Below are 141,792 nucleotides of genomic sequence, written 5' to 3' on the forward strand. Positions count from 1 at the left end.
GTGGCTGAGTGATGAATTGTCTCCTCTCGTTTACTGAGCTTGGAGCAGGCTCGCCTGAGTGCTGTACCTGATGCCACACACGTGCTTAGCCGGGGACCATGGTGTCTGGCTGCACAGCACATGGCCACATGTAACACTCACTCCTGCCCCCCCCAAGAATCACTGTTGGACATCAAACCCTGGACCGTCAGCACTAAAAGCCTAGGTTGCTAGTATGTGAGTTAAAGGAGCAACTCCATCCATTAGTAGCAATAGTAAACTCTTATCCTCCTATGGGAGTAGCCAGTAGAAGGGGACTCATAACACAGTGTACCGGTTGGGTTACATGTGCACTGGCACAGCCGGACAGTGGGTTGCTCTGATCACTAGAGAAATCCCACTAGCTCAAGGCCCTTCTAGACAGAACAAGGCTGAGAGAAGGCCGAAGAAAGAGGCAGGGTCTCCATAAACAAAGCCAGTGTTTATTAGTTTGTTCCCAGCCACAGGAAGTTCACATTACAGGTGTGATGTGCCTTGGAGCTCAGCCTTGCTGCCTGCTCCGCTTCCATTATATTCGCCATTTACAACTATTTACACCAGAAAGCAGATGCACTTGGTCTGAACTAGCGCAGGCAGCTGTCCCATGGGGTGGGGGTTGGGGTGAGGGAAATGGATGGGCATGGCCCTGGTATGTACCTGTCAGTACACACCACATAAGCGTGGGCCACTCAATCACAGAAGCGGCCCGCTTCGAAGTGGTTAACACCAGGCATTAGGCGCACTGGGATGCAAAGGGCACAATTCCTTCCTTACTAGTCTGGCTTGGCAAGGGTGAGCTCTCCCTGCCTGTCCCTATGCCCCATGGTGTACCCTTTTGAGTTGCAACTAGCTGGGAGCAAAGGGGCAGGGCTCTCAGGGCCTGACTTCCTGCTTTGGAGTTTGCATAGCTGACCCCAGGATGCTTTGCTCCCTCATCCATCTGCTTGGGCAGAGTGGAGCCCTATCAGGGGGTGTGTGTGGGTAAGGAACTCGGCATTGTTATCTCAGAGGAAAACCAACGGATGACTCTCAGATGCCTGTCATGTGACTAGAGATGGGCACAGCCCCTGGGGTGCCGGGCACTCTGACTGTGGTGGAATTGCAGGATGAAGTGTGTCCCAGCGTGATGACCATCTCACGTTTTTCTCTCATCTGAAATTAGGGGTAGTTTTCCATTGGACTGTCTAGCTTTTACTGAAGATGCTTAAGGGGCCTGGCTTCTATCTGCCCCTGCCAGACACCTGGCCTTAACAGTGTGTAGTGCCAGGGCTGGATGTGGCTGTGCCCACGAATCATGGCTCGGGTGGGGCAGTGACCCTGGTGGCTAATGGTGCCTTCTCCCAAACTGACACCCAGTCCTCTTTGTGTCCCCAGCTCTTGGGCCAGCTTCCTTGTGCTGAGTCTGAGTAACCTCCCTGTGCGCTGTCTGGGGGGCAGTGCCTGCCCTGCTTGGCCTCGCTGCTCCGGCCTGCCTGGATTTCCTCAGCGGGCAGTGCTGCAGCTGCTAGCAGCCATGGAGTGCCTGTGTGTGCTGGGACCATGCCACACTAGTGGGTGGATGGGCACCTGACTCCGGAGGGGCCAAGGCTGGATCCTCAGCTGGTGGGAAGGGGGCGAAGCCCCACCAACACCCATGGCAGGCTGTGACGCCGCGCTGCTTTGCACCAGCCACGGACTTGGCCTGAACTATTGGGGTGGTGTGGACAACATGCCAGCGGCTCTGTGAGCCCATGAGCTGGGGCCCCCTGCTGAATCCAGGGCTGAGGTTGGCCTCTAGTGGTGAACCCAGGCAGCACAGGCTGGGAGCAGGGGAGCCAGGGTAAACCCCAGGCTCTGTCTCGCCCCACCAATTAATTTAGGCAGGTGCTTTGATCACAGGTCTTAAAACCCCTATGGTGGCAGCAGCAGCAGCAGCCAATGCCTGCCCCAAGCATCTGGAGGCCAATTTCCTCCCCTCCCCCCAGCTCCCAGGGCAATTTCGGAGTCTTGACTTAAGCTGTGGAGCAGAGGCACTATTGTAACACCGCCTCTCCCGCCCCCCCCAACATCCCTATAAGTGACTGAAGTGCCTGTTAGTCCAATTTGCAAGTACTCTGGGGTCTGCCACGGTGAGTGTGGCTGTGGCCACTAGGCCTAGGGATTGAATGCAGGCAGTGCTCTCAGCCAATCTGCCCCCCTCCCAATGACTCCTTTTTTTTTCACCCTCTCATCTCTCTGCCCCCCCCCCCCCCCGCATACACTCTTCACTAGCTCCCAGTCCCCATGACTGGGACAGTGTAGCTGCCAGGAAACCCACTACTCAGGTCCCACACATGGCCCAGGGCAGCGACTGTGTGTCCCAGGACTCCACTACCCACAATGCCTCACAACTCAATACTGACACTCCCCCGTCATGAAGTCACACAGCAGAGACATTGATGCGGCCAGGTCCACTGGCAGTGAGGCCATGGCTTAATAAATAATGAGAAGTAATCAGATGGGGAAACTGAGGCACAGAGAGGGGAGTGACTTGCCCAAGTTCACTCAGTAGGGGGGACCTGGCTGTCCAGGTACCCATTGTCTGCCTCTGCTCTCCCCGCCCCACCCCCCCGCACTTCATTCCCCTACTTGCTCTGTCCTTTCCTTGCTTCACCCCCACCTGCCAAAAAGAATTCTTCTCACCTCGGGGGTTGGAAAGGCAGGAGTGTCTGCCCCAGCCATTCCTGGCCCCTATACCCAGTCTCCCTAGTACCCTCCAAGGTGCCACCGCAGCAGAGCCCAGGAAGGGATATGCCTGCTGGGTGCAGTTGGCACCAGAGGAGCACGGCTGCAGCTGACATCCTCACCCCTCCTGCTTCCTGAATCCCTGACTTAATCCAGCCACTTAGCCAGTTTTTTAGACCACTGCAGCGCCACCCCCTGGAGGGCATCACATCAGCCACCAATCAGCCCAGGCTGAGCCTGTGATATCATTCCCAGACATACGCCTCGCAGGAGTGACGCGTGGCCAGCGGTGGGTGGAAGAGCCTGGCCTTGTGCCCTTGACCCCCACGGGGTTTAGCCCAGCGATGGTGCCTTCCTGGGCATTCGAGAGGCACCCAGCCTGGACAGTACCGCCAGGAATGATGGGCCATCAGGCGTGCATGCACAATGGGTGCCAGGTTCCTGGGGACCCTGTACCCTTGAGGGGACCACTTCTCTCTCTCCCTGCCCGTTCCCTCCTTGTCCAGTGCCAACAGGGGAAGGATATTGTCAGTGGCCAAGAAGTTCCACCTCCCCCACCCCCCGAGCATGGACTTCCCATCCCTTCCCGCTCAGGCCCAGCACACATGCCAAGGGCACTGGTGGGAAACAGACCAAACTCAGGCTCCCCCGCAGGGCCCATGCCAGGGGGAGAGGGAACATGGTAGCTCTGCCAATGGCACCTCAGCTCAGAGACACTCCCCCCAGCTAGAGACAGAAAACGGCCCCTCCAGGTGCCAGCACTCTGGCTTGGCATCCAGAGAGTGGGCAGAAGGTCCTGTGCTGGCCCATTTCTACATTAGCATCAAGAGCTTCTGGCTTGATGAGGGACTAGGGGAGGGGATCTTACCCTACCCCCACCCCTATGCTCAGTGCCTGCCTTTTATTTTACAGTACCATAGAAATTAGGAAGAGAAAAGGACAAGCTGCTGGCCAGGGTGCCTCTGGGAACCTGGCTATCTTACCCAGAGGGCCATGGGGCAATGGGGTGGGACCGCGTCTCCCATGGACTATGTACAACCTACAAATAAATACTGTCTTGAAAGGGAGGGGGGAGTGTGTGTGTATATATATATTTATATATATATTTATAGATATTTTTAATATTAAAAGGGGGGAAAAATATAGCACTGTTATTACAAAGTCCCTGGTGGCGGTTTCATGTGAGCTGGTCCATGTCTGGCTGGTGATTCCGGCGGTTTCGAGGCTTCTTCTCGTCCTGCAGCTCCTTGGCTTTGAGGCTGGCCAGCGCCTCCTTGTGGCCGGAGGCTGCATGCCGCCAGTAGCCTTGGCAGTACTGGTTGATGAGTCCCATTTCAGGCTGGGTGAGGAGCTGCACCAGGTCCTGGTAGTGGGGGCTGGGGACACCAGGGAGGCCAGCCCGCATGCCCAGCACGGAGGAGGAGACGTCGCCGTCAGCCTGCAGGGCGGGCGCCTCTGACTGGAAGAGCACGCTGTGCACGGTCTCGCTGCTCAGCACGTGCAGCTGCACCTTGGCCACTGTGTGCTTGAAGTTGTTCTCCGTGGCTGTGCAGGAGTAGAGACCGCTGTCTGAGAGCTGCAGGGAGCGCAGGAGCAGCCCCTGCTCTGTCTGCAGCACCCGGCCCTCCATGCGCAGCTGGATGGGAGAGAGGCCAAAGGCCAGAGTGTTAGAATGGGTGAGATGCAGTCAGGTATGGTGGGGGGTCATCAGAGGAGAGGAGGGGGAGACTAGAGACAGGCCCCATGCAAGCCTCCCCCACCGCCTCAGTCCCAACCAGCAGCACCTCATTATGCCAGCCTGGCCCCCTGCCCCAGACAGCAGGCAGTGGGCTGCAGGGTCTTTCCCTCCAAGCACCCTCTAGCTCTGTGCCCTCCTACCTCTTTCCGCCGGTCACTGTTGTCCTTCTGGAGCAGCCACTTGATGGTGGCCTGTGGGGAGCGGGGCTGGCACTCCAGGAAGGCCGTGCTGCCCTCCACCCCGTACTGGACGGCCTCCACCGTGTTCTTGTTGGCTGGAATGGGGAAGAGGAGATGGGAAGTTGGGCAATGGAATCAACACAACGCTGCGAACCTGACCCTACCCACAGAGTTGGGAGAGCCATTGCCCCCAGCTGCCTGCCCTCACTAAGGGGACTGCAGCATCCTCTGCACTCTATCTACCGCCAGCCGTCCAGTGTATGCATTCAGCCCTCACTCTACTCCATCCCTCTATTCACCCACCTAGCACATCCATCCCTCTAGCCACCCACCCAGCATATCCATCCATCCATCCATCCACCCACCCAGCATATCCATCCATCCCTCTATCCACCCAGCCAGCACATCCATCCATCCACCCACCCAGCACATCCATCCATCCCTCTATCCACCCACCCAGCACATCCATCCCTCTAGCCACCCACCCAGCATATCCATCCATCCCTCTATCCACCCACCTAGCACATCCATCCATCCATCCACCCAGCACATCCATCCCTCTATCCATCCACCTAGCACATCCATCCATCCATCCACCCAGCACATCCATCCCTTTATCCACCCACCTAGCACATCCATCCATCCACTCAGCCTATCCATCTGTCCATCCACCCACCCAGCACATCCATCCACTCACCCAGCACATCCATTCCTCTGTCCACCCACCCAGCTTATCCATCCACACACCCAGCACATCCATCCATCCCTCTGTCTATCCACCCAGCATATCCATCCATCCATCCATCCCTCCATCCACCCATCCAGCATATCCATCTATCCATTCCTCCATCCATCCACCCAGCATATTCACCAATCCATCCATCCCTGTACATACACATCCACCCATCCATCCATCCCTGTACATACACACCCATCCATCCCTGTACAAATACATCCATCCATCCATCCATCCAACCTTGCAACTCATTTATTGATCAGGACATCTAATCTACATATTTCACATCCCCACCCTGTTTTTCTCCATCCCCTGTGTCCCGGACGTACCCGCCATAGGTGGGATGAGGGGCAGAGTGGCCGGCTGGCCCTACTCACCGTTGGAGTTGTAGCCCCGGCACTGGCGGATGGGGTTACCATGCCGGACATCCTGGCGCCTGCTCCGCCTGTGGAAGGGGGAGAAGGCACAGATGGAAAGTTGCACACAGTCTCAGGGCACCACCAACTACCTGGGGTAGCCCTGTAGGTGGAGATTGGCTGCATCATGCGCGGCTTAGTCATCCCCCTCCAGGTACCATGGGGATTGGGGCGGAGCCCCAATTCTGCCTCTCATCAAAGATACGGGGTCCTCTGCCCCCACACGCTGCCTCCCAGCACCAAAGCCCTGTTGGCAAACCCAGCCAGTGAGTATGAGAACCCGTGCAGGGTGCAGGATCCCCCTATATAAAAGCCCCTCCCTCTAGCACTGCTTCGCCCTGTGCCGGGCCCCCAGTATAACTGCCCTCACAGCACAGCTGGGCCATACCTCTTGGAGGATGCTGAGTATCGGGAGCAGGCCTTGCCGTCCCAGGCACAGTAGGGGTCCCTGGCCAGGCAGCAGTCAGCACAGGCCTCCCCGTACACGTCGCAGCGGTGCAGGGCCAGGTGGGTCACTCCTGTGGCTGAGGCCACGTACAGTTGTTGCTGTGGGAGGCAAAGAGGACATGGTGAGATGCCCCCTTGCTGCAGACGCTGCACTGTCTCAGGTGCCAAACCCACTTGTCTTCCCTTGGCCTGGGCGCCCCTGGGATTCTGGGATCGAGGAGGAGCTGCTTCTCTGAGAGCGCAGCACTTGTCCGGAAATGGGCGGGAACTCCCCCTTCCCAGCAGATCCCCCCTCCCCGGGGCTGGTGGAGGCAGAGCAAGCGGGTTTCTGGGGTGCCCCGCACATTTCCCTCCAAGCTGGCCTCCCGATGCTCCTGCAAGCGGGGCTGGGAGCTCAGATCTGAGTGGCCCTTCCCCCGCCCACCCCTGCGAGTTAGCGACAGAGCCCATCTGAAGGTGGAAGCCCCTGGGACACTCGGAGAGTCCCTGTCTGACTAGGAACACATGAACTCTCCGTCCCTCCTCAGCAGGCGGGAGTGCCATGGCTGGGCTGGCGTCTGTGCCGGGTGGGCGACTCCCATGAGGACCCCACCTCAGCACACCACCAGCTTACCCTCTTGGAGGAGATGGTCATAGTCTTGATGGGGGCTGGAACCTGGAATGAGAGCATAGGAGCATGGTGTGACAAAGTGGGAATGTTCTTGATGGGTTATTTAAATGCTGAGGGGGGAGTATTAACCTGGGAAGGTTGCAGGGGAGTTGGGACTGCCTGCCTTGGGGAAGGGAGCATACCTGAGCATGTAACCTGAGAACCCAGGAGGGGGGTTGGAGGCCAGGTAACACCTCTGCCCGGGAAACAGAACAAAGAACACAAAGGCCGGGGGAAGAGCCAGGGGGAAGCTGAGTGAGAGGCTGAAGGAAGTTTTCAGGTTTGGGGCTGACTGAAAAATAACGAGGGGGGCCTTGACCAACAGGGCTGTGGCCTCCCTGCAGGCCCCAGATGGACCTAACTAAAGGGGGTTCTGTTGTCTGTACCGGCAAGACCTGTTTTGGACTGTGTTCCTGTCGTCTAAATAAACCTTCTGTTTTACTGGCTGGCTGAGAGTCATGGTGAATTTCAGGAAGCCGGAGGTGCAGTGCCCTGACTCCTCCACACTCCGTGACACACGGTGGTTAGACTGGGCCACTCAGCCCCTTTGGAGCTGCTCTCGATCACAGGGAGCAAAGGGCTGAGACAGTCAGAAACAAATCCATTGGAATCAAACCCCCTCCCTGGAGCATCCACACATGCCCCGGGGAGCCAGGGCTCCAACCCCGGCCCCTTAGCACTGGGAACAGGCTGCTGGCACATGATCTACTGGAGCACTCCCCCAGCAAGCTGCAGTAGCAGGGATCTTATCCTTCCTGTGGAGCCAGCCAAATGGTGCACTCACCCCCTGCCACTGACTATGCCGGAGGTCAGAAGCCGTGGGTCCCGTAATGCCCCCTACTGACACCAGCAAGTGCTGGAGCAGGGCCCAGGTGCCCGCTGGGAAGCCACAGATGAAGCTGCAGTGGCGGCCTGCAGCACATTGTCCCTGCAGCAGCAGGAGGAAGGGAGGTTCCTCCAGGCGGGGGGCAAAGGAGGGAAAACTGTCCCAGGCCATGGCGGGGGAGGGAGGGGGGCACAGCAAGGCCTGACAGCGCAGTGCGTGCAGGGCCCAGGAGTCGTTACCTTGAACACTTCCACCTCCTCCAGCATCAGCTCCTCTGTTTCCAGGTCGTCCTTGGGGAGGACGATCACCTTCTGGACTGTGCCGCGATCTGCAAGGCAAAGCTGGCACTCAGCACCACGCGGGATGGACCCTTCCCCACTGCCACACCCTGAGGTGTGGGGCCATGCTGATGGGGATGGCGTGGGAAGTGAGAGGCCAACCTGCCAACACGGCTTTATAAAAACGCTGAGGCTGGATCAGCACAAGGCTCTTAGCCAGCACAGGGCTCTGGGTCCTGGACTGAACCCCAGAGCCACAACTTCATCTTCCCTGGGGGGATCCACCAGCCCTGGAGCTGCCCAGTGCTGTCTCAGGGACACCGTCAGAACCGCGGTGCTTGGATCTCTCCAGCAGCCGCTGCGCCTGGCTGGGGATCTCTGAGGATTGCCAGGGGGAGGCGGGGTCCCTGCAGGCAGCACCCAGCAGGAGGAACTCAAAAAGCTGCCGGTGTCTGCTCTGACTTGGGTGTGAGACCCAGAGATGGGCCCCGCGCACAGATTGTGCTGCTCCAACTAACGTGTGCACATGGCACCGGTTGGCCTCTCACCCGTGGGTTGCCCAGTGCTTCAGAGCACATGCTGCTGACTGGGGGAGGGACAGCTCAGTTCCCTTCACGCAAACCAATTGCCTTTGTGGGCGAGTGCAGCAGCGGATGAACAGAACATAGCTGCGCAATGCAGAGTGAGGCTGGTCTGGAGAGAACTGGCAAGCAGGCAGGGCTGCCCAGGCAGCGAGGGGTCCCACGTCTTGCTGGGCATCCCACCCTCAGCAGTGTAGGGGCATAGGTGCGGGAGATCCTCACTACCACCAAGTGCTGCCAGCGCAGTCGTCTGCATCCATGCACTGGCCCGACCCGCCTCACCATCCCACAGGCCTGCTGCAGGTCCCGCTGGTGACCTCCCACACCCTTGGGGGAAGGAACAGCTGAGTTCTGGCGATTCGTTACACCGATGGTGGGGCAGGGAGGAAATTCCCTGGTGGACGGGACAGGTGGTGGGAGAATTTGGCCAGGCTTCCTTGTGCAGGGGCGACTGAGAGAACAGCTGGCCAGGAGACGGCACATCCATTAGCTAACGGGATCTTTCTGGGTCATTAGCGTTCCCTGCCACCTGCGTGGCGGCACTGGCTGGGCTCCCCAGGCTGGCTGGCAGCCAGGGGCTTGGCTCCCTGAGAGGGGCCGAGGCAGCATCAGCCACTCTGCCACAACAAACCCCCCAGTTAAACGAGCCCCCCAATTAAAGGAGCCCCTCTGCCCCCAGACTGGTTCCCGGGGGCCTGGCACAGACCCTGCCCCGGCAGCCCCAGATAGCTCAGGCCCCATGTGGCCCAGCAAGCGCCAGGCTGCCCAGCAGGGTTGGGCTGGGGTCTGCCCAGGGCATCATCCTGGCACAATCACTCCATGAGGGGTGGGGAACCGACAGCCAGAGCAGACCCTGCCACGCCTGCAGCCCCGCTTGGTGCGGCCCAGTTCTGGCGGCTGAGTCCCTGCTGAGGGCACCACGTTCTCTGGGGACTGATTCTGACCCCATGGCAGGAGCCTGGAGGGGCTGGTCACTCACCTCCAGATCCCCACACCCTCCCTGGCTCTGTGCCAGGCTGGCGTCACCACAGGGCACCTACTCCATTCATCCTGAATAGACAGCCTGGCCTCCATTGCTGCACCCCCGGAAGGGGCTATAGGGCAGCCACTGGGTGGGGGGGATTCCAGATGGAATTCTCTGCCAGGCTCCTCTGTCAACGAGCTGGTCGCCAGGCACGTTTGACGAGGAGAGCGGGGAGCGCAGCCCTGGCAACGCTGACCTGGCGAGCCGGCCCAGAGCGGGTTAAGCTCCCTGCTGTGCCCAGTGCCGGGCAGCATGCCCTCCCGCATGGCCCATGTGGGTCCATGTTGTGTGTTTCTCCAGCGCACGTCTGCGGGTACCTGTGCCCAGGAAAAGCACCTCATAGCGCCCGTCGGCTGCGTCCACCTGGTCCACGGCCACGGTGGTGAACTTGTAGTGCACGTTGCTGCGCACGACCAGTGGCTGGCGATGCACGGGGTACACAGCATGGTACATCAGCGGGTGCGAGCGCATGAAGTTGATCACCTCGTCTGGGTAATCCTTGGTCGACTTCATGGAGGGAGTGAAGGTGCCTCCGGGACACTGAAACACAGAGTGGGCAGGTAAGACACCAGCCCCACCCCATAGCCCAACCTCCCTTCTCCCAACCATGGCCTGGCCTCCCCGCACTTCTCACCCGTGGTCTGGCTTCCCCCCACCCCACCCCATGGCACAACCTCTGCCCTGTCCCCTGAGGCATGGTTCCTCCACCCAGGACCGGCGCTAGGGGTTTGAGCGCCCTAGGCGGACGGCAATTTTGGCGCCCTGCGCGCTGGTCCCGCAGCTCCGGTAGAGCTGCCGCAGTGGTGCCTGTGGAGGGTTCGGTGCTCCGCGACTCCGGTGGAGCTGCTGCAGTGGTGCCTGCGGGCGGTCCACCGGAGCCGCGCGAGCAGCCGACCATCCACAGGCACGACTGCGGCAGCTCCACAGGAGCCGCCTGCTGCCCCCTCCGGCAAAACAGCGCCCACCAATTATTCTGGCGCCCTAGGAAATGCCTAGGCTGCCTAAATCGTAGCGCCGGCCCTGCCTCCACGCCACAGCATGGCCCGCCTCCCGATGCACAGCCCCTACCCCACTGCATGGCATGGCCCCGCCATTCCCCCAGGGCATGGCCCCCACCCCACCCATTCTGCAGGACACCTCACCGCATGGCACGGCCCCCCCATATCCCCAGGGCATGGCCCCCACCCCACCCAACCTCCAGGACAGCTCATGCCCCTGGGCATTGTTCTTCCCACCTCTTCCTTCCTGAATGCATCGGCACACCCATCCTGCAGCCAGCATCTGGTGCCATGAGCCCCGACCCACGGCAATCATCTCACTTGTGCCCCATTCATGGGGAGCCTCTGATTCCTCCATTGCCCACCGCGCTGCCCCTGTGCACTGCCCCTGCCTCTGCCGAGGCCTGGGGTTGTGGTACAGGGGGACCCTCTCCCCTGGCAGATCAGGCTGGGTGCCCTTGGTGCAGGGGCTGGCAAAGCCCTGGCACGAGACCAGCATGGGGTGGTGCTGGGCTGAAAGCCCCACACACTGACGCCCTCTCTCCACACAGCAGGCGGCCAGGCAGCCACAGGGCCAAACTGGCCCTCACGCAGTTCCCATGGCCCCTCTCAGTCCCTGGCTTGGCGAGGGGGAATCGTTGTAAGCCCCACTGTGGGGCAGGTCCCAGGACTCCTGGGGGCAGCATCAGAGTCTCTGCACAGGGGAGGTCCCTGCCCAGACACACGCACTGGCGGGCACTCTGTGATTGTGCCCCCCGCCCCACACCTCCAGTGCCCATCATTGCAGCCATCCCCAGAAGACCCCCGCTCCCCTGCTGCTGGCCCTGCCGGGCGCTCTGGCAGGAGGCCCCAATCATACTTACAGTGCCTGGGCGTGGATAGGGCATTTTGCCTGTGTATGGCATCCACTGGTAGTTGGGTCCCTCCTTGTGGGCGAAGGGCCCATTGAAGACCATGCGGATGTCGGCCATGGAGTACACGCATACAGCGGAGCCTTTGAATACAGACCTGGGGATGGAGGGGGGAGCATCACGTTATTCCTAGGGGGCACCTCTGTCAGACCCACCCTGAACCCATTCCCTGCCCTGACCTGCCTGGCAGGGACCCACCCAGTCGGACTGGGACAGCACCTCGAGCTCTCTGCTCATGTGAGATCCAGAAACGCTCATCCCCAATGCGTGAGGGGCCTGTGGCCAGGGGGCCCCTGCATGTCGTCCCCAGGCCCTGCTACAGCGTCTCTCCCCTCCACTCCCAGGGAGATCCTCCCCAACCCCTCCTGGTGGGCTCACCCAGAGGCAGCGAACACAGCGTAGATGATGGGGTTCTTCACGTCCTGGGTCTGCTGGATGAACACATCCTCTGAGGGGAGAAGAGAAAGTATCAACAGCCAGAGAGATGCCCAGAGCTCTGCAGGGACCAGGGGACACAGGGCAGATGGAAAGAGAATAGGGGGCATTGTGGGGAGCGGGACGGGAGCACTGGCTGTGGGGGTCTCCCAGCTACTCCAGCCTCTCCCATCAAGGGGCGCTGTAGGGAGCAGGACAGGAGTGCTGGCTGTTGGGGGGCACACCGGGCTATGCCGGGGGCGCTGCTGCATGAGGGATGCTTCGGTTGCAGAGCGTGCAACAGTGGGGAAGATGCAGGCTGGGGAGAGAGGAACCAGGGGAGCCTCTGGGCACCATCTGGAATTGATCTAGGTTAGCAAAGTGCAGGGAAGCAGGTGGCGATGGGACGGCACGTCCTGCTCGCGGGTGCAGCCCATCCATCACATGCCATAGCAGGCGCTGACAAGCTGTCGGGCTGCACTGCCTCCCAGCCTCTGCCGAGAGTGACTTTGCTGGACAGCTCCAGGGAGGCTCCTGGCTGGACAGGAAGGCCCCTGTGAGCTTCCCAGAAGGTGCTGGGGACCCAGATGTGGTGCTGCCCTGATGTGAGCGGTGCCCTTGCTCAGAGACACTGCAGCCTGCAGTGACAGTTCGGGCAGCACAGAGGTTCTGCCTGCTACCACCTCTGGCATTCATAGTCAGCCGTTGTCCCTCCCAGATACCTCATTGCCCGGCGCGCCCCATGGCAGCGCCTTAGTACACCCTGCCCACTGGCCCTTACGGAGTTCATCGAAGTGCGTTTCGATCCCGTCAGGTCCTGGCACGGAACAGATGAGCCGGGCTTTCAGGAACGTGCTCCATTTATTGACAAGGCAGCAGTGACCTCCGTCGTCATTCTAAACCGGGGAGGAAATACCATTCTCAGGCACCCGGGCAACCAGAACTGAGCTAGGCTCGTCCTGCTAGCTTGGGCTTCCCAGCAGGGGGTGCTGAGGGGAGGGGCAGAGCGCTGGCTGTTGGGGGTTTCCAGCTACTCCAGCCCACCATCCCACAGCAGGGGGTGCTGTGGGGAGCGGGACAGGGGGTGTTGGCTGTGGGTTGCTTCCTGGTACTCCAGCCCAGCCTCCCCCAGCAGGGGGTGGTGTGGGGAGTGGGATAGCGGGTGCTGGCTGTGGTGGGCTTCCCAGTACTCCAGCCCCAGCCTCTCCCAGCAGGGGGCACTGTGGGGATGGGGCAGGAGCGCTGGCTGTGTGGGGAGCTCCCAGCTACTCCATTCAAATCCTAGCTTCTCCTTTCAGCAGCTCAGTCTGTAGGGGACACTGCTGGTATTCCAGTCCCAGCTGGGGGCACTGTAGAGAATGGAGCAGGAGCTCTGTCTGTGGGGAGAACTCCCAGCCACTCCCAACAGGGGGCGCCGTGGGGAGCCAGGTACATACCAAGCAGATGCGCCCGATGCGGGAGTAGACAGCAGGGCTCTGTGGGGCATCAGCTGATTTCTCCCGGAAGAAGAAGTAAAGCTTGTCGTCGTTCCTCTCGGCGCTGTCCGGGATGAGCTGGGCGTGAACAAATGCTGGGTCTGCAACCAGACATGCCAGCGCTGTGAGGCCAGTTGCATGCCCCAGTGCCAATGGGACAGGAGCCTCCCCTGGAATCTACTGAGAGGCTAGTATATGGCCCCGCTGCCACCCCCCCCCCCGGCTGGCAAAAGAACATTTGTAAAGAAACACCCTTTGGCAATATCCACACACAGGGCAGAGTTTAGGTTGTGTGACTTTGGAATGCTCAGCAAAAAACACCTTATGGCAGGGGTAGGCAACCTATGGCACGTGTGCCGAAGGCGGCACGCGAGATGATTTTCAGCGGCACTCACACTGCCTGGGTCCTGGCCACGGTCTGGGGGGCTCTGCATTTTAATTTAATTTTAAATGAAGCTTCTAAAACATTTTAAAAACCTTATTTACTTTACATAAAACAATAGTTTAGTTATATATTATAGACTTATAGAAAGAGACCTTCTAAAAATGTTAAAATGTATTACTGGCACGGGAAACCTTAAATTAGAGTGAATAAATGAAGACTTGGCACACCACTTCTGAAAGGCTGCTGACCCCTGCCCTATGGCAATACCCACACACAGGGCAGTTAAGGTTATGTGGCTCTGGAATGCTCAGTTAGGCAACCGTAGTTTTTTCTTAACAGTTTTTAATGCAATATCCTAAGTTTTTAGCTAGCAATAAAGCCCGTAAAGTGGAACTAGTTAGCTAGAGAGCTCCATGTCGTTGGGAGGAATGCACTCCCAGCACGAAGCCTCCAGGGCCTTCCCACAACTCCCCCCAAAGGACAGACAAGTTCTCTGCAAGTAACCACGAACGATTCCTCAGCACAAGGAACCATGGGATGTGCCGCAGGCACATGGGTGAGTGAAGACACAGTAGCACAGCTTGGGCCTTGCAGTGGGGACACTCGCACCCAGACGAGGCTAACCTGGCTGCTCAGACCTAGTTGCCAAGCCTCCAGGCTAACTGCAGCGACAATGTATCCTGTGACCAATCCCTTGGAAGCCAGGGAGACTTTTGCCACTGACTCTGACAGGAGCAGTGACTATGGTTAAGGCGACTGTGGTTAACTATCTGGCACATGTGTTTCACTAAGGCCATAACGCAGCCTGATGCCCATACATTCTCACTGACATGTCTCATACCATACATCAGTGGCCTATCCCCGCTTGTGTCAGTGCTCAAGGTGCTATACAAAAGTCCAATGATTTTTTTCTTAATAATGAGAAAAGCGTACTCCCCTTTGGCCCCCAGCTCTCCTTGAACTCCAAAATGGCTTGACAGTTTTTTGCTCAAACGTTTGGATATCAATTCACACGAAAGGAGCCCATGCCTGGGAAATTTCAGCCCCAAAGTTCCAGCAATTTTCGAGCAACTGGAAGCAGGAGGTTAGAATAGAAACTGTCTGGCAGCTGGCAGTGGTGACCAGTGCTGTTTCTGCTAGAATATCTGTCCATCATCAATCAATATGCCTCCAAGCCCACGGTGACAGCTCTGCCTTCTCAATTGCAGCTACTGTGCCCAGAGGTATAATATGATCGCTCCAACTTCAGTTTACTCAGCTGTCACTGCTGCTTTGCCACAGGTGCAGGTGCTACTGCGAGAAGGCCAGGCATACCTCCCACCAGGAACCTCCCTCTGGTGCAGTAGGGAAGGGAGGGAGAGCAGGAGAGAGATGTTCTGGATTGGTTATTGCAGATGATGGGGCTGACACCCCATTCCCATCCAGACCCATCTATCCTTCTATACAGACCCTTCCATAGACCCAGACCTATCTATCTATCTATCTATGAGTTTTATTTGCTCTCTGTCCTTTGCTGTTTCTAGTCCAGCACTTGGCTCTGCAATACTTGAGTTTGTGCAGGCACATCCCCCAGACACCACATGGGCCTTCAAGGGACTCCCTGTTCCTTTGGTAAGACCCTTTCGTTGAAGCTCACATGCTGGAAGGGAATTCTTGTCCTTGCCTGATGAAATGGCCACCACTTCTTCTGGGTTTTACCAGGTTTGAAGGTGGCTGAGTACATAGTGCTGCTCACTTGTTGCCTGCTTTCCAGGGAAGGAGCCATGAGCCATAGCTGCCAAGCTACTGGGTTAATGGCCTGAATTGTGGTGAGTCCGGGTGCACATCTGCAAGTGTCTTGGAACATGCACCTGAGGAAGGTCTCACCTTTTCAGATCACTGCATCAGGGAAGGGCTGTCCTGGCAAAACAGGTCAGAGTTCCTCCTCAGCTCCAGCACCAGCCTGGTCCTTCAGTAAGAACCCCCTTCAGTAGGGCACTTCTTTGTCAGGGATGAAACTGTGACACCTGACCTAGGCAATGACTGGTCTTAGACGGCCATGTACTGTCTGTAGCACTTCCCAGTGTGACATGTGTCCAGGTTCTCCTGCTCAATGAGGACAATGCCTTTGAGGGGAGAATGCAGCCAGATGCCAATTGCTTTGCTCTGGGTCCTGGGATGATATCAACCTTCCGATTTGTTTTCCTCCTCGGTTGCCGTAACCCCCTGGTCAGCCTGGGTCTCAGGCCCCTTTCTGTGCCCAGTCCACACAGGAGATGAGGCTCTCACAGCCCCAGCCTGGTGTCACGGAGTGTGGGGAGTCCAGTCCTGCACCCCTCTTCCTGGGACCCACAGTGACTCTCAGCCAGCCAGTAGAACAGAAGGTTTATTGGATAACAGGAACACAGGTTACAGCAGAGCTTGCAGGCACAGTCAGGACCCCTCCATCGAGTCCTTCTGGGCTTTCAGGGTGCTTGGATCCTAGCTAGGATACCCTGAATTCCGCCCACACAGCCCCAAGCCCAAACTCAAACTGCTTCCCTCCTGCCACCCCCTTCCTTTGTCCCTCTTCCCGGGCAAAGGTGTTGACCTTTCCCCTCCCTTACCTAGCTCAGGTTACAGGCTCCAGTATCGTCCATCCCCTAAAGTCCTCCCCTGCTCTCCCATTCCCCACACAGACAGCCCCTACTCCATCACACCTGGGCTCTAGCTCATGGTGTAGCAGCTCCTGGTTTGAGCTCTGGAGGTCCCTAGGCCAAGATGGTGGCTATCCAGTTCACTCCTCTGATATTTCCAGTGCTCACAAGCTTCTCGAGCAGGGCACCCAAGGACCTAGAGCCTGGTTCTGGCCAGCACAGAGGGGAGCAGCAGTGGAACCTCTCTCTGCTCCCAATTGACCAGAAGCTGCACTCAACCATATTCTGCAAAACTGCTGAGGGAAGCAGATGGGCCCAGCCTCAGAACTGCCCCCGGTGCCAGCATTGCTGCGGCTCCACAGCAGGTCTCTGCATGGGAGGCCCTCAGGATGTGTAGACCTGCTGTGACTGGGGCCAGGAGGCCTGGTATTCCTGCTGGGGCCCTGATAGCATTTTGCCACGGTGGGAGTGCCTGAGAAGCTGGCAAGGAGGCAGGCAGGCAGCGTCTCTGCAGTGCCCGCTGGAGATGGAATAGGCTGGGCATGCATTGATGGGTCTTTGCAGAAGACTGCTGGGAACACACCCAGAGCGGGGATTGCTGCCTATGAATGCCCCCAGCCGTGAGCGGGTTGGCGGCGGGAGCCCAGTGTCGCCGGCTCTACTGGCAGAGGCAGAACTGCTAACAGGAACCAGAAGAGGGCAGATGTGCAGGCCTCAGGCTCCAGGGGGCCCTGCAAGCAGCTTGCAGAGGTGGAAATGCCCTGGTGCCAGGCTCTGAAGGAAGAGAGTGGCAGCTTCCAGAACAGAGGTGGCGTGGAAGAAGGCACAAAGCTGAGGTGGTATGAAGGGAAGTCGGGGGCTTGGAGGGAAATCGAGGAAAGTTTGTCGTTCACATCGCCCGGGTTAAAACACACCTTACCCACTACTGCCCATAGCCCCTAGGGCTGTAACTTCACTAGCTCTACTTGGCGTACCACAGGCGAAGGGAAAACTGCCTCCCAGTCTGCCCCAATGTACCTGGCACAGCCTTGCCAAGCTGGCATGAGGCCGCGACTGCCTTCTACTGGGGCTAAGCCATGGAGATTCTCCCGAAACACTGCAGCCGTAGCCAGGGTGCACCACCAACTCCATGCCGGGGGTAGGGTCTCCTGGGTGCTTGTGGGGTGTGGGCCCACCCTGGATGCAGTGCTCATGCTACCTGAGTCCCAGAGAAGCTCCAGGAATGGCAGGCAAGAGGGCACCCAGCCACTGAGCTTTATACAGACTGCGAGGCCCTGGGCAGCATCCCACGTCCCAGAGATGCATGATGCCAGCCTGTCCCCACCAGAGGCTCCCTTGGACTAACCATTCAGCCAGCGGGAGTTGTACTGGTCAGTCCTCATGGCTGTCTGCTTGCCCATGGTGCGGAAGATGGCTGCATCTGTGCCCATGAAGTCAATGTAGACGCCAGCATAGAGCTCCTCATCTGCAGGTGGAAAGCAGAGGTCAGCAGGGACTGGGATGTATAGGGGAGCAATTCCTGAAGGGGGACTGTGGGGGGTCTGAGGACACCCTAGCCCCTCCTCATGCAGACCCTTTGTCCTGCCCCCAAGCCCTGCCCAAAGGGGGAAGCTCGGGGAGGGGCTGCTGATTGGCATTGGTGGGGGTGGCTGATGCTCTCTCCCTGACAGGACGTCCTGTGCTCCCTGGTGCAGCCTGGAGAGGAGTCCATCTCCCTTCTGGGGAGAGGGACTCCAGCTCCTTGTCAGCTCATAGATGTGGTACCCGGTAGGCATTGTGGTTGGGGCACTGTCCCAGGTCCGGTTGCCAGCCCCCTGCTTCGCAGCTGCTCCCCAGTGAATGAAGCAGTGCAGGGGCTGGTGCGTAAGGCAACACTCATGCCTGGAGAGGATCAGAGGCGGCCGAGGCCCCTCGAGGCCTGTGGGAGAGGATTAGCAGTAAGTGAGAGCTTTGGCCCATGCTCCTGAGGGAGCTCAGCACAGCTGCTGCCTATACAGGCCTGGGGATGGCAGAACATTGATACCATCCCGTGTTATTTCATTGCTCTGTCTCACTCTCCTGCCCTTTGCAACCCCATCCCAGCCAGCCCTGCCCCTCACCACCCCAGGGGCAAAGCATCATGGACACCAGGGCTGCCATGCTCTGCACCGTGGCCTTGCACCTTCCAGGAGGGTGCCAGCAGTGCCCGGGGCTGCGCTTGATCAGTTGGAGGGGGGCGGGGGAGGAACAGGAAATGGGAGGTGAATGGGGAGACAGAAATAGGACAGGAAGTTGGGGTGGAGATGCTCCTAGCACACAGGGCTGACTCACTGTGGCCATTCCTACCCCAGGGATGGATCTGACCTCTTTGAGGAAAGAGATGCCCTGGGGATTTTTCCATCATTTGTCAGTGGCTGTCGGAGTCTCTCCCACCCCATTTTCCACTCTGTTCTACCTAGGTTCGTCCCACACCCATCACCATGGCATCCGCATGCCTCTTGCCATGCCACAGCCCTCCAAGTCCTCACATCGGGTGAAAGTGCTCCTCTGCCTTCCCTCCCCCACACCAGGTCTGGGTTTGCAGGCCCCACAGCTGCTGGGTCCTGGACTCGGATCTCTGCCTGGCTTCCTTGGGGGCAGTCACCTTCAGTGGAACTGCAGAACACCGCCAGGCTAATGTCTCCAGGGTGGGGTGAGCAGACCCTCAGCAGCCACCTGCCCTGAAGTCCTAAACAGCTTCTCATCACCTCTCATTTTAACATTAGTCTCAAACCACCTAATATTTCCCTGGCATGGAGCCAGCCCTGGCACTCAACCCAGATTGGTGCAGGTCCCTCCCCAGGGGCCGGCCCACTGCTCCACTCTGATGTGTCTGGGTGGGAAAGCAGGGGTCTGTGGGCCACCCCCATGCAGTTGTGGTACTTGCTAGTTCAAGGGGGTGGGGAACAGCCTAGGGGAGGCACAAAATGGGAGCTCATGAGGAGACACTTCCCCAGCCTTGAGCAATGGAGCGTCATGGCGGAGCCTTGTGCCAGGCCAGCAGCATCTGTTTCAGGTGGGTGCCATTCCAGGTCCACACAAGGGGAACCATGTGTGCCAGGGCCTGGAAGAGAACAGCTGGCTCCCCAGGCCTCTGCTCCCTGGCTTGTCCCAGGCAAAGCCTGGACAGGAGTTCTGAAGCTCCATCCCCAACCTGCACTCCCTGGCTTCAGCTCCCCATAACCTGCCAGTGGCTGCTTCTCGCTGGAGTGGCAAGTCCGGTGAGATGCAGTGCAGCAGTGTCTGCACAAGGCATGGCTCGCCGGCAACTGAGAACAGGGCTGGTTCAGAGCAGGGGGCAGGCATTCTGTGGCTGTCGAGTTCTTCTGGGGGTTCCCTGGGCAGCGAGAGTGGTTGTATGGCACCAGTGGAGAGGGTGACCGAGGGTTCAATCGGTGGCGATGTGGAGCACAGAGCAGCCCAACAGGACTGACGTTATCTGCAGTGGCTGCATCCTCCGTGAGCCAACCAGCCAGGCCCCTCTGATGCCAGCCAGGCCGGAGCTGATGAATTAAAGGCCACAAATGGGCTCTGACATGCCTGGGCACCTTCCCAGTTGCCTGGTCCCTTGGTGGAGGGCTCAGGCACCTTCTTGCCCTGGCTGAGGTGGTTCTGGTGAGGATCTTTGGGCTCTGGTGCCCTCTGGGCCTTGGCTACTCCACCGTCATCCCTGCAGACATCTCCCGACTATGGAGACCAGGCAAAGCCCTGTCTGCATTTCCCCTTCACTGCTCTGGCCCTTTCCTGGCCTTGTGCCTTGGCAATGGCTGGCACCACCATACCCCCTTCGCCCCCTTGGTCTAGGTCCCACTATGACTCTGGAATCAGTGCCGAGAACAAGCTGGGTGTCCCCCTGGAGCACTGCAGGGCCCAGCCAGAGCAGCCCCCATCCCCTTGGCCACCTTGCACTGCTGCAGTTGCAATAGAGAAGGACTCACTTATCAAGGCTGAGACGCTGTCCACCTTGGGGTCATAGGAGCACTTCCCTTTCCCTGATTCCAGCTTCTCCGGCTCCAGGTAGAAGATATAATCCTGGAACAGAGAGAGAAGGGAGCCCATTACACCCACCCTTCTATTTCTGTAGGACAGAGGAGCCCAAAGCGCTTTCATAACTCCACAGCACTCACAAGCCTCATCTCACCCAGCAGTAAAATGCAGCTCCCTCTGGGGGAGGAGCACGGCAGCTATTTAGCAGCCCACAGTCATGCTGCATATACCAAATGGCAGGCAATGATGGAGAATGCTGGGTCCGTTGGAATTGCGGAGGCAAAGTTAGAGGCAGAATGGAATTACCCATTGAGGAGGAGGAATCTGAGCGGGACACGGGGGTTATTGCTTCTCCTCTGGGGAATTATGTCATGGGATGGTTATTGCTTCACAGCTCTGGCACTAAACTCCAGCTGGGGCGCATCCCAGAGGCAACCTGGAAGCACCAGCTGATGCAGAATGTGTTGGTACAGTGGAGCGATGTGGGGCTGTTACTCCAGTGCTGCTGTGAGTGCACAGTTCCCTTCCCAGGTGGGCCTAGACAAAGCCCCCTTGTACAAGCCCAAGGTTGCTCAGCGATCGCCCCATTACAGCACCTGTCCTTCTGTTGCTACCATTAATCTTGCTGGAGTCAGTGGCTGGGCATCTATGGTGGTGGGGCCCCCATCCTTTGTCTTGGCTTTCCATGCAGAGTAGCATTGCATGCAGGTTTATTACAGCAGTAGCAGCCACAAGCTGACAACTCTGCCATCTCCCCCCAGCAACGGCACCTCAGCCACGACGGAGGCGCTGACCCAAAGCTAAGGGCCTAATCATTCATTTTTAACAGGCAATTTCCCATCCAAATATCAACTAGGCCTGGCCCTGCTTAGTGTTTCAAAGGAAAGACAGTCAGTGCCTCTGTCATAAATTCATAGACTCTAGGACTGAAAGGGACCTCGAGAGGTCATCATGTTATTACAGCTACAGAATGACTGATTTGCAGGAATGCTGCTGGTTGTTAGCCACAAGCCTTTTGATGGCAGCCTGGGTTAGAACAAAAACAGAAGCAACCCCAGCTAGGGCCCCCCTGAGTGGCTGCTAAGGAAATGACTTTCCAGTGCAAGCAGCAATGAGTTAAAGCCTCCACAGTCCTTCATCCTTTGCATGTGACACCACAATTATTGTCTAGTAATTAAACTCCATTGAGTAGGAAGCTTAGGAAGTGGGGATGGCAAGTGTCTCTATGTAAATGGGTGTTGGAAGATCAAATGGTGAGACCAGGCTACATGTCCTACCCTCACACTACGCCATATCACCAGTACTGGGTGATTTCATTCTAGGAAGTTCCACCCACCAATAGAGCAATCCAGGAAGTACTCCCCCTTAGGATGGCATTCCAGGCAGTGTGGCAATTTATTTACTTTGTACATTTGACCTTACTTGGGAAATAGTCCCTGGTTTCCCAATAAAGCAGGTCCCAAGTCATCAAAGCATCTCTGTTCAGCAAGGCATTAAGCATGTGTTTAACTCAGGTGTTGCCAACTTTAAATGTTGAACAATCCTTAATCTGACCTGCCAAAATCATGAGATTGGCTTAAAAAAACCCTAATAATAATTGTGGGGTTGTTTTTCTTTGATTTCTAGTTTCCAAGCTTGTGGGGCACACACGTCATGTTTTCAAGCTTTCCTCTGCAACCAGAATGGCTAGAAACCGTCTTTGATTTTGAATGAAAGCCGAGACTCTCCTACAATCTCTTGACGCCACCAGACAAAGGTTTAAACAAATACTCCAGCAACTGCTGGACTCGCAATCAAACTGTGAGAGTTGGCTGCAGTATTAACCTTTAACCGTAAAGTTTAAGCATGTGCTTAAGTGCTTTGCTGAATGGGGCCAATATTTAATTAGGTCTGGTCTGTACTAGTGATTTCCCCCGAGTTCAGCCAGCCACCACTGTAGCTGCACCAGTGTACGCAGTGCTAAATAGCAATTTGCACCGACTGAGTCCAACCCTGCTTGCCACTTGGGTTGGCTGCTTCTGGGCCAGTTGTGGTTTCCCTTGTGTACAGCAGGGGTTGCTACACCAGGGTGATATCCTCCATGCAGCCCAGGCGTTCGCCAGCTTCTCCAGCCGTCCAAATGTCCCCCCACAGTGACGGCAGAGACAAGCATCACAAAGAGAGAAGGAAGTGTGAGTGTAATACCACAGAACTGGCAGGGGCGGGGCCGGGAGTGGCCTTGCACTCATGATTGAAATGGGCTAGATTTCAAATGGATGACGGCCCTTTGAACTCTCTCCAAGTTCCCAGGCCATCTCCATGGCAGCCAGCCCACCACCATGTGATTTGCTATTGCACCTCATATTAGTCCTACACCAGCAATGGGCTTGCCTTGTTTGTCTCACCCAGCATGCTATCACCACCTTATGCCCACAATAACTTTTGGCAGGGATATTCAATCTTGTACATAGGGCATGAGCCAATCGCTGGCTACTAGAGACCTACGTGAGGAGAAGATTACCCCACTGCAGGGCTTTTACACCTTCTCCTGGTGCCAGTGTCAGTCAGAGATGGGACACTGGGCTGAATGGACCTTGGTTCTGATTCTGCCTGGCAATGCCCATGTTCCCGTATATCTGGGCAGTCCAAGGTGTCTCATCCCTGGCTAGTGATATTTTGTATGGCAGCATGGTACAAACCATCCAAGAATGAAAAGTCATACCAGCCCAACTGCCCTACGCCAGCCTGCTTTCTTGCCACTCCTGCACTTATGAGTAGAGAGCCATGGGTACCAGTCTTGGTGTTTTGAGGAAAAGTCACGCACCCATTCCTATAACCTGACAAGGTGTCTTCTGCTTTTTTGTCTGAAATCCAAGAGCCGGTCCTGCTTAAAACTGGTTGAAAAACCAGTGGAATGAAAACCGCTGAAGTTGTTTTCATTCTGAATGGTTTGAAATTGATCCATTTTTTTCTTTCTTTGCAAATTGGATTTTTTTAAATTGAAACCCTTATCCAAGTGGTCACTGCAATTTTTCATTGCCTGAAAGTTGGGAAACAAAAATTGCGATCGACACTTTCATCACAAATAGGGCATGGTGGATATTTGTGTGTGATAAAAAAAAATATTTGCTGGAAACCAAAAATTATGCTGGTGGTGGTGTGTGACCAAAAAAAAAAGGGGCATTTATGAAAAAATGTTACTTTTCAATGGAAAAGCTTTCCATTGGAACATTTTAACCATATCTAGTCCAGACGTTCTGCTTGATCTAAGCTGTTGGTAACATAATTGCTGTTGACTGTTGGAATGTTCCGCGAATATTTCTCTAACAAGGGGATGAAAAGGAGGGTCGGTTATGGGCTTCAGAGCATGGTAACTGTTTTGGAAGTGGCGGATTTGAAGGTCTGGAAGTGAAAGACACAGGGTTCAAATAGCTAACTGCTGAGCTCATCTCCATCTCAGAAGTCACACAAACGAGCTGTGCTGAAGTTGTCTTAAAGATGGATTGGATCAGACAGAATTAATCTCCCTCCCTTGACCCCTCTTTTACCTGAGGACTTGCTCATGTCAGCTCCTTTCAGTGGAATGGGCTGAGTCAGGGCAGGAGGTGCTGTTATAACACAGAACCATACAGAGGCATTAAGGCTGGGATGAATGGATGGGATGAAAAAGAGCATTTAGCACGGTGACAATGGGTAACGCAAACAACTAGCTTCACTGGGAGTATGCACATCAGTGTGACTGAGGTAAAATTGAGTATTCTTTCCTGGGTGCTGGCTGATGAGTCTTGCCCACATGCTCAGGGTTTAATTGATCGCCATATTTGGGGTTGGGAAGAAATCTTCCTCCAGGGCAGATTGGCAGAGGCCCTGGAGGTTTTTCGCCTTCCTCTGCAGCATGGGGCACGGGTCACTTGCTGGAGGATTCTCTGCAGCTTGAGGTCTTCAAACTACAATTTGAGGATTTCAATAACTCAGACATAGGTTTTATAGAAGTGGATAGGTGAGATTGTGTGGCCTGCATTGTGCAGGAGGTCAGACTAGATGATCATAATGGTCCCTTCTGACCTTAAAGGCTATGAGTCTACGAGTCTATGAGTACGTACGACCTCCACCCTGGTGTATATCCAACCATCCCAATCCAACAGCTATTGCCACACCCGCACTGAGTACAAACACACAGCACCCCATCTACATATGCAGCACTATGGCGCATTCTCCTAGCATGAACGGCAGCTGCAATTCAATGATGCAGGTGAGCTGCACTAAGGGTTACTGGAAACTGACCCAGCGCTGGGCAACTCATTTATTATGGATAATTCATCCAGCAAATTTAACCCCGTTTTCCTTCTCACGCAGACTTTGATCTTCCCAATTGAGTTCCTATTTGCAATGGTGAGACCAATCGTTTGGGCCAGACACTTTCAGACAATGGCTTCAGGAAAACTTCGCTGCCACTGTTTCTCAAGTGTGTAATTGGTCCTCTAAGCCACATGGTATATTTTCTGCTCCCTGATTGGATGAGACAAACTTTTTAAGCAGGAGACCGCGTGATGAAGAGCATGATAAAGGGCACCATCCCCTGAACAGTCACACCAAGTAAAACCTACTCATGAATAACCAGCAGTTAAAAAAAACAAATATCCTGGCTTCAGACTCAGAGCTTTCTGGGCTTGGAGCCTTTGGCATCCATGCTTCCAAGCACATCAGCGAGGGCCAGAAAACCGCCAGAAGATGCAAGCTGAGTTCCTCCCATAAACATCTGACTCCAGGTACTGGCACTTTAAGAACACTCCCTTCCGAAATCTCACGAAAATTGAGCCATTTGGGAATCCCAAGGCCCATTGGCAAACGCTAGTTTGCGGGTTTGGCCTGGTGCTAGTGGGGGATGTGGTAACATGAGATATCCAGGGGCCGGCCCAACGATAGAGTGTTTCTGCTCATGGCCACTGGGGAGGGGTCTCCCAGCTAAGTTGTGGGCGTGCTAGGGCTGCTACAAACTGGCATAGATTAAACCTCCGTGCTACCCAAGAGCTTGTGGGCACAGATATGGCATCCAGTCAGCTCAATGGCCCCCTGCCCCAGTTCAGTGCTGAATGGAGCTTGACCAAAGGCTCCTGTCTCTTCCTCAGGACGTTGTCTCTCTGTCTCACAACTCCTCATCTTCTTGCTGGGGGGGTCCAGCCCAGGAGGGCCCACGAGACGTCCGCCTCTCTGTCCAGGGAAAGGGCACTGTGGCTTTTCCTCCATTCTCTGATGATGGGGACGCAGGCAGCAGTGAGCTGTGGCAAGTGTGGCAAGATGTCAAAGGGAGCTCTTCCTTTCTGTCCCAAGAGGGCTGGCGCAGAGGGGGCACCTCCTGGGAACTGTTGTCTGCCTGTCACGGGGGCTCCTGCCTCTAGCCCAGCCCAGGCTGCCCCTGGCCCAGTGGGGAGCATGCTGTTGTTCTGATGGGGATACACGACTCCTCTCTGGTGGAATGCAGCGATGCTGATGGGACTGGGGCTGCAGCAGGCAGGCGCCGGAGGAGAATCATGTGCCATGGGGGGCTTCACGCAGTCACACACCAGGCCCCGAATCTCAGCAGAGGAGCCAGCTCTCACATGGGAGCCAAGGAGGAGAGCTGAACTGCAGCTGGGCTGGGGGAGGAGATACGCATGGTGGGGGGAGAGTGGGGGGCTGAGAAGACCCAGGAATTGGGGAGCTCCCCCCCTCATCCTGCCCTGGGATAGCAGAGGGAGAGCAGGATACCAGGCTCCACCCCAGGAAGCAGCCGTGGGAGGCAGGTGCCCAGGTCTGTGTGCCCCGCCTCCTCCCATGGCTGCTTTAGGGAACTGTCCCCATGTCAGTGTCTTGGCCCCTTACTGGGTTGCAGAAGGTGCCTCCTGCCCCCTGCCAGGCAGCTGCTATGCTCCCCATGCTTTGGACCCCGCTGGAGGGTGGGGGAAGTGGCTGGTCTGAAACCTGCACAGGGACTGGCATCTACAACCGTTGGGGTTCAGTCCCAGCTGAGAGACGTTAGCCAAGCGTGGGCAGTTGGGGTGCTCTGGGCCCAGGAGGAGCATGTGTGCATGAGGGGCACTGCTGGATCTTGCTGGCCCCTGCCCATCAGTGCTGTGGTGGGCTTTGGTCTCTAGGCTCTCAGAGAATAACTTCCCTGATGCAAACTGCCCCATGGAGAAGGTTCTGGGGCATGAGATGCTCCCGTGGCCTGGCAGCGCCCCCTGTTGGCTGCTTCTGACTGGGACATAAGGACCAGACCTCGGTTCCTGAGCTCCTAAAATGCGCTCTGGGGGCAGCCCCTGGGAGGGACGGGGGAGAACTGGCCTGGATTCCTGAGCCCCTGGAATGTGCTCTGGGGGCAGCCTGGGGGGATGAGTGGGAAGGACAGGACCTGGATTCCTGAGCCCCTGGAATGGACTTTGGGGGCAGCCGGAGACAGGAGGGCAGAGCAGATACCCTCAAACAGAAGCCTTGAGGGTGGTGCTCATGGCACAGGAGGAGGATTGCTCAGGGAAAATCAAAGCTCGAAAGAAGCTGAACTTCCCCCTGGGACCATGAGCTCCTGATTCCTCCCAGCACCCCAAGCTGCTTATGGAGCCAGCGATGCGAACCCAGGCTAACCCTGCCTCGATGCAGTGAGCCAGCCTGGCTGCTAGCCCAGTGGGAAGATGATCTTGTCAAAGAGACACTGTCAGGAGCAGGGCCTCAGAGCTGTACATCCCATTCCCCCGCCCGATCTGGCCCATTCCCAATTAAACAACATAATCCATCTCCAGCTGGAGCGTTGTCAGCTTTCCTGCCTGGGTGATGGGCACTGCTGTGCTTAAAGAGCCAGGCTGGGGAGCGCCTGCATGTGTTTTGATAGGTCCTACCAACAATCAGGCCCAACATCCACTGTTCCCTCACCCCTGTGAATGGTCGGTGCTCTAAAGGGAATCTAGAGCCAGTGGCTCCATTCCCGGCATGGGGCCCCTGACAGTGTCCCTCCTCCCCACAGCGTCTGGAGCAAGGCCTAGGGGAGCAAGGTGTTAGTCTGAGAGGAGATGCGAGGACTGGCTGCTCTGTGCTGGGTGGTGGCACAGACAGCTCAGCCATTGCAAGGGGCATGCCCAGCTGGGGGTTAGCGGTTAGGTGCATGCCATGGGGGAGGAAGGTTAGGGAGCCCAGGAACGCCCTGGGAGGGGAGCCGGCTCCTGCCCTTGGGGGGGGTCTGAGCGCGAGTCCCACCTTGCGTTCTGTTGGTGTCAGGTTGTGGGAGGAGTCAGCGGCTCGGCTTCCCCGTCCTCCCGGCTGGACGCTTTGGGTCAGCGCAAAGGCCTGAGGAGAAGGAGCAGTGCAGAGAGTTAGAGCTGGGGGGGCCAGAGGCCACCCGGGGGATGGGTGGGGATGGGCACTAGGGCAGCGGGAGGGAGTTATGCCCACCTGGAAGGGCAAGAAACTCCCTCCGCCCCTAGACAGCATGCCTGCCCCAGCTCCTAGAGTGCCCCTGTGGGCAAAGCCAGCGCTCTTGAGCCCAGGGCATTGTGAGTATGCCCAGGCTATTGTGCGGGCCTCATGTGATTGTGCCCACCATGTGCTAGCATGATAGCATGCTTGTGATGGCATGTGCGGGCATGATGTGTGCCAGCATATGTGGCACGTGTGTGTGTATGGCACACACTGGATGGGCCTCCTGCTGCCCAGTACTGACACTGACAGCAGATGTGGACCTTTGTGACAACCCCCCTCTCCTCCCCGGGGACAGGGGGATGGACCAAGAACCTCAGTTAAACCTCAGGGAATCCTGGCTCCCTCAGAGCTGGGTCCTGCCCTGTCTCTGGGACTGCGTGTGACCAAATGCCACATGGCTGGCTCAGACCTGCCACACAGTATACATAACCGTGCCCTTTGCTCTGCCTGCTGCATCTTCGTGACACCCAGACTGAGAACCCCAGGCTGCCAAGAGGTCAGGACAGCCGCAAATTCCCTGATGTGGCCTGTGGTTCGAGGAGGGTCAGGGCTTCCCAGTCCTTATCCCACACTCATCCAGGCCTGCTCAGCGGTGCCCATGGGCGCTATACAGGAGGTGCCGCCCTGGCAAATCTGGCCTCTGAGACCACCTGTCTCAGCTGGGAATAGTATGGAGCCCACAGTTCTGTAGCATGGCTGGGAAATCCCTTCCTGACCCCAGCTCTTGCCCTGAAGCATGAGGATGATGAGGAAAGCCAGGATTATCCCAATCCCACAAAGCTGCTGCGTGGGGCCAGCTCCTTCTTCTCTAGTTACCTTATGCACAGCTTCACTGTCTGGATTCTCTCCAACGGACTGCAGTGCTGTGCTACTGGGAGGTACCAGCCCACCTGGCCCCCAGGATGAACAAGAGGGCCACACCCTGTCCAGCAACAGCCACAGCCTATTTGAAACCTGGGAGGTGGTGGGCGGAGCCTCTCAGAAAGAAAAGCCCACTCCCACAGCATGTGGGATTAGATTTCCCTCCACCCCCCAGGCTGGGGAGTGATCCCCTCCTTCCTTGGCCTCTTGGAGGAGACTGACAGCAAGGGCCCGAGGTCCATTAGGGCCCCTGATGCTCACGGCGATTAGGGGATGCAGCCCCAGGAGAAATGCACTGAGATCCACATGAGCCCCTAAACAGCCCTAAGGAGGGGACAGCACAGACTCTGCTCATCAGGGATCACAGCTGGATTGGAATGGATGATATGGATGTGGGGAAGCCCCTCTGTCCCAACCCCCATCCTCTGAGGCAGGCAGCCAAGAGAAACCCTCACATGACAGCCAATAGAAAGCCAGGAAGGGATGCATCCATTTATTGCCGAGTGTGCAAAAATGCATGACCGTTCAGCTGTGAGTGATGAACCCAAATCACACAGTCAGAACAAGGCAGGTGTTAGCCAGGCACAGTCCACGACACAGCTCGTGTCACCGTGTGACGCTGTTCCCCAGACTTACAAGTTGGCCAGCTGGATGAAATGCCGGGGTGGCTGGGTGCTGTGATGCACATTCTGTTGGGGGGAGCTGTGGCAAGAAGCAGGGCAGTTTGCTCGCCGCCCCATCCTCTCTAACTAGAGTCAAGTCCGGAGGGCGAATTGCTGCTGAAGAATCGAGTGCGTGGGCGAGATTCCTGGATGGTTTGGGCCCACCTCAGTTCCGGGCCCGGTGGATACACTACGAATCTCCCCACACTCGGTGTCGCTGCTTTCTCCTCCACTGGCAGGCTGGCCCGCAGGCCCCGAGCTCCGCTGCTGCTCGGCAGAGGGGCAGCAGTATTAATGAAGCCATTCGCAGACACAGGCGGGCTTAGTAATGGGACCGAGGCGCTGACCCGTGCATGGGATTAGCTCTCCAGTAACACAGGACTCGCTGCGACGCAAAAACTGAGATTCTCCATTCCACACCTCTCCGTACGCACATGATAGAATAACCTAGTGCTGAGCGCTACCAGAGCTCCGGTGGAGCCGAGCTGAGGAGCAGCACCCAATTACTTCATTTTTGACTGTTTAATATGTGTCCCTACCCTTGACTCTGGGGGCATGAGCCTGTCTTAGACACATACAAAGAATTCACTGGTGTAAACTAAAGTGAAATGTACCAAACCCTCTCTCTCATTTACCCCTCCCTCCCCATGGCTACCTGAGCATCTGCTATGCAAAAATTTCTGCATTCCCCATGTACCCCATGCCGTCAAAACTCATCAGTCTCCAAGGGGAGAGAGACATTCCAGCCCCTGGGTGGGACCACTCAGCTCCCCAAGCTAGGACACCGAGCAGCGCCAATGACTCTGCAGGCAGCCAGGCCCAAAACAGAGATTCTCTCACCTCAAAGCTCCCACCTGTGCAAAGCTCCCGGCAGATCTTCAGTGAGAGCCAGGGGCATGGCACATCTTAGCACAGTGCAGGGCCCCCCGGCTGCTTTCAGGATGGAGCCCTTCCCTGCCCAAGGATCCTGTCCAAAGGGGATCAGTTGCTGAAAACTCCCCCTGGCAAGGAAATCCATGTAAAGCGAACCCCACACACATAGTTCAGAGACACCGGGATGGCCAGATGGCTGCTATATTCCATGAGTGCCCTCTTTTGAGCTGGCTACAATGGCCCCAGGTTCCAGACTGCGAGGAGCAGCTGCCTGGCCTTGTGCCAGAGACCTTGGCCAGGCCTCTTATGGGCCTCTCGCAGGGTCCACTGGGCTGAGAGCGACTGCAAGACACAAGCTGAGCCAGGGTGACAGCCTCTTGGAGTAAATACTGCACCACCCAGGGTGCCTGCAGGACTTGTCATGCCTAGGCCAGCTCCCTGGGGCTAAGGAGATGCCACCCCTCTGGCTCGGCGTGCGTGGCTGAGCAGTGGTCCCCCCGGCGCCTCACCTGTGCTTTGCGCCCCCTGTTGACAAAGGTGCAGATGGGGTTGTAGGCGCCAGTGCCGCAGACGTACAGGTGGGTCCGGTTCCAGGGCTGGATCAGGCGGATGAAGTTGCCACATTCGCCCTGCGAAGCAGGAGAAGAATGAGAGGGGAGCATGCGCAGGATGCTCGGCACACCCATGCCCGCCCCAGTCCTGCTCACATGGTGCATGCTCAGGCCTCCGATGTCAGGGCTGCTGGGGACTGGCGTGTAGCCAGGAGGGTGTCCTGGTGCGAGAGGGGTGGCGTAGCCTGATGTCAAGCCTGGGGCTCCTCTGAGCAGAGGGATTCAAATAGCCCAGGGATGGTGGGGGTCAGTAGATACTGTCAGGACCAACACTGCTGCATGGCCTGGAGCTGATCCAACCCTAGGGACTCAGGGAAGGAACTTTCTCCCCACACTGAGTCCCACTGGGAGTGGCTAGGGCTGGTGTAGCCATAAGCAACCCCCCAAGCCAATGCTCCCTGCCCTGCTCCAGGGCGCAGGCAAGCGGGCACCCCACCCTCCCTGCTCTGGGGCACAGACCAGTGGGCGCACCACCCCTTTCTGCTCCAGGGCTGGTCTCACTGGGGCTACATTCTGGGGCCAGTCAGGCTGCGTTACGAATGGGTGAGATGCAGCAGTCCAGCAATTAGGGCTGGCTGTCCTGCTGGGCTCAGCTCCTTAGTTATCGACCCAGGGTCAGGGCCAGGCATCCTGTTCGCAGCTCCTGTTTCCTCCGTGTTGGGGGAGGGAAGCCTGGGAGTGCAGTGGGGGAAGCTGGGGAAGGAGTCGTTGGAAAGCTGGGAGGCCGAGTGGAGGCTCAGGCATGTTTGTTGTGGGGGGGTGGGGAGCCCTGCAGCAGGAGTGGCAGTAGCTGAGCGACCAGTGGAGGGAAGGACTCAGTATCAGGCGGCTGCCAGGCATGCAGGGCTTGGCTCCAGCGGAAGCAGCTCAGTGACCGCCAACCCCTCACTTTCCTGGAGCCATGCAGACTCGTTCGATGGCCTGACGGGAACCGCGGGGCGCGTGGGCTGAGGATTTCTGGTGGTGCCTGGCTGCTACCAGCAGGAGCCTGGCCTGAGCCTGGGTGTGCCCCAGGCAGCAGTGACCACACGGCATGTAGGATGCAGGGAGCAGCAGTGCTGGCTGCCCCGCTACCCCTCCTTACCCTGTGCTCTTGGCAGAGGGGCCACAGGGCCAAACCTGCATGGGCAGGGGCAGCCAGTGCTGCTCATCGCCGCTGCCATGGGGCTGGTTCCTGCACCAGGCCTTCCCCCCGAGCACTCCACTTCCACTCTCAGGGATGGGGACTGATGCTGTACCTGGGTGGGCCAGGCTGGCAGACTGGCGCTGAGCCTAGCATGGGCTCAGGGGGCAAGGTGCTGGGAGCAGCGGTGCAGGGGGAATGGCTCCACAGGTGCGTCCCATGGGCAAGATTTCTGGGGGGTGCCACTGCCCCCACACCCACATCCTCTCCAGCTTGGGCCCTGAGACATCCGTTGGAACGAGAGGACGTCCCCAGCTCTCAGCGCCCTGCCATGGCCACTGAGCCTCCCAACACAACAAGGACCGAACTCAGACCCTCCCGCAGGTTGAATGATGGAATGATCACCAGGCCCAGGCGACCTGGATCCTCTCCCCATAGTTGATTGGTTACCATAGCAACGTGCCAGGGAAAGGTCACACACACGTTCCCCTGGTGAGCCAACAGCCTCTTAAACCACGTGCCAGTATCACAACGCTGGGGTGCAGGGCACCCAGGTGGAGATTCTCTGTCACCATTACAGCCTGTAGTCCGTCAGCTGACTCGACGAGTGTGGATCTCAAAGAGCCAACCCTGAAGGAGTGCCCGGGCCGGTTCTCCATGCCCGCAGGTGTCTTTGCCTAGCCCCCGGCTGCGTGCCCCCAGAAGGACTCACGTTGTTGTTCTTCCCCGACAAGACGCACTCGTCGATCCGCTGCTGGGACGCAGGCCAGTGAATCTGACAAAACAACAGATGCCGAGTCATCACCTGGGGTGTTCCACTGGGTCTAAATTTAGATCTGGCTGAACCCACGCAGCCGAGTCCTGGGCCCCTCAGAGAGCTCCGTGCCAGGGTCTGCTACCAGCTTCCCAGCGGGAACAGCCAACAGCTCGGCCAGCACCGGGCTGCCCAGAGGATTCAGGGGGCCTGGGGCAAAGCGGGGGAGCTGCAGCGCTTGTACTCATCCAGCGGTGGTCTGGGTCTTCGGCGACATTTTGGCGGCAAGGGGCCTTCAGTTGCTCTGCGTCTTCGGCAGAACTGAAGGGCCCCCTGCCACTGAAGACTGGGACCGCCAATGGGCCAGACTCACGGGGCTCCTGAGGGGCCCGGGGCCTGCAGCAAATTGCCTCACTTGCCCCCTCCTCTGGGCGGCCCTGGGCCAGCACACGGGGACAAACCAGGACCCTGCATCTCACTGTGTTCCAGGGGCTGGCAGAAGCTGCCCTGGGCTGACAGACGGGGCGAGTGAATTCCCTTCTCCCCAGTGGTGGCTCCACTTCTGGCCCATGGAGAAGGCATCTCCTCCAGTGGCGGATTTAGAGTTAGTGGGGCCCTGTGTGCAGCTTCATTTTCAACACCCCCTTTGGGACCAAGCCAAGAAAAAAAACATTCTCTTTTATCTCCCTCCCTCGCGTTTTTCATCCATCCTTCTTCTATAAATAATAGGAAGTACATGAAAATAAAGTGAGGTGCCTTGATTGGGGCAGGGGGTTGGAGGCAGGAGGGAGTGCGGGCAGGAGGAAGTTTGGGTGCTGGGTGAGGGCTCTGGGCTGAGGCAGGAGATTGGGGTGTGGGAGGAGGGGTGAGGGGTGCAGGCTCTGGGAGGAAGTTTAGGTGCGGGGTGTGGGCTCTGGCCTGGGGCTGGGGGTTTGGGTGCAGGAGGGGGACGGAGGTGGGCGCATACCTTGGATGGCGTGGCTCCCAAAGTGATCAGCGCACACACCCCTCCAGCAGTGGCTCCTAGGTGGTGGAGGGCCAGGGAGTCTCCGGATGCTGCTGCCCGCAGGCACTGCCCCCACAGTTCCCATTGGCCGGGAACTGCGGCCAGTGGGAGCTGCGGAGTTGGTGCTCAGGGCGGCGGCAGCACGCAGAAACACCTCCTCCCCCAGGGACTGCAGGGACATGCCATCTGCTTCCGTGAGCAAAGCAGCATGGAGGCAGGGAGGCAGAGCGGGCAGGGAGCTGCTTTAGCTCTGCTGCGATGCTGCTGCTGGCATGTCTCTGCATGCCCCTTGTGGGGAGGGGAGCAGCGGGTCTCCATGTGCTGCCCGGGGTGGGGGCAGTGCACGGAGCTGTCTCCCCCCAGCCAGGGGCGTGCAGCAGCCGGCCGCTTCCGGGAGTGGTGTGGGGCCACCAGCCATGGCATGCAAGGCAGCCTGCCTGCCTGAGCCCTGCTGCGCCGCCGGCTGGGACTCAGGAGCAGGTTGTCAGATATTTGTCCTGCATTTTGGGGACCCCCCTGTTGTTGGTTTGTTTCATGGTAAATCTGCTCCTGGTCTCCTCCCCTGAAGCTCAGACACCAGATCGGGAAGGCGGCCCAGAGGTAGATAAAGGACCCAAGAGGGGCTGGCAGCCTTCCCGCTCAGCATATCCTGCCCCTTAGCCCCTCCCCAACCTCGGGCATGGACCTACAATCTGCTGCTGCTGCTCCATGCCTCCCTGTTGGCCAGGCCCCAGGAGCCACAGGCCGGGGAAAGCTCTCCAGAGACGGCCCAGCTGAGCCCAGTCTGATGGGCCAGCAGGGCACTTGTGAGGGACCTGGGAATGCTCTGGGGGTGGCTTTGCCACATGACATCCCACATGCAGTACTAAGAGCTGAGAAGAGAGGAGGCAGGGTCTAGGCAAGCTCATCCTCCCCTCCCCAACAGCTCCATCACCACACGGCCATTAGGATTACCAGGCAACCGGTTTTCGACTGAAACGCCCAGTCGAAAAGGGATCCGGGCAACTCCAGTCAGTGGTGCAGCAGGTCTACCCTGCCTACCCTGGCTCTGCGTGTCTCCCAGCAGCGGTTGGCATGTCCCTGTGGCCCCTAGGCACAGGAGCGATCAGGGAAACTCCACATTCTGCCCCTGCCCCAACCCCAGGTCTGCAGCTCCCATTGGCCTGGAACCGCAGCCAATGGAAGCTACAGGGGCGGTGCCTGCAGGCACGGGCAGCATGTACCACACAGAGCTGCCTGGCCATGCCTCCGCTAATGTCCAGACATACCGGCCAGTTCCAGGAGCCATACGCAACCAGGGCAGGCAGGCGGGCAGGCAGGGAGCTTTAGTCCTGCTGCGCCGCCAACTGGGAGCCACTTGAGGTAAGTGCTGCCTGGACGGAGCGATCCCCAACCTGCACCCCAACCACTGCACCTGGTCGGAACCCCTTCTCGCACCCAAACTCCCTCCCAGACCTCATACCTCCACCTGCACCCCAACCCCCTGCCCCAGTTGGAACCTCTTCCCACACCCAAACTCCCTCCCATAGCCTGCACCCCACACCTCCTCCTGCACCCCAACCCCCTACTCCAGCCCTAAGCCCCCTCTCGTACCCTGCCTCAGTCCACTGAAAGTGAGTGAGGGTGGGGGAGAGTGAGTGATGTGGGGGAGGAGAGGGCTGGAGTGAGTGGGGGCAGGACCTCAGAGAAGGGGTGGAGCAGGGGTGGGGCCTTGGGGAAGGGGAAGGGGCAGGGGCAAGGATGTTCTGTTGTGTGCAATTAGAAAGTTGGCAACCCTAATGGCCATGCGTGGGCGTGCTGGGGGTGACTCTGGTGCTGGTCAGTGGTGCCTGGCTGGCCGCTCAGTGAGAGCATCCCCCTGAGGGCCTCATCAGTTCAGAGGTTTTCCTGCCCATCTCCCACTGCTGACACCGTGCCACTGAAAGCAGCTGCACTGGAGTACTCAGGCTGCCTATGGAGGCTGGTGTTTTTACTGGGTGGCCCAGCTACACTCAGAGCAGGATTAGCCAGCGCAGGAGCACAGGCATCGGAGCCCCGTCTGCTCTAGTGCTTCCACTCTTGCTAGCGCCAATGGGGAATCTTCAGAGAGCTCCCTGCAGAGCCAGCCCACGGGGCAAGTCTCCACTTAATGCTCGGCCTCTCTGCTGAGACATCAGAAAAAGCACTGGGTCAGGGGCCTTTAGGGAGACCCTGACTGAGACAGGAGCCCATTTCTCTGTCCCCAAAGAGACGGGAAGGGCCGTAGGATTGAGACAGTCACCACTGGGATGGGCCAGCTTTGAACCCCAACCTAGAGAAATTTGTACCTTATTCCTAATATGTGTTTCTCTGGCTTCAGCTCCCAGCCATTGGGCAGGTTCTGCCTTTGTCCATTAGGTCCAAGACCATAGCTATTGGATCTGTCCTCCCTACACAGGCTCCCATCACTGAGGATCAACCTTCTCAGGGATCAATTTAATAGCTGGAGCTTCCTAAGTCAGTCAGCAAAAGGCCCCGACTGGCTCTCGGCTTCGCAGCCTGCCAAGGTCCTGGGGGAAGTGTACACTAGAACTAGGACAGTCCCCAGCAAAGGTCTCATGTCCCTGGGCCCTGGTCTCCCACTGGCAATGACTCAATATGAGGTGGAACCAGGCAAAGCCGGGGATGGATGGTGGCTATCAACTCCTTCACTCTACCCAGGGGCCTAGCATTCTTCCCCCTCCTGCCCCACTTCATCCCTTGCGGGCCCCCCAGGCGGGGGCAGGTTGGAAGGGCCCTTACAATGAGGGGTTCCCGGTTGATGTCGTGCAGGTCCAGCGAGAGGATGTAGTCCTTGCTGCCCACGTACATGCGGTCGTGGTCCTCGTCCTTCAGCAGGATGCGGTAGTCCGTGGAGTTGAGCAGGAAGTTGAAGAAGTGAGCGGTGCTGGTGGCCTTCAGCTCTGCAGGCAAACACAGTTGGTGGGGTCAGGGTCCTCCCGGCGGGACTCTGGGTGCAGCGGCATCCAAGAGAGCAATGACCCCTCGCCTCAGAATTAGTCAGCCCGCAAGACAGGGCTGTGACGCCCACCACAGCCTCAACAGCCACAAGGTTCAAACCCCCATAGCTTTGGGGTGCAATAGGACTACGTCACACATCCCAGGGTCTGCCCTGCCAGGCTCTGAGAGCCCGACCCACACGCCAGGGCCATCCCAGCCTCTATGCACCCAACCCACACACCAGGGGCCCCCAGGCTCTGAGTGCCCGAACCACAGGCCAGGACCCTCCAGCATTCCCTCCTCACTCCTGGACTGATCTTCCACCGATCAACCACGGGCATAAAGTAGCCCTTCTGCTCAGGCCCAGGCACCTTAGGCCAGGCAAGGAGAGGGCTGGCAGGGGGTTACAATGACCCAGGCCCGGGTATCATTGGGCTGGGCAGGGATGGGGATTACAATGATCCAGGCCTTGGCACCATGTGGCCTGTGTTTAACATGCTCCGCAGACTGACCATCCTTAAACCCCGCCGGCCACTGTCCTATAGGACAGATCTGAGCAGCGCCACCCCATCCCTGCCCCGTCTCTCTTTGCACTTCCACCCACCCTTCCCCCACCTCTGTTAGTTCTCCTAAAGGCTAACACTGGACACGCCGACGGCACCTTTCACATCAAGAAATCCCAGCCCACAACCCTTTCACTCATGCCTGTAGACACCCAGGTCGTGTCATCAAGCACTGAAAGGCAACCACATCTGGGGTGGGACGTGTCTACAAGCCCGCACAACACCGCCCAGGGAGCGGAGAACAATCCTGTATCCCAATGAAATTATACAGGAATTTCAGCCTCCCTGGAGCATTGGAGTCAGCACTAGTCAGAGGGGAGCACACACCCCCTCCCATTTCCCGCAGCACAGTGCCCATTAGCACCACACTGGGTTATTGGGGCCAGAATCGGCTCGGAGAGCACCCCCTACTGAGCCACCTGCCCCACTCCCTGTGGCACAGTGCCCCCTAGTGCTGCACTGGGGCACTGGGGCACACACTAGCTCACAGGGGAGAGTGCCCCCTACTGAGTCACCATCACCTTTTCCTTTAGCCCCTGAGGTTTCTGTGGAGACCACGGTGCCCTTCCAAACAAGCTCCCCTAAGGATGTCCGGATCACACAGGACCTGACAGATGGCCTGGCACAGTGGGACAACCTCTTCACATGCTGTCACGGCGTAGGGCACTGGGGAACCCCCACGGCACAGCCCCTGAGATAGCCAGGGCTTGTTCACTGCCCTGCAGCATCACTTAGTGCTGAGCACCTCAGGATGGGCAGAGCTGCTTGGGCTTGAGAGATTCATGGCTCAGCCAGTGGGCAGCTAAATGCCAGTGACCGGCCAACTTATCATTCCCCCATCCCCGCTGGCAGCCAGCCATTTCTGCAACCCACACCCAGGAAGGTCCCCTTGGCAGATGGGGCAGTGCTCTGCTCAGGCTGGGGCCCTGGAATCCAGAGGGCCCCGTCCTGCTCCATGGCATTGGATCCTGCAGACGTTGTGAGGGCAGCTCACACCCACTGATCCCAGAGCGGGCAGTGGCCTGCCCACTGACCAGCTAGGAATAGGGTCCAGTCAAGCTCCTGGCCCCTTAGAAGAGGGGCAGGCAGAGCCATGGCCCTAGGGGATGCAGAGGGCAATGTGGACTGCAGCGGTAGGATCTCCAGCAGGGCCCAACTGGGTGTCCTTTCCCTGGCAGTGACTGGCACCAGGCAGCAAAGCCAGGTTGTGCAGCGGGGGGTGGGCGGCTGAGGCCCTTGCACCCGGCCCTGAGGCATTTCCTGCAAATCCCTTTGGGAGTCCAGACATACTAGAGATCTCAGCATGACAGGCTGGCAGCAGCTGGGCATAGGGCCCAGCACAGGTGCCCGTTGAGCTGTGTCAGGAATCTGTGCCCACAGCTGCCAGTCAGTGAAGAAGGGCTGCAGAAAAAGGGGATTCTGTGCCTCCTGGGGAGCTGGGTCATAAGGCAGAGTGGACTGAGCATCAGGGTCTATGACCAGCTGTGCCAGGCACCATCAGCAATTGCCTTCCCCCTCTGTGCCGGCTCTCAGCCTGTGGGTATTTAAGACTGGCAGCCTGTGGGGGCAGGGACTCTCTCGCCAGGGATTCTCTCTCTTGTGTACGTGCAGTGCCTGGCACAATGAGGCCCTGAGGTCAGAATAAGGCTCTGGCCCCTCGCATCAGAAAGTCAAGCAGTCAAATACTTTGGCTGGCCCCATAGCAATGTAGAATATTATCATCCATCCACCTACCCCTGTATATACACACTCACCCATCCATCCCTGTACACATCCATCCATCCATCTATCCCTGCACATACACATTCATCCATCCATCCATCCGTCCCTCCCTGTACATACACACTCATCCATCCATCCCCGTACACATCCATCCATCCATCCACCCATCCCTGTACATACTCATCCATCCATCCCTGTACACATCCATCCAACCATCCATCCATCCATCCCTCCTTCCCTCCCTGTACATACCCACCCTCCCACCCATCCCTGTACACATCCATCCATCTATCCCTCCCTGTACATACACACCCATCCATCCATCCCTGTACATATCCATCCATCCATCCCTCCCTGTACATACCCACCCATCCATCCATCCCTGTACACATCCATCCATCCATCCATCCCTGCATATATGCACTCATCCATCCATCCCTGTACATATCCATCCATCCATCCCTGCACATACACACTCATCCATCCATCCCTGTACACATCCATCCATTTCTCCCTCCCTCCCTCCCTCCCTATACATACACACCCATCCATCCAGGAGGCAGGACTGGGTGGCACAGAGCTGGGTGGCACAGAGAGAACTCATTGAAAAACCCCAGCTCAGGACACTGTCTGCAGCAGGTGCCCCCGCACGGGGTACAGGAGTGGAGAGGGGGGAATATTGGGAGCCCCTGGTTTGCCTCTGAACAACCCCTCCCTCATGCCCCAGCACTGCCAAGGACACCGCTATTTTTGCCACGCTAATAGCCAAGCTGTTCGTACTTGGAGGTGTGTGTGTGTGTGGAGGGGGGTTGCCTAACACTGCCTTGCTGGATGCCAGGGGATCAGCTAGCTCCTGCCCAGGTTACTGGTGCAGGATTCCCCCAAAAGGCAGATCTGTGCCCACTTTCCAGGTCCAAGGCCCCCTCTGGCTGGGCTCCCATGCCAGGCAGGCCCAGACAGCCCCAGGTGTACCATCGGCCACAGCAGGACTCTGCTATCTGCTGGGAGCTGCCCCAATTACCCTGCAAGGGAAACAAGCCTCACTGCCTGGGCACCAGAGCCCCCACCTGCCTGCTACTTGTGGGCACTAGGGCTGCAAACCCTCATCCCACGCAGCCACCTCTGCTCACCCTGGATGAGCAGCACCGAGCCTCCCGCCCCCTCCCACGCCACAGAGGCATTAAACCCCCTATGGGGCGCAGTGTGATGGGATCCTTAACGACGCCTGAACTCTGGAGCCATGTGTCACCCCCAACCCTACTGGCACCAGCTCCCGCAGACACCATGACCACCATATGCTGCCCTGCCCCGGATGGAGCCAGCATAGATGTTAACAGGGGATTCACCCTCCCCTGCCTCCTGACTGTCACGGCACTCCTCAGAAAGCCCTGTTCACCAGCAATGCCAGCCACACAACGCTGAGTGGGCTGCACCCCATGAATCTTGCCAAGGCGTACTCATACATCAGCCAGAAGATCAACCCCCGGGCCTGCTGGGGCAGCAACCATGGCTCCGTGCCAATGGGCACTGGCCAGGACTGAGCCAGACTCCTAACTCCAGTAGAGTCCCACCCAGCTTGCTGCTGGGGATGAGTAATACTAAACACAGCAGTGATGCTACCGCTCCAGCTGATCGGCGCTTGGGAGACCCCCTCGCTGGGTGCTGACTGACTGTACTCAGAATGGGGGGTCTCTGGGAAGAGCCCCCCACAGCCATCCCACAAGCTGTGTGGCATGAATAGCTCCAGTGCCTGAGCTGGCAAAGCCATCCATCCTGCCATCCTCACTTCCTCACCATAGTTTAGAAGCTTCCCAGGTGCACACCTCTGTACTTTTCCCCATCTGAGTGGGGCCTTTTGGGACAAACGCCAGGAATGCAGTGGCCTGGAAGGACTGGGTCCAAACCACACCGAGGGACCAGATCTGACTGAGAGCTCAGCATGCTGAGTGAACCCTGAGAACCTGCCCTGAGGTGCCTTAGCAGGAGCTGTTGGGTGTGGAGTGTGTGGGGAAATCTGGTCCTTACTCAGGTGCCTCATAGGTGGAGAGCTCTTCCCAAAGCCAGGCCACACCTGAGATCTCCTGCCTTCAACAGTGACACCAGTGATGGTTCCAACCCTTGGCCATTTAGGCTGAATGCTGCTTGCTAGACTTTCTTTCTTTCTTTCCCTCCCTCGCTCTCTGGAGACGGATTCCCTTAAGGACTGCAGCAAAGACCCTCATGCCCTTTTATTTCTGATCAGCACCAGCACACTGAAATCATGGGCTCATGAGACTGAAGAACTCTCTTGAGCCACCTTGTGCTGAGCTGTGTGGAAGGACCTGGAACCAGTCCAGGGGAAGGAAAGCCCGAAAAGACAAGAGAGTGAGTGGTTGAAAGGACAAAGAGTCGACCTGGGTAGGTCTGTAATGTCCCCATGGGGTAGGTCTGTCTCTCATTGTGGGAGCTTCTCTTGGCATCTGATGGGCCCCGCATGCAATGTTGTGAGCCGGTGAACCAGAGGCACGGGAGCTTTATATTCTAGGAAGGAAATATTCCCCCTTGGGAAGTTATTTTTAGCCTGAGTGTGGGAGAAACGACTGAGAGTATAATGAGGGTCATGAATATTCACGTGCTAAATGAGGCAGACAGATGGAAGTCAGGAGTGCTACAGATGCTCTGGGCAAGAGCCAGGTTTTCATAAGCATACAGTGTCACTAGCACTATAGTGGGACTCAGTCTGATTACATTATCCATCCCTCTGTCCAAACCTCCCTCTGTCCATCTGTCCATCCATCCATCCATCCATCCATCCATTCGTCTCTCCCTCTCTCTGTCCATCCATCCCTCCCTTCCATCCATCTGTCCATCCACCCATTCCTCCCTCCCTCGCTCCCTGCATCCATCCAGTCAGCCAGCCAGCCAGCCACAGGTCCATATATACTCCCATCCATCCCTCAGACTTCCCTATCTTCTCTTCCTTCCAGCCAACCAGCCCACCCCTCCTGCCATGGCACACCCAGGAGGAAGTGGCAGGGAATAGCAGAGGCCCAGGCCAGATTACATCCATGGGCCAAAAGCAACATCAACGGGCTAGGAAAGGCCTGCATGCAGGGTGTGCTTAGAGGGGCACTGCAATGATGCCCCCTGGATCATTGGCCAGGGATGCGGAGTGATGCCACCTCTCAGGGCATGTCCCGGAATGCCTATCAGGAGACAGGCAGTGTGGGCAGCCTGCAGCTGGCTCATCAGTACAAGGCGTACACTTCCATTCACCAAGGGCACCCGATGCTCCACAGGAGATGAGGGATTCCTCCAAGCAGTGCGCCATCAGCACTAAACAGGACGCCAGTGGCGTGAGCTCCCTCTCTCAGCCCCAGCCTTGCCCAGCAGGGGGCGTTGTGGGGAGGGGGAAAGAACGCTGGCTGTGGGGGAGCTCCTGGCTACTCCAGCCCCAGCTTCTCCCAGCACAGGGTGCTGCAGGCAGGAGTGCTGGCTGTGGGGGAGCTCCCAGCTATGTCAGCCTCAGTCTCTACCAGCAGGGGGCGTTGTGGGTAGGGGGCAGGAGCTCTCAGCTACTCTAATTCTTTCTGGCAGTGCCCCTCCAGTGCCAGCCAGGATTCAGACATGCAAGGTCCCTCACAGCCATACCCTAGCAGTGCCCATAGCATGATGGGCAGAGTCAGTGTTGGACACCCAAACTGTGTCACAGGGACACTTGTGCTTCGTTCTGCTCCCCCACTGCTCGGTTCTACCACGTCCCAGCCCTGACTGCCCCCCACAAACCCAGCTCCGCCCACATCCCAAAATAGCATGGGGTCTGGACATCGGTTCCCTTTATGCACTGATCAGGGTGCATCTTCTGCAAGGTCTTAGTAACCCAGCTCCTGGGACTGTTCTGGGATGGCATACAGCACTGCCAGGCACCCGCTTGGCTCCCATCCTAGCCAGCTCTCTGCTTCGCTCACTGAAAACTGAAATCCCCCAGGTCCCCGCACTGGCCTCACACAAGTGGGGAGGGAGTCCCAAGAGTTTTTATTCGATCCCCTGCCTCCCAGCCAGGTCCCCTCTTCCCTGCAAACACTGAATCCAGCAGCACACTTGCAGGCCTGCGACCAGCAGTGCCCTTTGGATTTCTTCTTCGCATCACTGCAATCACAGCTCTGTCGGGTACGGCTGAAATAACAAGTCCTATCAAGGTCATCCAAGGATGTCCACGTGCAAGAGATGCCTCCAAAGTCTCTCCAGAAAGGGAAACTTTCTTTTGACAGACTTCTTCTCTACTCTAGTCCTAGCCTCTCCCAGCAGGGGGTGCTGTGGGGAGGGGGCAAGAGCACTGGCTGTGGGGGAGCTCCCATCTACTCCAGCCCCAGCCTGTTCCAGCAGGGGGCGCTGTGGGGAGCAGGGCAGGAGATCCTTTAAGTGGTTGATGAATGCACCAACTATACCTATATGGCTACACAGGCTGTGCTACGAAAGGGCACAAAGGGGACGTAGGACAATTTTCCAGGCCCCACTGGGCAAGGATCCAGCACACGTCCACAGCCTCTCCATCCTGGGTTATTATGATGGCAAAGCACTCAGCGATTTCAGCGACCCTCTGCCCCTCCGCTTCCAGGGCTTGTGAGAACCCACAGCGCCTAGGAGAGCCTGCAGGGGAAGCCAGGTGCTGATAACAAGCTACATTTCCCTCCCGTTCCCACAGCCAGACAACCCACACCGGGCAAAGGCTCCCCAGGAGAACCAGTCTCCAGTGCAGTCCCCTGGCTGAGTGAATGGAAGTGTGGTCTGTGGGCAGATGAGCTGGCACAGGCTACCCAGGCAGGGTGTCCACGGGCATCTCAACTACACTTCCACTGGGGGGAGCGTTAGACAACTCATCCATGCTCCCTCAAAGCCCCACCTTTCCTGGCACCCTGCCACCAAGGTTCGTCCACTTCAATCTCCTGCTGGGCGGCTTCCAAGTTGGACCCAAAGCCACTGGGGCCTTTCCACAGAGAGCAACGGGCTCCGGACCAGCCCTAAGGCCATTCACCCCAGCCCCATCGGGAAATCCAGGCCGGGCCTGGGGTGGCAGGGAGGTGGAGGGCAAAGGTCAGGGGGGGCTGGAGGGGCAGTCAGTGGGCATGAGTCCCTGGGGGTGGGAGGAATAAATTCCTGCCCTGTCTAATGTGGGGTGGGGCAAAGGGGGCAGGAGGAATTGGGAGGGGGTGGAGGAGTTGGGTGGGAGAATTGGGAAGCTGAAGTGAATAGGGAGGGGGCAGAGGGGAGTTGTGAAGGGGCAGGGGAGCTGGGGGAAGTTGGGAAGGGGAAGTGGGGAGTTGGGGGGGTAGGTGAGCTGGGGAGACTTGGGAGGAGTGGGGGGCAGGAAGGAGTTGGGAAGGGGAAGGGAGGACTAGGAGTAGGGACGGGGCAAGGGGCAGTTGGGAGAGAGCAGTGGGTCTGAGGGGAGTAGTGAGGGGGCAGAGGAAAGTTGGGAGGGGTAGGGGGCGGAGGGAGTTGGGGTGAGTAGCAGAAACTGAGAAGAGCGACAAATCTATATTGGGGGCTCTCCTCACCAGACCCCAGTCCATCTCCATTCCCGGCCCAGCTCCAGCCCCCAGGCCCAGCTGTGCCTTTGAGGCCCCATGCTATGACCGTAGCTCTCTGGAGGCGCCCCCCCCCCCACTCACCCTGGTGCCCTAGTGCACTACCTGGGAGCTGCCTGCCCGACTGCCACAGCAGGCAATGCCTGGGGGGAAGAGTGCGGGGGGGTGCTGTGAAAGGGGGCTGGCACCCTGCCCGCTGCAACATCCCAGTGTGTCCCTTGCTGGGAGCAGATGCCTTTGTCCTCACTCTTCCCAAACAAACATCTGGCATGGAAGCTGGTGGGTGGCTCCACATCTGGTTCCCAGCTGGGCTGAGCGATCGCCCAAGTAGGAGACGCAGGAAGGGGGGCCGGCAGCCTTGGCCAGCTCTGTTTATGTTGTGCGGCGCTTGCTGCTCCAGCATCCTCCCTAGCTGCTGCTACCCCACAAGCTAAGGGGGGCCCAGCTGCCCCTTGCACACTCCTGCCACGCCCCCGCTCCTGGCCCTGTCCACATTCGACATTGTCCTAGCTGTGCCCTCCGCCACAGCCCCAGGGCTCTCAGTTTCACGGTGTGCCTGGGATATCCAGAACCTGGCATGGCAGCACCAGACTGGGGCTCACTCAGGCTCTCAACTTCCCCGCGCCAACTCCATGTGGTGCCCAGCCCTGGATTCATACAGCACAGGCAGTGCCCGCTGGCAGAGCCGTTCCCCAGAATTTGGTGCAGATGAGGCTCATGGCACAGCCTTGGAAGGGGGCCCTGGGCAGCGACATTCCAGAGACCCCACTGGGGCCAGGCGGCAGGGCAGGGCAGAGCAGAGCCTGCAGCACAACTAACATCCCTTGGACCTGGAGACCAGGACAGGGGCCATTCTGCCCACACCCTATCTCCAGCCAGCCTCTCACCTGCCCAGCATGTGTGTGAGTGTGTGGGTGCATGTGTGTTCCCAGCCTCAGTGCACATGCGTGTGTGCATGTGTTCCCATCCTCTGCATGTGTGTGCATGTACATGTGCGTGTTCCCAGCCTCAGTGCTTGTCTGTGTGTGCGTTCCCACCCTGTGTGTGTGCGTGTTCCCAGCCTCAGTGTGGGTGTGCCTGTGTGTGCATTCCCACCTGGTGTGTGTGTACATGTTCCCAGTCTCAGTGTGGGTGCATGTGTGCGTGCGTTCCCACCCTGTGTGTGTGTGTGTTCCCAGCCTATGCGTGTGTGTCTGCATGCGTGTTCCCGGTGTGTGTGTGCATGCATGAACCACTACCACGTCTCTTAAAAGCACAGTGCACTAGTGACGTAGGAGTTGGAACATATTTTCTGGTACCATGCCTCCATCTCCCTCTCTCTGTCAGCCCCAGTACCCGGCACCCTTCCACAGCCCAGACAACACAGACTGTACAAGACTGTAGTAAGGTTGGCCTATGAAAGACACTCTCGGCTTAGCTGTCCCGAGACGGGGTGTGGGGCCTAGCTTCGTAGCTGGGCATAACAGACCAGACACCCTCTATTTCGAGATCTTCTGCCCTAGGGTGTATCTGAAACCTGCTCTTGTGATAGACTCGTAGACTCATAGACTTTAAGGTCAGACGGGACCATTATGATCATCTAGTCTGACCTCCTGCACAACGCAGGCCACACAATCTCACCCATCCACTTCTATAACAAACCCCTAACCTATGTCTGAGTTATTGAAGTCCTCAAATTGTGGTTTGAAGGCCTCAAGCTGCAGAGAATCTTCCAGCAAGTGACCCGTGCCCCATGCTGCAGAGGAAGGCGAAAAACCTCCAGGGCCTCTGCCAATCTGCCCTGGAGGAAAATTCCTTCCCAACCCCAAATATGGCGATCAGTTAAACCCTGAGCATGTGGGCAAGACTCACCAGCCAGCACCCAGGAAAGAATTCTCTATAGTAACTTAGATCCCAGCCCATCTAACATCCCATAGTGTTTGAGAGCAGGGTTAATGTGCCCCGGTTGTGTGTGTGTGCATGCACATACGTGAACACTCACACATGCAAATGCATGCACACACACATGCATAAGTGTGTGCGCACACACACACATGTGCATGCGTGCCCACACACACATGCATGTGGGAAGTCGAACCAGCCTAGGGACATGTCTATTTTGCTCTTCCTCCAGCCACAGGAAAGGAAGCAAAACAATTCTCTGGTGTGCTCCCAAATGACAGTGGTTAGGCGAAGTGAGTGACGCCTCAATCAGTCACTCACCGCCGTCCTTGGCTCCCAGCGGGCATGCCCTCTGCCCTGTCCTAGTGCACTGTCCCTTCTGTGACTGCCAAGTCCAGGCTATGCCATGGGAACCCTGGACCGCCAGTCTGAAAAGCCAGAGGGAACTACAGGGTCTGTCTGTGTCCCACAGCTGTGAAATGAATTCTGCTTTTCCCCTCTACAGCATGGCCCTGACCCCTCTGCCACATGGGATACAGCAGGACCTGACCAATGCTGCCACCCAGCTCCTGCTGGGACCACTGAACGTACTAAGGCCAGGTCCACAAAGGAGCTGATTCCTAGGGCAGCTAGGCACCAGAATATCTTTGAAGGTCTGACTGTGGGACTGGGTACTAATGTGAAGAATGAGCAGCTTTGCCGAGTCCAGCCTGTTGTGCTCTGTGCAGCCAGCTCTGCTCTCCCAGATACCACACCTCAGCGCTCCCCACCCCTCAACCAGGTTGGGAACTCCTCCCATGGCGTGTGGCAGGGCTGATCCTCAGGCAGTACAGGCAACAGGGCGCAGCTTACCAATTAACTCTTTCCACAGCATTTCTGGCATAGGGCAAAACCCCCACCGGGTCTGCAAAGGGCAGCCTGGGGAAGGGCTGAGGGGAAGCCACGTGCGTGTGTGTGTGTGTGTAGGAACAGTTTGTGTGTGTGCAGGAACAGTGTGTGTGTGTGTGTGTGTATGAACAGAGTGTGTGTGTGTAGGAAAAGTGTGTTTTTTTGTGTGCAGGAACAGAGAGTGTGTGTGTTTGTGTGTCAAACAGAAAAGGACCTTCCAAGAGGTGATTAACCCTGCCGCCCTAGGGCAGGGACTGCTCTGCTCTGTGTCTGTCCAGCACCAGGCACAGCAGGGTGCCAGACTGAGACCAGGCTGGTGTGACCAGCATGCACATAAACAATAATCGAAGCTACAAGGAAATACTCGAGTGTCCATTTGACTCCATGAGTGTCCATTTGACACCCTCCCTGGAACCACTCCTCAGCTCTAGATGAGAACCAATTAGAGTGAATTAGCCTGTTCCGCCTCACTGGGGTAGCCCTGGCAATATTCTCCCCACGCGCAGGGGCCTGATAGTTCAAATGAGGGGCACTGTCCCTTTAAATTAGCAAAGCCATCAGGAAAGTAACAGACAGGCGTGGGGGGCCACCCCTATTACTGTGCTAATGGCCTGGGCAAAGGCTGTGACAAGTTTTCATTAACTTGGGTGTTCCAGCTGGGTGATGCGTGTGAACAGGGCACAGGCAGACAGGATGGGCGTTGTGCTGGCAGATGAGAGGCACAGCTCATCCTAGGGAGAAGAGCACCTCTGGAGACCTGGGTGAGGAATGTGTGGAGATGTCCCACCTGCGATCACATCTGGGGTTAGCAGTGGGCAGAGACAGAAGCCGCACCAAGCCTTCCAGTGGGCTTGCAGACCCATGGCAGGCTCCTGGGGATAATCCATGTGTGGGTGGGCTGGGTCTGTGTGGGTTCATGGGGTGGGATCTGGGGCTCCTGACCGACGGGGGAGATGCACGAGTATTCGTGACCCTTTTTCCGTGAGCGCTCGCCCATGCAAATTTTCCCACACCAATGTCAGAGGGGTGCAGAATGCCCCTCGCCAGTGCAGTCTGTGAAGGCCTGTCCACAGCTCCAAGCTCCTGCTCTTCCTCTCTGCTTCCCTTTCCATGACCCTGATTAAAGATCTCCCCACACACCAGAGCTGGCTGCAATTATTTTGTTATCATGTTCGTTAGACAGACAGCAACTTTCTGAACTTTCGACAACAAAACCAAACAGGAATGGGACAAATTATGCTGTGTGTGTGTGTGTATGTATGTGTATCACTGCAAGGCATTCACGCAACCAGTGCGTCACTGCCAACGTGAGCCATGGGGCCTGTGAGCCTGACCCACTGCTTCTGCCAGTCCCTGGCCCACTCGGCCAAGCAGGATGGTCAGAGTCCTGCACACACCTAGGGAACCATCTGCCACCAGAGCTAGGCCCAGACCCCCTTGCTCCCTCCCTGCCCTGGGACAGGCGCTGACCTGCCAGTGATCCTCACTGCACCCAGGTTCCTTAGCCTCTCCCCTGTGGACCCGGCATCACTGGGCCCACGCCGCAGAGGGGTGCCAGGCTGGGGACTGAGCTCAGAGCTCACAGCATGCCTCGCTAACAGGCTTGTCTGACCAACGCGGGTGCCGGTGCTGTTCATGCCCACGCTGGAATCTGGTTTCCTGGGCTAGACTGCAATGCCATCTGCATTCACAGAGCCCCACATGCAGCCTGCGACCTTTCACTGGGGGCGCCTTCACCAGGAGCCTGGGGTTAGCACTGCCCCTCAACTGGCCACACGCTGCCCCACAGGGCCAGCCCAGGGCATGCTGCCCCCACCTGGGACTGGGATAGAAACCTGCTGCCTGTTGATCCCAAGGCAAGATTCTCAGAGCTAGCATGGGGACACAGCACCTGCTCCCTGGGCCGTTGGCCTGCGCAGCCCCCTCTCAGCTGCCCACGAGACTCGTGCCAACCATAGAGCCACAAAGGCTGTGCACCTTGAGGCACCTCTTCCCTCCAACTGGCCTGGGGAAGGGCTGCAGGGCTGCAACCCCTCCAGTGTCCTGTCAGGGGCCAACCACAGCTGGCTGGGGTTAGTGTAGGTTCAGCTGGTGGCATCCTGGCTGGAGCTGGCAGTTGGGGTGGGTGTGGAGCAGCTCAGGGATGTACCTGCTCGGCTGGTGCCAGCCTGAACCCCTTATCACCACTCATGGTGCTAATTCCCCACTGATGCTCCAGCTACTGCTGGCCTCTCCACCAATTCCCTGGAGAGCCCCTCACTGCCTTCTCAGGCCTGCTCCTGTTGCTCTTCCTGCTGCCAGGACGGGAAGAGGTTCTGAATCCAGAGACTCCCCCAGTTCCTCTGACCAGGCCCCCGTTGCAAGACAGGTGCAGGAGACGGGAAGGAGACACCTGGGGGAGCCGGCAGTGACAGCTCTACCTCTGCTCCCCCAGAAGCCCCGTCCATGCTCAAGTGCAAGGGTTCGAAATGGCTCCCCCCGAGGCCTCCAGACAGTGGTTCTTCAGGAGCCACACCGCTCAGAGGGGTAGAAGTCTCCCCATTATGCTCCTCCCAGTGCAGGAGGCTGAGGCAGCTCTCCTGCTCCTCCAACGGGCCTGCCCAGCTCTCCCTGGGGCCCAAATTCTACCCTCCTTGCTCTCTGGCTGTGCTGTGCGGGGGCAGCAACCTGTTCTGGGCGCTCCCTGCTGAGCTCAGCTTTTGTGGCGGCTGGGAAGGAAATCTCCAGCTCTCGTTCTCTAGTTCCTTGTCCTTAAAGCTAGGCCTGTGGGGCCGGAAGCTAACGCTGCCACAGGAGGGGCTTAAAGAGCCTCCACCTGGTGCTTCGGTGGACCGGACGCCCAGGGAGACGGGGGGAGGAGGGGTATACAGAGGGGGTGCCAAGCAGGTTCTGAGGGTGTGACTGCGCACAGTCCGGTCTGGTTTGGACCCAAAGGGGTACACATGTATCCCAGCAACCCGTTTTGGGACACAAAGGCAGGGAGAGGATCGAATACAGCTGCAACCATGGGGGGAATTTCGGGAGTCAGAGTGTGGTTACCAGGAAAGCCAGTGGCGCTAAAGTGCCAGGCGGTTTCTTGTGCCTATTCCCGGAGTCCCTAACAGACCAGGCACACCCCAGGAGGCTGGGGGCTACAAACACTCAGTCCCCTGCCCCAACTCAAACAGCTCATCTGTAAGATGCCACCAGCCCCGATGCCAGTGGGCGACAGGTGGCAACATCCCCTCTACTGAACTGCCAACGCCACTTCTTGCAGCCCCTGGGTTTCCTTGGGCAACTCCCAGCCCAGCCTGGACATTGCTCAGCATCTGAGTGCATCCCAGGGAGCCACAGCAGCTGGCAGCATGTCCATCATCTTCCCAATGACTCATCCCTTCTTCCTCCAGCAAAGGGCAGGCAGGATTGGGTGGGTGAGGTGATCCTCAGCGGTGCAGGGAGCCCAGGGAGCGTAGTCCGCCCAAAGCAGAGAATGGCAGATTTTTGCCTCCTTGGTTGACATGTGAGTCATTGGGAGCTGGAAAATGGGTAGGAAGAGTCAGGGGAGCAGTCGGCCACCTCCCTTTCTGATTCGGGCAAAGTCATTGGCAGTTTCCTTTCTGGGCTGTGCCATGGTCACCTCCGCTGCAGGAAACACAGGCACAGGATGTGAGCTCACCAGGCTCCTTTGGCCGTGACGGTTGGCTGCCTGTTTGCTTCCCCGAGGTCTCAGGCGGGCGAGCCCCTTTCCTGAACTCCGGCAGGCCGGCTGGTGAGGCTAGTGTGCTCCCCAGGGGACCCGTGGATGCGTATCTGGATAATTGATGAACTCAAGCTGGGTTTATTCAATACAGCTGGCCAAGGAAACCCAACCTGTGACAGCAAACAAAAGCACAGCAAAGACAGGGTTTGTTTATGGCCCTCGGATCTGTTTTCAATAAGCTACAGCCCTGGGGTGATGGATTGTTTGCGGGTGGCAGGTTTGTTGACATTGTTTTAGAGCTCATGGGATCCTTGCTGGGAGTGCAGGGAAATTCAGGGGGCCCAAGGCAGCTGCGCTTGGGCTCTGGAAGGTGCTGTTCCCCGCTGCCTGGAGAGGGGGATCCAGCAGGAGGGGGCCACCAGAGTACAGGGCCTCACTATCCCAAGGCCTGGAGTCTGGACTCCAACCAGAGGCGTTTTAATATCCTTGGCCTGGGCTTGGCTCCCTGGCACTTCGCCTTTGGGGGCAGAAGTGTGAGGAACACCAGGGTTTGCATCTGCCCCTCCTAACCCGCAGCACGGGTGATCCTCTCTATCCACAGCATGCCCTCTGTGTGTGGGGCCGGTGGAGCGGGGCCAGCTGTGTGAATGCCAGCCCTGCCTGTCAGGGATCTCTCAGCCCCGAGTGGTGCTCTGATCTGCTGCTCAGGTGGAGCCCTGCCAGAGAATGTTTCTCCTCTGTAGCCTTGCCTGTGCAGATGGGCATCCAGCAGCCCAATGAAGGTTGGGCTGTATCCCTCCAGCAGGGGTGCCCTGGGGCCGGTTTCAAGTGGGCACAGACACCACCTGTGGTCTGCCATGAGGCACCAGGGCTGTAAGAGTGGGGGCTCAGTCCTCCCCCTACAGACTCTGGCTCCCCCCCCAGTGCCAGGCTCCCTATCCCGACTAGGGGGGGCCCTGAATGGCCCCGGGACACAGACTCGCTCTGGATACCAAAGCAGCTGTGTGTGGAACGTCCCGCCCACTGTGCGCTACAGCACCCCAAATACACACTGGGCTGCTCTCTCCACTGGGAACTGAAATGCCCGTCTGTGTTCGGCCTGGCCCCGGGGTGGCCGCGGAGCCTTGTAATGGAGGAAATGCTGTAGGTCCGGCCGGGCCCATCACATCCCTGCAGAACACGATGGCAGCCAAGAGGCGTCCCCTGGCTTGGGCCAGCAGAGGTAGGGCTGCTCCGAGACGGATGAGGCCGAAATCCCCTCTTGTCCCAGACACGGCAGGAAAGGGAACCGGGGCCATCCTGCCCAAGGTCTCTCCTCAAGAGCTAAATTTAGCCTCCTGGCCCTGTGGTGAGCGAACACGGGGATGCTGCTGGCGGAGCGTTTCCTGCAGCCTTGGCCAGGAGAGCGGCCGGCGGGGCGGGGGACCTGGATGGACTCTGCCACAGCTTCTCATGCTGCTTTGCTTTTCAGAGAGAAGAGATGCTGGCCACTGGGTAAATTCCAGAGTGCTGAACCTGGCCCTGCAGACTTGCATCCACACCAGCCAGCAAACCCCAGTACTGGGGAAGTCCAGCCTGGGTCCCTAGCAGGGAGCTGCAGATGCCCTGGCGCTGCATCACAAGGCCATGCCGCTGCACAGCGCTATGGTGCAAATACCCTCCCCGCTTTCCATGGACCCACGGGCTCCTCTGCTTTCCTCCACCCACTGCTTGCTTGAAGGACGATGGGTGTCAGCAGCTCGGCTGCATCTGCTCTCTGTTCGTGGGTACCACGCTGCAGCATGGGGCAGATGCCTCCGACGCTTGGGAGAGGCTAGACAGCTAGTGGAGCCTCCATGCAGGCTGGGGGAGCTGCTTTCGATGCATGGCCTGTTCGTGTGACAGCTCCATCCCCGGCATCACAGTCTGCATTCTGAGCCAAGGGTCGAGAATCAACGAGGGGCAACTCAGCAACTCCTGGGGGGGAGGGGAACAGGGTGCAGTTACCCCCTGCGAGGAGGGAGAGGGCCAGGGAGGCTGGGATTTGAGAAAAGAACAAGTGGGCTAACGGCTGTGTGGGCAGGGACAGGTGGGGTGAGGATGGGAGGGGCCGTGGTGAGCGGATAGTGGGGTCTGAGGACAGGCAGGCTGAGGTAGATCGGGGGGAGGGGTGTACAGGGGTGTGCGAGGTCAGCCAGGCTGGGGTAGATAGGGGCGGGGCATACCCGGGGTCAGGCAGGCTGGGGTAGATTGGGGGAAGGGTATGTGACAGAGTAGGGAGTATTAACTTGGTAATGTTGCATGGGAGTTTTACTAGTTTACTGTCTTCTGCTAACACGGGGTGTGCCTCCGTTTCCCTGGGGTACTGTACCAATGGGGTACACCACCAATGTAGATGGTGATGGGCAATAAGGGGGTGACTTCACTGAGGGATGATACTTGATGGCCAGCACTTAAACCAGAGGTTTCAAACTCCCGGCCCATGGACCATCTGCGGCCTGAGAAACTCCTCACTCCGGCCCGCAGAGGAGAGACAGGAGGAGAGACACAGGCAGACGCTGCTGGCAATGTCTGCTGTAGGCTCTATCCCCCACAGCTCCCATTGACTGGGAGAGAGGGACAGAGATACCACCATTAGTTGCCGGGCAGAGTCAGCCATGGAGACAGTATTACTTTTTTCCACAATGAATACAAACAAGTCAAAATACTGAACACAACTATCGGATGCACACCTTGCTGCAATCCTGAAGGTTTCAACTGCTCAGTCACGGAGGCCAAACATCAACAAATTGACAGAACTGAAGTGTTGCCAGGTGTCTGGCAAACACCAAAAACTCTCTGGCAGGCGAAGAATTGTATAAAGTTGTATGACAGCTTTATTATTTCTAAGAAATTCAAAATAAAAAATACAATATAAATATTTTATTTTCTGAACACCATCTACAGTGACATTATTGGCCCCCAGGGAGGATTTGAGGACTGGCACTGGCCCTAAGGCAAACTGAGTTTGAGACCCTTGACTTAAACAATGGTGGCTGCCCTTCATAACCTGAGCCCAGGAAGGGGTTGGGGTCAGGTGACATCTTCTGCCTGGGAAACTAGACAAAGGCGAGAGAAGGGGTCAGGGGATGGCTGAGTGAGGCAGCAGAAAGGGGTTTTGGTTGGTTCAGCTGGCCGGGGAGACATACGTGAGTGTGCGTGTGTGCATGCGGAGGCCGAGAACCTGGATCTGGGCTTCCCATCCCCCCAAAGGGACTTGACCGAGGGGTTCTGTTTTCTGTACCTACGAGCTCTGCTTTAGACTGTGCTCCTGTTATCTAATAAACCTTCTGTTTTATTGGCTGGCTGAGAGTCACAGTGAATTGCAGGAAGTGGGGGGTGCAGGGCCCTGACTCCCCCACACTCCTTGACAACTGCTGGCAGCGGTGGGATGTACTGCACCCTGTGGACGGCACTTTCTGCAGTAAGTGACTCGGGAGCAGTAAAATGAAGGGGGATTAATAAGAACCAAGCGTGCTGAATGCTCAGAGAGGAGCAGTTTCAGGAGGCGGAGGAGCTACACTTAACTCCTGGGAGTGTGGGACCGGTGAGAAGGACTGTTGCAGTAACAGGGTCCCCCTGGGGACTGCTGCGAGCGATTTCAGGGGTGGAGGAACCTGCAGCTTGACCCTGGGAGAGAGGTGGTGACCTGGAGAAGGCCTGGCACAGTAGAGGTTCCTCCTGGAAACAGTGGGAAGCTGAGAGCACACAAGCCTGCAAGTCCACAATAACTTGGGAACAGCAGGGAGATGTATAACCATCTCCTTAAGAGGGACCTTGTAGAGCTGTGCAATGAGAGGGGGCTTCACAGAGGGAAGGCCACCAAAGCACAGGTGGTTGCCCAGCTGGAGGAGAAGGATTGCTTGGAGGAGCTGATCGCTGTTCCTGAGGGAAGCAGCCCGGCAGATGCAGCATGGGCACCAGTGTCTGTCCCGACTAGGTCTGCTGCCAAGGGCACTCCGAGGCCCCTCCTACCTATGGCTTGGGGAAGGGCTAGAAGCAGCCAGGTGAACCCCAGGGACACTGTGACTCCCGCAGCAAGCTCCCCACTGGAGCTGAGGTGGCTGGAATGGGAAAGAAGGAGCTGGAGGATAGGGAGAAACAGCGGCAGCATGAACTGGAGTTGGCAAAGTTTAAGAGCAGAGAGCCCCCTGCTGTGGTGAGTGAAGGGGGACCCAGGACTACATGGAACTTTGATAAGCGCATCCTGGCCCAGTTGAAGGAAGGGGAGGACATATATGAATTCCTGATGGCCTTTGAGAAGACCTGTGAGCTGCAGAGTTGACCCTGCAGATAGATTCTGGTTTCTCACCCCCTTATTGGACCCCAAAGCTGTAGGGAAGTACAGCCAAATGGAAGGGGTGGAGGCAGGGGACTATGAACTGTTCAAAAAGGCCCTCTTATGCGAGTTTGGGATGACTACCAAGGCGTACCGGAAAAAGTTCCGGAGTCAGCTTAAAACCCCTAAGGACACATATCTGGAACTGATCCTCCGAATGGAGGGATATGTCCACAAGTGGTCAGATGGGGTCCAGACTAAGGAGGACATGGCTAAACTGGTTGTACTGGAGCACCTGTATGAACATTGCCCATCTGACCTGAGGATATGCTTGGTGGACAAAAAGCCAGAGGACCTGCAGAGCACAGGGCAGCTGGCCAACGAGTTTGTGGACAGCCAGTCAGGTGGTGGAATGGAGGAGTCCCAAAAGAATAAGCCCACCACGGTGCAGAGAGAGGGTCAACCTGGGAACCCTCAAAGGGGGAATGTGGAGAACCCCCTCTCCAGGGGAACAACTGGCACCAGGACCAACCGACCAGCTCGAGGGGACCAAAGGAATGTCAATTGTTATTATTGTGGGCAGAGAGGCCACATATGGACCCAGTGCCCCAAGCTCAAGGACAGACTGAGGAAATTGAACCCTCACAAGGTTAACTCTGTAGGGACCCAGACAGAGGAGGGGCAGGCTTCCCAGGCTGGCAGCTTACCAACTGCACAGGAGGGAGGAGTCTCCCAGACCAGCTCCTATGGGGGACTTGATGGGCCGGACTCAAGGTTCTCCGTTTACAGGGTAGGCACAGGGCTGTCCCTGCAGAGTGAGAGCATTGTTCTCCTGGAGGTGGATGGGAGGAAGGTCAATGGATACTGGGACATGGGCGCTGAGGTGACGCTGGCCCTGCTTGAGGTGGTGGCTCCAGATTTGGTGGAGCCCAATACCTACCTGACCCTGACAGGCATGAGCAGGATCCCATTCAAGGTGCCCGTGGTGAGGGTACATCTGAAATGGGGGGCCAAGGAGGGCCCCAAGGATGTGGGGGTGCACCATCATTTGCCTGCTGAGGTGTTGAGGAGGGGATGACCTAGAGGATTGGCCAAGCAACCCCCATAATGCCCTAGTCATGACCCGTAGCCAGAGCCGGTGAGGGACACTACATCCTGACATCGGGGAGGATACCTCACCAGAGGTGTAGGATCCTACCCTGGTGGGGAGGGAGTGCCCAGGGACAAGGCTCAGAGGGGCTGTGGCTTCAGACTCAGCCGGCGAGACAGAGCAGGCCCCCATCCTTTCCCCAGCTGCTGAGTTCCAGGCCAAGTTGCAGAAAGATGCCTCCTTGCAGAAGCTAAGGGACTTGGCTAGCCTCAGTGCAGCACAGACCATGGGGAAAGGCTGCCAGGAGAGGTTCCTGTGGGAGAAGGGATTCCTGTATCAAGAATGGGCTCCCCCAGGGAAAGTGGAATCATGGGGGATCCGGAGACAGCTGGTGGCCCCCCAGAAGTATCACTGCAAGCTACTGTACCTGGCCCATGACATCCCTTTCTCAGGACACCAGAGAATCTGGTGTATCAGGCAGAACTTTTACTGGCCTGGAGTCTTTAATACTGTCCAACATTATAGCCGATCCTGTGACCCCCATCAGAGGATGAGAAAGGCCCAGGACAAAGGGAAAGCGGCTTTGAGACCTTTGCCCAGCACAGAGAAGCCTTTTCAGAAGGTGGCTGTGGACATAGTGGGGCCTGGTTGGGGAAGAAACACATTCTGGTGGCAGTAGATTTCACTACCCCTTACCCTGAGACAGTGGCCTTATCTTCTCTCGAAGCAGATACAGTGGCAGATGCGCTGCTGATCATTTTCTGCCAAGTGCAATTCCCCAAGGAAGTCTTGACAGACCAGGGATCCAACTTCATGTCAGCCCTGCTCCAGTGCTTGTGGGAGAAAAGTGGGGTCCAGCACATCTGGGCCTCAGCATATCACCCCTAGGCTGGTGGAGAGGTTCAATGGAACTCTAAAGATGATGCTGAAAACCTTTATGAACCAGCACCCACAGGATTGGGACAAGTATTTACCTCACCTGCTGTTCACGTACAGGGAAGTGCCCCAGGAATCTACCGGGTTTTCACCTTTTGAACTGCTATACAGAAGGAGGATAAGGAGGCCCCTGGACCTAATGAGAGACGAATGGGAGGGGAAGGATGCTCCCGATGGAGAATCAGTGGTGGAGTACGTCTTGACCTTCTGAGAAAGACTTACTGAGCTCCTGGGCTTGGCCAAGGAGAATCTGGTCAGAGCCCAGAGGAAGCAGAAGGTCTGGTATGTCTGCACAGCGTGGGCCCGGGCCTACACCACCGGGGACCAGGTGATGGTTCTCATCCAGGAGAGAAAAAACAAACTATAAGCCACCTGGGAAGGCCCTTTCAAGATTGTCAAGCAACTAAATGAGGTAAACTATGTGGTGGAACTTTCTAACCAGGCACACTGCCACCGGGTGTACCACGCTAATATGATGAAGCTATATTATGACAAGGGGAATGTGGTGCTGGCCACGTGTAGACACTGAGAGGAGCAGGGAGATGACCCTTTAGTAGATCTATTCTCTGAGACAGGAGCTGGCTCCTCCCTGAAAACAATTCCCCTCTCTGATCAGCTAACACCTGCCCAGCAAGCTGAGATCGGAGGGGTGCTGCATTTGTACCGACAGCTGTTTTCCAACCAGCCTGGACTCACTAATCTGACTGTCCACCAGGTGGAGACAGGATCTCATCCTCCTATAAGATGCTCCCCTTTCTGAGTCACAGGAAAAACTGCTCAGGACCTGGAAAGAGAAGTCAGTGACGTGCTGGCTTTGGGGGGTGATCCAGCCATCTTCCAGCCCTTGAGCCTTTCTTGTACTTTGGTTCGCAAAAAGGATGGGTTGATCTGGTTCTGTGTGGACTATCGAAAGCGTAATGCCATCACCATGTCTGATGCCTACCCCATGCCCAGGCCCGACAAGCTCCTAGACAAGCTGGGAGGAGCTTGCTATCTTTCTACCATGGATCTTACAAAGGACTACTGGCAAGGGCCGCTGGATGCAGATGCAAGGCTGAAATCTGTCTTTATCACCCCTCTGGGGCTTTATGAGTTCCTGGCCCTGCCTTTCAGCCTGAAGGGGTTCCTGCTACCTTCCAGCACCTGGTGGATCAGCTACTGAAGGGGGTGGAGAGTTTTGCCGTGGTGTACATTGATGACATTTGTATCTTTAGCCAGACCTGGGAGGACCATGTGTCCCAGGTTAAACAAGTGCTGGACCAACTCTTGGAGGCTGGGTTGATCATAAAAGCTGAAAAGTGCAAGATGGGGATGGCCCAAGTATCTTACCTCGGCCACCAGGTGGGGAGTGGCTGCCTAAAGCCAGAACCAGCCAAGGTGGAGACGATCAGACACTGGCCCACTCCCCAACCAAAAAGCAGGTCCAGACCTTTATTGGGATGGCGGAGTATTATCGAAGATTTGTGCCACACTTTAGCTCCATAGCTGCTCCTATCAATGAGGTATACAAGAAGGGAAAGCCAGACAAGGTGGTCTGGACTGAGCAGTGCCAGAGGGCTCTCTGTGCACTGAAGGAAACTCTGGTCAGTGGCCCAGTTCTGGTAAACCAAGACTTTGACAAGCCCTTTAAGGTGTTCACCGACACTTCAGACACAGGGCTGGATGTGGTGTTCATGCAGGTTGATGAAAAGGGGAAGAGACATCCATCATGTACTTGAGCAAGAAGTTGTTATCTCAGGAGTCAAACTACGCAGCCATAGAGAAGGAATGCCCGGCTAAGGTATGGGCCGTTAAGAAACTACAGCCATATCTATTTGGGCGACACTTCACTGTGTCTCCATTCTTCCGACCTGGCTACACCAGATGAAAGGAGCAATGTCAAGCTCCTGAGGTGGAGCCTGCTCCTCCAGGATTACGATATGGAGGTGGTCCATGGCAAGGGGAGAGCCAACGTGATAGCTGATGCATTGTCCCGGAGATGGGGGCCTGAACTTCCCCAGGTCACTGGTTAGACTGACTCCGTTCAGTTCACTCTCGAAGGGGGAAAAGATGTGATGGAGTAGGGAGTATTAACCTGGTAATGTTGCATGGGAGTTTTACTAGTTTACTGTCTTCTGCTAACATGGGGCATGCCTCCATTTCCCTGGAGCAGCTGGCTGAGCCAAAACGCTCACCCTGGAACCAGCATCTGTGGGGCTGGAACAGTGTCCTGCCAGGGGGATGGCAATGGAGCCAAGGGAGAGAGAGGTTGGAGGGGTGTGGGGCGCTGCACCCCCTTGGATAAATCAGTAAAAGCACTGGCCATGTATTCTGCATCTGATCGCATGCCCGGCCCCATAGTCTATATTTCCACTCTGATCCGAGCCACCTTGCGTCTGGCTTGCTGCCCCAAGGGGCTCACCCTGCACCAGCCTGTGCCAATGGAGCCAGCGCAGTCCCACCACGTAGGGCCAGGGCTCGACACATGAGCAGTGGAGCCCCTGCGGTAGGTATGTCAACACCCCTCACTCAGGGATCCCTTCCTCCAGCTCCTAACGGCAACTTGAGCTAGAACATGGTGTTTTAAAAGACCCCCAGGCTTGATTTAAAGACTCAGAGGGAGAACCCACCATGCCTCTGGCTTGGGCATTCCCAGGGATAATTGCCCTCACTGTTATAAATGGGTGCCTTGTTTCTAATCTGAAGTTGTCTAGCTTCAGCTGCCAGACGTTGGATCCTGTTAAGCCTTTGCCTACTAGATTACGGTGCCATCTAATATCATGTAGGTTTTTGTAGCCCAAGCTCAAGTCACCTATTGGATAAACTACCCAGCTTGAGCTCTTTAAGTGTCTCACTCATAGGCAGGTTTCCCAGCCCTCCAATCATTCTTGTGGCTCTTCTCTGACCCCTTCCCAATTCTTCAACGTCCTTTTTCAAGTGTGGGCCCGGACCTGAACACAGTACCAAGTACAGAGGTAACACCACCTCCCGACTTCTGCTTGATGTTCTGTGGCTTATACAGCCAAGGACTGTGCTTGCCTCTGAGCTACAGCATCCTGCTGGGAGCTCGTGTTCAATTGTTTCCTGAGCATGCCCTCTAAGTCCTTTGCAGTGTCACTGTGTTCCAGAGCACAGTCCCCCATCTTGTCAGTGCAACCTGCATTATTTGGTCCCAGATGCATGGGCTTGCATTTCACACACTCAAAACCCTGTTGTTCGACTGAGTCCACCTGACCAAGCGACTGGATTGCTCTGTCTAGTTGACCTGTCACCCCCGTCATTATTTACTGCTCCACAAATGTTTGATTCACCTGTGATGATTTTATATTGTCTTCTAGATCACTGATAAAAACATTCACTAGCCCAAGGCTGAGAATACAATGTTTGTGGGGAGCAACATGGAGAGAAGGAACGAGCAGCTGCTCCATGGATACCGGGTTCCTTCTCAGGTTGGATGGGCTGCAGCAGCTGCATGGAGCCCCAGGGCCAACCTGCTCACACTGCATCCAGCCCATCCTCCAATGAGCACCTCACTTTACATCTCCCTGGAAAAAATGTGCTGTGGAGCACCAAGCCCTACTGACAGTGAGACAGATGCCACTGGACACAACAGCCCATAACCACCCGTGTATGCCAGCGGCATCCCACAATGCACCGCCAGAAAAATCCCAGGAGACAGTAGACTGTTGCACCATGGGAAATCTGCCCAGAATGCCAGGGGCTTATTAGGAAAATGCGCACCCTGATGTGAAAGCAGTGCTTCAGAATGGAAGCAGCATAATAATACAGCATGCAGGCACCATTTCTGAACAGTTATAGCTAATTAATTCAAGTGGAAAAACATAGTCTGAAATAACTTTCAGGTGGGGAGCAGGCCCCACAAAACCTCTGTCCAAAGAACACGTCTGGGGTTGGGACTCCAAAGAAAATTACTGAGGTACTGTGAAAATGACTGTCATCAAAAGAGCAAATTGCTAGACTGCTGAATAAGCCGCAAGCTGGTTAGTGATACCAGCCTGGCCACTACATAAATAAATACATTTAGGTTCACTGACAGCAATTCCGGGCCCCAGGGCAGAACAGTCAATGGGTGGGTTGCTGGAGTGGGGAGCCACTGCCGCTGCACATCATGCAGGGCGGGCTGGAGCTGGGCCCCACGCTGCTGCTGGCCCGGCTTGGCATCGCCACATGGGTGTGGAGCTGGACCACGTGCGGCAGCTGGTGCACGCACGCACATGCTGTGCCCGCACTGATTCGGTCTGCCAGACATTTGGATGGTGCTGCTTCTGCGCTGGCTGGTGCCTAGAGAGCTGCTGACAGCTCTTCCAGGGCTTCCACGTGCCCGCCCGGGTGCCTTGGCCACCGCCGGTACCACCCTGTGCATGCCTAGGAGCCCTGCGGCCTGCCCAGGCAATTAAAAAAGGCCTGGGGCTCCTGACTACTGCTGCTGCTACCACGGCAGTGGTCCCTGGGCAATTGCTCCCTTTGCCCCCCACCCCTCTGCCCCCTGTCGGTGGGCCTGAGCTACACAGACACATGTAACAGAGCTCCCACCCCAATGAGTTTACAATCAAAATAAACAAATGCGGGGAGTGGAAATGGAGAGGTGAAAGGACTTTGTCAAGATCACAGAGGTATTGTGGATAGACCTGCACAGAGCAAAGCAGCCCCCAACCGCACAGCCAGAGAACAAGCCCTGTGACTGGCAAAGAAAGAAGGGAAATGGTGTATCCAGTAATTCTCAAACTTCTGTACTGGTGATCCCTTTCATATAGCAAACCTCTGAGTGCAACCCACCTTATAAATTAAAAACACTTTTTAATATATTTAACACAATTATAAATGCTGGATGCAAAGCAGGGTTTGGGGTTGAGGCTGACAGTTCACGACCCCTGCATGTAATAATCTTGCGACCCTCTGAGGGGTCCCGACCCCCAGTTTGAGAACCCCCTGGTTTATACAAACAGCCAAACAGCCAAAAATCATGGGGAAAAATGCAGGAGCTCTCCAGCTGAAATCTCTGAGAGTCACTTGAGGCTGACTTATCCTGTGCTCCCTGCGGTGCCCCAGATCATCAGGAATCAGATCAGAGCCTGGGAAGGGAAAGTTAGCACATACCAAAGGTGCAGCTTCTTTTGCCAGTCAAGCTGAGAAGAAGCTAAAACGAGAAAAAGGCATCTGATCCCAGACCGGTGAAACCTGGAGAGAACGGGTCCGTGATCTAGTCAATCCAACCCCAATGACGTACTAGAGAACAAAATGGCATCGTGGAAGAGCCGGTTACACCTGAAAATGCCAAAACTACCACCAGAAATCCTGCTCTGGGGAGTTTTATGGCTCAGACAATAGATCAAGTGAGGTGCTGAAACACAGCAAGAAGCCTTGTTATAGTTGTTTCACCAACTCATCAATTTTGAGACTTCCTAACGATGCTGCCAGGTGGCTGCATTACCCCCAATCCACCCAAACTGAGATGTTCTCACCCAAAACACCGGCAGAGGCATCTGTGTTAATGTCAGCAAACTGTTCTACAGCATCCTCATAAAAGACAAACATAATACCTGATAGGTAACACCATTATATGGGGAAGACAAATTGGATTCCAATAAGACAAGCAAACCACTACACACATCTCTGACCACACAGATGTTCATTAACAAACAAGAGACAAACAAACCAGGCAGTGGGAGATACTTGTCTGCTTTTATAGACTTTTAGAAGGCTCCTTAAATTGCTACAGAATGGGATGAATGGAAAAGCTAACGACATCATTAAAAACAATCAGTCCACCAACCATCAACCACAGGATAAAAAGAAACACTGAGCAAGCAGAGCCTTTCAAGCAAGGCAGGGGACTTAAACAGGGAAGGTAGCCACAGCTTGATGCTTTTCAAGGAGTCCATCAATCACCTACCATCTCCACTGGAGGTGTCCCCAAAGCCAGCTGCCTACTACAACTCACAGGTACAATGTCTACTGTAAATTGATGATCTGATCATACGAGTGTTGCCCCTTCTCCTGACACCAGCTGACATCCTGTTCTGTTGCCCCCCTGCTGAGCAGGGCCCTGCAGGTTGTCTTCCCAGTGGAAGTTAATGATTAGTCTGCATGAATACTAAATGTAAGAGGTTTTGTTTACACAGATACACCAGGTGTGGAACAGCAGTAGTTGAACAGCAGCCAGTGCAATGCTGTCTCAGGGATATCCACCCAACCCAAATTCCTGGCCTCAAGAATTGCCTATTCGGAGCAAACTCTTCTGCCAAAGATGCCTCTACACAAAACCTGGCATAATCCCAAACTAACCACACAGCAGAATGTCTTCCCAAGAGTTACAACTTGCTTGCACGCTAGGAGAAAGAACTGGAGGCTTCTGGCTGGTCGACACACTCTGACCGCTCAGCACGTTCCCACTGATCAGCGCTTCAGGATCAGTCAACCAGTGTTCTTTATCCATGAGAGCCCTGCAGCCAATCAGCATTGTCCAGCCATCAACACCTTCTAGCCAATCAGCATCTCCCAACCCCCTGTGCTGGCCCCAGTGCTGCAAGGGCCATGCCCCCAAGCATGGGGCACAGGCAGCAGTCTCTGCCTGTGAGGCAAGGGGTCACTGTTTTTGCCATGACCCATTTACTCTTTAGTGCCAGTGCTGAGGCGTCAGGGTTGAATGGGACTCCCCGGGAATGTGCCTCGGTGGGCATTACCTGCCTTGCATATGCCCAGTGCTGGTATCGTCCTGACACACACCCAGAGTCAGCTGATCACACGGGATCATAGAATCATAGAATATCAGGGTTGGAAGGGACCTCAGGAGGTCATCTAGTCCAACCTCCTGCTCAGAGCAGGACTAATCCCCAGACACATTTTTAGTCCAGTTCCCTAAATGGCCCCCTCATAACCTTGGGTTTAACCTGCTCAAACGACTGAGCTATCCCTCCCCCTGCCTAGGATCCCACTCCGGACACAACAACCACCCTGGGACCATGCTGCTGGTGTGTGACTAGCCGGATGGTGCCAGCTCTGCTCGTGGAAGGTCAGTGCCCACCTACCACAGCAACCCTTTCTCCTCCTCCTCCCTTGAGAACCCCAGATCTCACTTTTGCTCATAGGAGCCTGTGCGGCTTATCACTGGCAAGGATGGGACAGTCCTTTGCCCAAAGGTACCCAGCCTAGGTGTGCCACACTGGGCCGGCACAGGAGGGGTTAACTTCTGCTCACTACTGTAGCCACCATGTTGATTCACCTGGTCAACCAGAGGAGGTGCCAGCAAACCACCTTACTGCCCTCCTGTGCCCTTCTCCCTTGGGCTGGGATTGCAAATGGCTGGATGTGGGGGAGGAGGTTGCGGGGGGTGCTAGATGGGTGTGGAGGGCAGAGGGCACTAGATCTGTGGGGGGGGTTGATGGGTGTGTGTGGAGATAGATAGATAGATAGATAGATAGATAGATAGATAGATAGATAGGGTGTATGTGGATAGAGAGACAGACAGACAGACTACATCTCTCCACCCATCTCTCTAAGCTGTTCTATGAGGCTGGGCTCCCCCCTGGTCCCTACAACCAGCAAACTCTCCTGGTTTACTCTGCCCCAGAGGGGAAGCAGCCTCCCCTCTCCTATGGATCTCGAATGCACCCTAAGATTTGGTGCCACTACAGGATCGTGGTTGCAACCATGTTCTATATGGTCCCAGATTATATCAATAACGTCACATGGGCACACCATCCCTGTTGGGGTCTGTGCTGGACTCTCCCAGAGAAGGTCTGTGCTGGGAATCATCCGATCTAGCTGCCTGCTCTCCCTGGGCCCTGCTGTGAATCAGAGGTTTGTCTCTAAGGGCTTTCTTGGGCTCTGTTCAGTGTATCCCCATGTGACGTTATTGATATAATCTGGGACCATATAGAACATGGTTGCAACCACGATCCTGTAGTGGCACCAAATCTTATGTAAAGGGAGTCATATAAGGTGTCTAAGACCGGGTTATAGGTTACTGGTTATGATTATGCTGTCTGTATGCATGTCATTTTTTAGTTAAAGTTATGAATATTGGCTCTATACTGTCTATACTTCAGACTTATGCTATGCTTCTGGGAAACATCCCAGACAAGTTGGTGTTAGCTCTGCCTAGCTTCCTTGATGGCCCATTAAGGACCATCAGCTATAGATATGCCTTGTAACTCAGCAAAGGATGCAGGAACTTGCCCATGTGACTCCAGACTCCATTTTGCTGTAATTTTCCACAGTAAGGACAAAGAGGTTCTTACATCTGGAAAAAACTATAAAAGGCTGATGCCTCATCTACATCTGGTCTTCAATCCTGCTTCTTACCTCTGGAGGGACTTTGCTACAAACCGAAGCTCTGAACAAAGGACTGAATGACCCATCCCAGCGGGGGATGTACTCCAGAGACTTGATTTGAACCTGCAGTTATTCTATCACTGCTACAAGCCTGAAACAAGAACTTTGCCATTACTGTATGCAATTAATTCCATTTAACCAATTCTAGCTCTCATCTATATCTTTTTTCTTTTATGAATAAAGCTTTAGATTTTAGATTCTAAAGGATTGGCAACAGCATGATTTGTGGGTAAGATCTGATTTGCATATTGAGCTGGGTCTGGGGCTTGATTCTTTGGGATCGAGAGAACCTTTTTCTTTTATTGGGGTGTTGGTTTTCATAACCATTCATCCCCAGGATGAGTGGCACTGGTGGTAATACTGGGAAACTGGAGTGTCTAAGGGAATTGATTGTATGACTTGTGGTTAACCAGTGGGGTGAAACCAAAGTCCTCTTTGTCTGGCTGGTTTGGTTTGCCTTAGAGGTGGAAAAACCCCAGCGTTGGGCTGTAACTGCCCCGTTTTAAGCGATTTGTCATAAATTGGCACTCTCAGTTGGGTCCTGCCAGAACCGTATTGTCACACCCCACAGACAGAATGGGACAGGCTGGGTACAAAAGGCTCTGTAGGGCTCCAGCCCCCGCTGCTCAGCCCATTTAGAAGCTAAGCTTTCCATTCACCCTCCCGTCCCTCCAGTAAAACATCGGCTGCCGAGGCCCCACGGCTGAGTGCTCACCAGTGGGCGGACACACCCACTCAGTTAAGGCGCCCACAAAGGGGTCCATGGTCCTGATGCACACTCGTCACTCCCCTGTCTGCTTCCCTGACACCCGGTGACAGCTCAGCAATTGCTGATCTGAGCTCTGTAAAGGTGATGGACAGGCAGCTGCACCCACGCACTGACCTCTAACCCCCGCAACCCTAAATCCCCAGGAACTGCTGACAAGCGTAACTAAGGTGGGCAGGCCCCTTGCTGCTTAATCCCTGCCTTTCAGTTAGCCTTATGGGGAGGGGGGCTCAGGGTCTGGGTCACCCACAGCAGAGATCTCAATAGCTCGTCACAGATTTTAAATGTACTCAGGTCAAGCCATGCCTGGCTGGCTCCCACCAGGGGACAGACCAGATCCCCTCCTTCACAGAGCCTGAAAAAGATCTGGAGTGGGGTGGGGGGCTAATCGGCTAAACAGGAGGTTCCATTGCCATACTCAGATGCATAAACAGGGGACTCTCCAGTAGGAGCAGGGAGGTGGTTTTACTTCTATTTTCGCCCTGGTGTAACCGCTGCTGGAACCCTGGGTCCAGTTCTGGTGCTCCCAGTTCAAGAAGGATGGTGATGAATTGGAGAGGGTTCAGAGAAGAGCCACAATGATGATTAAAGGATTAGAAAACCTGCCTTATAGTGGTAGATTCAAGGACCTCGATCTATTTAGGTTAACAAAGAGAAGGTGTAGGGGGGACTTGAGCCTGGTTTAAAAGTCTACGTGGGGAACAGATATTTAATTGAGCGGAGGAAGGTCTAACATGATCCATGGCTGGAAGTTGAAGCTAGACACATTCATACTGGGAATGAGGTGTATATTTTTAGCAGGGAGGGTAACTAACCACTGGGACCATTTACCAAGGGGCAGGGTGGGTTCACCATCACTGGCAATGTTTAAATCCAGACTGGCTGGCTGGCTGGCTAATAGATCTGCTCCAGGAATGATTGTGGGAAAGTTCTCTGGCCTGGTGAGCCAGGTCGGGCTAGATGGTCACATCCTTCCAGCCGTGGACTCTGGGAATCTAATGGGCTCCTCGAGAGTGGGCTCACATCAGGGGCTGGGCCTCCTTCCAGCGTGCCCCCTACTCACAAGGCAGTGTTTTGCCAGGCACACCAGCCTGGGGCTCACTGGGAAGGTTGGAGGTTCAAGTCCCAGTCCAGGGCTGGGTTTGTGGCAAGGTGCTGAGAGCGCAGGGGGTGTGGCACTGGTGACCGGGCAGGGTGATTCTACTCTGCAGTCCCGGGGGCTGTTGTGGATCCCAAAAGCGTGGCCAGGCCTGGCTCAGAGCTCTGGTTGGAGTGCTGAGCCTGAGGGGAGCAGGCAAGAGATACCTCTCTGACGAGCTGCCCAGGCACTCAGCCCTGGAAGGCAGACTCAGCATGGGGTGGATAAGTGGGGAGTGAAGGGGGGGTGGGGGGTATAGTGGGCCCCTGAGGTGTGTCTGGGCTCAGGGGGAAGGCTGTGGGGGGTATAGTGGGCCACTGGGGTGTGTCTGGGCTCAGGGAGCAGGCTGTGGGGGGTATATTGGGCCCCTGAGGTGTGTCTGGGCTCAGGGGGAAGGCTGTGGGGGGTATATTGGGCCCCTGGGGTGTGTCTGGGCTCAGGGAGCAGGCTGTGGGGGGTATATTGGGCCCCTGGGGTGTGTCTGGGCTCAGGGAGCAGGCTGTGGGGGGTATATTGGGCCCCTGGGGTGTGTCTGGGCTCAGGGGGAAGGCTGTGGGGGGTATATTGGGCCCCTGGGGTGTGTCTGGGCTCAAGGAGCAGGCTGTGGGGGGTATATTGGGCCCCTGGGGTGTGTCTGGGCTCAGGGAGCAGGCTGTGGGGGGTATATTGGGCCCCTGAGGTGTGTCTGGGCTCAGGGGGAAGGCTGTGGGGGGTATATTGGGCCCCTGGGGTGTGTCTGGGCTCAGGGAGCAGGCTGTGGGGGGTATATTGGGCCCCTGGGGTGTGTCTGGGCTCAGGGAGCAGTCTGTGGGGGGTATATTGGGCCCCTGGGGTGTGTCTGGGCTCGGAGCAGGCTGTGGGGGGTATATTGGTCCCCTGGGGTGTGTCTGGGCTCGGAGCAGGCTGTGGGGGGTATAGCGGGCTCCTGGGGTGTGTCTGGGCTCAGGGAGCAGGCTGTGTGACTCCTGAGAGGACATGTGGGGCCCCATGTGTGTCTGAGCTTGGGGGACAGGCTGTGAGAGTCCCGAGGGGACATGTCCCCCCCAGCGTGTCTGGGCTCAGGGGGGCAGGCTGTAGGAAGTGGGGGGCCCCAGAGTCTGTCTGGTCTCAGGGGGGTAGGCTAGGGGGTATGGGAGGTCCTGGCGTGTCTGGACTCAAGGGGCAGGCTGTGGGGGGGTATATTGGGCCCCTGGGGTGTGTCTGGGCTCAGGGGGCAGGCTGTGGGGGGTATAGTGGGCCCCTGGGGTGTGTCTGGCTTCAGGGGGAAGGCTGTTCTGGCAGAGGAGACCTCTCTCACCCCCCTTGCTATGGAATGCCCCATGTTTAGTTTTCAGCACATGCCATTTCCCATATGCACAGTGGCCAGGCCCAGGCCCCCAGGGAGGCCCAGGCACTGAATGCCCAGCTGAGCACAGAGCAGCCCCCAGGCACTGAGTCTGTCAGCCCTTTGCCTGTGTCACAGAGCCAGACTCCTGCCATCCCATCTTAATCCTGCCCTTCTCCACCCCCGCAAAGCACCCACCCCCAGCTCCTCAACCCAACATCCCGTGGTAGGGCCAGCTCCCCCACTGGGGGCAATCACCAGCGCCCCATTGGAGTTAGGGCGACCAGATAGCAACTGTGAAAAATCGGGATGGGGGTGGGGGGTAATAGGAGCCTATATAAGAAAAAGACCCAAAAATTGGGACTGTCCCAATAAAATTGGGACATCTGGTCACCCTAAGTGGAGTCAGTGGGGCCACGCCCCCCACAAGGGTAAATCAGTGTCACCCTACTGTAGCCAATGGAGCCGTGCCAATTTACACCAGCTGAGGAGCTGGACCTTGGATTTTAAGATCATACAACGATTTTGAGACATTGTGGGCCAAATTCAATGGGGGTATAAATCCAGCGGGACTCCCTTGCCCCAGGGAATTGACAGGGCACGGCTGAGAGCAGAATTTGCTGAGCCATTGTCCTGTCCATCCGGACGTCCTCCCAGGCAAAGACAGCATTTTCTCAGCCTGGGAAAGTCGGTGTCCCTGGTGCGGTTCCGCTCCCGGAGCTTGGGAAATGCTGTGTCCCTGGCCACGGGACAGAGGCAGCGCTGCTGGGGTCTCCCCAGCACCCATGTAACCAAATGAAACGCAGGCGTGCCAAAGAAAACAGCTAATTAGTGGAGTCGCTTTCCTGACAACAGATCTTCTCTTGCATCCCAGAGCTCTGCCCTGCACCAAGGGAGACCAACAAAGCAGCCCATTTCCATGGCTGGCCAGCAGCCTAATCCCCTTTTAATTGGCTGCCACCAGAGGAAAATCCCGGAACTCCCAAACGTCTTCTGCCCGGCTAGCCAATTAGCCAACGGCACGGAGACCTGGGCCAGGCTCCTCGTGGACGGGAAGAGTGCATGGGGGACAATGCGTGCTGTTAGACTGCTGGGCACATGCCCTCCCTGAGTCCCTAGGATCAAGCAGCGAACGGTGTCACCCCAACTTGTGAGAGTGGCCTCTGATTTAGGGGGCCTCCGTGTTGGAGGCTTGCCATTAGAGACCCACTTCCCCCACTCAAACAACAGGACATCCCAAATGTCAAGCAGTGTTGGGATTTTCTTTCCCTTCTCGCAATATCTGGGGCTGAGAAGGCTCCAGCTCCTGGAGTCCCAACATTATGGGGGGAATTACCACTTTCAGGGGAAAAAAAACCCAGGAAGTTTCTAGCCCTTCTGATTGCAGCATGAAAACATGAGCCCCTAATTCTCAGAAACCAGCAAGAAACAAGAAGAACCCAAAACTTTTTTTTGTGGTTTTTTTTTTTTTTTTTTAAAATCTCATGATTTTAAAGCCAACTGAGGATTTTGGGGTGGGGGAGGGGGCTGGCTCAGGGGTTTTGAACTCTTGGGATTGGCCACACTGCTTTGCTTCTTTGGCTGCACTGTGAAGGGTATTCCAGACTGGCTTTGTTGTAGCCACAGATCATGCCCTTACAGCCTCATCAACTTCTTCCTCCTTGGGACAAGATCCATTCTCTCTCATCCCACCAAACTAACATCCTGTGGCATGTGGACACGGAAGTCCTCTGACTGGATCAGACCATTGGCCCATCTAATCCATGATCCAGCCTCCAGTTCCACCAGACAAGGCAGTGACCCATCCAAGCCTGTGTCCTTCCCCTGCAGCAGACCCTTTGTCCAGTATTCTGCCTCGTACACTAGATCAGACCCCTGGTCTAGCCAATCCAGAGCCTGGCAGGAGCCAATACCTGGTACCCACCTCACCCGGCCCAGGAGGCAGCTCGCCCCATGTGCCACACTAAACATGGACAGTGGGGGAATCCAGGAGACCATTTTCCTACCCACGGCATCATCTCTTGAACAGCTACAAATGACGCTAGTGATCATGAAATTGTCCAGACCTTTACAGAACCAATCTCCCAGCCCCCTGGACTCAATGTCCCCTCCTGGCAGTGAATTGTGCCGACTGATGAGATGCTCCATCAAGCAGAATTCCCCTGGACTTGTTCTACATTTCCAGCCTGGTCATTTCACCCACTGGGGGCAGCAAAGAAAGAATTTGCCAATCAGTTTTCACTCCGCCCTCAGTCCAGTCCTGTCTAAGCCTTCTCCTGGCTGGGCAAAGCAACCAAGTTCTTGCCAGTTTTTGGCAGACAGACACTTCCTCATACCCACAGCCATCTCCACTGTCGTTCTCTGGGGCATTCCAATCATGCCAGTTTCCTTCCTAAAGGCAGCTCACCCAGACTGGACCGCCCCTTCCCCCCGTTCCAGCCATGTTTGAGATGATGCCATGGTGGGTAGGATAGTCAGAAAGTGGATGCTTATGCGCAAATGGTCATTTTCCACCTGAAAACAGGCATTTCCTGGAGAGCCATTTGCATGGCCCTCTCACAACTGCTCCAAGTCCTCAATCTTCTGGCCCTATCAATAGCACGTTTTGTGTTATTTTCTATCCTTTTCTATCCTCTCTCCTTTTTAAAAAATACCTCCCAAGCATCTTACTCACACTGGAGGCCAGATCCACCGCTGGTGTAAAGCCACTGAGGTTCTGGCTCTCTAATTACATACAAAAGCCCCGTCCAGGTGGAGAGAAGAACCTGTCCCTGAGGCAGGCCAGATGTGCAAGAAAGCAACTGGCATGTGGTTTCGTGGATAGCCAAGGTGGCTTTGCTCCACCGTAAGCCATGGGCTGTTTGGTTCCTTGATCTTGCGTATTCCAGTGCTGGGTTAGCCACCAGCCTGCCTACTGACTCCGAAGGTTTTGTGAATGTGAGGAATCCCAGAAATTCACACTGGAAGTGCGCCACTGGATACTCTCCCGTTTTCAAACTTTCAAGCATCTAATCCAGGATCACTAAACAGGAAAAGAGAAGTTCCACTGACCCAGCAGGCAAACACTTCACAGGCTGGAATGTGTTTGCAAGGTCTGTTTGCAGATACAATGGCAGAGACCAGGATTGGTTTGGGGACAAAGAACCATGCACCCAGGGAACCCAGAATCACTGACTGCCCGGGGCAGTTCTACTGGCTCCTACTCCCCCATGAGGCTTTTCCGCTGGCTGCCCATCTCCCTTGGTGCCTACACAAGGCCCCTGCTGGGAGCTGGCACAATAGGCATCAAGGGTTAATTCCGGTTGGGGTGTGAGACGGCTTTTTCCCCAGGTGCGCCATTAACGCATCCACTGTGCCCGCAAAACCAATTACATGCGCTCTCACCCAATTAGTTTCTAATTACGGCCTTGTAGTGCATTCAACATAATTAACATGTAAATTACACGGCATGTTTATATTCAATAACCACTTCCCAGTGTTCCCGGCTGCAGGGACGGCACTGCCTTTCGGGAGGGGGCTTTGCTTTATTTTAATCTGGGTGATTGAATTTAATTTAAATGCCAACAGAGTAGCCAATACCGTATTTCCCTAGCTATAAGGCAAACATCATAATAACTGCTGGTACACAAGGATCATTCATACCCTGAATGCATCTCTCAGCAGGACTCACACACACACACGTACGCAGACACATGCATACGCGTGCACACACATTCACAGGCTCTGTGTGCACACGCACAAGGAAGGCAGAATGAGAAAGGGGAAGCCACAGCTGGAAAAGGCAGAGAGCAATCTGCTTCCAAGAGAAGGGAGCAGAGCAATGTGTGGAGGTGAGAGGAGACACAGGGTGGGGGAAAGAGACAAAGGAATGAAGAAGAGAGCTAGGAGGCAGGCAAGGAGCGAGGGATGGGAAAGGAGCCAGCCAGAGGGGAGGAGAGGAAAGAGAATGGGAAAGCAGGAACGAGCACAAGCCTGCACAGACAGAATGGGAAAGCGCTCACAGAAAGGGCTGATCCTGCCTCTGCAGAGGTTGATGGCAAAACATCCTGAGCAGGGTGGTGCAGAGTCTGTGCCAGGATGCTGTGTGAGCCTCAGTTACACCACTCAGGCAGTGTCATTTACATCGAGAGCGGTGTAGAGTGGTTGAGGTATAACTAAGAATCAGGCCTCAGGTCTGCATTGGGCCAGATTCCTAGAGTGCAGGGCATTCATTGGTAGTCATGTCCTTAGAGGGGAAGCCGTAGCCTGGGAAATCTTGGCTGCAGCTTGGCAGGGAGGTTATGTCCTCAGCAGGGAGGTCCTGGCCCCGGCGTTAGCACTAACCTAGGGCTGTCTTCTTCAGGTGAGCTCGTCTGCACCTGCACTGGGAATTGCACAGGTTCATTTCCTGCACGGCAGGTTTGACTCAGCTCCAGTTCGTAGCTGGAGGCAGAGCTTGGTGCTCTTAGTGGAAGCTAGGCGTGGGTGGAACTGGCCCAAGGGCAGGGAGCTCCATGTCTTAATCCTCCCCAGGCCCCCGGCTCTCACTCAGAGGTCGTGGACAGCTGGAGGCATGGCACATGGCTCCCACAGAAAACGCCCCTGGAGAAGAGAGGGCATGGGGGGCGGGCGGGCACCAGCAGAGAACACCCAGCACTTAGAAAGCACTGAAAGGGGGTTGAAATCCTGCTTGGAATGAGGGTCTCCCCCATGCCTGCCCAACCTCCTCCCATCAGAGACGGGATCTGCTCCCTAATCGCTCAGAGGCACAGTTTGGGAACTTGAACACAGGGACCAAGCTGAGATTTCAGCTGAGTGGGTGCTTTCTAATGAACCCGGCTGGCTCTCTGGCAGCCTGGGAGATGGGCGGGGAGGGTGCCCAGTTGAGCTGGGGAGGGTTTGAAAGCAGGAATGGGACAGCTGAAGCCCTGGGCTGCAAAGCCCAGTTCCTGCTGACAGTGTCAGCTCCCTGGTCCCATGCAGCCGTTCATTCCCCTGGCCCCAGCTGGCTTCTCAGAAGAGCCTCCGGCTCCCAGCCTGCGTGTGGACACACGGCGTGGGCTCCGATCTGTACCCAGCCGCACAATGGCAGGTGCGGAGCATGTGTATGCCCCACTGGCCCTGGTAGGATGGGCCCACTCGGAGCCTAAGCCACAGAGGTTAGGAGTGTTACAACCCTGGGCGATGGAGAGGAGCTGGCTCTGTAGATCAAATGGTAGCGGCTCAGGCTCTTAGCCCTGGGGGTCCCTGGTTCAATTCCTTAGAGCATCAGCCGAAATACAAGCTGTCACCCATGCCCCACTGAATAGCACCCCATGGGATGTGACACTGATACTGCAGCGCCCCTAAACATGAACTGCATCACATACTGTCCTGCCAGCTGCCCACAGACCCAGGGAGGGCCCGGGTATGTGGTAGAAGCTGTAGGCAGACACACGCTAACTCCCCCTCCATGCCCACACTCGGAGACAAGGCTCCTACGGTGGATTTTGAGGCCTGGTTCAAGCCCCCAGGGCTCCTTCACAGCCATGATACCCCCTCCAGCTGTGGAGCTCAGAGGGAAGGGGAGGGAGAAGTGCACTCTGAACCCACTGCCCCTTTGCACAGAGGGGAACAATGGCAAGAACCTGTGGTGAGCCCCTGAGAGAGGGAATGGCCTGCTCATCCCTAGAGGGCATCAGAGACACAGGGTCCCAGCTGCTGCAGGCATAGCACCACTGCTGGAACCAGGCTTGCCATCTGTGCCCAGCCACAGCCCCACTGCTCTCAGCACAGTGGGGGTCACACGCTCTCTGACCCATGATCCATAACACTGCAACACGGGCCCTGTGCTAACACCTCCTTGGTGCTGCAGGGAGAGCCATGTCCACAGCAGCCAGCTCTGGGAAGGGGACATGCAGCAACCTTCCCCTGCCCTGCTCCAGTCCAGCCTCCACAGCTGGGAAACACTGGGCTTAGCCATTAAATACATCCGGACACCAGACCCGTAACCTGGGGCTAACATGGCCGTGCAGCCATCCCTGGGCCTAGTTATTTACAGGCATCATCCCTCAGCCACCTGGAGCTTCATAGGATGCAGTCTCCCGGCTGTGCAGTCAGCATTCAACAGATGGGGAAACTGAGGCCCGGGTACATAACGGAGGCAGGGTAGCATCAGAACCCAGGCCTTGTGGCTTAGCCATGTGCCCATCCTGTCTCCCCTGGCTCTCACTGGACGGGGCCAGCAGATACAGGAAGGCCGATCCATGGGAGGCAGAGCCTTGCTGTGGTGATCAAAAGGCGGCCAGTGTGGGGTTCTCCTAGGATGTGCCAAACCAACCTGATCTCCTTCTTTGAGAAGGTGACAGATTATTTAGACAAAGGAAATGCAGTAGATCTAATTTACCTCGATTTCAGTAAGGCATTTGACACGGTTCCACATGGGGAATTATTAGTTAAATTGGAAAAGATGGGGATCAATATGAGAATTGAAAGGTGGATAAGGAACTAGTTAAAGGGGAGACTACAACAGGTCGTACTGAAGGGTGAACTGTCAGGCTGGAAGGAGGTTAGTAGTGGAGTTCCTCAGGGATCAGTTTTGGGACCAATCTTATTTAACCTTTTTATTACTGACCTTGGCACCAAAAGCGGGAATGTGCTAATAAAGTTTGCGGATGACACAAAGCTGGGAGGTATTGCTAACACAGAGAAGGACCGGGATATCATACAGGAAGATCTGGATGACCTTGTAAACTGAAGTAATAGTAATAGGATGAAATTTAATAGTGAAAAGTGCAAGGTCATGCATTTAGGGATTAATAACAAGAATTTTAGTTATAAATTGGGGACACATCAGTTGGAAGCAACAGAGGAGGAGAAGGACCTTGGAATATTGGTTGATCACAGGATGACTATGAGCCGTCAATGTGATATGGCCGTTAAAAAGCTAATGCAGTTTTAGGATGCATCAGGCGAGGTATTTCCACCAAAGATAAGGAGGTGTTAGTACCATTATATAAGGCACTGGTGAGACCTCATCTGGAATACTGTGTGCAGTTCTGGTCTCCCATGTTTAAGAAGGATGAATTCAAACTGGAACAGGTTCAGAGACGGGCTACTAGGATGATCCGAGGAATGGAAAACCTGTCTTATGAAAGGAGACTCAAAGAGCTTGGCTTGTTTAGCCTAATTAAAAGAAGCTTGAGGGTGGATATGCTTGCTCTTTATAAATATATCAGAGGGATTAATATTAGGGAGGGAGAGGAATTATTTAAGCTTAGTACCAATGTAGAGACAAGAACAAATGGGTATAAACTGGACACTAGGAAGTTTAGACTTGAAATTAGACCAAGTTTCTAACCATTAGAGGAGTGAAGTTCTGGAACTGGGGAAGTAGTGGGGGGCAAAAGACATATCTGGCTTTAAGACTAAGCTTGATAAGTTTATGGAAGGGATGGTATGATGGGATAGCTTAATTTTGGCAATTGATCTTTGATTATCAGCAGGTAAGTATGCCCAGTGGTCTGTGATGGGATGTTAGATGGGATGGGATCTGAGTTACTGCAGAGAATTCTTTTCTGAGTGCTGGCTGGTGAGTCTTGCCCACATGCTCAGGGTTTAGCTGATCGCCATATTTGGGGTCGGGAAGGAATTTTCTTCCAGGGCAGATTGGCAGAGGCCCTGGAGGTTTTTCACCTTCCTCTGCAGCGTGGGGCATGGATCACTTACTGGTGGATTCTCTGCAGCTTGAGGTCGTCAAACCACAATTTGAAGACTTCATTAATTCAGACATAGGTTAGCGGTTTGTTATAGAAGTGGATGGGTAGGATTCTGTGGCCTGCTTTGTGCAGGAGGTCAGACTAGATGATCATATTGGTCCCTTCTGACCCTAAAGTCTATGAGTCTATGACGTGGGGTTCAGGGCTCAGGGGGGCACAAACACAGGTGCAGAGGGAATTCACACATGGTTGAACATCCAACCCAACCCCTCTCAGCAAACACACCGCCCCCGGGGATAAAAGGTACATTCCCCTCAACCCCCTCCCTGTCACCAGAGGGCACGGGGCTTTCAGAGCTGACTGGGTAGCTGACAGCCAGTCTGCCCCATGCTGACTCTGTATTGCTGAACCAAGGCATCAAGGGGGAGGGGCAGGCCTGGAATGCGCCCAGCCATGGCCTTTCCAGGAACACCCCCCCTGCTCTGCTTCAGAGCCCCATCACCTTTTCCTGCTGACTCGATGCTTTGCCATGAGCCAGAGCATCAGATCAGCAGCAGGGCTACCTCGGCAATGGGCACACGGGGCTGTCACCAATTGCAACTGGACCCTGCACCTCGCTCTACTCAGGCCTCAGCTTCAGGAGACAGGTGATGACAAACCCGCAGCTTGCATTTAGCCACCAGCATGTCTAGCTCCTGGAGCTGCATTGCAAAGCTGGAAAGGTGCCAGCACCCCCAAGAGGAGAACAATCCCACCCATACTCCCTTTTACAGCGTGCCAGGTCGGGGGGCCCGGCCCTGGAGCTGGGGACTGTTTGGGCCGGCGACGCTGGGGGTGTGCAGCTGGGTTTCTTTAGATAGCTCCAAATGGTTCGCAACTGCTTGAGGACGGCCAGTTTGTCTGAACCTCTGATCGCACTCATGCTGTGTTTGCTTTACCCCAGGGGCACTGCCTCAGCTCGTGGGAGGGGCAGGGCCCCCAACAAACCCACCACAGCCCTCTCCATGCTGCCCTTGAGCTGCTTTCAGCTGCCCTGTGTGCGCGTGGCGGCTGGGGGAACCCAGCGGTGTAGCAGCACCCGGCCACGCCTCTGCGGCACAGTTCAGAAAATTGTCATCGCACTGCTTTTAAAGTGGGTCACGTCGCTGAGCTACAGGCCTGTCTGATAATAAAGAGTTAGACCCAATGGAAGTTAGGAACATTGATAGTTACATTGTGGGTCTGGGCTTTACCCTCACATGGAGCTTTCCACTCCTTGAGCACACAGCACTTTACAACAGAGTAACAAGAGTCTTCGCTATTGCACGTCTGGGGAAACCGAGGCACATCGACCAGCAGCTCAGGAACAGAGCCCAGGCCTCCAGCCTCTCACTGGCCCAGGGACAGACTGACAAAGATATTTAGGGGCCTAAAGACACAGATACACAGCCTGTAGGATTTCTAAAAAGTGCCTAACTCTCACTGACTCCACTTAGAGTTAGGCACCTACCCTGCTTAGGCACTTCTGAAATTTTAGACATGTCACAGGTGCCTAGCAGTCGCTTTAGGCACTAAATCCCTTTGGGGCGCCAGTTCTCCTTGGCATCGAAGCTCCCCAGGTTGGATGGTGGCCCTGGGAGTTTGCTGGCTGAGCTGCTGGCGAGGTGGAGGCTGCTGCCATGGGATCATCCCCTTGTGTGCTGAAACGGTTTGTTGTCATTGGACTGATCAGAAAGCGGCGCGGGCTGCATTCTAACCCATGGCACTGCTGATTTGTTTGAGCGTCGCTCCCCCTTGATGGGTTATTTATGATGTAATTAAGCTAATTACATGTAATGCAAGCGGCTCTGTGGCCCTGAGCCAAGTGTTTTTCCTATTTAACCACTTCACAGGTGGGAGGGAACTGAGGAACGCTGACGATGCCTTAGAGATGAAACAACTGGCTTCTTTGACGCTCTGCTGAGCATTTGTACTACTGGTGCTAGCCTGCTTTGATTGTGAGCCGCTCCCACTTCCCAGAGGGTTGCTCTGCCCTGCGTGATCACCTAACACCTGCCTCAAAACTCACACAGTGCCTCCAGGGGGAATCAGGGCTGGAGAGGGAGAAGAGTGGAGCTACCAGGAGGGGGCGCTCTCAGCTGCCCAGAATGAAACTACAGGGCCCCAAAAGCAGGTCCTGTGACGCTCCCTTTCCTACCGAATGCTGGAGGAGGCCTCAACTGTAAAGCCTCTCATGGGACTGGCCCACAGCACCTGGAAGACCATGTGACTGTGCATGACGGTGTCATCCCAGAAGCAGTGAGACTGGGGCCAGGGCACCACCAGCCTCATGGGGGCAGGAGGTAGAGGCCTTGGGAGCAGCCCACAGTCATCTTGGAAGGGGTTAGATACAGCAGTGGGGTGCCAGTCTGCCCCCCGCCCCCACCCCAACAAAAAGCCGAGAAGCCATTCATCCTGTGGCTGGAGAGGGAGGGTAGCCGCCCACTGTCCAAGCAAGGGAGGCACTCAGATCACTGGAGGGAAAGGAAGGAAGGAAGACAGGCACAGAGAGCAAAAGAGGAGGGAAGAGGAAAGCTGGACCAAGGAGGGAAAGAGACCAGATCAGCGGCTTAGCAAGGGAGCCCCTAGTCCCGGCCTGTCCAGAGGAAAACAGGGGCCAGGGCATGAGGAATAACAAAGCTGGGGGGCAGCACTCCCGGGGCGCTCTGCTCCCGCATCGGGCTTCTGGAGCTTGCTGCTTGGGAAGCACTTTGGGAACCCGGGCGAGTTTTCACGGGGTGTGTGTGTATGGGGGGGTGGAGAGGGGAGCTCTCCTTGAAGCCAGCTGAGCCCCGGTAGCACCAAACGGCAGCTTGGGAAGAGCACCTCCCCCACCCCCATTTCGACCCTATTATCCTGCCTAACGGAAACAAACTCTCCACGGCTAATTGAGATCAATAAATCAGTCCTTCGCGGGGAGCATTTCCCACTGGTTCCCAGTGACCCAGCCCCCTCCCCATCCCAGATTTGCCTCTCTCCTCTCGCAGGGAAGGGGCCAGGCGCTCAGACAGTGGCAGCATCCTCTCCCCACCCTCGTGACTGGAGAAAGCTGGTCCTGCTTTGGGATTTGGCTGGGATCCTAGGAGGCGAGACCTGGGCCACTTGTTAATTAACCCTGTGCTCCACTGACCAGGGGGTTGGCACTTCCGGGCCACCAGGTGTTCGGGCACCTCAACCACTCAAGGGCCAAATTCTGCTCCCCCAGCGCTGGTGTAAATGCAGAGAAACAGCTGTGGCAGCAGGAGATATTTTCCCCACTGTGGCCATGCAGCCCACAACTTCTCACTCATGGGGCTGGGGCTGGCGGGGGCATTTCAGCGCCGGGCCCAGCCCTAGACTCCAGCTGGCCTCTAGCTACAGTGACCAAGAACACTCCTGCTGGCGGGGTAGAGCAGCCGGTGTGTTGAGGGAGCACTCAAGAGGCAAGGGGAACACAGGGAATGGTAAGGGGGCAGCCCACTCTTATGAGAGTGAGGCCTCAAGTGGTGTTTCCAGGGGTGGGACAGCGCAGCTTCCTCTCAGCAGATCCAGGGGACTGCACAGCTCTGTGCAGGACACAGAACCCGCAGGCCTGGAAGAGACCCACACTCCTGCTCCTGACAGCGTCAGGCACTGCAGCTGCTAATGCATATAAATCTCAAATCCTCCCCTCCTCCCAGGCTTTTCCCTCAACAGTTATCCTACAGCAGGGCATTCCACAAGTTAACAGCTGCAATGCATGTGCCAATGGCACCTAGACTCACATCGCCAGGACTAACCGAGGTGCTGAGCACCTGCCCTCATGGCCACACCGAACAAACTGGCTAGGTGTCAGCCACCCAGACCACGCCGTCAGCCAGTGTTGCTGAAGTAGCACTAATGGACTTTGGCCGCAGGCCGCCTTGTGGTTACTTATTTGAACAGATCCTCTCTGCTTAAACATTTACAAGCTACTTCACTGCCCAGTTTGGTTTGGTTTTGAAAGGCTGCTCCCACGAATATTCATTTTTCATTGCTATGTGGGTCAAAATCCTGGCTTCTGCGGCAAAACTTCCATCGCCTTCATCCGGGGCCGGATTCCACCCACAGGTTCCACGCCCAGAAGGGCCCACTGGGATCATCAGGTCTGACCTTCCACCCCTAGAGATTCCTGTGTCGAGCCCCATAATGGGTGGCCGAGCTGGCATGGAGCTTTTGGAAACACCCACGCTTGATTTAAAGAGCGCAAGAGATGGAGAAATACACGCACCAGGAGGAACCACTGCTCAACCCTAGACACCCATTCAGACTGTATCCATTGATGGGCTCTAGAAGAAACACTGCCCAAACAGTACAACAATGGGGAAGTTACTGTGGTGAATGAAAGGGCTAACTTTGGAGGCCGGGTTTACTTGTTAGTCTCCCCAAGATTTATGCACACCCCCTGGCCTTGGTGAATCCAGCTACCCTTCCAGCAAGCTGCACAACATTGGGCCCAAAGGCTAATTCACCCCAAAGCATGCTATGGCCTATTCCTCCCTTTAAAACTGTTCCCCTTGTCATTTAGGGAGTGGAAACACGTGCATGTGACCTCGCTGATCAGCCATGCAACATGTCTAAAAGTCCAAACAACCCATAAACTTACTGGGAAAAGATTGTGGTACATTTCCATACTTTGATTAGTCTGTGAGAAGTCTTATTGATGGAGCAAGTTCACTGGAGAAGGGGTATCAGGATCAGGCCCTGGTGAAGGGCTACGTGTAAGTCTGTTTATCCAAGTCATCATTTGGGGATAAAACCCACTTTAAAAAAAAAATCAGTTTATCACCCCAGTCCGCGTGTGACTGAGCAACACTCCACAAACTGGTTTACACATCTGGCTCTATCCATGTCCAACCTAGTGGGGTTTGGAAGAGAAACTTTGGTTTTTCAAGCATATAATTTCAGAATGTAGAACATCCTTTATCCAAACAAGACACATCAGCAAACGCTTTAGAAGATTTGCAGATCTAGTCAGCAGCACGAGGATTGTGGTGCGGTGCTTTTATACTGTGCGTGACAGCTAGTTCCAACGGAAAAAAAACTTAGTAATATCAGCTGTTGTGTGCCAGGATTCTTTTTTAAGCTAAAATTCTGACTTTTGCCATGACATGCAACCAGCCTTTGCAAAAAGGCAGCAGATTTAAAGAGAAGCAGGTGGGTGGTGATGAACGGCGTTCACAACAGGCATTTCTGGGAGCAGAGAGTTCCAATGGCCCCCATTAGCAAACACTGACGAGAATACTTGGCTAACCTGCCTCTAATATCCTGGGACTGACACGGCTACAGCTACACTGTCTGCAGAGCGAACCTGAACACTTTCAAGCCAGCTTCCACCCTGGGACATGAAACTATTGTAGAGGATGCCAGAAGGAAAGCATCAGGGATAGTTTTGGAGAACTCCTGGGCACAGCCGACTCAAAGGAACGAAAAGAGTTAAAGAGAGCAGCGAGGGGAAGATAAGGGGGAGACACAAGAACCGCCAAAGGAAGTTCACTGCTTTAGGAAGGGCTGAGGTAGTGACCAAAGTTGTCCCTTTGGAAGCATGCACATAGAGCAATGCAAGCCGTGAGTGGTAAGCAGCAGGAGTTACTCAGAAACAAACCAAGCCAAACTAACTTCATGTATTTGGTTGATAGAATAACAGGCTTAGTAGATAAAGGGAGGAGAGGGGACTTACTATATCTTGACTTTAGTGAGGCATTTAGCAGACTGGCAACAAGATTACAGAGTCTTTCAGCTCCAGATCACCAATTTCAGTCCAAGCCAAGTCAGCGGGGAGTGGCTGGCTGGGCTCATTACAGGCCAGGCGAGCAGGATGTACCCCCAGCCCAACCCCTGGGGCGGGTGGCAGGACAGACTCTTGGAGAGTCACCCCCTGAACTCTAGCAGGGGTCCCTCAAGGTTAGGATTAGGGGACCCATTGGTTGGCACAGCCTGTGCTGGACGTGTTCTGGGGACAGGTCTTAGTTTCCAGGGCTGTTGGTCCTTTCTCCAGCACTTGCATTCACCTTTGATTTCAAGATAAGGTAATTTTCTACCATGTCTTATAGGCATGTTCAGAAAAAAGCCCTGGTAAGCTGTGCAGGGCTTTCCCACAGCAACCTGTTCTCAGGCAAATGTCCCTGTAGGCTGACGGTTTTGTTCCCAGCCCAGAAATGGACATGGCCACGGGAAATCCCTTGTGAGTACTGAGGAGTCACATTGAATGGAGACTAGGCCTGGATGCAGCCCCTCAGCAAGGACCTGCTGGAGCTGCATTCTTATGCACACAAAGAGCATAAAACCAGTTACAATTACTAGCCTGGAGTCCGTCCTCCATGGTACAGGTGCCAGTTGTCCAGCACCCATAATGGTACAGGCATTTAAAAACACTGAAGCTGACCTTGGTTCCTTGGACTGCAGGAGGGTCGTGGCTGTGGCTGAGAGCAGGCCACGGCTCACTGTGCTCTGGGTGTGTGGGCTGCTGTTCTCCAATGCCCCGCAGCGGCGCGCGGCTCCCCAGGTGTGACTGGATACTCTAAGTCGGCAGGCCTTGACTTTCCGGTCTCTCTGCAGACCTTGGCCAGTGATCCCTGCCCCCCGAGCTTTCCCAGGCCCTGACATGTTTATTTGACTATGCAGTCCTGTGGCAATCCCTAGCAATGCAGCTCCACAGCTCCAGCTGTGGCTTAAGGAATCTCCTTCCACACACAGTCCCAAATTCCCCGCTCCATTCTGCCTGCTAATCGCTAGGTCAGCGTGTTGTGTGTAAAGCAGGCAGGTGGTTCATGGAGATCACAGCCCCAACACACCAGGTGCTGCATCGTCACACAGCAAGAGCCATTCCAGCACTGAAGAGCTTCCAAACAAAATTGACCACACAGACACGTGCTGGGAGGGGAAACTGAGGCACAGGCAGGGGCATTGACAGGGCCAGTGGCAGAGCTGAGAACAGAACCCCGTGGCGGGATCCTCACCCCGCTCTGGCTCCTTTATGTCCAGTCAAAGTGCCAGACCCAGCAGCATAAAGGGTCCCCAGGAGCCCAGGGTCCAGCCCTGGGGGGATTCCCCTAATGCAGGCAGTGCAGAGACAGACACAGGGTGGCCTTTGGAGGACACTCTTCCAAGCCTTGGCCCCAGGAGCATGTGGCTAAGTGACTACAGCAGGGGTCCCCAAAGTGGTGCCCGCGGGTGCCATGGCACCCACGGGGACATCTAAATGCGCCCGTGTCCTGGCTGGTGGTGGAGCATCCGCCGAAATGCCGCCAAATTTCTGCGGTGTTTCGGCAGCGACGCCTCTCAGTGACGTCACTTGTCAGCAGCAAGTGACATCATCAAGAGGCGTTGCCGCCGAAACGCCGCAGAAATTTGCCAGCGACGCCTCTTGATGACACCACTTGCCGCCGACAAGCAATGTCATTGAGAGGCGTCACCACCAAAATGCCGCAGAAATTCGGTAGCATTTTGGCTGGTGCTCCACCGGCGCCACGGTCCTTTGTCTGGTGCCTGCCAGACGAAAAGGTTGGGGACCACTGGACTACAGGCTCTTCTCCATCCTTGCAAACCCAGGATTGGGAGGGTGTAAAAGGTGGCTTCAAACCACCTCAGCTCCCTTCCCGCTGGGCTGTGAGTTTCCACCCCAGGGTACCTGACTGCCAGTGCAGTGCCCTGCCTGCTACACCACGCCGCCTGCGCACAGAGCTGGCTGTTCCCCATCTTCGCGGGAAGCCAGTGCCAGGCTCGCTGCTGGAAGCACACCCCCCGGCGGAGCTAGGTGCTGAGACAGAGCATGCCAGGGTGTACCCTGTCCCTCAGGCAGCTCTGCAGGTGCATTCTCCCTGGCTGTCCCTGGGTTTCCCGCAGCAGCCCCAACGCCAGAGGGACAGCCACTAGCCAGCCACCGACAGGAAGCCAGCCTGGACATGGAGGAGAACAAGCCACATAGGCCATTGGACATAACACGCTATCCAGGGGCAGCAATGGCTCCACTTTGTCTCTGCCAAGCCCTGTGCTCTGGGAGTAGTGAGCAGCCATCCATAGGGCGCCGAGGAATAGTGCCTGGCAATCCGCCAGGACCCACTTGTGAGTGTTGGGGTTGGGTCAGAAAACAACCCAGCACTCTTGGGGCAGGCTCAGGTCAGCTGTGCTTGGAGCGGGCATTAAGATTAGACCCAAGTAGCCACATACCAGAAATCTCACGGCTCTGCCTTCCCTGGGCACCATGGCAAGAGCACTGAGCCGAAATGCTTTGCTCCCGAAGACTGTACTGAGAATACCGACTGTCCTTTGCAACAGGCGGCTGGGCTGGAGACCACGGAAAGGGGGACAAGGGAAGGGTCCCTGGTCAGGGTTAAACAGGAAAGGATGAGTCCACAGAACCCACAGGGGCTGGACACCATGTTACCACTCTCCCCAGTTGGGTCCTAGGGGTCCTCAGTGAGCAGCTGGGACACTAGGTATGCTGGCAGCGCCCCATGGCAAGGCACCACAGACAAGCTGCCAAAGGCAGCCCAAAGAGAAAGGCAGGAGCAGAGAACAGGAGACAGATGCTTGCTCTGGAAGCGATGAGATAAGGTTGAGTTGTGTTCTGAGACCCCTAGGTTTAGCTCCTGGCTCTGCGACGGACAGCCTGCAGGACTGGGGCAAGCCTCTCAGTGTCTCAGTCCCCAGATGTCCAATGGGTCCAGAGAGAGCCATGTGGTAGGATACACTCGCCAAGGACCTCAAGGTGCTCCAATGGGTGCCAGATCGAGACAGGCGATAAATCAGGGCAGGACCTGCCCAGGGAGCCCCGCAAGCTGCACTGTTCACATTCGAAAAGCTCCCGGCCAGATCTGTGGCTTCTGCCCCTTGGCACAGCCAAGACATCGTGTCCTGCCCTGTGGCTACTCACGCGTCTCCCAGAGGGCCACAAAGGTCCCTTCGGGCCTTGCAGTCCATGGAGACGTTTATCACCTTTGTTCTCCTCATGGTCCAGGGTGCCACGCACACAGTCCTGGGGCCAGGAGTCTCCAGCTAACCCCAGAGCAGCGGCACAAACACCCCCGGCCAGGCAGGCTGCCACAGCATGACAGACACAAGAGGAACATGGTTTCCCTGCTCAGGCCATCCTGCCAGTGAGGGAGGAGGGATGGGGGCACAGACCCCTCTGCATGAGGAGCCAAGCTAAGCCCATCACGACACTCTCCTTCATCCAAAGCCAGTCCTCTACTAGCTGCGGGGCCACACCAGAACTGCAGGCCTCGAGGACAACGGTCCACGCCCACTGCCCTTCGTTGCCCTGCCACACCACTGGGGCTCAGTATAACCACTGCGCCGGAGGTAGGCACAACCGACCCTGGAAGTGCTACCCACACCTATCACAACAGGTGATGGACCCTGTCCAGGGCACCAATGCCCCACCAGCAGCCAAATGAGGCTGAAAACAGCTAATCCTCATGCTGCCAAATGAGCTTGCACCGAAAAATGACAAAACAGCCCTCTGAGCTGCGGGCGAACACTTCTCTCAAAGCCATCGCTCCAGCCCTGGCCTCTCAGCCCTGCTCCTTCAGGAAACCAGCCCAGCCCCTTCCAAAGAGGGGCTCCTGTTCCTCCCTCGGCGAGACACTGAAATCCTGGACTCAGCGGCACCGATGCACCCTGTGCTACTAGGAGGGGTTGCCTTCGCTTTTTAGCACAGACTAGGCCTTAGTGGCAACACTGGTTCTCCGCCTCACTATGATGTACCCCCTATCCCTCTTGTGTGCTGTGACTGCCCACTTCCTTGCAATATGTGTTAACTCCTTATGCTTCCCAATCAGTTCCACCTGGCATTTAGCTGCGGTGCTCTGAGGCCCTGTCCCGGACCAGAGGCAGAGCTCTATGTGGCTCAGAACTTGTCCCTCCGGCCAACAGAAGTCAGCCCAGTGAAAGCTATCACCTCCCTCACTTTGTCTCTCTCACTGGGAAGTAAACGGATTCCCACTTAGTGTAGCGGCTGGTTTCCACTAAGAAGACAATTGATTCTCACCAGCACTTATCTCTGAGGCTTAGCTATTGCTGGGCCCAGCTCCCTGCTGGCCCCCGTGCCTCTCATGAAGCCATGCAGCGCGGATGGGCAGAATTCCTCCGGAGCCACTTGCAATGCAGCCACTGTGAGCTTGGCCGCTGGCCGGCTGGGGAGCAAGTGCAGTACAGGAGGTTCAGAAAGGAGAGAGATTCCTGGATCCTAAGGCTAGATGGAGCCATTCTGATGGCTGGTCTGCATAATTCAGGCCAGAGAATTCACCCGGATTCCAGCAGCAGGGGCCATGGAGCCCCATGCCCTCACTGGAACGCGGGCACTGCCAGGCTGGAGCAGAACCGAGCTCCCTCCAGCCCAGCCCGTCTTTGGTTCCAGAAACACCAGATGCTGCCAAAGAAGGTGTCAGAAGTAGCAGATGTGGGATAACCTGCCCCCCGTGAGGTCTTTAACAGCAGGTGATCAGCTTTTGTCCCGTAGCTGGAGGTTCAACACCCCTGCCAGAACTCATCAGCAGTAACTATTCTAACTCGGGACAGTCGTGTGATCCATATTGGAGTTGGTCCTGCTTTGAGCAGGGGGTTGGACAAGACGACCTCCTGAGGTCTCTTTCAACCCTAATATTCTATGATTCTATATCAATGGCCAGCCCCTCTTTCAAGCATGGCCTCAACCACTTCATGTGGCAAGCAGTTCCAAGGGCTAACAACATGTTGTGTAAAAACAAGTCTTTCCTTTTATCCAACAGGAGCCATGGGGGCTGCTGCTAAGATCAGTCAACAGGTGAGTTGCACATATCTCAGGCTGGGATTCCCCAGGGGCCTAAGGGAACAAAAGTCAGTGGGAGTCACCTCCTAATTCCCCATAACTGCTGGGAAACCCCCAGTTTAAAAGAGCGAGGAGAGGGCACGGAGTGGCCTGCAAATGCCCCTGGGGCCCTAAGCCAGCCTCCTGCGCATGGTGGTGGGAGAGAAGAGACAGCGGCAGGCTGGGAAATGGAGTCTGGGTGACAAGCTGATTAAAAACATCCGCTCTGGTTTTGCCCGACACAGAGGAGGCTGGGAAATCGGCCTTGCCTGTGGGGGTCCCCATCAGAGCCTAGCCTTCCCGTCAGCACAGCAGGAGGCACAGACCGTCCCTTTGGCCCGACCCTTTTCCTCCTGAACAGCAAAATTCTGGATGGGGGCTGTTTTCCATCGCTGCTCATCCCCCCAACCAGGGCCACATTCACACATGCAGGCCATCTATGCTGCAGCCGGAGCTTTGCCTGGAGCCAGCGCTTTAGCAGCCGCACAGACAGCATGGGCCAGCTGCCCGGCACAGCCCCGCCGGAGAGCCTAGGCAGGACTTTGAGCAGTTAGCCCATGCCACCGCCTGTGCTGCTTCCAAGCAGGCCCAAGCTGAGACGGAGGCCCCCCTCAAGGGCAGCCCAGTGCTGATGGGAAGGCTTGGGAGGGTAAGGATCCCAATGGGTGCTATGGGGCTGGTTCTGATCTCACGTACACTGGGAGTAACTAACTGTTCTGAAGCAAAGGGGTGAAGCCAGCCTAAAGAGCACACTCCAGCCCAGGCACTACAGTGGCCCAGCAAAAACCACTGTCAAGCTGGAGATCAGGTTGAGAGTCCCCATCAGAGACTCCAGGGGTGAAATTCTGGCAAGAACATTGCAAAGGAGAAGATCCTAGCAGTGCAAAGCCAGGCAGCTCAGAGCCAAGTTCAATTCAGGTCATGTCACCTGTTCTCCTATGTCCCACATCTCTAAAGGGGCTCGTATGGATCACCCCAAGTTTGCTGTGAACAAAGCCCACCGGCTACAAGCCAAAAATGCCCAGCTGAGAGTTTCCTTGGGGAATTTAGGAGCAAAACTGAGCAGTCGTGGAAAGCAAAACTCCACCTTCATTCTAGAGCGCGGCTCGGTATGTCTCAGCATAGGGGTGACAGCAGCCCCTTGCCCGACACTGGGGCCTGACTGACACCCTCCCGAGTAAGAGCAGGACTTGCTGCAGCCAGAGCGAGAGCTCCCCAGCTGGGCCCCACCAGACTCACCCCCCAGTTCAGGCACACAGCGCTTGAGACAGGCTCGCCAGTGGAGGATGTAAACATGTCCAATGAGATAGCTCAGTGGGGAGCACCCGAAGCTAGAGCCAAGGCAGCAGTTTCCATCACTAGGGTTTCAGCCAAACCCTCGCTTGAGTTCAGACCCTCGGCTACCCCTTGCCTGTTGTGGCACAGCAGGGCTGGTGCCTCCCTCTGGGCGTCTGGCACTGTGCCAGCCATTCGGTGCCTGGGCAGCTCCAGAGCTGTGGCTTCAGCAGCCTCACAACCCCCGTCACCGGTCCCTTTGTGCAGGGATGTTCCTAGCAATTCTGGGGCCGTACGCAGCCCCCCCGTGGGGTGTGTAGGGGGGCCCCAGGCCTCCGGGGTGGAGAGAGCTGGCTTGGGGGGCAAGGGGGAACAGCCCTCCAGCACTCACTGGCAATGTGGGCTGGGGCCGGGTTGCTGCACTTCCTGCTGCCGGTGAGTGCAGACCCGGCCCTGCTGCAGTCCTCAGGGGAGTGGGGGCAGGGCTGGGGTTTTGGGGAAGGGGTGGAGTGGGGGCAGGGCTGGGGCAGAGCAGGGGTGGGAAGAGGCAGGGCAGGGACTTTGGGGAAGGGGTGGAGTGGGGGCGGGGCAAGGGTGGAGCAGGGGCAGGGGCCACGGGGAAGAGCCAGAGCAGGGGCTGGAGCATCACGCAGCTGCACAGGGCACCAGGGAATTTGGTGCCCCAAATTTCCTGGTGCCCTACGCAGCTGCGTACTTTGCGTATGGGTAGGGACGGCCCTGCCTTTGTGCATGTCACAAGCCTGGGGAATCTCTCCTGTGAGTCTCCACCCACCAAAGGGGTGGGCTCAGACCCAGAGTTTCCTGGCTCTCCATCTGCCTCCTGCAGAGGAGAGCATCCATCCATCCAGACCCAAGAGCAAGCTGATCCGCATACTCTCTCCGGGCAGTCCCACCTCCTGCATGCGCATAACACCATCAGAGAGCTGCTCTGGATCAACACCAGAGTAAAGGAGATTATGCCTCCATGAGCCTGAACCTTGCATACACCTGCATGGGTCCCTGGATTTCAACAGCTTTCACTCCTGGTTTACACCAGGGGCACACGTGAGACGGGATCTTGGCCCTGTAATGCCAGGTAATACGAAAGGCAAAAGGAGGCTGCTCCAGATTAACTGGCTGGACTAAGAGGACATAGATAATAATTGTCCGGTCACAGGAGATTCTCCAAACAAAGTGAATGGAAATGTAAACCTCGAGGAACAAAGAACGCAGGCTGTACCTACAGGCTGGGGGCTCTGCCCTGGGACGCAGCAACTCTGAAAGATGTTTGAAGGTCGTGGTGGATAATCAGCTGAATGTGAGCTCCCAGCGTGGTGCTGTGGTTAAGAAAACTATAAACTGTGTATAAACAGGGGAATCTCTAGTAGGACAGAGAGGTGACTTTACCTCTGTATTTGGCACTGGTGCAACCGCTGCTGGAATCCAGCGTCCAGTTCTGGTGCCCACAGTTCAAGAAGGATGTTGATAAATAGGAGTGTATCCAGAGAAGAGCCGCGAGGATGATGAAAGGATTAGAAAACCTGCCTGACAGTCAGGGCCGGCTCCAGGCACCAGTCGACCAAGCACGTGCTTGGGGCGGCACCTTGGGGCAGGGCGGTACTCGGGGTTTTTTTTTTTTGGTTCATTGGGGCAGCGCTGGAGGGGTATTTTTTTTGTTTCGGAGGTGCAGCGCTCGGGGGCGGGGCTTCGGGAGGCGCGGTGCTCAGGGGAGTGGGGCTTCAGGCAGCACGGCACTCGTGAGGTGGAGGCATGGTGCAGCACTGGGGGGGGATGGGGCTGGTGCAGCACTTGGAGGGGGCAGGGGCTTGGGGCAGCGCAGCGCTCAGGGAGGGGCGGAGGCTTGGCGTGACGCTCGGAGGAGGGACGGGGGCTTGGGGCAGCGCAGCGCTCAGAGGGAGGGGCGGGGGTTTGGCGTGACGTTCGGAAGGGGGACGGGGGCTTGGCGCAGCACTCAGAGGGGGGACGGGGGCGCAGCGTGGCGCTCTGAGGGGGGATGGGGCTTCGGGCGGTGTGATGCTCGGGGGGATCGGGGCTTTGGGTGGTGCGGCGCTCCGGGGGGGGGCGGGGTACGGCGGGGCGGAGTTCTTCTTTTTTGCTTGGGGCGGCAAAAAAGTTAGAGCCAGCCCTGCTGACAGTGAGAGACTCCAGGAGCTCAGTCTATTTAGCATAACAAAGAGAAGGTTAAGGGTGACCTGATCACAGTCTATAAGTATCTACGTGGAGAATAAATATTTAACAATGGGCTGTTCAGGCTAGCAGAGGGAAGTCTAACACGACCCAATGTCGGCAAGCTGAAACTCAACAAATTCACACTGGAAATCGGGGTAAAATTTCCACAGTGAGAGTAATTAACTCTTGGAACCATTTACCCATGGACGGGGCGGATTCTCCATCCCTGCCCATTTTTAAAGCAAGATTGGATGGTTTTCAAAAAGATCTCTGCCCTGGGATAGACGGGGGTCAGATCCCAGTGGTCCCTTCCAGACGTGGAATCTAGGGATGAAAACCAGGCCCGGCACTGCCTGGGCCATCCATCAGCCTCCTTCCACAGGCAGACCCCAGCAGGGTACCCGGCTGCCACTGTGGCCTGCAGCTGGGCGGGGAGCCAGGCCTGGGGACATTAAACATGGAATCAGACTGCAGGCCCCGTGGGAGAGACCCAGTGGGTGGCCATCCTCACCTCACCTCCTGACCTCCCTTTATCTGCCCTGGGAGCAAAATGCTTTTCTCTCTGCTACCTTCCGAGCCACCGGGTGCTGCCATGGCCCCTGCTCCACCCTGCCCCAAGCAAGCCCCTTCCTGCAGGTCATTGTGGGATGACCAAGCCTCCCAAACCTGATCCACAAGCCCCCTCCCATCACAGCCCAGCTCCCACCCACCCTCCGCTGCTCTCTCAGCTGGACACCCTCTGACCTTGTGCTCTGCCCTGCCAGACTGGGCAGCACAAGGGATGGATCTGGCTGGCTGAGCACAGTTAGTGGCCAGATTCAGGACCCCAGTGGGGCTTGGTCAGTCCAGCTGTCTGGGGCTACTGGCATTCCTAGCACCTGCAGTCCTGCTAAACACCTTGCCACTCCTAGACACCCCTTCAACCTTCGGTTCCCACCTGCAGCCACCCCCCAATTGCAGACCTGCATCCCCCACCCCCAGCTCTGGGCATCTTCCTGAACTTTTAAGACTCCCCCACTATCCCAGCCCTGGGCTCCCCACATACAGAGCTCTGCCAGTGCCCCTCACTGCTAACCTGCAGCCTCCCACTATCCCAGTCCTGGGCGCCTGCCACAGCTCTGCCAGTGCCCGTCACTCCCGACTTGCAGTGTTGCCCCAATTCCAATCATTTTATCTTGAACAAAACCCAACAAGTTGTGTGATATTGGACGACAGCTTTCATGGCATGACCAGCTCCTCCTAATGGGCCCATGGCTGAAACCCCCAAACTCATTCCATTAGTGACATAAAAGCAGGGCTGGATCCCTGTCCTGCAAAGCTGGAGCGCCATTAGCCCTGACAGCTCGCAGAGGCGCAGTCCTGGCTCCTATTTCAGTGCATGCTGGGCCTGCACCATCTGTACTGACACCCCCGCCAGGGCTTATCTTTGCTCACTTGCTTTCCTTTCCTGCCTGCAGAGGTAGGGCCTGTTCCTGCCCGCTAATCCGCAGTGGGATTTGGGCCAAGGGGGAGGAGAGAGGCGACCCAGTGAATCCCTCACCTTTCCCCTAGCCTTGGAGTTGTTTTCATGCACAGAGCTGGCTAGGAGGGCTTGCGTTGCTTAGTAGATCTCCCTGCAGCCGCCCTCCCTGACTTGCCCGCTACCTCGGTGTAGAGAGACACACAGAGAAATTATCGACTCGTAAAAGCCGATTAAAGCCAGCTCAGTTTACAACTCCAGCATCCCAGCTGGCTCTTAAGGAAGGCCAGAGGTTAATTCTCATTGACTGGAGACACTGAAAAAGTGCAGCAGCAGGGCAAAGAGACCCCCTCATGGACAGGGGGCTGGGTTGGTGACCTGTTCATTTGGAGTAAGGCAAAAAGTTGCTCCAATAATTACTCCAGTTCAACGACATGTAAACTGCACCCTCTTTGCCCAGCACATCCGTGCCCATCTGCACCTAGGGTGGGTGGCTTTTGGAGCGGGGGGAAGGGATAAAAGGAAGCAGCAATCCCCTCAGTGCCCCTTGTTAACAGCTCTCCTATGGCTGCAGAGGCAGGCACACAGCTGTCAATCAGTGCAGCCACACAGATCCCCAGTGGGTACCACCCGAAGGCGGCAGCAGAGGCAGGTAGAGGAGTGAAAATTGGAAACACCACCCTGAGTCCCAAACTGGGATTTCCAAAGGAAAGTGAAAGTCAATAGGACCTGTGCTCCTAAATATCTCAAGGAACAGGATTTGGGCTCCTAAGTCACAGATGCTTTTGGGAATCCCACCTGACAACTGCCCGATCCAGTTGTCATGGACAGCGGCGAGGGCAGCGCAAGTTAAAGGAGTTAAACCAGAGACGTACAAGCAACGCCCAGCTCCCGTGGAAGCGACTGTGTGTGGACAATCCCATCGCACACCATGCTTAACAATGCTTGTCTGGACCATGTTAGAGCTGTCGCCCCCGGCATGCCCTGGCATGGGCATTGCATCAACGCACACGCTGTTGGAAACGCGGTGCGCGGTTACATTCTGGCAGCCCCGTGCAACGTGCGCCTGATCTAGTCTCCAAAGAGATCAGGTGGCTGCAATTCCCTCAACTCCCCATTTCTCAATCCTGCAACACTGCTCAACATCCTTTGCTCAGCACATACACCTGGGTGTTATGATAACCAGCTTCCCAATAGGGGGCACTGTTGGGTGATTATGTAGAGGGTTGGTGACACCTCTCCATTCAGTAAGGGCTTGCCGGGAGCGGACACTGTAGGTGGAGAAAGGACTAAAGCCTGAATTTTGCCTGGCTTGCCTCTCTCTCCAGGCTGGAGTCCAGAACAGCTGGGAACACAGCACAAAGCGATGCAGCCCTGTTGCAGTGCATCACAGAACCATGGGCCTGCAAAAACCTTAGTAGTCGAGTCCACTTCCCAGCCTGTGCACAAAACACCTCGCTCCCTCCCCAGCCCCCCAGGCAGGTCTCCAAAGTCCCCAGGGCTGGAACATCCCCAGCCCAGCACCCTGAGCGTCATCCTAGTTATACCACACATATTGTGTGAAATAATTCCTCCCCCTCAGTTTATGCCCTGCAGAGAGTCGTGGCCTGTTGCAAAGCGTCTGTGGAGCTGAACTTTTCATTTTGCCGGCTAGATCTGTCCCAGGACTCGGCTCCTTTCTCAGCTCCCTGGGCGGCCCCAACACCATGCTTCCCTTGAAATCAGCTTCTGTTTGCTGCCCGTGCGCCTAACCCTGCCGGGCGCCTTTGTGTGGTTTCATTCTCCTTGCTTCCTCCCAGCTTGCCTTGATCGGCGTGTGGGTCACTCCCAGTCCATTAGCAAAGATGTTATTCGAGGCCGGGCTGAGCCCATCACCATGGCCACCCATCTCCCGGACAACACGGGGCTGGTCTGGGACGGTGGTTAACCCGCTTTCCAGCCCATCTGACAGCGCCCCACCCTGAGACCATCTGAATTAATGTTTCAGTTCAAGTTTTCCTGAGAAATAAAGGGCCTGGCTCTGCACTCGAGCACTCTGGCGTAAGCCAGCAGGAACACCGCTGGAGTCAGTAGGGCCTCATGGGATCAGGTATATACAGCGTGAAATTAAATTCACCGAGGGCTGGCACACGCCCTGTCAGCCACCAAAATCAGCAAAACAGGGACACAGGTGCCACCCAGGCCTGGCAAGGGGCGGATCTCACCCTGTCTGCACCAGGCTAGCACAACAGCAGTATCACAAACGGGGGCATGCAGTGTCCTGCTTCCTCAGCCAAGGGCCCAGGGCAGGAAACAAAGCTCTGGGCCCTAGCAGCACAGAGTGGGGGCAACGAGAAGCCACAACTGTACGGATCACAGGCATTTGCACAGATTTGCACACCCACCCAGTGGTACTGAGTGGCGAAGGGCCCGGCTGAGCCAGCGGCCATCATTACGGGATCTCATTTGCAATGGGGCTGCGGGCTGGTCTCCACCAGCAACTGAATGCTGAGTTTTCCCTTGAGCGTTCCCATGAATTCCACCACGTCCACACGCACAAACCCCACGCGGCGGGAGTGGCAGCAATCCCAGGACTGCGCTGGCACGACTGGGGTACAGCAAACGCCCCTCCTGCTCCCTCTAGTGTGGATGCAGGCTAGTGCCATGGCATAACTGCTGAGGGCTGCAAACCCTCAAAGCCTTCCCACAGTCCTCTAGGACTCCTGCCCCAGCCATTCACCTGCTCTTGTCCACACAGCACCTGCCTGCTCTGCTCAGGCACAGCTGAGTCCCACATGGCTTCCAGCACTAGCAGCAGGATGGGAGGGGCCCAAAGGGCAAACCCCTCCAGGGGAGAGACTCTCCCTGGGCTGCATCCTATTGTCTATGGTAGCACCTAGCAGCACCAACCCATGTCGGGGTCCCGTTCTGCTGGGCCCTGTTTAACATAGCGAGAGACACTCTGTCCTGAAGAGCTCATGGTCTCAAGAGCTGAGGAGCAAGAGGGTAAACTGAGGCACAGAGCGGGCAGTGACTCAGCAAAGGTTGCAGAGGTGGGAACAGAAGCCAAGTCTCAATGAGTTCTAGTGCAGTGCCCTGCCCACTAGGCAACTTTGCCACCGTCGGAGTCTCCCCAGCTGGCAAGTGGCAGAGACACCCAGGACACAGGTGCCCATGCAGCGTTCACCCAGTGACTGGTCAGAGGCACCCATGATGACCACAACTTGCTTGGACAAACCCTGGCCCTGCTGAAACTTGCCACCCACTCACACCCCTCTTCTTTCCAGCTCAACCCCCACCCCAGCGGCAGGCCGCCTGGTGTGGGGTCCAGCACCCCTGGGGCAAGAGCAAAAGGCCACGTACATCTGGACAGGGCCCAGGTATCTGAGCAAGCGCAGAGCCAGTGAGCAGATCCCCCAAACAGATGGGGCGAGAGAGTGCCCCAGCCCATACAGGCACCAACACCAGGAGGTGGCTTAATTTGCAACAGCGAGCCCTGCTCCGGGGCTCTGCACCTGTCCCCTCCTTTGCCAACTCATGTGTGCTTTCTGCATTCGCCCCGGCTGGGGTTTACAGAAAAACCTGCCCCTGCCCTGCCGGCTCCCCCAAGGCCCGGGCCATTCTGTGTTGCACAGGGCCGACCGGGGGGGGGGGGGGGTTGGGGGGGAAGAGGAAGTGGGGCAATTTGCCCCAGGCCCTGGGACCCACGAGCCCTGGCCCGGCAGCAGTCCGAGTCTTTGATGGCATTTCGGTGGCAAGGGGCCTTTCAGTCGCTTTGGTCTTCGGCAGCATTTCAGCGGTGGGGGGGGGGGGGGGGGCCTTCAGTGCTGCCGAAGACGTGGAGCGGAGCAACTGAAGGGCTCCCTGCTGCCAAAGACCGGGACCCCCGCTGGGTGAGTACAAGTACCACAACTCCCCCGTTTTGCCCAGGCCCCCTGAATCCTCTGGGCGGCCCTGGTGTTGCAAGGACGAGAAGAAAGGACAGGGGAGCAGAAGCACTCACTGTGCACCCTGTGTTGAAACAGCAGCTGCCACGTCCTGCTAGTTCACCCTTCAACCACATCAACTGCAAACTGGGCCTGTGCCCCCTTCCACAGGGTGCTGTGGGGCAGGGCACAGGGCTCCCCTCTAGGACTATCTCAGCTGAGGCCCCACAGATGCCACTAGCCACGTGCTCCAAACCCTTGCCATCTGGCACGGGGGAGTCCAACAGCCCTGTGCCACCACATGGACAGAGGGGAGACTAGCCAGAAGAACAACGTCACCCCTCTCCCCTTCCGAGGGAGCCTGCTCGAGGGGCATCGCCAGGTCCAAGGTGCCAGGACCAGCCAGGGCTCGCCGCATTGCCACCCACTGTCTAGTCCGCCAGTCACAGCACTCAACTTGAGGAATGGTGGGAAGTTCCCTGTGCTGCAATGCAATTCCCCCACTCAGCTGGAGATGCCTTGTGGCACCACCCACAGCACCAAGCGGATCTCACAGGCACCAGAAGAACTGACCAGAATCCATTCCTGCAAGGTACCATGATACTGGCCAGGATTTCCCTGTGCCCCAAGGGCACATGTTGGCTCCGGAAGGGGGTGGATACACAGGGGATTGATGGATGTGCTAATGGTCCCAAGGTTAAAGAAGGGAAGGACCAGACCTGGATTGCTGAGCCCCTGGAACGGACTCTGGCACAACCCCTGGGAGGAGAAGAACCAAACCTGGATTCCCATGCCCCTGGAATGGACTCTGGACACAGCTGCTGCAGTGACCCCAAAGCACAAGACACGGGACACCCAGCTTCAGGTTCAAGAAGGAAGGAGACAGTGTCTTACCTTTGAAGGAGAGCTGCACCCTCGGCGTGGCAAAGATGTAGTCCTTGGCGTGGGCCACCCGCCAGCCCAGCGTCAGCAGGGTGACCCAGAGGACGACACCAAGGAGGGGCATGGTGGGGTGAGTCTAAGTCCAGGAAGAGTCCTTGGGAAGCCTAGTGGGCAGGAGAAAGCAGTGTTACTAGGGCGGCTGAGAACGGAGTAGCCCACCCACTGCGGGGACATGGTTCTCACCCCATCCGCCTCTCCTATGGGGAGCACAAACCACAGACACACTCCAGACTACTGGCAGGGCCACACCCAGCTCATACATACCTTCCAGGCTCCTTCCCACATAGTTCCCCACGCATCAGAAGATGGATGAGAACTTAGGGGGAGGGAGTGAGCCTGTCTAGGAGTCTATAAACTCCAGGGGTCTGACAGTTGGCACAAGCCCCACTGACTGTTCCTCAGACCCTGTGGTGGGGAGATGGGGCCCCAAGTCTTAGGGCCACTGCTGGAGTAATTCCCCAGCCCCTGCCCAGTTCCCATGGAACACTGATCTGAGCTGACCTGTTAGACAAAGTGGCTGCTATCTGGTGAACGAGGGGTTAACCTCGGCCCAGCTTCCCTTTCCCTAGCGGGGGTGGGGGGGAGCTAGAAGCTGGGGATACAGATTCTGGGGAGGTGGGGCAGCCCCCCAAGAGGTTTGAGCAGACCAGGCATGACACTCTGACACTCCTTTCGACATCTCTTGCCATCTGGCCCATATAGAGGAGCCCGGACAGTTGGCTCTTCTGTATCTTTCCCGTGATTTTGCCATGTCCCCACTTATAAAAGCGACCCATCAAACCCAGCTCTGCTCCGACCAGCCCGTCCCACCCCAACCAGCCGCTCATTGAACGTGGGGCTAAGGGGAGACAGGCGACGGGGCAGGCCCAAAGGCTCGCCCCATCACCAGGCGCTTTTCAGGAAGGGACTCTGCAGGACAGCGGACTCCGCCAAGCAAGCCAGCATCCCCTGGGGCAGCACCGCTGTAATTAACCAGCTCACAGGCTGGCCTCTTTTGCCAAAGCAAATGGGGTTTGACTGAGGGACAGTAATCTGAGTGGCTGGGTCAGGACTGAACAGCCCCCTCCTGGCCCGATCCCATGGCAGCCACGGAGGGACCTGGCCGGCCCACCAGCTGGCAGCTGCTGGCCCAGATCCTGATTGTTCCCTCCCCTTCACATCCCCCACCAAGCAAAGAACCGTGCAAACCAGGGAGCGGAGGGGAAATCTGGACTTCATTATTTACAGAACAAAAAGAGACAAAAGGCACTTTGGAAAAAAAAAAAAAAGGTCTGTATGTGCCAGGTTGGCTGAGTGCCGCGGGGATACGGCTATACCATGAAGGGCAGAGCCAGGGGCCATGCAGGAACCACCAGGCTCCCAGGGGAGGTGGCTCCCAGGGGTCACGGGGGGAACTGAAGCTGACCTATCTTAACGTGGCAATGACAGGATTTTAAATCCAGACAGGACGCTAGTGAGCGGCCAGGGCTCCTCCCGTTAGTACTGTGCTGAGCCGAGCCAGCAACGGGAGTTAGCAAGACGCCTGGTCTGGATTCCAGGTGACGGAGACTCCTCGAAAACGCCTCGGTCCACTGGCTAATTACCCTATCAGCAAAGCCACTTATTGCATCTTGGAATTGGTGAACGTCACCTTCCAGTGCTGGGTCTTTGAGACCTTTGCTCAAAGAGAGCCGCCTGCTACCAGAGATCTCCTCCCTGGCACAGTGCTCACAGCCTGTGCTCAGTCTTGCCCTTCTAGCTTGACCTGCACCAGACTCCCTACGAACGTGGGGCATGCCCCAATCCTCGTGCACGGCCTCTGAACATGGCAACCTATCTGCTAGAAAGGAGGCAGTGCAATCCAGTGAGCAGGGCACAGGCTGGGCAGTCAGAACTCTAGTCCTGGCTCTGCCATGCACCTTCTGTGTGTGTATCATGCTTTGCCTCAGTTTCCCCTTCTGTGTAGCAGGGATAAAGGAACTGACTCTCTCTTTGCAAAGTGGTTTAAGATCACTATCTAGCTGCCCCCCCGCATCATTGTACTGAGTGGACTGCTCACAATCTGTAGTGTATTTCTCCTCACACACCCCTAGGGGGATGAGCTGTTATCCCCCATTGGGCAGGTGGGGGAACTGAGGCACAGAGAGAGCAGGTGACTCACTCATGGTCACAGAGAGAGTCCACTGCAGTGCAGGGATTTGAACCCAAGTCTCCCAAGTCCTATGCTACTTCCCTACCCACTAGGTTTCCCTTCTTCGGCAAGCAGCTGGAAGGACGTGGGAGGGGCTCTCTAACAGGGTCACTGCCTCCAGAGCACCCCGTCATGGCGGTGGGGGGGGGTGTTCCTGAAATATCCCTGCCTCTGTTTCCCCTCAAGTGACTCAGGCCTTCAGCTAAGCCCACCTTTTCCAGGGTGTGAGTCCAAAACCAAACACAAAACACAGAGTCTTGCCAGGCTCCCCTCCATCTCTCCCTTCAGCCCCCAGGCTTCTTTGGGCTGCCTCCTGCCTCTACCTCAGCAGCTGCCCCCAGGCCTTCCTCCCATTCTCCCCTCTTACTATCCATCTCCCCCAGCAGCCAGCCCAATCCCTCAACTAGTCCAGGGGGCCTGAATGGGTTATATGACCATCTTCATCTCTCTCTCGCCCACGGGGAGGCACAGTGGCACATCTGGGCCGAGACCCACTGCCCTTTCAAGGACCAGCTGCATCCAATGCCTTGTGAATGGATCCCTGCTGAATGGAGCCAGTCAGTGAGAGGGGTGCTCGGCAAGGTGTCCTGGACAAGCAGGGTGGATCTGGTCTCATTTGGGATAAGCAACAACAAAAAGGAACAGCCCGTTGGCACTGAACGAGTTGGGTTGGATCGGAGCTGCCCCGAGAGCAAGCGCGCTGGTCCGCCCCCAAATCTGCCAGCTGGAGCATCCACAGTAGGCAGGAGAGAACTAGCTTGGGGATAAGAGGAACTAACTGATCACTTGGCAGGCTCCTCACTGCAGTCTGGCCAAGACCCCGTGCTCAATCAGGTGTCGGGCCCCAATCAATCAGAAGATTGGCCTAAAAATCATGAGATTTAAGAATAAGAAACCGAGGTTCTTCCCCTTTGCCTTCTGATTTCTGAGCTGTTACGGTCACCCTCAGGTCATGTTTTCCAACTTTTCTCCTCAACCAGCAGGGCCAGAAACTTCCTTATTCCCAATCTAAGAGGGAGGCTCTCAAATGCTCACATGAATCCAAGCGCTGCAGCTTTACGGATCCCAAATTCCGGGACATTTGCCGTAAATGTGCAGGAGGTGGCGACACTGCCGGTGTCTGGGGATATCTGCTTTGCCAAGGGGGAGGAGAAGAGGGTTCATTTCACAGCTCTGTGCTCTTCAGGCACCGGTTTTTAATTCTTCCTGGCTCAGGGACAGATCCCACCATCTCCCTCCCACCACAGATGGGCCCCATGTTGCATGGGGAAATTGATGGTGGCAAAGAATCATTCATGGAGGTAACGGTGGAGAGATGGGGGTCTCAGACATTTACCCAAGGACCTTGTTTCCACTGGGATATTTGCTGGACAATCAGCCCAGCTGAGCCAGGCGGATGAGGCCAGCAAGCATGCGTGGGGGAGGCGGAGTACTACAAATCATTATATGTGCCTGCACGAAACCCTCTTGAGCCACGGAATCACATGAGCTGGTGCTCATCCCCCACTGGGCAGCCACAGGTCCACGCCTCTTCCAGTCCAGAGGCTGGTACAGCCCTGCCCAGCAGCTCTGCCTCTGCAGCAGGTCCCATGTTGCGTTCTGGAGGGCCCCAGTTCAAGCCCCAGGATGTGGCCATTGCACTATTCGTCTGAGGCCCTGATGTCTGGGACAAGTGCTGGGGGCAGCAGGGCAGGTGAGCTGGCTGTGAGGGACGGAACATGCCCTGATAGTGCTCTTGGGGCAGCGGGGGCCAAACAGGCCTTCAGTGCTGCCCCCTGTGCCCAAGGAGCAAACTACAGGGAGCTGACTGGAGGGGACTGACTAATGGTGGAAACTAACTTTGGGGATTTGATAGGAAAATCCCTTAAATTAGTCAGACGAATGGCTGGAAGGATGTTAGGCTGAGCCCCTGGGAACACAGAGCTTCTTTCAACTGTGGGCAATCCCCCCCTATCACAGGAATCACAGCTTCCCCCAGTCACTACTGTATTGCTATTGCCTTTGGAGTCTGTAAATATTTGTCTTATCGATCTATTTCCCCTCTCAGGCACACACAGCTCTCTCTCTCTCTGGAATCTATTGTACTCTCGCTCATTTCCATGTCAGCGTCTCCCGGCTGAGATTCTGCACTTAGCACAATGCCATGTGTTTTGGAGCCGGGACGTCTAAAAACCAAATTATCCTGAGATATAAAAGCTACAGTCGGCTGCAGTTAAATAAACCCCCCTGTCGGCTTTGGGAAATAGTTCTGGCAGATCCTGCTATTGCATTTGGATGGAGCTGTGTGCGCGTCAGAGGGGGAGTGAGATGGCAAACAAAGGAAAAGGGGGAAGAGGAGAAAAGGAGGAGAAAGACGAGAAAGGAAAGAAGGGAGGAGGAGGAGGAAAGAAAGAGGAATCAGTAAAAAGAATGAGAACAGAAAATAAGGTCCAAAGCTGGGAGGAAAACAAATGCGGAGAGAGCAGAAGGAATAGACCGATCTCCAAGTGCATCTTAGTGCTGTGATTCTTCTCTCCAATGTCGCTCACACTCAGATGTGGAAACTCAACTGCTCTGGACAGATTTGTTTTTCAACAAGAACCAGCCACCCTGTACTCCTGGTGCAGGCAGGCAAGGCCAAACTCCAAGGCTAGGCATTCTAGGTTATTTTTATTTCATTATAAACAGCACAGCTATTTTCCCTGTCCCCAAAATAAATCAAATAAAGATTAGCCGAAACGTTTGGGAGCCGAGGCAATTGGGCAGAAAGGGAAAGATCTCCTCAGCTCTGCTGCTGAAATGCCCATTCGGAGGGGGTGGGAGTGGCTGGCCTGTGCCGCGCCTGGCTCTCGGTGAGCGTGTGCCCAAGAAAGGGGCTCAGAGAGCAGGAAGTGTTCTGGGAGAAAAAGAAAGCCACAGGCTCAGGAGTCAAAAGGGACTTCTTAAGAACTCCGTGACTAAGACATGCACACGATGACATCAGCAAAACGCTGCAGCCCCTTGGACTGGACAGACAACTTCCCCCTACATAACTCCTCCGCAGCTACATTTAACCCTCCGTTGCCCTCCTCACGCCCCGTCCTCTCCCAGGAGGGGTCTCTCTGGTCCTTGGGGTGGGGATATGGGATATTCCTCTCTCTTTTCAGCTGCCTGACCTGTGCTGGGAGGGGGCAGCCTTGAAGTCTGACAGTGTATCAGGGCTGGAGAAGGTTGGGGGAAATAGGACTTCCTCTTAGTACCCCCCCACCCCCTCAGGAGAGCACCATTCTAGCCCCATGTGCATGGCACTTGGACCAGTCAGGTAAAAGAAGGGCTGCAACTGTGTTAGATCATTTCCAAGGGCTGACAGCCTGGGGGCATTTAGGAGACCAGACCAGGTGGGCATCATAGGTTGGGTGCATCAGCGGGGTCACCTGGGTAGCCTCAGACTAAGGCACCTGTCCTGGGTTTGATGCTGTGCCCTTATACCTGAGATATCTGCTGTCCCGGGACCCTTTGCTCCTGGTAGAGAGGAACTGGGCAGGCAAGCTGCATGTGGCCCCCTCTGCTGATGTCCCCAGCATCCTAACAGCATGGGCTGGCAGCGGGTGGGGCTGTATTTCTGAAGAGGAAGCGCCCTGAGCCTGAACAATGAGGGTGGCTCCCCACTAGCACTCTGATCTGTGCCCCCGCTGACCCACCCTCTGCCACTCTCCACCACAGCCACGCTCCCAGGGAGTTCACAGCACTTCGTGCCCTGCAGGGTGGCACTGGCAGGAGCTGGGGCTGCCATGTGACTCCTGACTATTCCCCCAAGGTGAGATCAGCCTCCCTCTCAGCCTGGTGGAGAGGACAGAGACACATACCCCCTTGCAGAGGGAGAAGGCAGAGTGAAGGGGGTGGACAAGCTGGTGTTGAAAACTGCCAGGATGAGCCAGGACCGAATGATGAGCAGACATGGCAGTGAGCCAGGCAGGTCCCCAAACCTGGACCCCAGGAGCATTCTGCCCATCTCCAGGGTTACCCCTGCCACGTTCCCAAATCAGCCATCTTGGGGCACCCAGTACACCCCAGGGTGCAGCACTGCTTTCTCCCCAATACACCATCCCCTGCCCCGGTGTTCTGCCCACCCAGACATGAGCTGTCACCACAGCCAACTCTGGGTCTGAGCACGCTGGCTCCTGTGGGGTCAGATTGCCAAGGGCCTGCCCCATTAGCAGGTCCCTATTTCCTCTCTGGGTCCCTTCTTTCCATCTTTCAGCCCTCTGGCTCTTCCCTCACTCCATACTCCTCCTCAGGCAGATCCACCTCTCCCATGGATTTGGGAGCCTCCCTACCCAACATCCATTCTCTATGAGCCCCACAACTCAGGGACAACCAGGCCACAGGCCATCCAGAGATGGATGAGGAGAGAGGGCCCTGCATGGGAGAAGGCAAAACAGGTTTTAATTGAAGCTGCTGCACAAAGAAAGGAAGGGGCAGGAATTGAGGGATGCTGAAATAAATGCCAAGAGCTGTTAATAACCCAAACAAGAGTTGTCCCCCATCCCAGGGCCTGGCTCCATAGTGTCCACACAGCCACCTGATGCTCTGGCCCAAGGGCCCCAGCCCAGCAACCCATGCCAGCTGTTGGCAGGAGCAGGGAAGTCTCCAGCTGCACTGGGGCCTGAGAGATCTGAGCCACAGCAAAGGAGAACAAGGGGTTGGCGGTTTTGTCCTGTCTAACAAATTGATGCAATTAACCAGGGCGGCCGCAGCTCCCCGGGCACGGGAATGTCTCCCACTAATTATACAGCAGTTGTGTTTTCACTGGGGAAATGAAAGCCAAAGCGAAAACAAACAGGCCAATGTGGGAGTGAGGCTGGCAGCAGAACCTTGAAGAGCTCCTCTCCTCCCGTCTGACAACCTAGACTGTAGGAAGATGATGGAGGTGGGGGACTGGCTGACCCCTCCCTACCGCCCCCCCCCAGAGGCAAGGCAGAGAGGGGGACATACTGCTGTCCCTAGGCCCAGAACTTGGGAGAAGAATTCAAACAAGGGGAAGAGGAGGGAGCAGGGGAAGGAGAGAAGGGAGAATGGATGATAAATTCAGGGAACTCAAGAGCCCATAAAGCTGAAAGAGCAGCGAGATCACTCAGACCCAGGGGTTTTGCCCACCTCTGCGCTGGGTCACCCCAGACCCAAAGCAAAGGCCCTGAAGCAGCTGAGAGCAGAACCCTGGGGCAGGTCAAAGAGGCTGGGCCTGGGAAGGGGACAGGGGAACAAAGCCCCTAAAGGTGCAAACCAGGCTGGGGTTTGGAGGCAGCCCCTTTCTGGCACCAGCAGGAGACTTCGGAAAGGGAGACGGATTTTCCTGAGCTGCAGGGGCTGCGGGTGGCTTCCCAGAGCCCTGCCCCATTAGGGCGCTGCGGGGAATCAGGCCAGCCCCGGCACGCCATCCGTTTCCTTTTCCCACGCGGAACTGTCGTCTCACCCGACTCCCTCCCCGGCTAAGGGCAGCGCCAGCTCGCCAGCCGCACGCCTGGAGGGCCAGAGCCGCTGAGCTGCCCCGGGGCGCCGGTGCACTCGGCAGGGTCTATCTGCCCCCATGGCTTTTTCGGGAGCTGGAGCTTCCCCGAGCCCTGCCAGCCCCTAGGAACTCAGGACCCCTGTCCCCTCCTCTGCCCCCGGGCGCGGGACAATACGATCCGACCCAAAGACTTGCGCTGCTCGGGGGAGTTCAAACCAGCCCGAAGTTTGTTGGGAGCAGCGCTCGCCTGGATCTCTGCCTTCCCGCCCCTCAGCCCCATCTCGGGACAGGAGGTCCCTGCCGGGGCCAGATCCCTGGCGATCCTCCGGAGGTGCAGCCCCACGGGCCTCCCCGGGCCCTGGCCTCGCAACAGGGGACGATGTTACGAAGCCACTGCCGGCGCGAAAGCCTTGGCGGAGTTGTGGAGGGCGCTGGGCAGGGGCCCGAGCCCCCGGGACTGGGGCTCGCACCCTGCTTCGCGGCGGATACGTACCTCTTCGGACGGCTCCGGGGCCCGACGGGGCAGCGAGGACGCGCGGGGCTCCCAGCCGCGGCGAGCTGCGGGCTTGGAGCCGGCGCCGATCCAGGGGCAGCCCCAGCCCGGAGGGGAGCGGGACCCTAGCGCCAGCCCAAGCGCATCTCAGCAGGGTGCCCTGCAGCACAGTCCCCGCGCCATTCCCGTGCGCCCCCCGCTGCAGGGTGCCGGCGATCAGGGGCGCGCCGGCTCTGCCCCCCGGGCCATAGGCTCCCGGAGCCGAGCTGCGTTGCCTTCCCCTGGCAGCTCAGTGCGCGGAGCGCTGGCTGCTGGCGAGACGAGCAGAACTGCGCTCAGCGATGGCAGACTCCGACCCCGTGCGCTCCCCGGCCCGCCTGGCTCCACAACTCGCACTGAGTCCGCGGCCCCGCCGCAGCCCATTGGCTTCTGCTGCCTTCGATTTGCATAGCCCCGCCCTCCCCCGCCCGGGATGGGGGGCTGGATTGATTGGCTTCTCCCCCCCCACCCCTTTCCACCTGTACCGCCCCTCCCCGCTGAAGCCGCTGGTGCCAGAGCCTCAGGAGGGCTTGGCAGAGGGAGCATTGCGGAGGAATGCTTGGAAGGGGATTGGTTTGGTCTCCTCCCCACCCACGGATCAGTTTACATGCACCCCCCCAGCCCTGCCCAGCTCACCTCCAGCCTCACTCTCCCCCCCCCAGCCCAGCCCCGTTCCCCTGCTCCAGCCTTAGGGCCTGGCTTGGCTGGTGCAGACCTTAGAACAGCCCTTTCCAAACCTTTGGTATCTTTCCTCACTTCCCCCGATTCTTTGATGCCTGTTTTCTAGGGGGAGTGCCCAGAAAGGGAGGGGGGGATGTCACCTAGCAAATCTAAATAAATAAAGCTAGTCCTTTGTCTGGCTTAGTTCTGCAGCCTATTGCACTGGAGCCTCCTGGCTCCCTGGGGTGGGTGGGGGAGAGAGAGAGAGGAGGAAGAGGAGTGTGAGTGACAGAGGGAGAGAGGGAGGGGAGGAAGGGGCCTTTGTGATATTGCAGAATCCAGCCAGCCAAATATCCTACAACAAAGAAAAACTCAGGCATAACTGACAGCAGCACCAAGCGAGTTCCTGTCATTATCTCAGCCCCCCACCCCCCTCCTTCCTTGCATCAGCTCCCCAAGACAAGATGGATTAACCCTTTGGGGTAGGAGATTCGGAGCCATCGCCCACACCAGCCAGAAGGCAAGCTTCCCGGGAGATGCAGGGTGAACCCCGAGTGCAGCGCTGGGGAAGTTGTTTGGAGTGGCAAGGCTTCAAGGCTTCAGTGGAATTGGTGCTAAGGATCTCCAGCAAATTTCCGGAGCCCTGCCCTGCCTCAAAATTCAGCAGGTGGTGCTCTTTCCTCTGAGCAAGCCTGATGCTGATCCACATTTCTTGGCCGACTCTGTGCTAGTGGAAGCCACGTCTTTCCGATGAAGTGTCAAACTATGGCTGTTGATCTCTTCCTCCCCAGAGATGGCTGCATGTCAGTGGTGGGTGGGGTGATTTGTGTGACCACCAGAGCATCTGGGGATTATTTGGGGTGAAAGGTGTTCTGCAAACACCCAGGATTGTTTTCTGCACAGTAAGACTGAGCAACCTGCAGTCAGGACAAGACACAGGAGATTTCTGTGATTAATGAGGAGAGCTGGGGTCCTGGGTTGTCACAGTCATTCCTCTTGGAGTTATCTCATACGATCCCAAAGCCAGGCTCAGGTCTGGAGCTAAGCAAGGATGGTGCATCTTTTCCCTGCTCCCTCTCGGCCTGTGCATCTGTGCTGCAAACATGTGGCTCATTGATGAGACAACCCAGGGAGCGAGGTACCACTGTTGTGAAGGAAATGTCCAAATCACTGCCAATGGCTATTCTGGGGAGTAGGACAACTCTGGGCCGTTATTTCCCCCGGAAAGAACTAAAGCAAATAAGCGCAGGTACATTTCCAACCCAAATCAACGCATGGCCCAGCGCTCAGCGTGTGTTAGGGTGCTGGACCCACAGAGGATAGTATAGCAGTTGGCTAGGGGATGTGCCCCTTTGGCTTTAGTGATTCACCCCTAGAGGTCTGTGGTTCAATCCCCTCATGATAACCAAGCGAAGAGCCCTTCCTTACACCATCCAAGTGACATATAAAGCTAGAGCTGCTGCCTTTTTGCAAGATGCTTTAGACAAAGGCAAGTCGCTGAGCTCCGCACAGGGGAAGAGGGTGGAATTCCCTGGCCTGTGTCATGCAGGAGATCAGGCCAGGGAGTCAACAGCCTGTTCTGGCCTTGGGATAATGAAGCTTATAAAGCAAGAAAATGAATGGGCGAGTGACCACACAGTACATACCCTCTTCTCCTCCATCCTCAGGCACACAGCTGTGCTACAGACCAGTTGCACCCCATCCTTAACTCCACCCTCCGGCCCTGGGCCCGATTCACTAACTGTGGTTGGTGTTTGGTGCAGTCATTGGTTGTGGCCACAGACTGGGCTGGCCCTTTATGGTAGTCAAGCTTGGCCTCCACCTGTGACTAGCAGGCTGCCTCCCAGTGAGGCCACGGAGCAGATGAGAGCTGAATGATTCCCCAGGTCCCCAGAAGAACCAGCATGAACTCAGCTGAGCTGGAGAGCTGCAGGAAGTGCCCGGATCCCGGGAAAGAACCCAGTTCATGTATCAGCCTCTCAGGTGGCCTGCAGACAGCAGGTAGGACCCTGTATCAGGGGAAAGGATCCAGCTCTCAGCTGACACCTGACATGTGGCCTGGGGAGTTGGGAAGTGCAAGGAGTAGAAAAATTTCTGCAGGCATCCCTGGGGGGTCAGGACAAAGGGCTGAGAGAGTGGAGAGAAAAGCCTCCAGAAACTGTAGCCAGGTGGGGAAGAGGAGCTGCTTTATTTTGGCAGTTTGCCTAAGCATTTGGTTTAACCCATAAATTGTGTCCTGTGAGGCAAGGCCCTGACACAGACTCTGATGTGACATTGACCCTTCCTGAGCTGGCAAGTTAGCCCCCTGGATTGCTTCTGTAGTGGGAGAAGGCTGAGTAAAGGGGTGGGTGCAGAAGGGTAGTCAAGGAGGCAATGGAAGGCTGGTGTCTCTAGTAGGGCAGAGTTAAAGTTGTGATGAGGTAGGGCAGAATTAAGGTTGTGATGAGTGGTGCAGCCAGTAGCTGTGGCAATGGGTGTTTATGAGTGGAGGTGTAGGGCAGATGTACTGTTAAGTAGATTCACTTTTCATTGCCTTGCTTTTGTGGATTTGTGCTCTGTGTGTGTGTTAATCCTGACTACTTTACAACAGAGATTGTTCTCTATTAATTCTACAGACTTTTTCTCAATGTTTCATGACTCTGAGGGGGGACTTGTGGGGTTAGACGTGCAGTGGCTGAAAAAGAATGCTTTGTCTGCCAGAGGCCATGCTTGAGTCCTTGTGTATCGGCAACTGCGCATGACTCATGGATGTTGCTTAACAAAACCTGACCGGTAATTGTACCACCTCATGGAGAAGATTTTTCTATGTGCCTGGTTTTCTATCAGCCAGGTTTGTATGCACAGAACATGGACTTCCAGTTAGAACATGAACAGTGGCTGAAAATGACTCAACAGCCAACATTTTCTTTTAACAAACCGCTCTGTCTTGCATCAGATCTCGCTGGGCTCGGCCTCCCTGCTACGTTTTGTGCAGATAGGTGAAGTTTTAAAAGAGAGATTGGTCAGCAATAAAAAGTAGGGCTGCTGAGGAAAAATTTCACCCCGAGCCAAATTCAACCCCCTCCTATTAAAAATGTATGAAGAAAACCCAAGCAAAAATGATGGAGGATATTCAAAGGCATGAAAACTAACCCTGGATGACATTTCACACCCAGCGGCTGCCTACGTTTAGAGGAAAGATAGGAATTTGGAGCCCAGTCTCAGTTGCAGCCCTCACTGGTGAGTTGCTACCAGGCACCTGCAATATGAAGGTGAGCTGTAAAGCTGGTTAATTACCACAGAGTTGCTGAAGCTCAGACAGGATTAGACCTGTCCAGGGTTGAAAGGCCTTGGGACTCTTCTGAGCTCCAGCCGCACGGTGAGCTCTGCCCTGTAGGATGCCCCAATAAGACACTGTGCACAGTAGATCGTGTAGATGTTTAAAATCTGGGCTCTGGGAGGAAAACGGTATCTTCCACACACCACCTGCATGCAAATGCAATGTCTCTTGGAGGGCACAGATCTGGGACCTGCCCTCTCCTCTCTGCTGTGAGCCATGGGGCACTGAAATGATCAGCCCTGGTGGTCAGTACTCACTAACCGGGCAGTTCACATCTTTCCAAGTGGCTGTTCCGGGCTCTGCAGATTCTCGCTGCAGCAAGTACTCCTAGGACTGATTTTTAATGTTTTCTTTGCATCCAGAACAACTAAAACCAAGACTTTTTATTCTACAGGAAAGCTGAGGTTCTGGAGAACAAGCCAGTAGATTCAGAGCGTTGTTGGCATGAGGGGTAGGTGCACAGTGGCTGTCTCCAAACCCTGGGCTGTGTTATGGACTGGGAGGGAGCAGTATATGTATTGGTAAGTGGGTGTGAGTCTAAGGAAAGGAATCTCTGCGGGGGTAGCACCTCAAGGGTGCTGGGAGATGCTGCTAGTCATCACGATTTAAGATCACCTAGACGCATTTCATAATCTGGCTCACCACAGTCACAGCTCCTCTCTTCCCCTGAAGATGGTCTTGCCAGCTGAGGGGCATGCCAGCAGGGGGGCAGTGTGTGTGAAGTGCTGGTTGTATCCAGGGGTTAGGCTCCAGCTGACTGGATGCATGGCTCAGTCTGAACTCCCTATGAGCAGCGTCTGGGCAATAGGGAGGTTTGGCTCCAGGGAAATGAAACAAGAAGGAAGGAAGCTAATGCCCCCTCTCCTGGGAAACACATTTTTAAACAACGCTGCTCTGATCTGTGGCTCCCTGGCTCGTCAGCTGGAGCTGCAGGTGCTCAGTGCACCAGAGATGGCCTCTCTGCACCAAAGGGGCTATTGCAAATGAGTGCCCTACAAATGGGTTGATACCAACGTGGTCCCATGGAACTTCAGGCCACAGCAGACCTTGAGGTTGGGGGACCTCATCTCGGGGTCACAGACCATCAGCAGTCATTTAGTCCCTGTGGAAGGGGAATTTAGGCTCATAGGACAAATGGGAAGCAGAGGTGAATAAGTGATGCGAATCAAAGCACCAAACCAATGTCAATGAAGGAAAGCCAGAAAGTAGGTTGCTGTCTTTTTGTTCTTTTTGTACAGTACCTGGCACTATTGGGTCCTGGTTTGGGACCGTGGATCCTAGGTGCAACCACAATCGTTCATATGCAGAGGGAGTAACTGGCCCAGGTCAGTGGAATGAGGAGAGGCCAATGAAAGGGAAGAGTCCAGCAGTTCTGTATTCACCCTGTTAAGTTCATAGAGCATATGGGTAGCCATGGAATTTTGAAGGATCACTTTATTACAGTGGGCTGAATTTTTTCAGTGAAAAGGGGGTCTCTTTTGCCAAAATGAAGGGGTTTTACAGACAATTTTTTTCTTTCTAAATCTTCCAGGTTCTTTTCAACCCTTTATTTTATTGGATATCTATATCTATAGATAGATGGATATAGATATATAAATATATAACAAAAAAACCCACACACACACCTGGAAAGTCTCTACAAAAGAAAGTGGAAACAACACTTTTTTCACTTATTTGAATTTCCTCCAGCGAATACTTCCTATTTTCCAGCCAGCTCCACAAGACAGAATCCTTCATCCTGGAGGATCTAAGAGCACTTGAGCCATCCACCAGCTAAAACACAGCCACCTCTGATGCAGAACATCCCTACCATTCTGCCCCTTGCTGCATCATTAAGTGAAGAATAACATCTCCAGCTGAAACTCCAGGAGGAACATTAGGTTGCAGAAGAATGGAATTACCTGCACTGGAATTGGAGTGGGACACTGGAACTAATTATGTGGCCACTGAATCTAATGACCATGAGGGGGGCAGAGTATTAGGCTTACATTTTGTCTGTAAGATAGCCCGTGCCCTCTCGCAGAGTTCAGGGGGTATGTCTTCACAGAGAAGAGCGCCACCTACTGAATCACCAGGCTGCTTCTACACCAGCTGTTTTTTCCATAGAGCTGTCCCCTTCAGTCATGGACCAGTTCAAACTGAGCTGTACAGAGAGGACAATCTGGAAAATACCATAACCTCAATGCACAAAATCAGCACTACGTCTTCCCCTTCGTTAGTATGTTCACTTCGTCCCGAAATAAGAGACTGCAGAAATATGTAATAGGGAGAGAGATACGGTGATATGAAAACATTCTGCAGAAGGAGAGATGAAAGAGGCCAGGCCTAGGAGGAGATATGAGCGAGGAATATGAAATGATCAATGAGCTAAAGAAAACCAGTCGTCTCTCCTGTTTACCTTTCCCCCTCACATCAGGACGTCCCCAGCAGGTGACTTTCCTAAAGAAAAGGAAGAGCTGGAGAGAATATCAATTAGCCCTTGTAGAAATTGTGGCCCGTGTTTCATAGGCAGTGCGGCACAGAGGTGAGGATTATAACCAGAGAAGCTGAGCTATGCGCGTCTGCAGTCTGGCTGATTAAACGAAAGCAAAGGATCAGAACATGCATGGCTCGGAGAAGATTACGTGATAACAGCAGCGGAGGGAAATGATATATCTTGCCATCCCTAAAAGTCAGCCTTCGCCCAGAGTTCTGGGTCTTCATATTGAATCAGCTGCTCGTATGATTCTGGGAGGACTGGTAACTTTTATGTCACATCTGGGACGGTATTGCCTTAGAATGCTGTTCTGTGGCTGCATGGACCATAGGCGCCGACTCCATGGGTGCTCCAGCACCCACCAGTCACAGCTGTTTGTCGTCTTGGGGGAGGGCGGAGAGCAGCAAGCGGAGGGTTGGGGGTATTGGGGAGGGGGCGGAGTGGGAAGAGGCAGAGTGAGGGCAGGGCCTCGGAGGAGGGGGCAGAATGAGGGCAGGGCATTGGGGGAAGAGGAGGAATGGGAATGGAGCCTTGGGGCGGAGCAGGGGTGGAGCACCCCCTTGGGAAAACTAAAAGTCAGCGCCCATGCCATAGACATGAAATAGCTGTGTTGCTGTGAGGAGCCACAGGGCTAGAAGTGGGTCTGCGGAGACTGGGACAGCTGGTGTCGCCACATCACCATTGGGAGGCCAGGCAGAGCCACGCTGAAGCAGCACTGTGGAGATTAGGCACCACAGGAAGTACTGCCCGAAGGGAACAGCACCCTGCAGCCCTCTGATTGGCCAATCCTCACTATTTAACTCTGGTGGATGGGCCAGAAATTGTCCTGGGCTGCGGCAAACTCCATGTTCTACCTTGTTTTCTGGTCCAACCCAGCTTGGGACTAGTTCTGATCTCCAGTCTCCAACCTTGGCCTGGCCCTGACCCTGACTTTTCCCTCTTGATCCCAGCTCCAGCCAATACCACTAGGCCATACCGCCTTTGCTCTGGTCCCTGGCAGCTCCTAGGAGCCCTAGTCACTGAGCAGGACCCCGGGATGCCAAGTGCCTTACAAACACAGGACAGAGGCAGTCTCTGGCCCAGTGAGGTCCAGGGGATAGTAGAGAAGTTGCACTCAGTGGTCATAGCTCCATTCAGGAGACTGGTTATTAAGAACATAGGAATTGGTAGACTGGATCAGACCTGAAATCCATCCCATTTGGCGTTCCGTCTCTGACCATAGCCAATGCTAGATGCAAGAAATGCTGCAGGAGGCAGCTATGGAGAAACCTGACCCCAAGGAAATTTTCCTCCTATCCCCCATTAGTCAGAGGTTCTCTCCGTGTCTGGTGCTTACATGGCCCCCAGAACCAGAGCAGTTGAGCCTCTCAGAATTTTTACTGTATTTACCCTCACACCTCCATGAGGTCGGGCAAGGCTATTATCTCAGTTGTATTGATGAGGAAATTGAGGCATGGAGACTGAGTGACTTGCAAGGAAGTCTGTGGCAGGGACTTGAATGCTTGTGTTCTGAGTCTCAGACTCGCCTGCAATCGCTGGGCTGTTCTTCCACAATGACTTCTCCTTCCCTAATGGCTCAGCCCTCCTCATTGGCTTAGGCCCTGGTGAATGGAGGCATGGAAAGCCCATCTAAAAGTCACATTTGGTTTTGTGTTAAATCCTTACTGTTGTAACTATGGAAGCTTTAGTGTTTTGAGTTCTCTTTGGAGTCCTGCTAAGCTCTAGACTTCAATGACACCTTGTAGCTGGGAGTCCCACAGCTTAACTGTGTTGCATTGAAAAGCCCGTTCCTTTTATCAGTTGAAATTTCGTTTTCATGGAGGGTCCTTTTGTTCTTGTGTGAGGAGACAGTATGAAGAGTCGATCCAGACTCTCTTCACTGGGCTCGGCATTATTCTGTACACCTCTATCATGTCCCTTCTTACTCACTGCTCCTTAAAGATAATCAGTCTCAATCTCTTCAAAAGGAAGTTTTCTCCAGGCCTCTAATTGTTGGCCAATTTGTGTAATTGACCCCCACCCCCAAACAGGGGCGGCTCTAGACATTTTGCAACCCCAAGCACGAAGGGTCCACTGGTCACGCCTGCAGGAGGTCCGCCGAAGCCGTGGGACCAGCAGACCCTCCGCAGGCAAGCCGCTGAAGGCACCCTGCCTGCTGCCCTAGCGGCAACTGGCAGAGCGCCTCCAGTGGCTTGTCGCCCCAGGCATGCGCTGGGAGCGCTTGTGCCTGGAGCCGCCCCTGCCCCCTCCCCAAAATCTTCTAATCATGAGTGAAAATAAACTGTGTGAAATGTAGGGGCTTCCTGAGATACAAGACTTTTCAGAGATGTTTCTCTTTTGAAGCAAAGCCCCCAAAACCTTGTCTAAACACCAAACCTTAGAGGAACGTAATACCGCCCCAGCGGATCCTGATATCGAAATTCCAAATGTTGTTTTATTCATGTGCTCTCAACAGCATGTTAATGCACAGGATTCTTATTGGTTTCAGATGGCTGACTCATTAACTCGAGAGTTATGAATATTTGCATTTAGGAACGCTGAGTTTGTTGCTCTCTCAGTAGCTGTTGCAGCGTTTATAAAGCCTGCACATATGAACTGTGGAGTCTGTAAACTCCACAGACCGGACAGCGGTGGTGCAGGACTCTGGCTTTCAGGCTATGGTTACAAAGGACTGTCGGAGTTCTGCCGACCCAGTGTAGCGTACACCTTCTGACAGGCGAATCGCTTTGTCTCAAGGAGATTTACAATCTATGCACAAAATGACATTTAAAAAAAATGTGGAGGGGAACTTCTGAAACCCCCTGTGAAGTTCCCCTCTGGTGTTATCTGGACCGGTGATCTGCTAGGTCACCCCATTCCATGACTCTGGGAGCCAGCCTTACCTTGCTCTGCTGTGAGAACCAGGGCTGCCCAGAGGGGGTGGGCAAGAGGGGCAATTTGCCCCAGGCCCCAGGCCCCACAGGGTCTCCCACAAGAATATAGTACTCTATAGTATTGCAACTTTTTTTTTATGAAAGGGGCCCCTGAAATTGCTTTGCTCCAGGCCCCCAAATCCTCTGGGCAGCCCTGGTGAGAGCCACCACTCCTGGGCTTTTCACACACAGTTAGTCATGAGTTAGTCAATTTAACAAAGAAATTGATATGTACCAGGCTTGTTATCTCGAGGGGAGCCTCAGACACATAGCAAACCAGACATACTGCTTCAGGTAGAATAAACAAATTTATTAAGTATAAAGATAGATTTTAAGTGATTATAAGTCAAAGCATAACAAGTCAGATTTGGTCAAATAAAATAAAAGCAAAACACATTCTAAGCTGATCTTAACATCTTCAATGTCCTTAAAAACTTAGATGCTTCTCACCAGAGGCTGGCTGGTTACTTTTCTGTCAGGCTTTCCCCTTTGATCAGCACTTCAGTTGCTTGGTGGTGGTGGTGTCTGTAGATGTAGGTGGATGAGAGAGGAAGCATGGCAAAATGTCTCTCCCTTTTATCATGTCATTTCTTTCCTCTTGGCTTTGCTCCACCTCTCTTCAGAGTCAAGTGAGCATTAGCTCATCGCAGTCCCAAACTGACCAAAGGAAGGGAGTGATTCCCTCCAGGGTCTAACAGATTCTTTTGTTTCTGCCTAAGCCAGTGTCCTTTGTTTCTGTGAGGCTGGGCTGGGTTTGTCCCATCCATGCCCTGACGAAGTGTGAACTGCCTCTCTGCTCTTGTAGAGTTTTTGCATGGGCTTGTTCTAAGCCATGAGCATACATGTTCAGCCTCATAACTATATACATGAAATTATAACCTGTGACCTTACTATAAAATTACTGTAACAATTACTATAACATCACTATAACAACCATGCTCAGTGCATCATGAGCCTTTCGAAACCACTCAGCATGACAAACTTTCGCATTGGATACCACACGATAATTTTATAATGAACATGGTGTGACAGACCCAAACCAGTGAGGTACAGGAGTCTGGTAGAGGGCAAATATACTGGGCACTGGATGAGTAGTTTTCTGTTCCCTGAGTTACCAGGGCAGGGGCTGCACTAGAGTAATCAGGAACCTGCTAGAACTAGTTAAGGCAGACAGGCTGATTAGAACACCTGCAGCCAATCAAGGCAGGCTAATCAGGGCACCTGGGTTTAAAAAGGAGCTCACTCCAGTCAGGTGGGGAGGAGCCAGAGGTGAGGAAGTGTGTGTGAGGAGCTGGGAGCAAGAGGCAACAGGAGCTGAGAGTGAGAGGGTGTGCTGCTGGAGGACTAAGGAGTACAAGTGATATCAGACACCAGGAGGAAGGTCCTGTGGTGAAGATAAAGAAGGTGTTTGGAGGAGGCCACGGGGAAGTAGCCCAGGGAATTGTAGCCGTCACGCAGCTGTTACAGGAGGCACTATAGACAGCTGCAATCCACAGGGCCTTGGGCTGGAACCTGGAGTAGAGGGTGGGCCCGGGTTCCCCCTAAACCTCTCAACTCCTGATCAGACACAGGAGGAGTTGACCCAGACTGTGGGGAAGATCACTGAGGTGAGCAAATCTGCCAATAAGTGCAGGACCCACCAAGGTAGAGGAGGAACTTTGTCACAATGGGGATGTAGGGTGTCCCCCTGAGGTACAGAGCGTCACACACCCCTTCCATCCAGCAAAGTTCCGATTGGCTGAAATCAATTTGGGAGGAGCCAAAGGACTATAAAGTCAATGCGGAGAGGAAGTTAGTATTTTCACACCTTTGTGATTTCAAACTTGGCCTGAAATACAGGTGGGAGCGCTCTAGTCTTGGGGAGTTGGCCTTTAGAAGGAGGAAGGGTCTGAACAGATCTTGCCTGAATTTTTCTATTTCAACTCTTTGTAAGTCAACCTGACTTATTGTATGTGTATGTATTGTCTATGTATTTAAGATTAAGTGATCCTACTTTGAAGTCCATGATACCCTCCTGAATCACTTCTGTCCCACTTCCCTTCAGTGATTTCAGATGATTCTATCATCCACAATCCCATGCTGCAGCTCTAATGTGATAGGTGACTGCCACTTTCCGGATGGGGAGACTAAGGCACACTGTGGTTAAAGTGACTTGCACAGGGCTAGCCAGAAAATCGGTAGCAGAGCCAAGACTCAAACCCAGATCTCAGGGCTCCCCGTCCACTGCTTTGTTGAATGGATCTTTACAAATCGATTGATCATGGAAGGCTTAATGGATCATAATTCCTTAAAATGGCTTTGCTCCATAAGCTTTTAAACCACGTTAAGTCACAAGCCGCCTTAAACCACCTTAAATCTCGAATGGCTTAAACTCTTGAAATGCAACAGGGCATTAAACTGTCTTAAACTTTAAACCCCCGTATCTCCCTGCAGCAGCTAAAGAGCTTACAGTCCCCAGCTCTTAGACTGCTCTAGTGCGTTAGAGTGGGTTGCAGAATTAATGGCATCCCAGTGAACCCCTAACATTGTTTAATTGTTCGGCCTGAGACAAGGCAAATTGTCTGGCAGGTTTTATTAGCCAGATTGCTCTTCAGGCTCCGGCCGCATGGCTAACCTAGGGTTTGGTGGTATCCGACTGGAATGGTTTGTTCCTGAGTGTGGATCACTATAAATCATCCTCCTATTTAACCTACATTTCCCCTGCTGCATCTTAAACCCACTGTTTCCTGTCCTAATTCACTAATGAGATTAACTGGTCCCTGCTCTCTTTATAACACCCCTGAGGTCTCTGACGGAAACTTCTCTTATCTCCCTCCTCAGATGATTGTTCCATTAGGCCTTATTTTTCCTAGGCCTCAGCTATGGTTCCTAAGGTCTGACCCTCAGTGTGGATGGGGACAGGGGATGCCCAAAGTGGTGGTGCTTAGAGCACTGGGGACTGTTTTGGGGTGCAGCGAAGCAACATCTGGTGCAAAGAGTGGGAGGGGCGGGGGGGCAATGGGGACTGTGCTCCACCTTCTCTAGTACTCTTCAGCTCCAGCGCAACATAGAGCAGCTTCAGGGTGACTGTAATCTGCACCGGCTCTCTGACGGACCAAGCGGCCGCCACACTAGCCATGAATAACCAGAGTACAGCAGTTCTCCCATTGGGCCCCTTTGCTCCTGGCCACAACCCGCTACACTATGAGTACTGCTATCAAGCTGTTGCGCTGGCTCTATGCTACACAGGGACTGCCTTGTCAGGGATCAGCCTGTGTGCAGCCAAGCCTAGTGGTTAGAGAAGGAGTTGGTAGCCAGGGTCAGAGCCGGTACAGAGGCGAGATGCCAGAGCGGAGGGTCAGAGCTGAAGTCAGGAGTCAGAGCTGGGTTATCTGAAGTGAGGTGAGGCAAGAGCAGGGCTGGGAACAAGCTGAGAGCAGGGCTGGAACAAGGCAGGAGCAGAAGATATCGCAGCCCTGGGCAAATGGTTTGGGCAGCTGCTGAGCTAAAGAACCAGGCTGCTGACTCTCCTGACCATTCAGGGGGAAAAATCAAACAGGAAACCTCCTCCAGCCCAGCAGTGCTCCTTAGGTTGCCCCAAGCCTGGCTCTGCTCAGGTCCTGGCTCCTGACCTTCCTCCAGGCCAGCGGAATTCCCCAGGGGTTGGCTCCACCAGCGTGTGCACAGGCAGAGCAGTCACATAGGGACTGTGCATTGGTGAGTCGGACTCGCTGTGCCTGTCAAAGGGCCACTGAAGGGGGCATGCTGGCCAGTGACTCTTGCTAGAGGTGCTGGAGCCACTGTCTGAAGTGAGGAGTTGTTGCTGGGCACGGCTACGCTGCAAATCCCCACTGCAGCAACAAGTCTCGTGACTGGGTCACTCGCTGGGTTTTGGAGCCCAGGCTCCAGCCTGAGCAGCAACGTCTCCACTGCTATTTCTAGCCCTGCAGCCCCAGGCTGGGCCAACTGCCCTGGACTCTGATGCTTGGCACCACGGGGCTGTTTTTGCTGTGTAGATGTGCCCACTGCCACAGCCCGGGAGCTGCTGGGATGCTCTTGGTTCTGCTGGGCGTGTTTTCCAGCACATCCCGTCAAGGCCAGGTCCCCTGGGACTAGGTAGCTACCACATCCCATGACGTGAGCACTCTTATCTACAGCTGATCTCAGAGCCACATCTGCCCTCCCTGCAGCTGACTCTCCCTGGCACCCCTCCAGCCTGAATTTTCCTGTTAGCCACAACCATCACCCAAGCAGCCCTGCCCTTCCCTTGCCCTACCATCACCCCCCAGCAGGGCACTCCTGACAAGCTGGATGTGGAGTGTATCCTGCTCCAGCTCTCAAGCCAGCTGGGCTGGAGTCCATTCCCTAGGAACATGGAAACCCAGTTCAGGACTTCTCCTGGGGTGGTCCCTGGAGTTTATTCCACAGGAGCCTAGCTCAGACTTTCACCCTGGGCCTGCACCCTGAATCTGCTCCAGGTAGATCCAGGAATTCCCCTGAGCTCTTTCCCCTTGGGCTGGCCCATATGCAATAGAGCCTCTCCACTCCCCCTGCTCCAGCCTCCCACAACCGTAGCACTGAAGGCCTCTGGCCGGGCTACTGCTGAGAGCTCTGATGCATGCAAGCAATGTGCTCTGCCTCCTGGCAGGAGCCTGTGCCATCCCATCAGGAAGGTTTTACCTGGGCTGCTGGGATCTTCCCCAGGAAGAGTGAAGAAGCCATTTCTGGAGCTTTCCCCTGAAGGATCTTCCATGCTCATGCTAGGAAATGCATGAGGGGCAGAGGAGGTTTTGGTCCAGGGGAGCCAGCACTGGGACAAAATCTGGTGCCATGCTCCCAACCTCGAATGCTTCATTGGCCATACTTTGCAGCACCATTTTGGGAACAGGTAAGGTGTTCCAGGTCAGGACCTTCCCTCTGGAAGTGGGCAGCTGCATCCATCTGGTAGGGAATATCCTAGTCTGGGGCTGTGTTTAGAAGGAGAAGTGGGACTTCATGAATCTCTTGGTATGAGCCAGTTGGGAAGTCTCTGCCCCAGTCTGCCTCCAGAATGGAACCAGACTTGATCAGTTGTCTGCCGCTATTCAAGGTTAAAGTGAAATCAACCAGCATTTAGCTCCTACCCTCCAGAGCCAAAAATCATTAACCAGCTCCTCTGCCTGGCCTCTTCCGATCTCTCTCTCTCTCTCTCGTGCAATTCAAAGGGATTGCACAGAAAATACCTTTGCAGGCTGCTCCCCCTCCCTGTCTTCCGCTGCGGTATTATTACAGCTGGAGAGGAAGTGACGACCTCTTTGCTGGCTCCTGAGATCTATACATAGTTTTAGAATGCGTCAATTTGCGAAACGTATGCGCCGATTGCGAGGATTATTACACATTGGGTTTTGGAAGAAAGGGGCTTGTAAGAGACTGGGCTGTTGGAGTGACTCACCCTCGGCTAATGTTGGATCCGTCCTCAAATTACCACAGTAATTATCTATCTATCTATCTATCTATCTAATCTTCCCTTTGGTGCCCAGAGGCCACAGTGCTAGGCATGGTACCTATGTGGGATTATAACTGTTGTGCCCATCAAGATCAGCGATGGATCACAGGGATCGGCGAGAGGCAGTCCCTTCCCCAAAGAGATGAGGGTTTTCGCAGCCAGAGGATGGGAGAAAAGAAGGATCATTCGCCCCCATCACAGGGAGAACTGAGGCACAGGGAGTGGGCCAAGGCCACCCAAGCTGTCTGTAGCAAAGCCAGGAATCAAAGTTGGATTTGCTGAGTCCTAGGCTAGTACTGTAACCATAAGGCTACACTTCCTCTCCTAACCTCCTGCACATCTACCTCTCCCTTTCTGCCTCCTTCCTCTCATTCCCAGTGCAGTGGTGGCTGCAGATGGCTGTTCGTGGGACAGGGTATAAGCTATTGAGATTCCTAGATCCCAAGACCAGATGGGATCATCTTGTGGGATCAAGTGGCAGCTCCAGTCTGATGACATTCCCATTCTTCATCCCCACCAGCCCCTTCATGTATTCTTCCACACCGCCCCCCAGTAAACACCCCAACAGCTAGGATGACCAGATGTCCCGATTTTATAGGGACAGTCCCGATTTTGGGGGCTTTTTCTTATATAGGCACCTGTTACCTCCCACCCCCTGTCCCAATTTTTTACACTTGCTGTCTGGTCATCCTACCAACAGCTGCCTCATTGTCCTCTTCCTGACTCCCCTGACAACGCGCCTCTGCCATGTGAGCTGCAAAGAACTTGGTAGTGGTTAGGCAGCTGGTGAACTGTGGCAATCCCTCATCACACTGGTTGTCATGGCAGTATGGGGCGCCCTGTCTGTTTGCTGGGCCCCTGGTTGTCTCCTGTCTCAGTGGCAGATGTGAGCTCATTGAGGCAGAGCTCTGTGTCCATACAGCGCCTAGCACAAGGGGGTTCTGACTAATAATAAGCAAATCCCAGTCACTCAGTCAGCTGGCATGATTGCAGAGGCCCTTGGATTTCATAGCTTAGACCAGGCTTAAATCTACCACATCAGCTTTAAACTCTGCTGCTCTGTCTCTGGCCCGCTGGGAGTCCTGCAAAGAGAGTCTTGCAAAAGCAGGTAAGAGAGAGGGTCAATCTAATTTAATCATTAAGTAGTTCCCTGTTCCTGGGCATTCCTGGATAACAGCCCTGTTAATTGCCAGGTCAGTTGCAGTACATTAGGGAGGGGAGGCAGAACTAACTCACAAGGCCCCCCGCCCCCCACCAGCGGAGCAGTGAGCCATTCCCTGCCCCACCCCCTGGCAGCTGCTGGCTAGGAGCATGGGGGTTGGGGGCATGTGTCACCTGAACGTGAATTGGCAGCGGTGTGGGGAGAGAGGGCAGAGCCTGGCTCACCATGGGGAGATGGCTGCGCTAGGCTGCAGGACAGTGCAGCTAGTGCATGCCCCTGCCTGCAGAGGGAGTGCTGGGATGGCTCCTCAGGGATGTGAATTTTTTGCCCTGGCTGGGGCAGTGCACTGGGTCTCCCCTGTGAGCGAGATCCACTCAGCCAGGAAAGAAAGGGGCACTGGGGAGCGCCCGCAGCACCCTCTCCCCTAGGCCTGCACTGACCCTGGTGCCAGGAAGCATGAGAGCCGCAGCTAGGCTGCTCTATGTTATGTCACAGGGTCCCCTAGCTGAAGGAGGGTAGGCTTGCCCTGCCCTGCCCTTCCCTGCCAGGAGGGCTGTGCTGGGGGCTGGAGAGTTACTGTGGTAGCTAGGGCCGCCCAGAGGATTCCGGGGGCCTGGGGCCATCTGCGGCAGGCGGCTCCAATGGACCTCCCGCAGGTGTGCCTGCGGAGGGTCCGCTGGTCCTGCGGCTCCGGTGGAGCATCTGCAGGCACGCCTGTGGGAGGTCCACTGGAGCTGCGGGACCAGCGGATCCTCTGCAGCCATGCCTGCGGGAGGTCCACTGGAGCCGTAGGACCGGCAAGCGGCAGGGGGCCCCCCACGCAGCGAAATGTCTTGAGCCGGCCCTGTTTGGCGGCGGGGGGCCCTTCCGTTCTGGGACCTGCCACTGAAGTGCCCCGAAGACCCGAATTACCACCGAAGCGGGACCCGCCACCGAAGTGCAGTCCGCTCTTCGGCGGTAGTTCAGTGGCAGGGGGCCCCCTGCCACGGGTCTTCGGGGCACTTCGGCGGCGGGTCCCTGAACGGAAGGGCCCCCAGCCGCCAAATTACCGCCGAAGACCGGGTTGCACTTCGGCGGCAGGTCCCGCTTCGGCGATAATGCAATGGCGGGGGGTCCTTCCGCCCCGGAGCGGAAGGATTCCCCCGCCAGCGAAGACCGGGAGCGGAAGAAGCTCCGGGGCCCGGCCCTGCAAGAGTTTTCTGGGGCCCCCGAGTGAAGGACCCCGCTCCAGGGGCCCCGAAAAACTCTCGTGCGGGCCCCTGGGGAGCCCAGGGCCTGAGGCAAATTGCCCCTCTTGCCCCCCCCCGGGCGGCCCTGGTGGTAGCCAAGGACCAGCAGAACGTCCCGGTGAAAGGGGAACTGGTGAGTCCTGCAGACAGGGCCGGTGCAAGGAAGTTTTGCGCCCTAGGCGAAACTTCCACCTTGTGCCCCCGCCCCCTCCAGCCCTGCGGCAGCTCCCCGGCCCCCCCTCCACCCTGAGGCGCCCCCACCCCCACGGCAGCTCCCCCCTTGCCCTGAGGCTACCCCCCCCAGAGCTGTGCAGCACCTCCCCACCCCAGTTCACCTCTGCTCCGCGTTTTCCCCAGTACGCAGTCCTGCTCTAATTCTCCTCCCAGGCTTGCGGCGCCAAACAGCTGATTGGTGCTGCAAGCCTGGGAGGCAGGAGAAGTGGAGCAGTGATCACATGCTCGGGGAGGAACCGCTGTAAAAAAAAAATTGGGGGCACCGCTTTTTGGCGCCCCCAAATCTTGGCACCCTAGGCAACCGCCTGGTTCGCCTTAATGGTAGCACCGGCCCTGCCTGCAGACCTGGGCTGGATGGGGGAAGCATGGGGTAGAAGTCAGGGGCTGGGGGCCAGGCAGTGGCTGTGACTTGGCCTCGCTGTGCCTTGTGGCTGCGGGCAAATCACTCAGGTCAATGTTGTCACGAAGAGCCAGTGTGTGTGGATACCTGGGATCTGGGGTGTGCAGAGGGCTGGCCTTCAATAGGCAGTGGGGGTGGGCTGATCTTGGAGATTCGGGCCCAGAGTGCTTGGGCCCTTCTGCAGGCAAATTGGTCAACCCCGGTGCTTCTGGGCCAGCTGTTCGGAGGCTCAAAGCCTGCCCTCACTAGCCAGCGCTATGCTGCTCTGCCCTGGTCTCACCTCACAGGCTGAGAGCCCTGGGGAGAACTCAAGGCATCCCCCACAGGCTGCTCCAGTCACAGGGCCAGTGTAAAGACAGGGCTGGGGAGTGGAGCAGGGGCAGAGGACAGGAGGCTTGATCCCTGTCTATATTACAGGTTCCATGGCTCAGCAGTGCAATGCCTCACCCAGCGGGCTGGCAGCCCAGGAGAATCCTCAGCCTCGGTGAGGTGCCTGGGCTCCCTGTGCCAGACATGGGCAGAGCCAGGACTAAGCCAGGGAGCCTAGAAGCCGGGAAGCTGATCAGGGAGCGGCCCACACTAGCCTGGAGTGAAATGGGGGGCAGAGGAGAGGGGCTGCCCTGACTGACGAGCCACAGTCTACCTGCTCCCTCTGCTCGGCCACTCGGCCATGACCCCCCTGGAGTCAGACCCTAAGCCAGGGCCACTAGTGTAGGCCAGGCCTAGCAGCCAGAACCATCTGTCTCTGGCTCATGCTGGTAGCTTTCATGCTCACTCTGCGCTGCCCGTGCTCATGGCTGTCTGCAGGCCGTGCTGCCCCCTCCCACCTACCCATGCCCCCATGCTCCCCGCGGGGTTGGACAGGCAGCTGGTCCTGAGCGAGCCCACAGCACGATGACAGGATCGGGTCCCTAGAGAGACACCCCTCCCTCCCCCGCCCCACCTAGCCTGGGAATCCTGCTTCAGGGCTGTGGTTTGAGTGAGGGCTCTGGGCCAATGGCAGCAACACAGGGGCCTCAGGGAGTTGGGTGCCTCTGGGGTCAGTGGGCAGCTCAGCAGCAGTATTGAAAAGTGGTGGCTTTCGAAAAGCCTCAGTGGTGGAGTCAAGCGCCAAAATCCCCTTGGGAATCTGGGTCTGAGGGACCCCCAGTGAACAGTGTGCCCGTGAGGGAGTCCTGGGGAGCTTGGCCAGGAGACAGGAACAGGGGGCACCCCTGTCCCTCCAGGTAAACGTCCCAGCAGCTCCCGGAGGAACCTTCCTGCTTTCCAAAGCACCCATTCCCCACTGCTCCTCCCTAGCCTCAGAGGCCAGCACGCCCAGCAGGAACGCTGCCTTCACCCCACAAGTCTGCAGAGCCGTGGGTGCCGGGGCCCCTCCCCCAGCCCAGCCGTCATCTGCCCTACTTGTTTCCTGCCCCATGGGTTGGACAGTGGTAGGCACGGGCTCCAGGCCTTTATTAAGAGAGCTATTCACAGAGCTGCTGCAACTGGGTTTCCCTGCTAGCCACTGGGGAAAGAAAGGGACGTGGGAAGGGGATAAGGACACCAGGAAGCCCTGAGCAAAGAGGGGATGCAGTGGGGCCATAGACCTGATTTAAGGACATTGGACTGTTATTTGTGGCCTTTCTGGTACTCTGGAAGGAGTGGGATCAAAATGTCACCCCGCCAGAGGGCTGAGCTGTCAGATGAGTAGGGCCCTACCAAATTCACGGTACATTTTGGTCAATTTCATGATCATAGGAATTTAAAAATAATACATTTCGTGATTTCAGCTAGTTAAATCTGAAATTTGATGCTGGTGTAATTGTAGGGGTCCTGACCTGAAAAGAAGTTGTGGGATGTTGCAAAGTTATTGTAGGGGGGGTTGCAGTACTGCTACCCTTACTTCTGCATGGCTGCTGGTGGCAGCGCTGCCTTCAGAGCTGAGCAGCTGGAGAGTGGCAGCGGCTGGCCGGGAGCCCAGCTCTGAAGGCAGAGCCACCACAAGCAGCAGTGCAGAAGTAAAGATGGCATGGTATGGTATTGCCACCGTTACTTCTGCACTGCTGCCTGTACAGCTGGGCCCTCAGTCACTAGCCACCACTCTCCAACTGCCCCGAAAACAGCAGAGCACGAGTAAGGGTGGCATGATATGATATTACCACTCTTACTTCTGCACTACTGCTGGTGGGGTGCTGCCTTCAGAGCTGGGCTCGGCCAATAGCCGCTGCTCTCTGGTCACCCAGCTCTGATGGCAGTGCAGAAGTAAGAGTGGCAATACTGTGACCCCTCTAAAATAACCTTGCAACTCCCCCTGCGACTCCTCAATTTGAGAAATGCTTGGCTCTCCCAGGAAATCTGTATAGTATAGGGTAAAAACACACAAAAGACCAGCTTTCATGGTCTGTGATGAGTTTTTCCTGGCTGTGAATTTGGTAGGGCCCTACAGATGAGGCAGAGCACTGAGGGACAGGAGTGATCAGAGGCAGGGGCACTATAGAGCAGAGATCTGCTATGCCATACCCAGACACAAGGGGGTGCACCCACCCTGAGTCCACCCTTCTATGCTATTACCCCCTCATAGTCCCGACGGCAGGAGCCAGTTGAAAAAATGCCAAGTATTTCTCCATATACATTTATTTTTAAATCTCATTTCCTTTTTGAAATTTTCCCTGAGGATTTTTCCTTTTTTTTTTAACAAAAAAGATTTGGTTTTGAAAACCATTTTTATTCAATAGCCCTATATAAACATTTACTTTGGGGGCAGAGTTTGTTTTTCAAAAATCCCCAAGGTGAAGGTTTTTGCCCAGAAGCTGTGTTTTTGTTGCTGGGTTTTGGCCAAAAATATTTACCAAAATGGAAACTAGCCCTAAGAATACTTGGTTTGGCAGAATTTTGTTTTGTTTTCTTTTATTCCAACTCGTGTTGTGGTGACATAGTATCCCTCGCTCATGTTGCTTGATCCATCTGTGCCACATTGTTTTCCATTGTGGTCGTGTGGCCAGGAGAGCTGCCAACTTTTTTGCTACCCTAGGTGGCGGAAGGTCCCGCCCCCGAAATGCCACCCCGACAGACGCAGCGGAAGGTCCCAGCATTGAAATGCCACCCCCGACAGAGGCGGCGGAAGGTCCAGCCCCTGAAATACCACCGACGACCAGGGCGGCCGAAGATCCGGCCACCATGGTCGCCGCCCCCCAAATGTTAGCGCCTCCTAGGTCGCCTAATGGGTTGCGCTAGCCCTGCGTGTGGCTTGTGCCCACACATGGGCATGAAGAGGTGTACCACTGGGCCTCTTGTCAGGATCAGCCTTCTCTCTGCTGGGCGGGGTTTCTGCTGGGGGTAGTTTATTGGCATAGTATGACGTGACCACTCCTCCCTTTCATGCAGCATCAGCCATGGGTTTGTGCTGGGTTGGGATGCTCTCACCCAGCCCTGGCATGGCAGAGCTGTGTCCACGTAGCAGATCTTCCCCCAGCTCAAACCTGCAGCAGGTGGGTTGTGGGTCCAGTAGACTGGGAGGGCAATGGTATGGTCTGGCAGTTCTCCTGAGGTAGGGACTAGAGCACCCAGAGAGCATGAATAGGGAGTGGCAGATGGGGTCCTGCACTGGGAGATGCCCCTGAGTGACCAATGAGATGGGAGCAAGGCAGACTGACTGTGCAGACATGGTTAGGAGGTTCTGTCTACAGTGCAATGATCTGCTTTCGAGTGCCATCTGGGCCCCTCACCATGGCTTCTGACCCCCACGTTAGTCCTCATCCATCCCAGTGAGGCAGGAACAGGCTGGCTCTGTTTTCCAGCTGGGGAACAGGGCAATGCAATGACTTGCTCACGATCACAGGGCCTGGGTGGAGTTCAGCAGCAGAGCTAGGAATTAAACCTAAGTCTCCTGAGTCCCAGGCCAATCCCTGACCCCCTCAGGTCCCTCTCCCCCTACATCCCAGCCTGGCCTCTGGCCAGGACAAAGCCCTGTTAGCTGCCACAGTCACTAATGGCCCAATGGGCCAGAGCCAGGCTTGGGGCCATCTGCGTTTCTGTCTCCAAATCCAGTTTTGGGCTGTCGTGCAGACAGGGCCTGGAGCAGGTGCAGATGTCACAGCCATGGGGCAACTGGACACAGTGCCCAAGGGGAGACCAGTGCCAAGGAGAATGGAGCTGGCCACTTCCGCAGGTGCCAGCAAACCATGGGGACATTCACCTGATGTGCTCGTCCTCTGCCAGACCAGCGGTGCTGTAACTCAGGGCTGGCGTGCTGCCATGGGGTTGTATTCATGGTCACGCTCTTAGCCTGCTCTGGTAGGAGTCGGAAAGTCTCCCCCTGCTTCTCCTCCCTGGACACTCTCAGCGCTCAGCCACGCTCCCCTGCCCAGCCAGGAGCGCTAGGCACAGTCAGCACAGAGGTGATGGCAAGGTCACTGCACCGTCTCTGGGAATTAGGAACTGCTCCGGCAGCACAGGAGTAACCCTTCCTGAGCCACGGAGCAGCAGCATGGTTGATCTCATGCAGAGATGGGCTTGGGGTGAGGAGTTATTCATGTGGATTTAGTGCTCGGAAAGCCAGGAGATAAGATGGGATATACTTCTTGACCCAGTTCTACTGCTGCCTCTCACTCCTGACCTGCAGCCCCCTGCTATCCCAGCCCTGGGCTCCCCTCACACACAGCTCTGCTGATGCCCCTCACTCCCGACCCGCAGCCCCTCCTTCAGCCTTTCCTAGGCAGCACTTACACCACTCAGCTTTGACAGATCCTTGGATTTGGACCCTGCTGCCCAGAAAGGCCTTGCCTCAAATGAGCTGTGAGTGCAAATCTCTAGGGGCCAGGCTCTGCTGGGGCTCTCACTACCGCTAGCTGCTCTGTGGCTATTGGAACTGGCAGGAGGACTTCATACGCCCCTACATGGAGACACAACTGGAGTGGCTGGCTCTGGAGTTCATCTCAGCCAAGCTCTTGTGTGCATTTCTGGACCGGTCTCCACGCTGGCAGCCCTCCAGCCCTCCCTTTTCCTTTCGGGCACAAGCCGGTGAGGAGAGCATTGAGGAGTCTGGGGGCAGCTCGCTGCCCATCCAACCAGGTGGGTAGCAAGCTGGGGCAGTAGAAATCCGGTCACTATGAATTACCCCCAGGACCAGCGCTAGAGTTTTTCGCGCCCTAGGTGCACAGCCATTTCGCTGCCCCGCGCGCCACTCCCGCGGCTCCGGTGGAGCTGCCGCAGCCATTTCTGTGGAGGGTCCGTTGGTCCGCGGCTCTGGTGGAGCTGCCGCAGCCGTGCCTGCAGGAGGTCCACCGGAGCCGTGCGGGACCAACGGACCCTCTGCAGGCACGACTGCGGCAGGTCCACTGGAGCCACCTGCCGCCCCCCCTGGCAAAATGCCGCCCCCTGAAAATCCTGGTGCCCTAGGCGATTGCCTAGTTCGCCTCAATGGAAGCGCCGGCCCTGATTACCCCTCTGGCTCTCTCCACTGCCCAAGCTCCAGGGGTAGAACATTTCTAGGGCGACCAGACAGCAAATGTGAAAAAGCGGGACGGGGATGGGGGGTAATAGGAGCCTGTATAAGAAAAAGACCCAAAAATCAGGACTGTCCCTATAAAATCGGGGCATCTGGTCACCCTAAACATTTCTGGCTCCAGCAACAACCCTATAATGCAGTCCCAGCACTGCACGGTGCTGCGGAACAAGCAGGCTGAGAGCAAGCAATGCAGAGACTGTGAAATTCCCCACCCCCATTCATCCCCACGGGGGGCTAATGCAGGAACCTAACTTAATGTGCTATTTCAATATGCTCCGAGTGTTAATTATCTTGCTGTCGATGCTCATCACAGAAACCTTCAGCTAATGGGCTTATCCCGCTCAGGCCACATTCCACCCAAGGTGACCTGTGAGGGGAATTTAAAGGGAGGGAGCCGGGTATGGAAAACCAAAGGCCTGACTGGTTTGCTTTGAAAGTGAAGGGAGAAACTAAGGAAATTCAGTCCCCATCTGTGCTGTTGTGCATGGGAGATTCCCTGGAGGAGGGAGGAACTGATCACATGGGCCAACCTGGTGCAGTTCTCTATCCCCCTCTAGTGGTCAGACCCTGTATAGGGGCTGCTACCTTCGTGCTTTATTCTCCTTGAGGTTCCTAAGTCCTCTCAGGATGGGGGATTCACCCAGGACAGAGGCCTCGGAATCATGTGTGTCCCACTCACACCTAGTGGGCAGTCCAGGGGTGGGCACACCCAGCCCCTCCTCCTGCGTGTGGCCCCATGGCTTGGTGTGGCAGGAAACCGATCCACTCCTGCCCATGCAGCATGAGGTGCTGACTCAGTGTTCAGAAGAGGGCATCACATCTGGCTGGGCTCCCGGGGTTCTGCTGGGAACGCGTCTCAACGGCTGTGCCGGAGGCGGCTGCTAGAGCCTCCTAGGAGCAGCAGCATAAGAAGATTTGGGCTCCCCGCTGGTTTGCAGGAATTTCCTTTGGTGTCCCGCTGGGCTGGGAACGTTCCTGCTTTTTATCCCCTGGCCGCCTCTTGCTGCCTGCCTGCCCTTTGCCTGCAAGCCTTCGGCTGTGTTTACCCTGTCTAGACAACGGCTTGTAACTGGGCCTTTATCCGTCTCTGAAAGGTGAGATGCCAGGCCTGGAATGCCAGCGGGGTAGAGGGCAGCACTGAGGGGCATCAGCAGCGGGACAGGAGGGATGCCAGGGCTGGGATAGCAGGGGGCTGTGGGCTGGGATTGAGGGCATCAGTGAGCCATCAGCAGAATTTTGTTCAACCGCCAGAATTAATCTCTGATTATTAACCAAACCCGATCCCTTCTGCCCTGCCCCACCCCCGGCCCTAAAGGTTGTTTAACAGTGCTGTGTCCTCTGCTCTGCACAGACACAGCGACAAGGTCACGGCTCGCCTGGCCTTGCTGAGAGCTGGGGAAACCTTCCCACAGCTGCCAGGGAACGGGACTTTCAAACTGCAGGGGAGATTTGCTGTTCCTGATGGACTCCCTCATCCCTTCTCCTCTGTCCCAGCATCTCCCCCCTGCTTTGTCCCCAATTTCCCACCTTCTTCATCTTCCCCCTCCTAGCCTCTATTGGAACCTGTTACAACTCAGGACCTGCCAATGTGTCTGTGCATGTCCCCGGTGTCCATATATCCTGGCCCCTGAGGGGCGATGTAGGGTGGGATGCTGGCTTATTTTGTGGGGTTAGAGAATAGAGAGGCTCTGGAGGGCAGCATGCTCTAGTGGTCACAGACCTGTCTGTCCCTGCCCCCACAGCCTTTCCTGTCCTCTTCTCCTCCCTCCCTCTCCCCACAGTTCTGGCCTGTCCCCTCACTTGTTATGAGCCCCCAGCTCCAGCCCAGCCCCTACATTGCTCCTCCTGTCCGGTCCCTCCCCAACCTCTGGTTCTTGCCCATTCTCCCCCAGTCCCTATTCCTTGGCTACATTGGTGACACTGGCCCTTTAAGAAGGAGTAGGGTCCAGTCCCTGTAACTAATCACTGCCTCCTAACTGGGCTCCTGGGCCTAACAGGCAAGACACCCAGACACCTGGTGGGGCCGAGCCCTGCCTGGGTAGGAGGAGCCCAGAGCAGAGCTCCAGGAAAGCCACAGGGCAGCACTTCCAGGGCTGTCACTCATAGTAATGCAATCTGGAGCAGTTTCCCCTGGGCAGAGGCGTAGCGAGCGCCCTCCGAACCCTCCGACCGGAGGGGGCCCCACAAGGAAGGGGGCCCCTAAAAGTGGCAAAAAAAAATGTAAGGTATAACTAGGTAAGTGACATTTATTGATGGTATTGCACAATCCATGTCGGTTTTACTGACAAAACCGTGAAGTCATTATGATACATCATAATGCTATTGGCTACATCAGTTGTCTGTCGGTCAGTTTCGAATTTTAGTTGGACCCATTCAAAGAATGTGTATTTGCATTCATAATGGCGGTCGGCAGATAAATGTTATTAATTTAGTTGTTTAGTTTTTTATCATTTCTGCATTGTAAGGGGCCCCGGACATATGTTCGGAGGGGGCCACGTTCTTTGTTGCTACGGCCCTGCCCCTGGGCCTGGGGGATCCTGTGCACCCCATGGCAGCAGGTTCCCCACTGTGGCCCCTTCCCCGGCACAGGGGGAACAGCATACTCCAGCACCCCCATGAAGCCCCTTTCTGATCCACCAGTGGCTCCAGCCAGACCTCCGGGGCTGCACCATGGCCCTAGCTGGTGCTGAGCGCTTGCTGCCCCCATCCAGACCACGGCTCCAGCCCGGTGCTGAGCTTCCTCCCCCTGCATTCACCACTGCTGGCAGGAGAGATCCCAGAAAGCTGTGCAAATGGCCAGTTAGCACGGCTGCCGTCCCCGAGCACTGAGCTACACTGCGGGGGCACATGAGAAGGTGTCTGAAGTTTTAAAATGGCTCCTTTATGACTAAAAGAAAAGAAAAAAAAGGAGCAGTCGGCCTCAAGCCAGGGAGCATGTGTTTCACAAGAAAATGGGCAGATTTTCACAAGTTTTGAAAATGAAAAAACTTCCCAATTCCAGTAATCCAGTGGAAAATGTCCCTCCCTACCCCTTTCACATCTGTCTGAGTTTAAAAAAGAAGTGAGTGTTCTGGGGTTGTGTTGACAGACTTGCTTTTGTGACCCACCAGGGAAGTGTGTCTCTCCCAGCCAGGCCGCCCAGCCAGCAGCAAGGTACCTACATGTAACCATTGGCCGATGGGGTTTGCCATGTGGGAAACTGAACCCCAGTGTGACACCGGCCCCTCCACGTGGAGGAAGGAGGGCGCCAGGCCCCATATAGAAAGTGGACCCGGGGGCTCCAGCAGGCGGGACATCCCCCCAGTCCAGCCTGCTTAGGGAATCCTCTGCCTGGCCCCATTGCTGGCACTGGGTCCCAGGGTGGCCTTCAGCCGAATGCAGTGGAGCCCTTCATGGCCACACAGACAAGCGGGAGCAGCCAGTGGTGGCAGTGTCCCCCAAGGACCAGTGTCCTCCAGACGTGAGGCCCAGCACGGGCTCAGGGAGCTCTGAGGAGAGAAGTCGGAACGGAGGGGAAAGGGACCCGTGGTTGGAGCATGGACAGGTCAATTTCCAAACCCACCTTCCTCTCCCTGAGTAGCCTCCGGCCGGGGGCGCAGTGCTGGCCCTGCTGCCCTTCCCTCACATCACCTCCTCTCCCATCACCAGGCACTGAGCAGCCTCTGCCTTGCACCAAGGGGAGCTGAAGAAAGGTCACAGCCAAGGGGCCCTGTCTGACCTGACAGTGGAACCCCCTGCTGGAGCCGCCCTCTGGGGAACCATTGCACAGCTGAGACCCCAGCCTCCTACAAGTCAGACAGAGCCGGGTGGGGGGGTCCCCAGGGAAAGGGTAGGGGGTGTGTGATGCTGGGGACATGGGAGGGGATGGAAATTGGGGACGAATTGCAGCAGAGATTGGAGAGAAGTCAGGGCACAGGGGGGAGAATAAAGGAGGAGATGGGGGGCTCAGATTTTGGGGCAGGGGAGACAGTTCAGAGGGGTGAATGGGTAGGGGACAGAGGGTAACAAGTGACTCAGAGAGGGGAAAGAGGGAGAGGCAAGACGGTGATTTGAGGGTGATGAGGGGAGTTGCAGGGAAAGCCCTTTTCTTCTCAAACATTGTTCTGACACGGCTGAGCTCTCCAGCCCACTCCCCACTTCCTGATTCAATTCTGACCAGAGCTAGGGAAATCTTTCATCCAAAACTTGCCAGCAAAAAACCTGCATCATTTGTTGAGCCCAAAGCATAGCGTGAATTCACCAAATTGTTTCAGTGTGGGGAAATAAACCTATTACAAAATAAGTCCTCCAAAAACACCAGTGTGTTTCAAGTTTTCAGTTTGAACCAACTCTTTGTTTTGACAGTTCCTGCAGTTTTATGAACCCAAAACTGAACAGTCCAGATCGAAACAAACATTTCAGTTTGAATGAAAGGTTCCATCTAAAACAAACTGTCATTGACTTTTCAGTCTGCAGCCTATAGCTTGTAGGTGTTTGCTCGGCAAGGCATTAGGTATATATGTTAGAACAAGAAGCTGACAGGTGTCAGGCAGTAGTCTAGCCAGGCTGAAGCATAACGCCCAGAAGTCTCAGCAGAAGCAGCTAACCAGGGGTAATCCTGGGGCATAAGATATCACAAAACAGATGGCTGTAATAACCAACTGTCCCTCAGCGACAATGGGCCAGAATTCCAGTTTATGCTAGTTTAGGATATTCTAGGATATGAACATCAGTAGATGTTCAACTGCAAGCATGCTGTGGTCACTAATTGGCATATAAGATAATGAGCTTGAGGTAAATGATGTATTAACTTATTGGAAGAGAGCACCCCAAAAGTATTAGGGTGAGGCAGTTTAGATAAGGATAGAGGAGGCAAGACAGCTTTAGGAATATTCACGCCTGCCACATGCACCTGTCAGAGAGCTAACCACACCTTATGCCGTTGGGATATTCTTGGCATGCCAGAGATTGGCCTACTAGGGGGCTCATCAATTCTAGATGTGTCTTGGAGGTCGTATGAGTAGACAAGCACTCAGATACTGGATCTCTGGACCCTTTTGTATTATTTTTATCTACTTCGCTGGCTTGGAGTGGTTGTGGTTTTGCTAACTGTGCTAATAAAACCATTCAAAAGCCAGAAGTCCTTTCCTAAGTGTGCTTGTCTCTCTTGTACATGCTGTGGTCCTTGTTATAATACTAATGTTTCTGGGTCTGGTTATGAGGCGGGACAGAGTGTTAATTAGGATTTCTAATTGATCTATATAATTAATGCACCATCACTTGATCAGGCAACAGATTCTCTGAAAATTTTCACGAATTTCGGTTTGGGTTCAATCTGAAATGATTCCCCCCCTCCCCCTGATTTTTTGAAATTGCCAATAAATCAAAAAATCCACTATTCGCCCAACTCTCCATGCCACCTCCGTATCCCTTCTTAGCAAGCTTCAGTGAGGGAGCATTCATTTGTATGGAAGAACAAAAATACCCAGAAGTCTTGTAGGAATGATCGTACCATTTCCGGCAAGGCTGTTAAACCTCCAGCTTCAGGCATTAAGCAGCCTTCTGCCCATGAGAGACCTGGGCAGATTAACACACATCTGATACTGCAGGACTCTGACCCCATCCCCATAGCCTCTGGTACTGGGCACTGCCAGAGACAGGGCACTGGGTTAGCTGGGGTTCAGCTCGGATCCACTCTGGCAGTGCCCAGGTTCCTAGCCCCTCCCAGCTACCACCCCCACGCCATGTTCATTAACAGGGCTCCTTTCTCCCCTGGGGGGCTCATAAAAGCCCTTCCCATTCCCTGTGACTCTACATCAGCTCAGCCTGCTCTTCAGTCCTCATTTCCCGTTGAGGCTTCTGGCTAGTGGTGGCCTCCTCTCTCCCTGCTGCCCTTTTCGCCTAGCAGCAGCTCTCTCCTTGCGAGTCTCCCTGGCCAGCTCTCATTGTTTGAAGTAGCCTTAGTTGGAGGAGCTCCATCTGGAGAGCATCTCCCACGGGCCTCCAGCTGGGTTTTACCACTTCCTTTCATTGTCCCTTGATCCTAAATTCCTTTATTTCCCCAGACTGGCTGTACTGACCCCTAACACTGTTGTACTGCTGCATGGCAATACTCTGGCTCCTTGCTATGCTACTGGCAAGGAGCTCATGGCCACTGGTTCCAAGTGTCTATATTATTTGCATTCGGTTCCTCCCACTTATTAAGGGAAGAGGTGGTTTTCCCTCTGCTGAGAGATCTCTCCTGCCTGGTGTGGCTGCATAATAACTGCCATCTTGGCCTCTGCACGAGGCACTGAATCGGACTGCCAGAGCTAACAGCCCAACCTGCTACAGCTAGAGTCAAGGCTTCTTAGGTGGGGCTGTAAGAAACTCTCAGGCACAGCACAGGACACATAACACACACCAATCAGTGGGATACAGTTGCTATGGAGGTTCTTCTCCTGGAGGTTTGAGCGGAGGTTTCTATTACCAAGTGTGGAATGGTGCAATCCCAAGCATCGGCGACCTTCTCCTTCTCTGGAGTGTTGACAGGGCTACCCCTCTGCATCACCTCCTCTTTCCATCCAGGAACCTTAACTTCAGAGCCACACGCTAGCCATTCGTGGAAAGTGGCATAGCAGGAGGGCAGGGAAACAGCCATCAGGAGGAGAGGTGGCTAATTGCAAATGTAACCCTTCTGCCCATTTGAGTTGGCAGCAACAAGGGCTGGGTTCAGTATCTAGGGGTTCTGTTTCAATAACACAATGCAAAACTGGCTCAAGCCCCCACTCAGTGACCTGGTACAATTACATACCACACCCCCCAGGCGCCTCTAAGAGGCAATACTTCCCCTCTTGCAATCACAGAGTCTGAGTGTAGCAAAATCCTTTTAATAAACGAGGGAAACAATGCGGCATTATGTTGGGGAAACACCACAAACAGGATTCATAGAACAAACCATGAGCAAATGATGCCCCCCCCCCCAGTAAGTTTGGCAGTATCCTTTTCCCCTCAGGGTCTTAAGTCCAGCAACCCAAAAATCACCCAAAAGTCCAACAACCCAAAAGTCTCTGTCCCTGGTCAGTGCATCCCAGAGTTCAAAAGTTTATCTGCAGAGTTTTACCTCCCAGCCCTGGGGGTGGGGGTGGGGGCGCAGCGGCGTTAAGGGGCACCTTATGTGGTCCGAGGCCAACTGCCCTGTCCCTCCATGGGGTTCTGCTGCAGCCTTCCCCATGAGCCACTCCACCAGCTGCTCCGCTCCACCATCCATCCCTTGAGCCTCTCCAGCTGTTCCATGAACTGCTTTGCTTCACTAGCCACTCCGCTTCACCAGCCATCCCATGAGCCACTCCAGTCATCCCACAAACTGCTCTGCTCTGCCAGTTGTCCTGCAAGCTGCTCCAGCCGTCCCGCAAACTGCTCTGCTCCGTCAGCTGCTCAGCAACATATCTTCAGTCCCCCCCCCCACAGCAGTCAGTGATTTCAGCTTGTAGTAGGGAAGCCTCAGTGCTTGTGCACCATTAGCCCAAAGTGAATTCAGCTCAGCAGCCTGTAACTAGATTCCTAGCAAAATTAAAATTAGTTCTGATATTTTACAGTAGAGAGAGAAGGTGGTGCAATTGGCATTTCAGGCCCTCAAAAAGGACCTATCCCCTCAAATACAAATACCTGTCCCCAGCCTCTCTCTATTTACTGGGTTTTGGAACCCATGTCCCTTGTCCAGCGAGTGCTACTTAGTTGATGGCGAGTCCCTCTGTCATAAAACAGTTTCATGGTCCTTGATTCACATAATCAGGGTAATAACACTTTATGCTTTCTGCCCCAATAACAGAGAAACTGGGGATCCCACATCAGCCAAAGTGACCATTTGGGCTGCTGTGGGCTCATGCTAGGTGGGGTGGGTCTGTATTGCAAACAAGATCAGCCCCTGAAGTTCTTTTTCCACAACTTGCCACAATTCACCACCAGATGTTAGGGTAGAGCTCATCCTGACTCTGCTTACACAAACATCTCGCTCCCTCTTGCTGGAGTTTCCCATGGTGGGGCGGAGGAGCACTTTACACCCAGTTGTGGGGTGGGGAAAGGGAAGCAGCGGACTCAATCAGGCATCTCCAGGCCAATATTTCAAAGTTTTGTTTCCACCTCACCAAAAGAAAAAAAGCAAAACACTGGAGGAGAATTTCCCCCCAGGGAAACGGCTTTTTCATTGGTTCACCTTAGGATTTTGGGCTCGTCTTGGCCAATCCAGAAGGAAAGTGAGGGTGGTGGAGCGTAGAACATCCATGATACAGTGTCCGAAGAATGTAAGTCCATCTGTGATAAATGAAGGGGGGCCCAGGGGAGATTAGCTCCCTTTGATGGACATCTAGCCAGCCCGTTGGCTGTAAAATCACTCTTGGTGTCTGTTCTCTGCTTGCTTTACCTGTAAAGGATTAAAAAGCCCACAGGTAAAAAAAAAAAGGAGTTGGCATCTGACCAAAAGAGCCAATGAGAAGGCTAGAACTTTTTTCAATGAAAAAAACCCCCTTCCCTTTAATCTGTTGTTCTCTGGAGAAGGAGACAGGGAGCAGCAATGCTATAAGCAGGAATGCTGTGTAAGGCTTAAACCAGGTATGAAAATTCATCTTCCATACCTAGAAGAAATCATTGGACAGGGAATGTTTAATTAGACATGAGCAGGTTTATTTCTTTATTTTGGCTTGTGGAACTCCTCTGTGCTAAACCCCAGATGCTTTTGTTTGCTTGTAACTTTTAAGCTGGACCCCAAGAAAGATATTCTTGGTACTTGATTTTTGGAATTGCGCTTTAAAAATCTAGCAAATGCTCAAGTTCCAGATGTATTTTCTTCCTTTTTGTTTCTCATAAAATTTACCTTTTTAAAGAACAGTATTGGATTTTTTGGTGTCCTAAGAGGTTCATGAATGTTGTTTGATTAGCTGGTGGCAACGGCTAATTTCCTTTGTTTCCTTTCTCAGCTCTTCCCAAGAGAAGGGTGAAAGGCTTGAGGGTACCCCACAGGGAGGAATTCCCAAGTGCTCCTTCCTGAGTCCAAAGGTTTTTTGTTTTTTTGTTTTTGTTTGGTTGGTTGGTTTTTGCATTTGAGTGGTGGCAGCACATACCAGCCAAGATCAGAGAAAAGCTGTAACTTTGGGAGTTTAATACAAGCCTGGAGTGGCCAGTATTAATTTTTTAAATCCTTGTGGGTCTCCACCTTCTGCACTTGAAGTGCCAGAGTGGGGATTCAGCCCTGATACCATCTCCCTCCTGGCTGGCTATGAAGAATGCAACTGATGATGCCTTGTGTCAATATTTAGTTCGAGTGGAGACTCGTTTGAGCTATTCATGGGCTCTTGGCCCAGCTGCGTTGGGATACAAAAACAAAACAAACAACCCTCTGGATTGTTTTCAGCGCTGGCGAACTCTTGAAAAGTCTTATCAGTTTAATATTTAATCCAAGAACAAGTATAAACCAAGCTATTATTCATAGTGAAAGAAAAACACACATGATAGAGAAATAGGGTGAAAAGGGAAACAGCAGATTTCTCTCATCTAAAGAGGGGGCGGTGACCAGGAGCAGCCCAGCACCAGCTCCAAGCCTCACGTGTCACTGGCATGAGGTCCTTAACGGGATACTTTTTTCTACCTTGGTTTGTTAGCCCATGCGCTGCAAGAGTGCCTGCCCCTTTAAGTTCCAGCCGACTAGTGTCTGGCTCCTTGCAAAGCTGACAGCACCCCCTCATGCAGATGCATCTGGGCTGTTTGACTCCTTTGCTGCGGTGACAAATGCCTTCTTAATGGGAGGTTATTATTGTAGGAAGCGGGAGGTGGCTCCGGCCGACTTTCTAATAGCAGTTGGGCCAAAAAACATAGGGAAAAAACACCATTAATCACAGCTTCCTGGAGCCCAAACAGAGCTGCCCAATGGGCCCAATGCCAGGGGATCTGGGTCCCCAGACGAGCAGCAAAACAGATGCAGCACATCATCACCTGGCACCCAGTGTTCATGGCAGCAGGCCCCAACAAGTGTCCTCCTCTCCTGCATGGCCTGCCCGGGAAGGGCTCAGGTAGCTTCCTGCTCCAGCTGGAGGAATTGGTACCTGAGTTTCAGGGGCAGGTTTAGGGGTTGACTTTGTTCCATCTGGATCCATCCCAGAGCCATGGCCATCCCGCTGCTACCTTACCTGCCACCCACATAGTCCTGGATGTCCCAGGTATACTCCCCATCCCCATTCAGCCTGGCCATCACCTAGGTTCACTCACACAAGACACAGAGTTTTGCCATCTCTGTCTGGACCGTCCCAATGGTCTTCTCCTGAGGGAGCCTTTCTAGGGGTTCTGGGGCTGTTGCAGAGGATGGGGGAGGGAGGTGAAGGATGGGGGAGGAAGTGGAATACTTTTCAGCATCTTATAACTCTGGTGCATCCCAGCACCGGCCCCATCATGCCCCCTGGCATGCCCCAGTGCCTCTTAGGGAGGAAGGCCCAGCACAAAGACTGCTTGGGAACAGCTCACATGGAGGGGCTGAGAGAGGGGCTTAGACCCCAGCAGAGGGGTGGGACTCCCTCAGATTCCAGCTCACACATGGAAGGGGAGATGCCGGGCTGAAAGCCCCACCCCAAGCCCTCAACTTCCTCTGCTACCTCTCAGTTTCTCCAACCCTCCTGTCTGCTCCCCTCATCCCCCTAATCCCTCCCCTTGCACTTATTGGACCCCCCAACCCTTCTTCCCATCCCCATTTATCCCCCTCCCCATAACACCCAGCTCCTTGCTGCGGACCCAAGCCCCATTCTCCCCTCCCATCCCAGGGAGCAGTCACATGTATAATTTATTTTCTTTTCAAAAATAGTTTCTGGACCTTCTGACGTCCCTGGTGTCAGAACGGGACACTGGTGTCAGCTGTCAGAGCAATAGGATGGGTGTTACTATCCCATGCTTTGTTGTTCACACTGTCAGAGATTTTCTTCAGACAACCTCATTCCCCCATTAATTTCACTCCCATGCAAAACAAGCCTACTGCCTTCCCTGTGGCATTATACCTAGCAGCTGTTTCCCGGGCGTGGGTCCACCTCGCCTTGATTGTTGCTCAGCCTTGCTCAACAGATGTACCTCTTCTAACCAATCCTAGGGCATCTGGTTTTCCTCTCCTCCCTTGGCCTTTCCCTTGTTCTCGCTCTTTGCCCAGCATCAGATCCATCAGCCCCCAACAGGGGAGAAATTTAAATGTTAGACTTGCAGTAACACCCTGTGGCTTCCCTGTCTCTTCATGCAGGAGACGGCTGATGGGATGACAGCACACAGCCGCCAAGGCAAACAGAGCGGAGGCCAAGAAAGCAAAAGCTGGCAAGCCCGTGAGCCATCCATCCATCAGTGCGTCCGTTGGCCGGTCTATGCCGTGACATCTTCAGGTGACAGAACAGGTTCCTTTATGGGATGGGGGGGATCTAGGGTTTGGTAAAAGTAGAGGTTGCCAGGGGATAATCTACTTCTGGGGAATCAGGGGAGCTTGACAGCATCTCATCTTGGGTAGACATCCCAGGGTTGGTATATCTCCCAAGCAAGCCTCTCCCACTCTCGCTTTCTGTTTCTAGCACTACTGGAAGGAAGTTTGGAGCACAGAGCAACCTGCCTGATTTCAGAGCAGGGAGGAGGCAAGTCAGAGTCATCGAGAGCCAGCAGGGACAATGGGATCAACTATGGGGTTCCCAGACATGAACTGGCACCTCAGCAACCCATTCCTCAAGCTGGGATCTCCCAGGGTTCCTGCTTCCCAAGCACAGGTGCTAGAACTAGGAGTGCTGGGGTTTCTGCCTGGTTTGAAGTGTTTCATCATTCACAGGGTTTACAGTTTGGTCTAATGGCTCTCAGCACACCCACTATACAAATTGTTCTAGCACCTCTAGTTCTAGTACCTGTGCTTGGGAAGCAGGAACCCTGGGAGATCCCAGCTTGAGGAATGGGTTGCTGAGGTGCCAGTTCATGTCTGGGAACCCCATAGTTGATCCCATTGTCCCTGCTGGCTCTCGATGACTCTGACTTGCCTCCTCCCTGCTCTGAAATCAGGCAGGTTGCTCTGTGCTCCAAACTTCCTTCCAGTAGTGCTAGAAACAGAAAGCGAGAGTGGGAGAGGCTTGCTTGGGAGATATACCAACCCTGGGATGTCTACCCAAGATGAGATGCTGTCAAGCTCCCCTGATTCCCCAGAAGTAGATTATCCCCTGGCAACCTCTACTTTTGCCAAACCCTAGATCCCCCCCATCCCATAAAGGAACCTGTTCTGTCACCTGAAGATGCCACGGCATAGACCGGCCAACGGACGCACTGATGGATGGATGGCTCACGGGCTTGCCAGCTTTTGCTTTCTTGGCCTCCGCTCTGTTTGCCTTGGCGGCTGTGTGCTGTCATCCCATCAGCCGTCTCCTGCATGAAGAGACGGGGAAGCCACAGGGTGTTACTGCAAGTCTAACATTTAAATTTCTCCCCTGTTGGGGGCTGATGGATCTGATGCTGGGCAAAGAACGAGAACAAGGGAAAGGCCAAGGGAGGAGAGGAAAACCAGATGCCCTAGGATTGGTTAGAAGAGGTAAATCTGTTGAGCAAGGCTGAGCAACAATCAAGGCAGGGTGGACCCACGCCCGGAAAACAGCTGCTAGGTATAATGCCACAGGGAAGGCAGTAGGCTTGTTTTGCATGGGAGTGAAATTAATGGGGGAATGGGGTTGTCTGAAGAAAATCTCTGACAGTGTGAACAACAAAGCATGGGATAGTAACACCCATCCTATTGCTCTGACAGCTGACACCAGTGTCCCGTTCTGACACCAGGGACGTCAGAAGGTCCAGAAACTATTTTTGAAAAGAAAATAAAATATACATGTGACTGCTCCCTGGGATGGGAGGGGAGAATGGGGCTTGGGTCCGCAGCAAGGGGCTGGGTGTTATGGGGAGGGGGATAAATGGGGATGGAAAGAAGGGTTGGGGGGTCCAATAAGTGCAAGGGGAGGGATTAGGGGGATAAGGGGAGCAGACAGGAGGGTTGGAGAAACTGAGAGGTAGCAGAGGAAGTTGAGGGCTTGGGGTGGGGCTTTCAGCCCGGCATCTCCCCTTCCATGTGTGAGCTGGAATCTGAGGGAGTCCCACCCCTCTGCTGAGGTCTAAGCCCCTCTCTCAGCCCCTCCATGTGAGCTGGGATGTGGGGTGTGGGGACTGAAAATGAT

General features: G+C 55.5%; 1 protein-coding gene across 3 annotated transcripts; it reads right to left on the bottom strand.

Annotated features, from left to right (window-relative positions):
- Positions 1 to 441: 441 nt before the first annotated feature.
- On the bottom strand, positions 442 to 105,616 carry SEMA3F (semaphorin 3F). Of its 3 annotated transcripts, XM_050958645.1 has the most exons (19): positions 105,241 to 105,616; positions 97,063 to 97,214; positions 36,477 to 36,637; positions 32,669 to 32,731; positions 30,732 to 30,851; positions 27,605 to 27,694; positions 20,350 to 20,443; positions 17,739 to 17,858; positions 13,355 to 13,494; positions 12,700 to 12,814; positions 11,883 to 11,952; positions 11,457 to 11,601; positions 9,913 to 10,135; positions 7,952 to 8,040; positions 6,851 to 6,892; positions 6,179 to 6,336; positions 5,752 to 5,819; positions 4,600 to 4,733; positions 442 to 4,357 (listed from the first exon to the last, which is right to left on the bottom strand). In XM_050958645.1, exons 2-19 carry the CDS (start codon positions 97,172 to 97,174, stop codon positions 3,899 to 3,901), a joined length of 2,403 nt encoding a protein of 800 aa, XP_050814602.1. In that variant the 5' UTR covers positions 97,175 to 97,214; positions 105,241 to 105,616; the 3' UTR covers positions 442 to 3,898. The 3 variants fall into 3 exon arrangements, with proteins under 3 accessions (XP_050814602.1, XP_050814604.1, XP_050814603.1); XM_050958647.1 differs by lacking the exon at positions 27,605 to 27,694; XM_050958646.1 differs by lacking the exons at positions 97,063 to 97,214; positions 105,241 to 105,616 and adding an exon at positions 41,353 to 41,449.
- Positions 105,617 to 141,792: the final 36,176 nt, after the last annotated feature.

The sequence above is a fragment of the Gopherus flavomarginatus genome, chromosome 6 (assembly GCF_025201925.1).
Source record: "Gopherus flavomarginatus isolate rGopFla2 chromosome 6, rGopFla2.mat.asm, whole genome shotgun sequence".
Lineage (NCBI taxonomy): Eukaryota > Metazoa > Chordata > Testudines > Testudinidae > Gopherus > Gopherus flavomarginatus.

Excerpts from the sequence above, each read along its gene's own strand:
- SEMA3F (XM_050958645.1), bottom strand. The coding sequence starts at position 97,174 with ATGCCCCTCCTTGGTGTCGTCCTCTGGGTCACCCTGCTGACGCTGGGC. Across the intron at positions 12,815-13,354 it reads GCATCGGGCGCATCTGCTTG|AATGACGACGGAGGTCACTG; the intron begins GTATGTACCTGG and ends TCCCCGGTTTAG. Across the intron at positions 8,041-9,912 it reads GGTGCTTTTCCTGGGCACAG|ATCGCGGCACAGTCCAGAAG; the intron begins GTACCCGCAGAC and ends TTTGCCTTGCAG.